This window comes from Cryptomeria japonica, chromosome 11 (genome assembly GCF_030272615.1).
Source record: "Cryptomeria japonica chromosome 11, Sugi_1.0, whole genome shotgun sequence".
In the NCBI taxonomy this organism is placed as follows: domain Eukaryota; kingdom Viridiplantae; phylum Streptophyta; class Pinopsida; order Cupressales; family Cupressaceae; genus Cryptomeria; species Cryptomeria japonica.
Window position 1 is genome coordinate 711219679 of NC_081415.1, and position 144179 is coordinate 711363857.

Here is a 144179-nt window from a genome sequence, read left to right on the forward strand (position 1 = left end):
TTGGTAGTTTTGAAGAGGGTGAGTTACAAAGTTGTACTCATATATTACAGTTGGTAGTTTTGAAGAGGACGAGGTACAAATTAACTCATAAATTGATATAAACAGTTGAATTAATAAAAATGCATTGGGAAAGGACAAAAATAGAGTGCAACATTCAAAAGAATGTGAAATGATTCCATATCAAGCTACATATAATTAAAGATACAAGCCCCTTTATCATGTTAATGCATACTTCCCTTTTGTAGACATGCACAACCATATACATTCTACATTTGAGGCTTTTGTGCAATGTTTTTTCATGTCCATAGTCGATTCTATGATTATAGAAATTTAGAGTATAATTTAGTAGTAGTATAGTTGTGTCATTCATAACTTTTCATTTTGAGGTTGAGAAGTATCAATTTTAAGATTAGATAAATCGGGAGTATAGATGTAGCATGCCCAATTTAACATAGATAGAAATGATTAAATACATTTGATTGGGCACAAATTTGAAATGGTCATAAATACCATAAGTGAAAAAGTTGTTGGGTGTGAAGTCAAACGATCTTGTACTGTTCAACTTCCTTGTTTCTTAGTTGTCTCTTCATTTACTTTGGAGGCTTCAAATAATATAGATGATGTAATATGCAAGATATGTATTTGTGTTGTAACTGTTATGTAATTGAGTTAATAAAATAGAGTTCCCCTTGATTTTCTGTGGACATAACTATTATGGTGAACAACGTAATTTGGTGTTTTGAGTTTATTGTTCTTGCACAACTATTGGTTATTTAAAAAATTTATATTTATTTTTCTTGCTCCTAATATCGACAATTGGTATTAGAGCCAAGGAAAAGTTGAAAGATAAAACTGTGAAGAAATTTAGGAAGGATAGAAGAGGGAGATAAAGGGAGGATTGAAAAATTCTCATGGGATGGAAGTTGTAAATGGAAGTGTTGTTGACTCAGAGAGATCTCTCGATCATGGTAGAAGGCAAAGAAAATAAGTCAACTGCAATGTTTGATGTAGATTGGGAGAAATTAAACAAGAAGAATGTACATAAAAATCCCCCTCGGAGTGAAGAAGTCCTCCCAGACAAAGAGATAATAGCCCCCAAAAATAGAGAGAGAAAAGACCCCCTAAAGTAGAGAAAGTTAGGACTCTGAGTGAAAAGACTAAGAAGATGCCCTAGAAGATGAAGCCTCCCACACCCCCAACAAATCTCACAAATGAACAAACTTGCACTCAGTGAAGGGTTTGGTGAAGATATTAGCAACCTACTCAGAAGTTGAACAATAGAGAATATCAATGACATGGCCATTGGATGAGCTCTTGGATGTAGCATGTGGACCTCAATGTGTTTGGTTCGCTGAAGATGGATCAAATTTTTTGAGATCTAAATGACACTCTAATTTTCACAAAAAGTGACTGATGACCATCTGAACTGGATCCCAAACTCAATGAGAATATGTTGAATCTAGATGTCCTCAGTGGCAGAATTCATAGCCCCTCAATATTTAGCCTTGGTATAAGACAGAGCAATAGTAGAAGGCTTCTTGCTTGACCAACAAACATGACCTGAACCAAGTGAGAAGTTGTAACTTGAAGTGGACTTGCGATCCTAAGAATTGCCTGCCCACTCTAAATCTATGTAGCCTGCCAAGTCAAGATAAATTCCCATTGCGTAGTGAATCCCAAAGTTATGAGCACCTTGAATGTGGTGAAGTATCTACTTGGTTTCCTTCCAATGCAACTCATGAGGATCCTACATAAATCGAGAGACCATGCCTATAACCCAGGAAATGTTGGGTCTCGTATGAGTAAGGTAAATGAGAATCCCAACAATTTGTCAGTACAAAGTGCCATCAACAAAAGGTGAAGAACACTAAGCCTCAATTTTGACTCCATAAAGGAAGGGAGTCAAATCAGGCTTACAATCAGCCATATGAAACCCCAAGAGAAAATAAAAAACATACTTGGACTGTGTGATGGTGATCTTGGAAGAAGGTTGAATTATCTCAATCCCGAAAAATTAATGCTACAAGCCTAAGTTAGTCATCAAAAACCTATCATGAAGAGAAGTTTTGACTGCTCCAATGGTAGATGAGGAACTCCTTGTGATCAACAAGTCATCAACATACAAAACCAAAAATAGGAGTGAATCATTCTACTATAAAATATAGACATTGGGATCAAAATGACACTGAGTGAACCCAATTGTCAGAAGAAAGGAGTCCATCTGGCATACCAAGCTCGAGGGGCTTGTTTGAGGCCATAGAGAGACTTCTGAAGATGACACACAAGTGAATAATCTTGGGAAAACCTTGTGGTTTCTCCATGTAGATTTCCTCCTAAAGGTCACCGTGAAGAAAATCTCTCTTCACATCATTTTGGTGCACTTCCCAATGATAGGTTGTAGCAATGGAAAGAACAAGTCAGATGGATTTCATTTGAGCAACTGCCACAAAAGTCTCAAATTAGTCAATCCTAGGATCCTGGGAGAATGCTTTGGAGGACAAGCAAGACTTATACTTATCAACCGACCCATCTACTGCAAACTTTGTCAAATAGATCCAATTACATTGAATAATTTTTCTTCCCTTAGGAAGAGGAACTATATCCCAAGTGTTGTTCCTCACCAAGGAACTATACTCCTCTTGCATAGTTGTATCCCACTCAAGAATACCAAAAGCCTCTTGAAAAGACTATGGATCTGAGGCAGTAGCAATGAAGACATGTGGAGCATCCTGGAATTGTGAATGATTTCACTCGATGTTTGATGGATGCCCAACCCAATTGACTGCAGACTGTAATATCTGTTGAGACCAAAACAAACCTAAAGTTGGAGAATTTGGAGAATAGTCACCCTTTGAATGATAGTGAGGAGAGGAATGAGGTGAATCCTCTGAATCACTCTCAACATCAGAAGTGGACGTAGAAGACTACCTCATCATCAAGAATTTTCTCAATTGAATTTGACTCATAAGAAGATCTATCATGTGTCCCAAGTGGCTTCGATGTTAATATAGAAGGAGATGGAGAAGTGATGGAAGATGAGCTCAAAGAGCCCTCCTCAAATCGAACACTCCTCTTGATGAATACCTCATGTTTAGTAGAGTGGAGCAACCGATAACCCTTTACACCATTAGGATAACCTATAAATATGCAAGGTTTGCTTTGCAGATCCGAGGCCTTATGTTTCTCCACAAGAATGTGGGCCCATGTATGAGGACCAAACACTCAAAAGTGCTTAACTAAGGGTTTTTGACTATTCCAAGCTTCAAAGGGTGTTACCCCCTTTACAACTTTGTGAAGGACTCGATTCTGGATATAACACACACAATTAATGGATTCTGCCCAATATGGTAGTGCCAAAGATTTGGAGTGAATCATAAAGTTGGCCATTTATTTCAAGGATTGATTTTTTCATTATGCAACTCCATTCTCCCGAGGACTATAGGAATAGTATGTTGCAAGTCAATGACCTCAAAGACACAAAACTGCTGAAACATGTTGTTGACATACTCCCCGCCATTATCTGTACGCAGAAGTTTGATAGATTTCCTAGATTGTTTCTCTACAAATACTTTGAAGTCCAAGAATGAATCAAAGACTTCATAATTTTGTTTGAGAAAATATACAAAGGTGTATCTAGAAAATTCATCAATAAATGTCAAAACATATCGAGCTCTACTAAAGGATGGATGTGGAAATGGTCCAACCAAATCATTGTTTACTAAATCCAAAAACTATGAAGCTCTACAAGCTTTTGCCTTTGTCAAATTTCTCCTTAGAATGCTTGCTAAGAATACATCCTTGACGAATATCATCTAAAAAGTGAACTGAAGGCAATACTATAACCATGTCATGCCGACTAAGCTGCTGCAAATAGTGATAGTTTAAGTGGCCAAACTGTTGACGCCACAAGTTACTCACTTCATCAGAAGAAAAATAGACGAAGGAGGATTACGAACAAAGTGAGAAAACAAATAGAGCTACGATTGATGATTTTTTCCAACTGCAACTGTAGCATTACTGTGCAACTCACAAATCTCGATTGAATCAAGAGTCGACTCAACTTGCTTGCCTAAACCTATATGAGTGATCTGATATACTGACAGGAGATTAGTTTATAATGAGGGAACACAAAGAACATCATGAAATTTGCCACCCCCACATCAACAAACCCTCTCCCACACACTTCAATAGGAGTGTCATCACCCATCAAAATAGAAGGCATATTACATGGCTCCAAAGATGCAAGTTCGTCCTTAGATGAAGCCATGTGGTGCGAAACACTTGAATCAAGAGCCTGAGTGGATTGTTGTGAAGTAAATGCAACAAGAGCCTTGCCCTTTCCTTTCCCCTTGTTATCTTGTGCCTTGTTAGAGCCCTCATTAGAATTTGGTTTGATAGACTCAAGAACACTAATATTATTCTTCTCAAGAATGTGTGTCAAATGATCAATTTGTTTCTTCAAACACTTATGCTCATCATGACCAGTTGTTTTAGAATAGGCACATTGGATCTTATTTTTCTATCTTGTCACCTATTGGTAATTTTTGTGCCAACCCTTGCAGAGATTAGTTTTGAGATTTCAGTGTGACTAACACGTCATGTTATCATACTCAACAAAGTTAGCTACTTTATTTTTTCAGAAAATGCATAACACGAAGGTTATGTGAAGGTGCATAACACGAGGGTTAGTGATCGGAGCCAATAGTTACACCAGAATATTATGCAAATAACACATCATGTTATTCGCCGCTTCGGGTTAGTCATTGTGTTTTATTCAATGTCGAGGCAACAACAACGAGCTAAGGTTTTGGCAAGCTCAAGTTTCACCCACATGGGATGGCAGGGAAGGTAAGGAAGTTAGTTCCTTTCTTCCCCCCATGCGGGCATAATTTAAAACAAATGATGCTTGTGGGGTAAGAAAAATCGATGCGGGTGATTAACCCCGCCACCTTATAATATGAAAAGAGACAAGCAAATGGTGTCGTGGGGTAGCCAAAACATAGAAGGTTTGATGCTCCTTTCTATCCCGTGAGGTAAGCACGACAGGTCAGAGGGTGTCGCGGGGAAACAAATAAAGTAAGCGAGTGGCTTCCTTACCATCCCATGGTAAAATTCATAGCACAATGGGAATGTGGCTCTTGCTACCCCACAAGGCAAAAAAGAAGAGATCAAGGGTCTGTGCGGGATAGCTAGAAGTAATGCCAATGTGATTCTTGGTTGTACTGCACCGAGAAAAAGCACAAAGAGATGATCATGCGGGATAACAAATGCTAAGGTATTGTTGTTCCTCACTATCCTGCACAGAGAGTATGACCACTCGATGGTCATTCAGCAAAAAAAAATGTGGACTCAGCCTGCCATGTTTGACATCAACGATCGTTAGATCTTCATAGTGGCCCAATCAGACGGTCATGTTTTAAACTTTTGTTTGCCCCTATGGAGGGTTATGTGGCAACATCATGTGTGTCCATCTTCACGCGTCCTCCATGATCGAGCGTCTAGAATTCAATTTTGCGGAGAAATTAAAAATTTAAACCTCTACACATGGTGGTTGTCGACCAAACGGTCGAATCTGAGTTTTTGCCTTGGTTGGCGCCTCGAATCCAATATGATTTCATCCCAACTACTAGAGGAATCTGTCATAACTCTAGTAGGTGACTCTTGCAGCCAATTTTAGATGTCGTCCATGCTCATTCAATGTGGTATGAAGACTTTTGTGCCCTGCACGCTATTAGAGATGCATTCTGCATAGAGATATCTTCCTTGTAGGGATATTTTATTTTTCCAGAGGCAGAGGAAATTTTCAGAGGCTGTTTCAATATGACATCAGATCATTCAATCTAATTTTCCTCTTCTAAGATATTTTGTAACCTAACCCTACCCAGGGTTAGGGTTTCTTAACTACAACTCGATCTAAGTTATGTCTAAGCTTTAAAGGCGATTTTGTCCCGTGCTTCAGGGATCTTCTTTCTTTCTTTTGTACAAAACTTATGTTTCTCTGCAATTGTAAATTTTGGTTTGCCTTTACATAAATAAAATTAGCCTTCTTGCCTTTATTCAGTTTGAACAAATAGTGTAAGTGTTTACCTTCCTATTTGAATGCATTCTTACTTGTTTTCCTTAGCTGTAGGTGATTGTGTTGATCCCTCTTTGGATGTGAACTGTGAACTGAACTTAGTTCCTCTCCTCATTTCATAGAATTCCAACCTTCACTCGCACTTAGGTGACTAATTAGGATAGACTTTCATGCATATTCATGGTAGTTTCATTGATGTTTTGTGCAGCTATAGGCAGGGAAGATCACCATTTCAGTCTAGGTGCAAACCTTATTACCCCCTCTTTCTCCCTTTTCCCTATTAGATCAATAGATTAAGATTTATCTGTGTTGGGTTGGTCCAACACTTGCATCTCAGATTGGAAAGGAAGGCAATCTTCTCCGGAGACTCAACCTCGATAGCGCAAGGTCCCCCACTTGAGAGGTTGTTTCTATGTTGCACAAGGTTGATGATCAAGGTTGTCACCAAGCGGGTTCAACTTTTGTGACAACATCACCTTTAGAAGATTGGGCATCATTAGTTTCTTTTGAAGCAACTAGTTTATGATCCTTCTTCTCCTTCTTGTTCTTTTGTTTCTTATCCTTTTAATTACTACTTTGTCCTTTTTGTTCTTTTGTTCCTTAGTTGGTAGATAGGGCATGTGATTTAGAGGATTTAAGAGTACCCATTTGGATTAACTTAGCTTGCTCTTGAGTAAGAGAAATAATTTTTTTATCCAAAGATGGCATAGTAAACTAAGTCCCAAGTGCACTCTTTATAGCATAGAAGGTAGAAACAAATACAAAATATTCTAAACTTAGCTTAGAGAGAATACTAAGAATCAGTTGTTAACATTTCTTTTCAATTCTACAATATTTCAATTGTATCCTTAGTGACTTCAATTTGGTGAAGAAATCTTGGATTGTGTTGAAGTTTTTTGGGCTTAAACTAATTAGTTCATTTTCCAACTTATGACCCCTCATTGAATCTTGTTTTCCAAAGAAAGTTTCTAGCTTTATCCAGATTTCATTTGGTGTGCTTAAAGATTCAATATGAAAGAGAAAATTAGTAGAAATAAACAAACACAGTGTTCCATAGGCTTCATAACATTTGTTAAACTACTTAGGTTTATCTTCATCTTTAGAAGGTTTATTTTCATGTCCCATTGTTATCCTATGTAATCCAACTTTCTTTAGGTGAATTGTCATGCGTGATTTCCACTCAAAGTAGTTGTATGGAGTTAGAAGGGGAACAAATGTTTGATCCATGATGAAGAAATGCAGACAAATAAGAGAACACACACAAGATAAACCCCTTTTTCACTCAATCAAAAGAGCTCCCCCACCCCCCCAATTTGGCACTTTATAAGTTAGTGCATTTACAATTAAAAATAGGACCATTAGATGGGAAATTACAAAATATCCACTTTTGCAAAAGACGACACTTAATTGCAAAAAATTGTCAAACTAGGACTTTGATACCATGTTAAAAATCTTGAATAAGATATGAAACCCAAGAATCTGTAAGAGAGATCCAAGCTACATAAACTAAATTGAAAAATGGAAGCAAACCAATGATTTTGAGAGATACACAAAAGTCAATGTGATGGAATTGCATTAAGAGCTCAAAGCTTCTATAATAGGATAGTAGAGTAACAACACAATGCATTCAAGAAGATGAAAATACAAGCTAGGTAGCATGCTTATATAGACTAGGGAGAGAGGTGGAGGTGGCAACACCAACTAATGAGGAGCAACCATCTATCAGACTAAAAATAGGAAAGTATCTTTCCAAGATAGCTAATGGATGCTCACATGGAGGATGGTGACACCTCATAACCCACTCCCTAATTAAACATGCTTTATTAACCTAAGCAAGATTGAAAAAGGTGTAGGAAAAACCTAGGAATAAAGGGAAAATAAATAACCCAACTAGGAAATAAAAACCTACACTAACAAAATGTAATGGCATGGCAAACACATAAACATGAAAAATGCTAATCACACACACATGCTTGCATGAACATTGATGTAACTTTGCTCCACAATAGTTGGTGAAGAATATTTAGCCTTGAAACTCAAAAGATGCTTGATAATGAATGCTTCATGGATGCAAAAATACTCTAATTTATGTTATTATAGGTCTAAATGAATTGATAAGTTGTCTTTATATAGGGTCCCTTACGTAATTTACCAATTAGGCCATCCTCCAACGGTCATGTGTAGCCTCAGGGATCAAATGTTGGAGGGAGATATGGCTCCTACCCCATTTTAAATTGGGACCCCTTTTAGAAAGACCAAGGTGGTTTGGGGTGCCCTGGTCTAGACTAGGGCGTTCGATACCCTGTTCGTTCTGCAAAGAGGACCAAAACAAGTAGCCAGGGGGTGGGTATCTCACTATAGGACCCATAATTATGTATATGACATCAAATTTGGATAATCAAGCCTGAACAGACCTAGAGAGGGGATGACGATAAGACATGCTAAACTGGAAGCACAAACATGAGGTGTAAATTAGACCGATGAGAATTTACGACACTACACTTACCATATTAGGGTTAGGGTTCAAGTTGTAGGTAGGGTTTAACTATAGGGTCAGAGTTAATTTTAGGGTTTGTAATGTCCTAAAATTGCATCCCTTGCAATTTTTGAATGCATTTGGGTCTTCGCCTGAGTGCTTGCGCTCCTCAGCCTGATCTAAGACTTGATTATGCTCATACATATCAAAATATCCATTTAATTCATTGATGCACCTCGCCTGCACATTGATCCTGCCCCAAATTAGGGTAGGACCAAGGCATGGTGCCCTGGTCCCCCTTAATGGGGACCTATCTTGGACCCCTTCCCCTTTCCTAACTCAAATTTGAAGCCGGAAAATCCCCTCTATGTCGGATCATGTCATAAAATCAAAAAATTAATCTTATGGGCAAGTATATAAGAGGGATTTCCCCTCTCATTTGAAAATCTAGCGCACATAAGAGGTCTTCAAGCATTCAAGAGATCAAGTTTTCAAGCATTCAAGAGCAACTGAGCATTTTTCAGTCTTCCTTCAAGCTTTGGAGTAGCAATAGAGTCAAGATTTCAAGCATTAAAGAGAAGATCATCATTCTACTTCATGAAATCATAATTCCATGTGGAGGCAAGCAAAACTTCACATAGAGGTATAAGCATTTCATTTTCAAGCAATTCAACATCCCTTCGAAGAGGAGGATTTCTACTTTTAGTCATTTCAATTACATTATTTCAACCACTTGGTTAATTCCAAAACCAGGGTTTGACCTAAAGGCAAACCCTTATTCGCAACACATTTCCCTTTCCTTCTGTGTGCAGGAAGCAAGTGCACAACTATACTTTTGAAATTGAGATTTATTTGCAAAGACGAAAAAACCCTTTTCAATGCACAAAAAGTTCAGAGGACCAAGTTGGGGGCAACCTGGTCCAAACACACGATCCTTGCAACTTTTGGAAGATTTTGCAAAGCAGCTCCAAATCATCTTAGACTTATCAGATCTAGGTGCACGACTGAATCCCAAATCTATAGCTCGTTGTTTTCTTATACTTTGTCTTCATTTCCAACACTTAGTTTTAATTCAATTAATCAACTTACAAAAGAGGGTCAATTACATTCCAAACACAACCAATCTGCTTAGTATTCAGTCCTTGCATCATTTAGGATTGGATCTAGTAGATTCATCCCCCTCTTTTGAATGTAAAGTCCCCCAAGTGAAAATTGAGCTTAGTGAATCCTCCCTTCCATGTGGACAATTGGCTAAGCCCCTAATTTCCCACTTTACAAGGTTAGGTTATGGCTGGATTTAAATTACGGTAATATTAGATTTAGGGTTAAGGTTATACTAAAATTAGGGTTAGTATTGTAGGATAATTCTTGGGTTCAATTATATTTAGATTAGGTTTAGGTTTAAGGTTAGGCTAATTTAGGGTAAGAGTTAATGTTAGGTTACGATTAAGGTTACTATTGTAGGATAAATCTTAAAGTTATGGTTTGGCTTCAAATATGGTTTGAGTTATAGTTTAATTAGCATTATGTTTCAAGCACAATTAGGGTTAGGGTTAAATTGAGGTTACTATTGTAGGATATGATGGACATTGTTGTTGCTAGGATATGTTGTTGTCATTGATGTCAACATATTCCTGTGATTTATTGCTCCGGTGATTACAAATTGGTTTATTGGGATTATGGTTTGGCGTATGGAGTATTTATAGTATCATTATATTCTTTTGTATTGGTTTTTGTGATCCAGAAAGATTAATTTTAATCATATCATATGATTTGGTTTTGTAGTTTTTTTTTTTTATCAGTGCTTTGCAGAGCTCAATATTTCCTCTGGTATATTCCGGTGTGATCAGATCTTGAGTTGATATTTTGGGATATTGTTTGGGATGGTCTTGTGTATCTTCATTTCATATGGTTCGTGATTTGGTGTTCCACAAGTTATCTTTCTTCATGACAGTTGTTGTTGTTTGAGTGTTCTTGAGTTTTAGATGTTGACAGATGAAGATTTGATAAGTGGTGTCGGTGTAGCTGTTACTGATGATTCTAATGTTCTTGTTGGTGTTTCCTAATTATGTCCTATTTGTTTTGTCGGTCCGCATTGATTGTTGTGTGAGTTTTTGGTGATCTTGTTGAATCGGTGATGTTCTTCGTGTTATGCGGTTTTCCTGGTGGTGTAGCGTGTTGCAGTTGGTCTTGGCGTGATTTTCGGTGGTGTTGCGTGTTTGGAGATTTGAATTAGGTCCATGTTATGTCACATATATCATTATATTGGTTCGGTGGTCGATCTTTGTATCGTGTGATGTAATTTTGTAATTATGAGTTGAGGGTTTAGCCGACCTTGTTGTCAAGGTTGATGAATTGTATAAATAGGTGATATTGTCATGCAATTTAGGTATCAAGGATGTGTCTAGATTATCAGAGAGTGGTGTATATGCGAACAAGTATTCCTCTTTCGGTGTGGTGTATTGAGCAAAGATTGGTGTTCCAGAGCAGGCAATTGTGCTTAACTGGAACTGTCATCAGGCATTTGCAAATGCTATTCTTTTAGTTCATTTCTTTCAAATTGTAGTCTGAATCTTGTTGTAAGTTAGTGAGACTTCTCTAAGGGTTGTAGCCTTCCGGGTCATTATCTTTTGAGCAGTGAGGTCCAGGCAGTGTGCTTGAATGCATGTGCATTCCCCCAAGTATTATTTACACATACTATTGCATAGCATCATCTTATTGTGGGTAGGTTTCCACCGTGGTTTTTCCCTTAACCGGTTTTTCGATGTCAAAATCTTGGTGTTGTGTGTTGTGTTGTCAATTTTTTTATCTTTGTTATTGCTGTAGTTTATCAGATCTATATTTGTTGTTAAGTTTGTAGATCTGGTGAAAACTGATTACCCCCCCCCCTCCCCTCTCAGTTTTCCTTCATTATTGTTGCCAACATGATAATGCTTGGGTTCAATTATATTTAGATAGGGTTAGGGTTAAGGTTAGCTTAAATTAGGATTAGGGTTAATGTTAGGTTACAATTAAGGTTACTTTTGTTGCATAAATCTTGGGGTTACGATTAGGGACAAATATGGTTCAAGTTATAGTTTAATTAGCATTTTGGCTCAAGTACAATTAGGGTTAGGGTTAACATTAGGTTACAACTGGGGTTCAATTAGAGGGAAATCTTTGAGTTAGGGTTAAGGTTATTGTTAATTACAATTAGGGATCAAATATGATTAGGGTTTGATTATGGTAAGGCTTTAATTATAGTTAGGGTTTAAATATAGTATGGATTAGAGTTCAATTAGGGTTAGAATTAGTGCTATGATTCAATTACATTGGGGTCAGGGCTAAATTAGGATTAGGATTTGGGCTTGAATTCAATTAGGACTAGGTTTTAATTAGGGTTAAGTTTATGGCTAGGGTTCACTTATGGTTAGATTAGGGTTGAAATTGTAGTTAGGGTTTAATTCTAGGGTTACGCTATAATGGTTAAGTTTCAATTAGTGTAAGATTAGGTTTAGGGTTAAGGTAGTGCTACAATTAGGGTTGCTATTATGAGATAATGCTTGAGTAAGGGTTGGGGTTAAATTAGGGTTAGGGTTAACTAATGTTATGTTATGATTAAGTTTACTATTGTAGGATAAATTTTGGGGTTATGGTTAGAGTTCAAATATGGTTCAAGTTCTAGTTCAATTAGCATTATGGTTCAAGCACAATTAAGGTTAGGGTTAAGGTTACGCTACAATTAGGGTCACTCTTGTAGGATAATTCTTGGGTTCATTTATATTTAGATTAGGGTTAGGGTTAAGATTAGGTTAAATTAGGGTTCTAGGGTTAACATTAGATTACAATTAAGGTTACTATTGTAGGAAAAATCTTGAGGTTATAGTTTGGGATCACTATTAGGGTTAGCATGATAATTATGGTTATGTTACAATTAGGGTTAAAGTAATAATTATGGTTAAGGTTATGGTTAGAGATAGGGTTAGTATAAGGGTTAGGTCTAGAATTATGGTTAGGGTTTGGATTATAATTATAATTAGGGTTAGAATTTGGTTTATAATTAAGATTAGGTTTAGGGTTACATTTAGGGTTTTGGTTAGGGTTAGGGTTAGGTTTAGAATTACATATAGGGTTAGAATTATGGTTAAAGTTAGGGTTAGAATTATAATTAAGAGTAAGGTTAGGATAACAATTTGGTTAGTGTAAAGGTTAGGATCATGGATAGGGTTAATAATAGAACCCTACTATAACCTTAATTGAACACTAATCCTAAATTCAAAATGAACCCTAATTATAACATTTATTAGATTGCAACTCAAATTGAATACTAACCTTAACCCTATCCCTAACCCTTATTGAGATATAACCTTGCTTTAATCCTAATCCTAATCCTACTTCTATTTCTAATTTTAACTCTAACCTTAACCCTAACATAACATAGAATCTAGCCCTCATTTATCCTATAACCTTAATTGAACCCCAAATCAAATATTTGTGCATGTTTGTATCTTATTTGAATATTGGAAAATATGTTTTTAATTATTGATGACTGGAATGCTAGTCCAAATTGTCATGATGTATACGATCCTAAGTTTGATATGAACTTGAAATATGTCACTAAAATAATACTTTTATTCATTGTGATAGATTTTATGGATGTACAACAAAGGTTCTCTAAAAATTAATTAATGTTAAATATAATAATGTAAGAAAATACAAAACTATAATGTAAGATAATAATGTTAAATATAATAATATATAAATTTGTTTTTAAGTTTGGAGTGTGTTTTAACTAATGTATGTTAAATATAATAATTTAAGAAAATACAAAACTGAAAAATAATTAAAATTATAATAAATCAAATAAAAGACAATTTAAATTTTCAAACCCCAAAACATTGAGCTCAAACCTTATAAGCATTGCAAATTTCTTATGAATCAAAATTTTCATTAAAATGAACTTAAAGTCTTAAAAGCATGTAAGAATCTTAATCAATCTTTATTTCTATCCTTTATTTGAATGGATTATAAAAATCTTAATTGACATTTATTTTTTATTGTTGTCACTATTCAAAATCTATATGAGATAGACATATTTATTGACAAGAATATTCACCACCAAAAATATATATTGTGTTCTCTTCCAAATGCCACAAATTTTAAATTTGCAACTTTACAATATTTAATCATAGTTGCTCATTCAACAAATTATTAGGGTTACAAAACAGTGTAATGGCATAGCTGGAGGGAAATTTGAATTTTGCGAATGGAGGGAATAGCGCAGTTGGTTCCTCTAGTTCTGCTGCCTCTGCAACTCAAGGAGAACTTGTCTCTTTGGGATCTACGAGGGATGATGAGGATGGTCGAAAGGATGGGGACCCACGACATCGAGACCCTCCTCTTGACTTTAAAAATACTGAAGATTCTTCGAAATTGGGTCACGAGATCTTGAACGTTGAGCTAGAAAAGATGGCTGAAGACAAGGTGGTCAAACCCTGGAACAATTTATTTGCAAACAAGCCTACTGATAAATCTACCTTTCCCTCTGTGGAAGACATTTCTGATAGAAAGGTAGGTAGATTAGCTATTGTAGTACCAAACGTGGTCATAGATCACAATATTTCTCTAATGGCATTATCTCTTGTGGGGGAATTTGTTGGACCCAAACCTAATATTGAAGTTGTTAGGTCTTTTATGAAGAGAAAATGGAGGGTGAAAGGACAGGTTGATGTTTCAGACCTGTCAAGGGGTTTTTTTGTCTTTTCCTTCTCCTGCTGTGACGACTTGGAAATGGCTCTGAGTGGAGGATACTGGATGCTTGGGAAGTCTTCTTTATCTTTAAGAAAATGGTCTCCAAAAATGGAGCTCAATGATTCCTTTTTTGAATCTGCTCCGGTCTCGGTGCGACTTGTTGGTTTGCCACTTGAATTTTGGTTGGAGGACGTGTTCTCGGGCATTGCTAAATCCTTCAAGGAGCTTGTGGCTATAGACTCTATGATAGTAGTGCAAAAGAGACTGGTGTATGCGAGGATATGCGTTAATATCTCACAGAACATGAACCTTCCTAGCTCTATCGAAATAAATTCCAAGCTAGGTAAGTGGGAACAAGTCATAGAGTTTGAATCCCTCCCTTTCATGTTATTTTTATGTAAGAAAGATGGACATTGGGCAAAGGCTTGTCCTAGTAACCCAAAGAATGCTCAGAAGAACAATAATCATGTCAAACAGATCTGGAAAGAGAAGCTGAACAAAAATGAGGAGGGTAGATCAGAAGGAGGAACCAGACTCCCTAGTAACTCAAAAGATATAACAAGGGATGAAAGGAAAGCTAGTCCTTCCAAGGAGATTCCTTGGAAGGAAATCAGAAAGGATGAAGAGAATGTATTTGAAGTTAAAACAAGCAACGACTTTGAAGCTTTATAGATTCAAGAAGAAGAAAATGTAATTATAGAAGAAATTCTTGAAGACGGTGAGATTGGAGACATAAATTAATCACAATATGAATTCCAAAAGATACAGAACAAGAATGTAATAAAGTGTGTTCAAAGGACTCTGAAGTTCCAGATGTAATCTTTGAAGAAAAGACCTAGTTTAGATCGGCCTAGGTTAACCTTAACTCTCTATTCCATAACTTTGGGACTAATTTGCCCACCTCATCTCAACAAAAAGGAGAAGTAAGAAGTCTACATATAAAGATGAAGAAGATGAAGAGTTAATAGAAGTGGGAAAAAAGAAAAACAAGAAAATAGGGTGTACTAATGGGGTTAAAACTAGAACCAGGTCTAAGGAGTAAATTGGTCTTTCCAAATCTCCGCAGGGGCGCAAAACTATGAAGTGGCACAGGGACCAAGAGAGCAAACAAAATATAGCTGATGAAAGGCAACAAACTATTCAAGAATCCTGCTCCCAAGTTTCCAAATGAAGGTAATCTCTTGGAACATTAGAGGCTTGAATGGTCTCCATAAGCAGGATGTGCTTAGGAATTTTATTAGAGATCATAAGCCGGACATTATCCTGGTTCAGGAAACTAAAATGAGTAAGGAAAAAGTTGAAAAATTAAAATTCTTTAAACTTGGGGGTGTATGTGGCAGTAGTTCTAATGGAGCTTCTAGTGGGGTTGCCATATTTTGGAATAAGAAAACTATTGATGGAGACTTGATTGATGAAGATGGTAATATCATTTCTATGAGAGTCAAATGCATTGCTGAAGGACAGGACTAGGTGGTTACCAACATTTATGCTCCCAACTCTAAAGCTGCTCAGAGCAGGTTTTGGGACAAAATCCAGCAGAAAAGAGGAACTTTTTCCCATGGTAGTTGGCTTTTGATGGGAGATTTCAACACTCCTCTGCAGGAGATTGAAAAATTTGGTGGAACCCAAGCTCAACTGGATAGCAGGATTGATCTTATGGACTTTATCAATGCCAATGCCCTCATTGATGTTGACCTTTCTAGAGCTTCCTACACTTGGTCTAATTGAAGGGATGGAGGAGAACCTATTCAGGTAAGGCTTGATAGATCTCTTATTACTCCTGACTGGATCATTAAGTATAGATATTCTCTATCTGTTATTAATAGAATCGTATCAGACCATTATCCTATTTCTTTTGTTGTTGATTCTATTAAGGGAAAACACTGCTTTCCCTTCCGATTTAAAAAAATGTGGATCTCACACCCTTCCTTGGAAGCTTCCATTTCCAAATGGTGGAATATAATTGTGGATGGTTCTGCCATGTTCAAAGTTGCTAAAAAGTTAAGAAATATCAAGGATAACATCAAGGTTTGGAATAAAAAGGTTTTTGGAGATATTTTTGAATCTAAGAGGAAGCTCAAGGAGGAATTAGAACAGATTCAAAATTCTATTCAGAAACATGGTTATAAGAATGTCCCCAAGGCTAGAGAAGATGAGGTTCTAGCCAAATTACACAACACTATTTCAAGAGAAGAAATTTACTGGAGGTAGAGATCCAGGGAAATTTGGTTAGAGGCTGGTGACAGACATACTAAATTCTTTCATATGACATCAATGAAGCATAAAGCAACAAGCAGAATTTCCAGATTGATTGTCAATGATAAAATTCTTGTCAAAGATGATGATATAGCTGATGAAGCTGTAAGGTTCTTCTCTAACCTTCTAACTGGTAGCAAGGAACTTGACCTTGTTAAGCAGCAAGATCTGGTTGAAAACATTCCTAAGATTATTGGACCTAATCAGAATAGGATTTTATTTTCCATCCCCTCGGTTGATGAAATTAAAAGAGTTATTTTCTCCTTCCAAGGGGATAAGGCATCGGGCCCGAATGGATTCCCCATGTTTTTCTTTCAGGAATATTGGCACATTATTGGGGTTGATATGGTCAATGCTGTCAAAGAATTCTTTGGTTCCAGAAGAATTCTTAAAGAAATCAACTCTACCTTCTTTTCTCTAATTCCTAAGGTGGCTGGAGTTGATTCTATGGGTAAGTTTAGGCCAATAAGTCTATGCAATTCTTTTTACAAGATAATCTCAAAAGTCCCAACTTCTAGATTGCTGGTTGTTCTTCCTCTTGTTATCTCCGAGGAGCAAAAAGGATTTATCCTAGGTAGGCATATTTTGGACTCTATAATTCTTGTGCATGGGAATATCCATTCTCTTAATGCTGCAAACAAAGAGGGATTCCTCATAAGCTGGATTTGGCAAAAGCCTATGACAGGATTGAATGGCAGGTTCTTTTTAGGATCATGGAAGCCTTTGGATTTGATGAGAAAGTTATCAAAATTACTATAGAGCTGATATCTACGCCGAATTTTTGTATTCTTGTTAATGGATCTCCTTCTAGATTTTTTAAGTCTTCAAGGGGTCTCAGGAAAGGAGATCCTATCTCTTCTATTCTTTTCACTATTTTGGCGGAATGTTTGAGTAGATTGATTCAAAAGTTGAAGGAGAAAAGGATCATCAAAGGTTTACAACCCTCTTCAGCTAATTTCTTTTGTACTCATCAACAATTTGTTGATGATACATTATTGGGATACTCTTCTGTGAGTGAAGCTTTTGCCTTAAAAAATGCTCTCAGCTCTTATTCCCTTGCTACTGGCCAGTAGGTTAACTAAGAGAAATTTTCTATTTACTTCATCAACACCCCCTTGCTGAGGCAGCAGAGGATTGCTAACATAATTGGCTGTAAGGTTGAGATGCTCCCCCCTACTTATTTGGGCCTCCCTCTTGGTTTGGCTCCTCCAAACTCTTTCTAGAATTCTTTGATTGACAAGTTCAACAAAAAATTGGCTGGGTGGAAAGGCTCTATGTTGTCGCAGGCTGGTAAGCTCCAGCTTATTCAAGCTACCCTTCTGAATAGTCTTGTTTATGCTCTTAGTTTGTTTAGTATACCGGTCAAATTTGCAGAAGCGTTAGAAAGAATTCAGAAAAGATTTCTTTGGTCTGGTGTGGAAGATAAGAAAAGGATTGCTTTGGTTGCTTGGGATAAAGTATGTGATCCTAAAAGTTGTGGGGGGTTAGGTATCAAATCCCTCAAACCTTTCAATAAAGCTTTGTTAGCCAAACAGGTTTGGAGGGCCTATGGTATTAAGAGAGATTGGAGTAGGGTATGGTTTGACAAATACATTCATAATCAACCCATTCATTCCCTTCTCTATTATGAAGATATCCCTGCATGATCTTTTATTTGGAATAGTATGATAAAATCTATTAAAGTTGCTAAAGCCGGAGCTGGTTGGGTCCTTGGCAAAGGTAACAAAATTAGATTTTGGGAGGATGTCTGGATCAAAGATGAGCCTCTTTTTAATCAGGATTGTAGCCATATCATTGAAGATTGTAAAAGGAGGTTTGGTTCTATGGTCTGTAATTATTGGGAGGAGAATAAATGGGTTAGACTTGATGTTGATTATGCTGGATTTTCTTTGCTCCAACATGATTTGCTATCCTTTTCTGTCAGCAAAGATTCAGATGATGTCTTCTTATGGAAGAGTAATCCTAGGGGTACTTTTACTGTTGCTTCTGCTTACAAAAAGATATCAACTTAGGCTTGTAACCCTATATGGACTAAAGTTTGGAATAGATTCCTCGTTCCTAAAGTTAATATGTTTTTATGGCTTGCAATTCACAACAAGATTCTCACTATTGATAACCTGGTCAGAAGAGGATTTATGATCCCTAATAGGTGCGAGTTATGTCAAAAAGAGGCTGAGTTTGTGGATCATTTGTTCATTCACTGTTCTTTTACCTGAGAAATCTAGGGTAAAGTGTGGACGCAATGGAAAGTTGATTGGGTTATGCAGAATAGTCCTTTGGAATTGGATTTTCCCTACCAAGCTTCCCATCATTAAGACCCTTTGGTCCTTTTTTCTTCCTATGACCTGTTGGTATATTTGGAAGGAGAGAAACAATAGAATTTTTAGGGAGACTAAGTGTTCTTCTCAGGCGGTATATGAAAATATTTGTAGGGCTATTAAAGAAAATATCAACACCATTCACAAAAGCAACAAGCAGTGAGTTATACTGATATGAATGATAATGAGAAAAGGATTCTAACAAAATGGAAATTAATGAATAAGGTTTGGAAGTCTGATTTGAAGAGTAGAAGAGATAATGTGGTTTGGAGGTTCCCTCCTCATGATTGGGTGAAGGTGAACTTTGATGGTGCAGCTAAAGGAAATCCAGGTAATGCTAGAGGGGGAGGTGTTATCAGAAACTCTTATGGCTTTTGTGTTGCTGCGATTGCTTCTCCCTTTGGAATTCAAAACAACCATGTTGCAGAAGCTCTGGCAATGTTAAAATGTCTTCAGCTTGCTTAGGGCTTCGATTTTAAAAGAATTTGGCTGGAGGGGGATTCCCTCAATATAATTCAGGCTATTAAAGATATTAGTTCCCCTTCTTGGAATATCCAAAATATCATTGATAAGGCAAAAAAAATGTTAAATGCCTATGATAGTGTGGTCATTACCCATACCTTTAGGGAAGGTAATAGGGTAGCCGATTTGTTAGCCAATGAGGGGGTCATTTTAGCGAAAGATGCTAATTATATTAGAGAGTCATCATGTAAGAACAAAGTCTGAGAGCAATTATTTTATGACAGGATCAATGGTACATATTAATCTCATTATTACCTTTTTTGGTTCGAACTTCAATGATAGAGTTTGGAGTGAGGCGGATTGTCAGATGATGACCTATCTCAGGCATCGCGCTAATGAGTATAGGTGTGAAGGGCGTTATCATATTAAGTACTGGGTTAATCTGCATGTTTTAAAGGGCTACTTGAAAAACAAGAAAATTACCTTGGTTTTCGATTCCATCTTCTCTGTTCTTCAACATCTGGTCAGTTTGTGCTCCCCTGAGGGTTTTGATTTGAACAACTACTACATTATGGGAGGAAATATCAACCGTAATGAGCCCACCAGTTGTGATAGTTGGAAGGGTGAAAGGAAAATTTGGAGAAGGCTGCATAAAAATGACTTCACTGATTATATGGAGAAATTGCATGGGAGCAAGAAGTCTGTATCGCGTAGTTTTGCCAAGGGTTGGAAAAATAACAAAGTTACTCTATTTGGTCAGACCTGGAGAGTGGATGAAGATTTGGTGGCTGAGGTGACTGGTTTGCAGAAGGACGACATCAAGTTTTATAGAGATCGTAAGTTCTCGGTGGAAGCCATAAAAAATTTCCCCAAGAACGAAGAAGAAAGGGCTCGCCTTGCCAAAAAGGATAATATTTCCTTTTATCTCCCTAACCAGGTAAAATCCTTTTGGCAAAAAATGTTGAAAGTGTTAATGGAGTATCTTACTGTTGATGGTATGTTTTCAAAAGTCTATAATTATCACTTTGTTATCCTTAATCACTTTTGCCATAGCTCTAAGATATCTCCGCCCTTCTATCTGGCCTCCTCCCTTAATGACAGTCTGGTTGACCATGCTAAGAAACCCAATTCCCACCCCATTAGCCACCAAGGTCTTATTCTGTTAATTTATGAGTATCTTAAGGATAAAGTTAAGGCTAATAAGGATGATCCCTTTGTGGAGAATTCCCATAGCTCTGAGGATTATGACAGTTCTGAGTCTGATGAGGATTCTACCAATCCTCTCCTTAAAAAGAAATCGAGGGTTAGTAAGAAAGTTTAAGAAGACGCTGAAGAGACCGCTGATCTCGAACAGGAGCAAGAGAAGGAGGTGGAAAAGGAGGCGAAGCATGAGCAGGAGAAGGAGGTGGAGGGTGAGGAAGGAGACAAGGATAATGAGCAGGGTAAAGAGGATTTTGACGAGTCAGAGGAGAAGGAGAGTCCCTATGATACAAACAATAGGGATGAGGTTCAGAATAATATGGAGGAGGGCAACCCTAGGTCTGAGGATTCTGCCCAGGACATGGAGGATGCGAATACTATTCTGAATGCTGCTAGAAACAACTCTTTGAAAATGTTTAATTTCTAGAAGTGGGTGATTGATAATATCACCAACATTCAGGAAAAACAGAGAGAGCTGGAGCTCAAAATTGATAATGTGGTTAAAGATATTAATAATAAAGGAAAAGAGGAAAATTACGAGGATAATAGTGAAGCAAAGGATGAAAAAGAAATTCCGGACTGGTCAGAAGGTGACATCATAAAGGGAGATTTGAAGCACTTGGAGGATGTGGTGAGGACTCTCAAAGAAAAGGGTGAGTCTGATAATGAATTGATAAACAATAGGATTCAAAAAGCTGAGAGTGCTATGAGGAAATTCATGGAGCATAGCTTGGTTGTTTTGAAGGCGTCTTCCCAAAATATGAATGTGCTGGTTGCTTGCCTGGATAAGCAGAATAAAGACACTGTGATTGTTGATGACGAGTCGAGTTCTAGCTCTGTCCAACATTCTTCCAGACATAGAACTAGGCAAAATGCTAAAGAGTTGGAGCTAAAGACCAAAGGTAATCAATAGGTGCAGGAAAGTAAAGACCTTAAAGAGGTAGCAAATGCGATGATGATGCTTGTCGGGGATGCTAAGGAGACGATAAAGATTTTCACCTAAATGCTCTAGTTATGTTTTAGGTGTGCCAGTTTCTCGCTGGTCTTTTGCTGTTCTTTTCTCTGGCTGCAGTCTTTTGTGCTATTCTTTTGTAGCCTTTCTCTCTTTGTTCTGTCCTCTCTTGTTTCTCTAATGCTTTTCTTTTCGATATGTAAGTGGGTTTAGGGTCCCTTAAAACCAGGTTTTCCTTAATAAAAAACTTTACAATATTTAAATTAGCAATTGTATTCATAGATTCAATTGACCCCATCATTAATATCATTTACAACTAATTTAAATTAAATACATGAAATAAAATCTTGATAAAATAGAATAGATGGTAATCTACTTATAACACCATCATTGATTTGATTTCTATGCTTATCAAGAATAATGTTAGTTTGATATATCATTTGCATTGTACATTATTAATATCTATTGACTCCCTCCTTGTATACAACTCCATCTTTGATGGTCTTTTATTTGACTTCATATAATACACTAACACATCTCTAGAAAACTTTAAATATTGAACCATCCAAAATGAATATAAATTTTAAACACTTCTCTAACACACTTAAATCTCAATTTTTTATGTACAAGATATAATAGTTTACATCCAAGATAACTTAGACTCCTCTTGAATAAGAAGTGAAAACTTAAAATATTATCTCTACAAAAATTAAATAAACCATACCAACATATAAACAAGCTAGAGTCCTCGCCTTATGCAAAAATAAGAAATTTTGCCAAAAAAATAGATTTTTTTTTATTTTAAATTTTTAAAATTGAACAATGTATGAAAATAATATAAATAAATTTATTGATCTTTCTTATTTAATTATATGGATATTTTTGTGATTAATCTTAAAATCTATTAATAATATTTAAATTAATTAAAAAATTATACATGACATAATATAAAATATTCAAACTACCAAGAAAAAACAGAAAAAAGAAAAAAAAGTAATTCCAAACTATAGCATATCTCATTTTTTATGTTTTTCCTAGATCATTTCACTACTAGCATGTAACTACTTAAAACATAATAAAAAAACCATAAAAATTACCCTAATTACAATAAGAAACTAATAACAATTGTAAGGAAAAACTAAAGAAATTTAAGCAAACAATAAATTTAGCTAAAAGGCAAACCACTTGCTTTTCTGCCACATTTGATATAGAAGTGTATTAAAATTAATCTTCGACATATTTTTAACATCCTTAATTTTGTAGAAATCCACAGCGTTTGTTCAAAATTTTCTAGGAAACGGCATTGTGAAAAAGTACGTTTACTCGTTATTTGACAGAAACAACAAATTGACGGGATTACTGTAAACCTGATTATTTCAGAAGCAAAATTTCGGGACTCTCCCTCAAAATATCGACCGTCTATAATCTTTTTTATTTCGATTTTGCGAGCATTCTTGTACAGAATCTGTTTATTTGGATCAAATAAATAAATACCCTTTCGGGCATATTAATAATGGCGACTGAGATTGATGGAAGCTCAGAATTACCAGATGCAAGCGTGCGGAACATAGTCGAACAAGATCGGCTAAAATGGATTTTTGTGGGAGGCAAAGGCGGCGTGGGAAAGACCACGTGCAGTTCAATGCTGGGAATTCAGCTTGCCCGAGTGCGCACCTCAGTCTTAATTATTTCAACAGATCCTGCTCATAATTTGAGCGATTCATTCCAGCAGAAATTTACCAAAACGCCCACTTTAGTGAATGGATTCTCGAACTTATTTGCCATGGTAATTATGTTTTTATCTTTCTCATCTTTTTATGAGTTTTTTTGTTTTTCTTTAAAAAAATATTTTTCCCCAAAATTAATTTGGGTATGGCTTGTTTGGATCTGTCATGCTAGGTTAGGTAGCGGTTTCGTCTGCATTTTAGAATTTTGTTACGTATTTGATTTTATGAAATTACTAATCGTGCCCTTTTCTAGGTTAAAAAAGCTATTGCTATTTATTTATTGCCCCCGCAGCATAGTTTAGTAATAGAAATGTAATTTTAAAGAACAATTGTCAATCAGAAATGGATGTGGTCGGTTCATCTTAATCTCATAATTTCGGTTGTTCATAAAAATCATGCTTTTATCTGTTTAAAATTCTACTTTTTTAATTCAGAGAGTCCTCGCCATGGTCAGGTCAGATAACTTCTGTGCCGGTTACTAGTTACAGGTGTTTCATCTGTGATGACTTAATCTGTACCCATTTAATTAACTTTGGTAAAAATGGTTGGGAGGGAACTTGACTTAATTTGGCCTAATCGCAAGTATGAATGACAATGACAAGTTTCTGTGGTAACAGGAGGTGGATCCTAATGTGGATAGTGATGAATTAGCAAATTTTGAAGGAATGGGCAATTTTGTGACAGAGTTGGCAAATGCAATTCCTGGCATAGATGAGGCAATGAGCTTTGCTGAGATGCTGAAGTAAGCCTTTTTAATTAAGTATTTGAGATTTCCGTTTTGGATAGTTAAATAATGATTACTGTGGATGAAAGTGAGTTGATTTAATCGCCAATTATTTAATCTAGCTTCATAACCCTTGATCAGGATAGGATCAAGATGAAAAGTCACGAAGCTAGACCTAAAAGAATTCTCACAAGTTTAATTTTATTCAAATTAGCCTATATAATTTATCTAAACTGGAATTCACTTTTAACCTTTCTTCAGTAGAAATTGTCTTTTATTGTTAATTTTTTTTTTTTCAGATGAATCCTGGAGAATCTATTTCCTGGACTTACATGCAAAGATGATGAAATTTAGTATTCTTTGAACTTTCTGCCATTAGTCTGTATAAGGATTTTAAATTAACAGATTAACAGTTGATCCTGGGAGGTAAATATAGAAACACGTGCAGGTAAATACAGATAGATTCTATCAAACAAGTAAAATGAGACCCCAGGGTAAGATAATAATATATCATGACCACATTGTAAGATAATAATATATCATGACCACATTACATCTCCAGTTTAGTTAATCACTTCTTAAAATAGCCATATGTAAACAATTTATAAGAAAATAACAGATTTCTACTTTGGTGCATCCGCATATGTTATGCTGAATGTATTAATTATTTTTGTTCTGTAATCTTGTAAGGATTTTTCTTGTAGCCTTAAGCGGTAGCTTAATACACCTGAATTAGGTTTGTGATGAACAGAAGCATTATGTATATGTTGTGATTTGCCTGTAAATGTTTTTGTGTCTATGTTTTGCTTGTTTGCTTAAGTTTTTTTTTTTTCTATTAAATATCAGGAAATCTCAATACAAAATCACAACCACTGACTGTTCATAAGAGTGTCAAACTGCAGCGATTAACATGAAGATAATCAGATACAGCCCCTGTTACATCCCCATATACAGCTATACAAAATATACTAAGAGTTTATACATAGAGTGTACATATCAGAATAACTAATAGCTACAGGTCCCATTAAACAAACTGAATATCACCATAAGGAGAGCTGTTATGTCCAATTCCTACAATCCAAGCAGTCCAACCTAGAGGACCATCCATCCACCTTAACTCTTTTCCTGCCTGCATGTGATCCAGATAAGGATGAGTGAAAACTTTTGCCACCGATAGTGCTGCATCCTGCTGGCATGCCTCTCTCTCCTTCTGTTCATTGAGGTCTCTAATAATGTCGGTTAAGGCCATTTCAAATGGATTTCTCTCCAAAGCCTGCCTTGTCGAGGTGAACCTCTGGGACATTTCCCATAAAGACTCTGGTTGTGCCATCTTGGATGAAATTTTCAACCTTTCTCCTCACAAGCCTCATAGCCACAGTCACCTGCAAGTAAATAGTATATATAATGAGTCTCCTCAGAGACTCAGTAAGTGCCCTGCTCCTGCCACTAAACACATCATCATTCCTATATTTCCAAATAAGCCAAAAAAGCTCAATGGAAAGAACAGACCAAAAAGAGTTGCTATCTTTCTTGAGGTCAGTCACAAAACTAGATATGATCTCACAAACATTGATATTGCAATTGACAGAAAGGCCAAATGCAAACCAGACTTCTTTAGCAAAGAGGCATTCAAAAAATAAGTGGTTAATGGTCTCAGGCAATCTGCAGGAAGTACAAAGATTAAGTTCCCCTTTGGGTTTCTTCACAGGCAATCTGTGCAGCAAAAGGCTCCAAAGGAAACATTTCTTCTTCGGCTCAACAAGTCTGCTCCATAAGTTTTCACAAACTCTTTGCCAGCAGGAAGGGCTTTGGTTCAAGTCCCAGCAATTGTTCAGATGAACAAATATGTCATCATTATCAGTAAGATGCTTATATATGATTTTGGCTTTGGTAGCATGCAAGACAAACCCATCAGGTCACTTGAAGGAAGAAAATCTACTAGTATTGCAGACACATTGTTTGGGAAGAGAGACCGATGAGAAAGCCTCCCTAAGCACTGCATAAGTCCTCATTTAATGCCCCTCCTTAATAATATCATTGAATATCTGGATACCCTTTAATGCCCAAGATTTGGCCAAGCACCCTTGTAGCAATGCCAAAGGTTTGTCTTTGTGTATCAAATTCCACTATATCGATCTTTCCCCACAAATCTTGTTATCTTCACGAATGATTCCATTATGCGAGATAAGATGCCTCACACTATCCCAAGCCTTCCATATAGATTTGAATACAACCAAACCTGCTGATATAACAGAGAATTGGCCAACTAACAGGTCACTGAGCAACAGACCTTTCCAAGTGCGTCCTTTTTTGGGCACAGATTTAGAGATGTTGTGCCTCACCAAAACCTTCCATGGCTCCTCCCCATGGAGGGCTTTGAAGATCCATTTGGCTGCAAGAGACATTCCCTGCACTCTCAAATCCTTCAATCCTAACCCCCCTTTGGTCTTACTCCTAGTACACCACTGCCACTTGACAGCATGTCTCTTTTTGTTCCCTTTTCCATCTGACCATAGGAACTCTCTGATTATTTTTTGAATGTAAGAAAACTGATAATTATTAAACAGCCAAGCGGAGCTGTAGTATATGTTGTATGAAGAGAGTATTTTCTGGCACACTTGGAATCTCCTAGCCAGCGAGAGATAATGCCTGTTCCATTTTCTAAGTTTCTTATCAATTTTACCCTTAAACCACTCCCACATCTCCTTCAGGTTAGGGCAAATAGCAAATGGGATGTTGAGATACCTCATTTGGTGGCTGGGCCCCCATGCATAAGAGGAAATCTACTGAGCCAGGCATAAGAGGAAACCTACTGAACCAGGCAGGGGGTGGTCCTCCCATCCTAGCATAATAGATTTTGGAAGGGACATTTTGCTACCTGAAGCTTCACAGAATATATCCAGTTTATTCATCAAAGCACAAAAGTTACCTTCCTCCATCTCCACTAAGATTGCTGTATCATCCACAAATTGAATATTTAATAATCCTTTCCCATTAGAGAGATTGATTCCCTGCACCCTGGTAGATAAGGAGTTGTCCCTCAATATGTAATAGAGAGCATCTGCTGCAATAACAAAAATGGTAGGTGCCAAAGGACTCCCCTGCCTAATAGATCCGGTCAACAAATTGCTTTCTGACTTGGAACCATTAACTTCTACACAGGCCATAGCATCCTTCATAAGGGTTTTCATCATCTGGCAGAAGAAGCTAGGGAATCCGAGACTTTACAACATAATGAAAATGAAGCTCAACTCAGTTCTATCATAAGCTTTCTCAAAATCAATCAACATCATGGATGCCCTTTGATTGGATTCTTTGCCTGGTTCATGGCCTCCCAACAAGTGAGAAGATTTTCTAGTATATATCTGCCTTTTACAAAACCTGTTTGAGTAGGATTCACCACCTTAGGGAGAATCTCCTCCTATCTTCTTGCCAGTATTTTAGCTAGAAGTTTGTAAGAGACATTTAGTAAAATAATAGGTCTCCAGTTTTTAATTAGGGATCTATCCCCATCTTTGGGTATAAAATTGATAAGTCCACTATTGATTTCCTTAACCCAAAGACCCCTTATCAATGGCTTCATTGTATAACTGGAGAAGATCCTCCCCTATCTAGCTACTATTTCTTTAATAAAATTCTATTGGCATCCCATCAAGGCTGGGTGCCTTGTCATTACTAAGTGCATGTATAACCTTCTGTATTTCCTCCATAGTTAACTCTTTGTCCAGCTTTATTGAGTCCTCCTTACTAATCTTTTTAGGAATAGTGCTGCTAATTTTGGCTTTGGCTCTCTCCTTATTCTGCCCAAAGTCTTTTGAAGAAAACAGCTTATGGTAGAATTGATCAAAGGCCTTCAATATGTCTGCTTGGTCTGTGATATTTTCCCCTTCTTCCCAAATGCTATCAATTCTTTCTTTAGCCTCTTTATTCTTGAGCAATTGAAAAAAGAATCTGGACCCTTTGTCTCCATGTTCTAACCAATTAATCCTGGCTCTTGTCTTGATGCATCCTTCTCAAGGCATCCTTGGCTAACCTGAGGGTCTCAGTAACTTCTAAGTTGTCAAGATTTAATTGAAGAGACTCTTCAGCCCTCAAAAGACTGTTATACAAGTCAGTCGCCTTTCGCATAGAGTCTTTAGCTTTTTTTATTTCAACAGTCTAAAACGGAGTTTTCCAACTTTGTACGTTTTGTTTCCACCTCTCTATGGCACTTTTCTGTCTGGGGTTCTAAGTATTAAATTGTCTAATAATGTAAGTAGCATACTTAACATCCTCATCATCCACCTACCTGGTATTGAGGGCAAAGGTCTCCCTTCTTCCCTGGGGTGCAGGGGAAGTATTATTGAGACAAAATGTCACTTGTATGGGATGGTGATCTGAGAGGGTGTATGGGGTTACCCTCGCACTACAACCCTTATCATCCTTTTTAACCTTGATAATGTCCTTATTGACATAAAATCTGTTTAACTTTCTGTAGATTCTTTTTCCCCCTTGTTGGTAGTTACACCATGTGTGCCAAATATCTTTGTATTCATTCTTTTTTTGGCTAGAGGGTCAAGGATTCTCAGTTTGTTGACCATTCTATGCTAGAAGAATTTCTCATTAGGGTTCCATTCAAATTTGTTGCCACCTGCCTTATCTTGAGGATATTCTACCATGTTGAAATCACCTCCTAAAATCCAGGATATCTCTTCCATCTGCGCAACCCACTTTCAGAGATCAATTCTCTCCCTATGGTCTTTGGGAGCATAAATAGAAGAAACCCCAAACTCCATTTCTTTGTATTTCAAAATGACCCAGACTAGTCTATTGCATGGGGAACAACCCCATCTAGTGACAAATTTGCTCCACCTACTACTGATCAAAATAGCAGCCCCACCCTTGCCTTTTGAATGTTTGGTGACAAAGTGTTCTGCATCTCTCCAAATACGCTTCAAGTTAGAACTATACAACCTTGATCTCTTGGAGTAGGAGGATGTCAGTATTCTTCTTCATATTTAGAAACCTCTTCAGCTCATACTTCCTATTCGGGGTTCCAAGTCCCCTAACATTCCAAGAAACACAATTCAGTTCCATCAAGGCTTAAGGGGTGGTATCCATGGGTGCCCTAAAGTTTTTATAACATTTGGGTAGTTGGCTTTTAAGGGCAATCTTATCCTGTTTATTAGCAATGAAGCAGTTGGGTCTGCCTCTCTTCCTTTTGAATTCGAGTACTTGATCAGCCCCCAAGGGAATGGTATCAATCTTTTTAGTCTTCTTAGTGTGTTTCTTCCTCTTGGCCTTTCTAGTGCCAAATTCCATGATGGCATCTTCAAGTAAGTCTGAGGAGGTTGAGCCCTTATATGGGACAATAGCCCATTTCTTCCACTCCTCAAGACCTTCATTCCCAGAGGATTCCATTCTGTCTAATTCCCCAACATTCTTAACCACTTCCCTAGCTCCTCTATCCAGGATAGGCTTGCAATCTTGGATAGTAAGGTGTTCAACACTGCTAGACCTCAGGGGAGGATTGAATGGGTGGGTGGTAGTGGGGCCTGCTGCAATAATGACATCAATGAGGGGGACCTCAGGGCCATAGGCCTTCTTGATGACAAATAAGGCCTCATCTGAATCCTCAACCATATTATCTGGATCCTTAGAAAGGACCTCTGGGATCACCAGGAGGAACTATGGAAGCAAGAGCATGAGGCGGGCGGAGGGCCTTAGAAGGAGCCATTTAGGAGTTATCAGAATTGCTCGGAGGGGAGCTGGCACGAGGGGCCTCTACAATCTCATGGGTGGAAGCAGACTGGGGAGGATCTACTGGGGGGAGATCAACATTGTCCAAGTTTTGAGGAAGAGTGATATTTTCTTTAGGATCAGGGTTGGCAAAGGCTTTGATTTTCAAATGAGGGTAAATAGGAGCCTTTTTGTCTCTCAACAGAGGGCAATTCTTCCTTAATGCCTTTCCATCCTGCATAAGAAGCATGCATTGATGCCTCCCAAAAATTCAACAGGGCATGCCACTGTATCATCCTCAAGATCAAACATTAGTTCCTTCTGCAAATCAAGCCTTGGGTTAATCAAAAGAAGCAACCTAACATCCATGTGCGTGTTGACGTGTATTTTATACACAATCATACACAGAATAAAATACCAATAGGCATCTTATCCTCTCTTGAGAAAATAGTCTCTAACTGCTGAAGATCTGCAAAAAGGATCAGTTAGGTAGACTCCAAGGTTCTTTTAGTAGGGTCTCTACGTGTGGACAAGCTTTTTAGTGGTATGATGTGATTTGCTGTTTCCTCCAAGGGGTCTTACGCATTCTAAAGCTCGAAGATTTTACTAAACTAAAAGGAACTTTCAAAAAATGGCAAAAAGATAGGGTTTAAAGAGGTCTAATCTAGCCTAACCCTATGAATGACTTAGTATGGACGAGATTTGGCAAAACTCAACCAACTTCAATTTTGCCATAAGATAACAACTCAATTGAAATTAGTGCGATCTTCTAAGGTAATATAATGGTATTCAATGCATCAAGGATCAAGGACACTACTACGAAGGTACATATCCAAGACACAATGATAATTGAAGATTAAGGACTCAAAGTGTTCTCCAGTCGACCACACAAGGCGTTCCTACAATCAGCAAGAAGCTAGTGGTTTGGATTACGAATCCTACCAAATATCAAATCTCACACTTAGTCTTTCAAATTAACAAACTACTTCGATTGAGCACGATTCAAGTGTATCAAACAACCATGAAGATAACTCAAGAAATTTGCAACAAAACACCATAACTTCAATATTTTATTGATTTCCAAGTCATCATGTACAACAATTGCTTGAATTTCTCTCTTCAAGACTCAATCTTGCTACAAAATAAAATTGCTTCTAACTCTAATCTCTCTTACAGCAACTATTGACTATTATTTGACTATTACTCTATTATCTATTACCCATCGAAATGAAAAATGGGGGTATAAATAGCATCCCCAGTTACAATGAAAGGTCCAGATTGAAAGTAAATCAACGGACAAGATCATGACACCTAAACCCTAATTAGGGTTTGTTACAAATGACCTCCTTTTTACTGAACAATATTAAATACATAGCCAAATATTAAATTCGGCACAAAAACCTAGGAGGTATCAACCAATGAGAAATAAGATGTCATGTCATCTGTAACAACCTTTCATCTAGAATCTTATTCCCTTTCCAATTATCTTTCTTAGCATATGCAATGAATTTTGTCACGATTCCTTCGATTTCTGCGATTGGAATCTCGGGAAGATTCTTGATACTCTCCTCTAAGTGGATGACCTGATCAAATGCATCTAGAAGAGATGCGTCCCATGTAGGTTCAAGTTCCTTCGTTCTATCAATCAGGAGCATGGTGGCATACATCTGATCATACTGTTCATCTGTAACATCTGCGTCCTTGCAAAAGATGATTTTGATTCTATCATCAAATTCTTGCATATCCACATCTGTCTCGACCTCGATCCTTCTGCCAAGAATGGTACGAAGTACCTCAAATACTCTGTCCTGGATCGGATTGATCACCTCCTCAACTTGACCGCATCTAACACTGATGTCCTCGAAGAGAACATTCTTTATATGGAGTAAGGTTGACCACTGAAATAAACTGTGAGAATCACCTTCCAAGATCCTCTCCTGCGCTAAAATTCTTCTGGATGTATGTCTTATTACTTTCAAGACAGGGATGATAACGTCCTTGGTATGGGCAAATGCAGCTACTGTTACCATCAATCTGTGGATTATCTCAAGAACTTGGATAGCCTGATGGATAATCTTCGTCATCCTTGTAACAAACTCTATGGCCACTGTATGAGATCTATCCATCCAACTACATGTACGCTGGACCAGGTTCCTGAATCTTTCTGCTTCATTGATCGATTGAAGGGGCAATGCCTGCACTGGTGATCTAACTGGATCCTGACGTCCCAAAGGTTCATTGATGTGACTGAAATATGTCCTCCATGCACCGACCTCTCTCTCAAGCTTTCTATTCTTTTCTACTTCTTCTCTAAGCTTGTCCTTCAATGCTTCAAATGTGTCGGTAGCATCATCCATTGTCTACTCTGCAGTGGATGGTCCTAACTCAATAGTCTGTATATCATAATCATCTGCTAGGATCTCACCCTCATATTTGTCTGCTGCCGGTGTAGCTATCTGCAGTTTTCTGGATCCAGTCTCATCTCGAATCATCTTGGACATCTTTGTAGCCTTCTTCTTCTCTGTTATCACATGTGAACGTCCAACAAGGCTCTCTAAATCAATTGCACTGTCCTCATCCTCTACTACGATCACCTTGGTTAATCTTTCCTTCAACCAATCTGGAATATTCGATCTTGTCTCTTGAACTTGAATCTCTTTATGCACTATTTCTTCTTCTCTGGGAGGAGATGTCATCTCATTATCTTCATCTAAATCATAGTCTTGGAGAGATCCATCTGACGAAACATGCTGTGCCTGTCCTTCCTCCTGCCTGTCATTCTGTACCATAGACTCCATGGATTCTTCCACTTGAGTTGTTCTGTTCTCTGGTCTAGAAGAAGTACCTGGTGTTTGATCTTTGTTGGCCCCTTGCTTTTTCTTGGAAGGCTCTTTCTTTTCTGATCTTTCCTTTCTCTTCGAACCTCTCGGATGGAGATTGCCTTCACTGGCACATCGAAGGTTACCTTCACCTGAATTCCTAGGATTAGGATTGCCTTCACTCACACTAGCTCCACCTTCGGCTGGTTTCTCTTCCAAAGTAAAAGACATAGCTATGCCTTGTTCTCTCAACTTTTGATGCTGAACGTCTACCCATCTGCGAGTACAAGACAAAACTGGTGCCATCAAAGCATCTAAATCCACGACCTCGGGCTCATTCCAATCCAACCTTATTGTTTTGCTTTCTCTATCATAGGAAGACTGGATATGCCTGCCATTGTCCTGAGCTTGGTCGGCCACTCTGTAAATCCTGCATTTCCTGATGAAATCCAAAGGCAATCTAGAATGTATCTTTCGTTTCACTTCAAGATCATCTAGGAGGTTCATCATAAAATCTTCAATTTGATGCTCATGTCTAAATCTTCTACCGACCGTCTCCTCTAAATGTCCATGTGGATCAAAACTCTCTCTCCAAGCAAAAGATGAAAAAGAATACAAGGCTAACTCCTTCTCTGCGTCATCCATGGCTAAGACATTAGGACATACCTCAGCTGAATTACCCAAAATAATAGGTACTTGGACTCCATTCTGATGTCTGTGTCTGAATGCCTTCACATATGCTGCTAATTGCCTTGTTACTTCAAGTAACACAATTCTGTCTGTCGGATACCTCGGCAACATGTATGGAGGTAAAGGACATCCATGCACTCTAATGTAAGTGAACTTGGGAAACTGAATGAACCAAGCACCGTACCTCTTGATGAATTCCTGGGCATCCTGAGATAATCTATTGTGAATCCCTCCTTGCAACGTCCTTGTGATGTTCATCGTGAAAGTATCATTAACTAACTTGTAGTTTTTCCCTGGCGGATGATGCAAGTAGGTATAGGATTCACAAGCTCTGACCTCGCCGGGTCCTCTTCCAATCACTCCTCTGTGAGGTAGTCCTGCGTACTCAACACTCCTGATCAAAGCATAGATGACATATGAACTCATGTGGAAGGACTTAGTAGCCCTGAGTCTCCTCAACTGTACGTCTAAGCAATGGCTAATTATCCTAGCCCAATGTATCGTACCTTTACCCTGAACAATCACCTGGATGAAGTAAAACATCCACTTCTCAAAATAGAAGGCATGAGGTGCTCCTGTAACTCGGTTGAGCATGGTAATCAAATCTTTGTATTCCTCCTGGAAATCAATCCGGTGCGGTGTGTTCGGTACTTTGCTTAGACGGGGACGACTCTTGAGTAGCCAATTCTTGTTGATTATGCTTAGGCAAGCATCTGGATCATCATCGTACACTGATCTGGCTCCTTCAATGCTCTTATATATCATGTCCCTGTGCTCTGGAAGATGGAAAGCTTCACTTATAGCCTCCTCTGAAAGGTACGCCAAAGTGCTTCCCTCTTTGGACACAATTGTCCTGGATTGTGGATTGTAGTGACGGGCACACTCGATCATCAACTCGTGGCACTGAATAGCTGGAGGAAAACCGGCCGCCTTGATGATGCCACTCTCTATTATTCTCCGGGCGACAGGTGATGGCTTACCAATGTAAGGGACCTCTCGAAACTTCTTCGTGCTAAAGTTCCCCAAGTTTGTATCTCCAATGTTGCTCCACTTCGACACGATCTTGGTCTCCACTTCTTCGGTCTTCTGATCTTCTTTCATGAGAGCTGAGCGGCTGGTGGATGCTCCCGCCTTCGGGGTCGCCATACCTACACAACATTTCATTATAAGGACTAGATTTTGCAATAAATAACATAAATTAGAGAGAGAATTTTTTAGGAAACGTCATGATAAGTCTCTAGAGTTATCATTTCCTAAAAAAAACAACGATTGAGCTAAGAGAATCAAAATTCAAAACTTCAAAATTTAAAATATGACGATGAATGAATAAAAGCAATAAAATCAAATCGCCATACCTCAAAAGAGAGCTAACTCTAGAATGCAAAAAGACAAAATTCGCCTAGGCAAAATTGAGGTATAAATGATCTTCAATGTTATCTCCTCAAAAGATCAACTTCGCCACCTTTGTCTTCAACGTGATCTTCAAGTTTGCCTCTGGTGTGGTCTTCAAATTCGCTCAAATGAAGTATCGCACCACCCTTGATGTGTTAGCGCCACCTTTGGTTTGAATGGAATTCGCACCCCTTCAAGCACATTTCACACTATCTTCTTTCTCCTTAATTCGCATGTAGAGGGATAAAAATAATGATGTGAAAATAATAGTTTTCACCCCCCTATATATATAGCGCTTGCACCTCAATTCATCCCTTAGGCCGACTTGATAAAATATAGCAATTTTGAACGATTTTTAAATGATTTTTAATTAAATAACAAGGCCGACCTACATGCCAAAGCGCTCCAATTCGATTTTTTATAGATTAATTAATAATTAATTAAATGCCTTTCGTTTTTAATTTATAAATTTCGATTTTTTAATAAAGGCAAAATAATTAATAAATGATCAACGCCATATTAAATGCTAATTTAAATAGGATTTTCAATTTTATCGAACTTAGCATTTAAAGAAAATTTGAAATGTTTATTTGGCGCCAAAATTATGAAAATGAAAGGGACGTACCTCATCGCCCTGGTCCCTTGGAGAGGGACAGGAGCGATTCATGATTTTTGTCTTGATTCTTGCAACTTCAACGTTCATCTCCTTCCTTTCCATGTTCAATATCGATCATTTTGATGGGTCCTTCGAATTTTGATTGCCTTGCATGTGCGCATAAGTGCCTTTGGGTGTTCATCGCCCTGGTCCTTGTCCAAAGGACAGGAGCGATCTCCATGTTTTCACGTAGATCTCACATTTTTGATCTTCGATCCTTCATTGTAGAGCGAATAACATCTTTGTTCGTTCCATTTATGCTCGTTCCATTTGTTTGCATGTGGTGTTTGGACATTTAGAGGGATCATCGCCCTTGTCCCTTGGAGAGGGACAGGAGCGATCCATGTCTTTCTCTCTAATCTTGGCAACTTTAAACTTCAATCTTCGTTGTGATGTCTTCCAAACGCCGTCCCTCACCTTGTCCATCCTTGCCTTGCCTTGACTTTGAAGGAATATGAGTGTTTTTGATGGGATCGCCTTGGTCCTTGTCCAAAGGACAGGAGCGATATGAGCTCTTTAACTTGATTAGCAACGTTTGAACGTTCAAAACTCTTACATGTGATCTTCAAAAAAAAAAAAAACACCTTGAACCTTGCATAACCTTGCGAAGCTTTGACTTGGCATGAACTTGGAGCAAAACGAAGAATCCAAAGCAAATCGCCCTGGTCCCTTGGAGAGGGACAGGAGCGATATGGTCTCTATGTTTAATTTGATGATCATTTTACGTTCAAAATCCTTTTGTATCACCCTCTAATCATGCCATGGACCTTCTACAATCTCGCAAAACTTTGACCTTACGTAAATCTTGCATGAAGTGGCCAATATATCCAACATCGCCTTGGTCCCTTCCTGAGGGACAGGAGCGAAGTTCATCATTATGTGCTTGTTCTTGTTTTTACCAACTTGCAATCATCTTCATTACGTGAACTGATGTCCTTTCGACCCTCTTGGTTGCTCGAAACTTGTTTGCCTTTTGAAATTTACGCCATTATAGAGATATCGCTCTGGTCCCTTCCTGAGGGACAGGGGTGATCTGGGTCTTAGAGTGTAAATCTCCTCATTGTGATGACCTTTAAGTGCTTGTGCTCGATGAAGATGTCTTGAAATGTCCTTGCCACCCTCGTTCCTTGTCTTAGAAGGTCTTGAACTTGGAGGAACGGCCTTGAACCACTGTATCGCCCTGGTCCCTTGGAGAGGGACAGGAGCGATCCATCCCTTGTGGCCTTCATTCCACTTTGTCAGGTCCCAAATTTATATTCAACGGACTCGTCATGCTCTACCCCATTCATCCATGCCTTGATATCGTCTGCAACTTGGCAAGAAAATCAATTATAACAAAAATCGCTCTGGTCCCTTCCTGAGGGACAGGAGCGAACTAGGCCTTTTGGGACCCTTGCAGACGTTTTAAAATCTTCAATTTGTATTCAATGAGTTCATCTCACACTCTTCCTTGCCTTTGAATGTAAACTTGTCTTGATTTTTGCCTGGATTTTGCCCAATGAAGGACATCGCTCTGGTCCCTGGGAGAGGGACAGGAGCTATAAGGTACTTCGCTCTGGTCCCTTCCTGAGGGACAGGAGCGAACTTTGCATTCTGGACCATTCTCCTTCGTGTTTGCATCTCAAATTATATTCATCTGGTAAAGCATCTCCCTTTGGACCCCTTCAAATCATCAAGTCATCGAAATCTCGCAAGGACAAGGCAAAATTTGATTTGTAGCTCCGGTCCTTCACTGAGGGACAGGAGCGATTTTCCTCCTGGAGGCATTTCTGTGTTCATGAAAATCTTCAATTTATATTCAATGGAAAGATCTCGCCTTTCTCCATCACTTACAATTCGTAATTCATCTGAACTCTGCAGGAATAGTGAGATATTTGAAAACGAGCTCCCGTCCTTCACTGAGGGACAGGAGCGAATTTGCTCCTACAGGCCAAAATAACATGATTTTTCACATTTAAACACTTCACAAGGCAAAAACAAATCATTTCAAATGCATAGGATCAAAAATCATAAAGGTCAAAATTTAGTCAAAATATTCAATCGGACAAAAATTCACACTTCACTCTCAACACTTAGACAAATTTAAGCTCTGCATCAACATTCCAATTGAACATTAGACCATTCTGGCGAATTCATTGCATTCAAAATTTGCATCCTAGAAAAGGAAACTCAAAAGCTCTCAAAAACGACTGGATTTTGGCCTGAAAAGACAAAAATAAAAACCCTAGGGGTTGACCCTAAATCCAGACAACTAACTGACTAACAAAATCCTAAAAACGAAAGCGAAAACGAACGAAAAACAAGCAAAAAAAAAAAAAGAGGGGGTCCCCATTTGCGATGGGGCGATGTGTGAAATGGTCACAACAGTGCGGCAACAGAGAAGGGGAATCATCCATCCTGAGAACATTCCCTACATTTTCCAGAGCTATAGGGATAAAATTCCAAAGATAGGGGGGGATATTTGTTAGTTTTTGGTAATCAGATTAGCAGAAACTAGCAGAAATTAGCAGAAAATAAGAATGCAAGGTAAAATAAACACATAACAGCATAACACACAAGAACACAGCAGTACCCTGGGAAAACCTCCCTCTTGTAGGTGAAAAACCCAGCAAGAATAACTCAGATCTGATTACTAATAGGCACAGAACCAGATTACAATTTAACCCTTCTAGGGCATAACACAAAGTAACTTATCTGGGTTTACAATTCCGATCAGACTTGATGGAATCGCCACTAGCACAAGAATTCGATACCCTGTAGCACATTTGGCAGCCTGAGCAGGTTCGGCAGCCTTAGAACAACTTTGGCAGACCTTAAAGATATTCGCCCAGTTAGGAGGACAGTTCACTGACTGAGAGGTCTAATTCGCTGCCTTAGAACAATGTAGAAGTAACTTGCAGATGCTGATCGCTGCTAGGTAGTTTGCACATAGCAGAGATAGAATCATTTGCTTGATCGATTGATGACTTGTGATCCTCAAGTCATCTCACATATATATGAATTTAAGTCTACACTAAACCTTGGTCGGCCTTATTTAATTTTGGCTCCAAGTTACAATTAGATACAAATGCCTTTAATATGATATTACAAGTTACATGAATAGGTCTTGACCTATTTTGTGTTTACAAGTTACACATACGTAATTCGCCCAAATAGGGCCTGCCCTAAATCAAATTACATGGTATCCCAAATAGGCCCATACACAATAAATTTTAAGGCCGAAGGCCACATTAAAATTTACCAAGCTAGGTTGGCTCAATCAAGGGATATGACCTAGCTAAATTTTCAACACTCCCTCTTAGCTAGGGAGGATCCTTTGATCAATCAAGTCATATCGTGTCTTCTACCATGGCTACTCCCATGGATGAGACAAACCCATCATGGAATTTCATCCATGATACCCACCATACCTACTCGCAGAGGGTGGAATGAGGGCTCTAAGCTCAGACTTCTCCCAGAGAAGAATACAACACCACCATGCCTACTTGCAGAGGGTGGAACAAGGACTTTCACCCCAACCTTCTCCCGGAAGATTGCCTTAACCGAGGGCTTTCACCTCAATCTTCTCCCGGAAGATTGCCTTAACCAAGGATATGGCTTCCTTTGAAGCTGAAACAAGCTCCCACTAAAGCTGAAAACAACAAGCTCCCTCTGAAGCTCCTTCTGACATTTGCTTCCTTTCAGAAAAGGAAGTCTTCATTTGACTTCTGTTCCTTCTGAGGAGTTCCTATGACAACTTCTATAGAGGAAGCAAGAGAAGTCCCGATTTTGCAATCCCGAGCAAAATGACCAAACTTATTACAATTAAAGCACTGGATGTGAGATAAGTCCTTCTTCCTTTTTGCTTTAGGAGCAGGATTAGAACCTTTGTCTCTATCCCACTTTCTTCCTTTACCTTTCTCCATATGCAAAGCAAGAACTTGATTTTCCACATCATAATGATCACCCTCAAGTCCTCTTGCAATTAACCATGACTCTTCTTGTAAACAATCTATCCTCGAGCGATCAAATTGTGGAAGTTCAATCCTTGCGCTGATTCCTTGAATGAATGCTTCCCAAGATGATGGAAGACCATTGAGAGCCAACATGGATAGGTCGCTATCTTCAACAACTTTCCCAACGGAAGAGAGCTGATCCTTCAGATCAGAAATCCTCTTGAAGTATGCAGCCACACATTCTTCTTTTGCCATCTTGATGTGGGGAAGTTGCTGCTTCAACGATAGGATGCGACTGGTGTTGTTGATCTCATACATCTTCTCCAAGGTGCTGAACATTTCTTTTGCTGTCTTTAGCTTGGCGATGAGAGGCACGATATGATCCTTGACGGAATCCACTATTATCCTTTGAGCTTGAAAGTCTTTCTTTCTCCAAGCTTCCTTTTCTCCTTCAGCTGAGGGCTCAAAAGACTCTTTGCTGATGAACTCAGAGAGATCATTCAATGCCATCATGGTTTTGAATTTCCATGCAGTGAAATTGGATGCACCATCCAATCTATCTTCAGCTCTAATGTATGATGCCATGCTGACTGAAGAATGGAATGATAGACTGAGGATGAAGACTTCCTGATAATCTGATCACAGTTAGTACAAACTTGGCTCTGATACCATGTTAGTTTTTGGTAATCAGATAACAACAGAAAATAAGAATGCAAGGTAAAATAAACACATAACAGCATAACACACAAGAACACAACAGTACCTTGGGAGAACCTCCCTCTTGGAGGTGAAAAACCTAGCAAGAATAACTCAGATCTGATTGCTAATAGGCGCAGAACCAGATTACAATTTAACCCTTCTAGGGCATAACACAAAGTAACTTATCTGGGTTTACAATTCCGATCAGACTTGATGGAATCGCCACTAGCTCAAGAATTCAATACCCTTTAGCAGATTTGGTAGCCTGAGCAAGTTAGGCAGCCTTAGAACAACTTCGGCAGACCTTAAAGATATTCGCCTAGTTAGGAGGACAGTTCGTTGACAGAGAGGTTTAATTCGCTGCCTTAGAACAATGCAGAAGTAACTTGCAGATGCTGATCACTGCTAGGTAGTTCGCACATAGCAAAGATAGAACAATTCGCTTGATTGATTGATGACTTGTGATCCTCAAGTGATCTCACATATATATGAATTCAAGTCTACACTAAACCTTGGTCGGTCTTATTTACTTTTGGCACCAATTTACAATTAAATACAAATGCCTTTCATATGATATTACAAGTTACATGAATAGGTCTCGACCTATTTTGTGTTTACAAGTTACACATACGTAATTCGCCCAAATAGGGCCTTCCCTAAATCAAATTACATAATATCCCAAATAGGCCCATACACAATAAATTTTATTGTTGAAGGCCACATTAAAATTTACCAAGCTAGGTCGGCCCAATCAAGGGATACGACCTAGCTACATTTTCAACAATATTATGTACAATGACCCATCTAGGGCATGACAAAGCAAGAATTTCATTGTTGTTGGCTTCAGGCAACCAATTGATTGCCCTAAAACACCCAGAGCCAATCGACCAAACTGTTTCTTTACAAACTCCTTTTGACAACGAGGGTCTTTGAAAAAAATAATAAAAAGCCCTTTTTGGACCATTATACAGAAGGAAAAATGAAACCCTAACCTCTTCTCCCAAACGTTTTGCAACTAGCTATTCATGAAATTACGGGAAGGAATCTTATTGGTGTCTAGGGCCGCAAGAAAGATAGCAATATCCTTAAGTGTACTCTTTTTATCGCAAATAGCCTTAGACATATGGAGATTAGGTTTGATAATGAGCTTAGAACTAGAGGAGCACTTACTTCTTTCTCCTTCATGGTCAGTGACGTCTTCAAGTAGATTTTGATGTAGAGGGAAAAACTTGGCGCCTTCCAGTATCCTCCGTGTTTCCATGACTGCATCCCTGAAGGATTTTTCTCCTTGTTCTCCAGAGGTAGCACCCGATAAATGGCCATCTCATGGGGAATCATGGTTCATAAAACAGACCACTCACCGCCACACTCAAACTCAATGCACAAAATGCTATTCAATACAAGAGCTAGGCAAGAATGAGAAGGCCACCCCTCCCCCGGGCCAAGCAATTGCTCGCTCGTGCGACGATGGCCTTCTCGAGAATAGAGGCCCCAACTTGTAGAGCGAAAAAGGCCTTTTTCTTTTCGTCAATTCAATTTGCTTAAGTTTTGGAAGTGGGTGTTAGGATTTATTACTGTGTTGGTGAAAATTTGGGATTTCCACCATTAGATGTATGAAAACCGCTAATTTTTACTTAGTGACCTCCACATTCAAAAGAGGGTTCCAATCCAATAGATCTAGTCACAAACCAGCAAGGATTAGGACTGAGAATTTTGATTGGATTGGGGGTTTTTGATGGATAATTATTTTGTAAGGTGAATTGCTGAAATTAGGGTAAAAGTGTTGAAAATGAAAGTAAAAATGTGGAAATAGTAAGCTATAGTCGCGAGATTGAGCCACGAATTTGGATCTGAGTAATATCAGCTAGTTCGGTCCTGTTCCCAGAAAAAGCTCCAAAAAACTCGAGACCATTTCGCCCAAGCCTTGGTCCTCTGAACTTTTCACACTCGAATGGGGGATTGATTTGTCACTATGAATAATGCTTATATTGAAGATCATAGCTCTGTACTTGTTTCTTGCACACAGAAAGAAGGGGAAATAGGTTGGGAATAGGGGCTTGAGTCAAACTCAGGTTTTGGAATCAACTATGAAATAGAAATGAAAGATAATTGAATTGTAGTAATGGAAATGTTCTCCTTTTGAGGTAGATGTTGAATAATGACTGAAAACACAAATGATATACCTCCTTGTGAAGTTTTGTTTGTCTCCACACAGAATTAGGGTTTTATGAAGTCTTCAACAACTTGGAACATGAATCTCAACCCCAATGCTTGAATCTTGACCTTATTGCTGCTCCTATGCTTGAAGGAAGATTGATTGCTTGCTCACTTGACTTGAATGCTTGATTGCTTGAATTGATTGACCAATATGATTGCCGGATATGTGTGTGGTATCTTCAAATGGGAGGGGAAAGCCTCCTTTTATACTTGCCAGTCGAAAATCATATTAATTTTCCGACATGGGCCGACACGTGGCTAGTTTTCTCGCTCAAATTTTGAGATGGCCAAGGGGCCCAAAGCAAGGCCCTATTTAGGAAGACCAAGGCGTGGCACCCTAGTCTTATTAGGGACCAAGGTGCCAGGCCCTGGTCCTACTCAAATTAGGGGCTAGGACAGGGTTTGGATGATGCACAAGGTCAATATGAAGTCAAATTTGTGTTATATGAGCAGAATCATGTGCTCATCAAGCCTAGGGGCGTAAATGCTAAAGTGAGGACCCAAATGCGGTCAAAATTGTAAGGGAGTACAATTTAGGACGTTACAATTACATCAATAAGGTGTGAAAAATAAAATTATTAGAATCAAGATTGGTTAGATACTCTCACATAAGTATTACATAGAGAGTTAGTAGGTTGGAAGCCTTACTATTCAATGAGTGATGTGGCAGCTAAGGTAGCAAAATTGCGAAGAGTTTGTTGAATCTAAAATAAGAAGATTGCATGTGTAAAGATTTATCAAACAATGGAAAGAGGACCGTAGTGTGCTCATATGAGCTTACTAAAAATGACAATGGTGTCAGAGTAGGATAAATTCATAGGATTCTTCTCCTATAAGCAATACATTTAAAAGGATAAGTCTGCAAGACAAAGCTGGATTGTCCACTGTGCTTTCTTATCCATCTTGTCCTACAAGCCTTGGACAATGCTTTCAGGCTTGAAGTCCTTTCTTGTCACTATCCATTGATGTCCCTCTTTGAGGAGATTTTCCATCTTCAACTTCCAAAACTCATAATAAGATCCATTGAATTTTTCATGTCTATTCGAGATGCAGATGTAGACATGGCTTCTACACACAAATCCACAAAACAAAATCAACTAGAATTCCTGCTACAGCTCAATAAACCTTTTCAACCATAAGAACCAAAGGTGGCGAGCCAAGCTTTGATACCAAATTTTGGGACAAGTAAAGATAAACTACCACAAATAGAAATTTGAAATTAAGTATGCAAATATGAAATTATGTATGTTCATGAAACACCATTCAATTAAGTATGCTTAATTGTAAAATACCTTTAAGAGATTTAGGAATAAAATCAGCAACATAAAAAAATAGCAAACCCCATAAGAACATCACATTACACAATATTTATGTGGGGAGATCCTTGCAAAAGAAAACTCCACCAAAAAGAGAGGCCAAGTATCTATTATTCTCTTAAAAATAAGATTCAATACAAGACACTTCCTTCACTCCTTTGTCTTCCTCCTAAGTCCTGTACTAGTAAACTCTGAACAAAAGCATTCAAAAATCATATTCAAGAAGGCATATTTGGTATATTTTATCACCATCCCAAGTATCCAATTTATAGAGATATTGGAAGTAGAAAACCAAGAGAGCTCAAAAGCCTCTTGCAAAATTCCAAATGTCTTACACCCTGGAATTCCCTTGGAGTGTGTAGAGTCATTCATTGTGGCATCCTAAATGACATCTTTTTCCTCCTTTTCAAGCGCCCAACTTGAGGAGTTAATTAATTTTGTCCGCAAGTAATTATTTACTATTGTTGGTAGAACCCTTCATCCCACATGAATGCATTTACAAACTATAGGTGTAATATTAATTTATTATTATATTATTTTCCACTAACAGCCTAGGTGCCTAGAGACACTTGGATAAGGATGTTGTAACCATTTAAATAACATAGGATTTACAAGGTTGACGGCACCTTAATCCTAACATAGTGTGAAGAAGAAAATCAAGAATAGGAAGGGAGAAAAAGTATTGAAATACAAAGGTACATTGAAGTCTCTTGGAAAATCTGAGGCAAAATACTGGATTTGTGGGAAGATTGGTCACATTAGGAAGGATTGTAAGGAAAAGAAGAAGAAAACTGAGTTTGGAGATGATTGAAAAATCCTCGTTTGAAGAATCCAAAGATACGTTTCTTGCACCTTTTGTTATGCATGCATGTGAAGATGCATGGTTATAGATTCTAGTGCCTTTTTCATATGACTCCTTGTTGCTAGTTTTTTTTAATATGAAAAATATTACGAAAGTGAAGTTTTCCTAGGAGATCATACACCTCATAAATTGTTGGCCATGGAAAGGTCAAGTTTGAATTTAAAGATGCAAGAGTGGAGACTCTCTTTGGTGTTCTGCATATCCTAGTTTTGTCAAGAAACTTGTTATCTATTAGTAAATTAAATGAGTTGGGAGTGTGTTGTGACGTTTTCACACATTGCCCCATTGCAAATGGGGACCTATTGTGACCTTTTCACACATTGCCCCATTACTAACGGGGACCCCCTCTTTTCCCGCTTTCTGCATGTTTAGGTTAGGTTTTTGGCAGCTTAGTGGGCAATTTTCTGTTTCCTGTGCTCGAGTCTCAGAGTTTTGGTCATGCCTAGTGTTGTTTAGAGTTTTTGAGGTTATAGGATCAAGCACGTGAAAATTGAGTTTTTTTAATGATCCTAGTTTTGTCCAAGTGTAGACCTTTCGAGCGGTACCATGCTTTTGAAAGTCCACGTCGGTGATTTTAAGTGTTAAGGTGTTTTTAGACCTTTTGGAGTTGTTTTCTCACTCCTAGGAAGTTATTCAGATTGATTTTGCACTTTATCCCGATAGATTTCCTTGTGTTACGCTCCAATTTTTGATGAATTTGCTTAAGTCCAATTAACTTTTATTGAGTTTTGAAGTTTCCTACTGGTTTCTAGTGGAAAAATCATCATTTTCTGGAGGAAAATCCATATTCTAAGGGTTAAAAGGTCGAAATTCTATCCTAGAGGTGCTTTCCCCCTCATATTCCTGACTACCCATGGTTTTCCCCACTCAAAATCCAAATTGGACATGGATTTCTCTTGGAATCCATACTTGCCTCATTTTTCCACCACTGTGAATCCATGCTGGGATCGATTTTCCCTTGGATTAAGTGTGTGTTAGGATTTATCTTGAATACCCACGTTTTTCCACCAGGGAGTATGGATAGGATTGCAGATGACATTTGTCTCGATTCCACACCTGGGTCAATTTTCCACTAGGTCTTTTGTGACAAGTTTTGAGGATTTTTGTGCTGACACTTAGTCCTGACTCAAGTAGATTTTCCACTGAGAGAGATTTTCAATGTTTTGATTCCGGATTTTCATCCAGACTGGGGTCGTTTTTCCACCAGAGGGGTATTTTTGTGTGAGTGATGTAATTTTGAGTGGAATTTTCATTCCACACCTAGATCGATTTTCCCCTAGACCCCATTTTGTGCACATTTGATGATTTTCAATGGGATTTTTTATCCCTCCTTGGATCTATTTTCCCCAAGGGGATGTTTTGATGATTTTAAGTGATTTTTGTTAGCATTTTTTAATCCTTAGATCGATTTTCTCCAATTGGCCATTTTTGGATTTAAATTGAAATATTTTAATAAAGTGAGCCCCATTTAATTGTTTCTTGATGAAAGGCAACGATTATTTAAAAAAAAATCAAAAAACAATTAATGATTTGCAATAAGCATTTAATGTTTTCAACCTTCTAGAAGCAAATTGGTTTCTACCAAGCAAGTATAAGAACAAGTGTTTTATCCCACATTGCTTGTGTGGTGAGAGTTGATGATGAAAGTGAGTTCAAATAGAGAGAGATCCAACATTATTTTATTATTGAGTTTGCCAAGTACATCCACACTTGGGCGATTTTCTCTCTGGTTGGCGATTTTGGAGGAAGTGGTCAAGTGAAGTGATTGGTTGAAGACTATTTTTGCTGCCATTTTCCTCATTGCCATTTATTTTTTCCAGCTTGGCAACTTTTGGTGGCTGCCATTGATAACTTTGTGCCATGATTTTTGGAGAGGTATCGCCATTTTTGGTGAGGTAGCGATTTTGCTAAGGAGGGCGATTTTCCTTGATGCCGCCATCCTTGCTTGCTGTTCTCAGACTTGATTTGGCAGATTGGAGTATGCTTTGAAGACATTTTCAGACTTGTGTGTTTGGCGCCTTAGTTGGAGAAATTTTGATTTTGGTTTTGCAAGTGTTTGGTGCCATATTTTCGTGGATTCCCTTCATGTTTGGTGGCTGCCATTGTTCCTACTTGCTGTGATCATTGCAGATCTGAGTCTTGACACCATTGTTACAGCTGATGCGACCTGCATTGTTGGCTGATCATCAATTTCCAGACTTTACTTTATTGCCCAGCCAACCACAACTTCAACGATTTACACTTGGAGGCATTTCAAAGATCATTTTCAGTCAATCCTCAGACCATTTGAGAGCTGTCATAGGTCTGCAACTTCGTTTTGGCTGCTTGTCCTGAGAGAACTTAACTTTTACCTGCCATACCTATGTTCCTGAGTTTGATTGCTTTCGTCATCAAGATTGATTTTTATCAAATCTGTGCATATATTGAATGATTGCAACATGTTTTGAGAGGTTAATTTGTATAGTTGCAGGTTGTCTTCAGATTTGTTGGCAGCCATTGTTGACTTCGGAAGGTGTCCTCAGACATAATTTTGTGTGAAAACACATCCTTTCACATCTTTCCTTAGTTACTCTTGATCTGGTATACTCCTTTGCACTTTAATTTGCACAAAATTTCTAAGTATAAGGAGGTGTTGATTTCATGAGGGTTTCATACCCTAACCTTGTCACATTTTGTATTTAAATTGTTGAAATCTACCTAGAGTGTGGATTATTTTCCTGATTTCCATACCCTAATTAGTCTAAATCATTAAGAGGCCAGAAATTTTATTAAGAATATTTGTATTTTCCTAAGTTCTAACTTCAAGCTTCGTACAAGTGCAATGTCGAAGTCCAAACTTAAGGAAAGGAGAAACTGAAGATACTTGAGATTGGATTCTATCCAGAATCCAGAATGTCGTCCAGATGGAAGGAGATGACGGACACGAACATTCATTTCTTGAACCTGAACTAGATGCGACAGCGGATGTTTGGAGTTGGAAGCCAGATTCCTTCCCCAACGTATGTGAACATTATGAAGAGTGGTATTTTCAAACCGCTGGATTTCTACAATCCATACAGTGCAACGAGCTTATCCTGGAGTGTGCACGATGTTATGATCCTCGCTCCCTAACGATCAAGACTCCTAAGGGCGTTGTCATTGCCTACCTTGTTGAGGATGCGATTGCTGAATTGTTTGGAATTTCACGTGGAGCAGACATGAAGGATGTAACTAAAGATGAATATGAAGATCGATATAAGATGGATGCGTGTAAGACCATGGTGAATAAGGAGTGGATGATCGAGCCTAGGCCTCATCATTCCAAGGCTCCCAAGACACTCATGTGCACATATTTCAAAGAGGAATATAGTGATTTAGTATTCTTGCTCAACTGAGTGATGGAGATGCCACAGGGTGCAATATACGATGGATGGATGTTCTATTTTATCCAGGATTGTCTTAGAGGGATGTTGATAAATTGGTCTAGAATCATAAGTGACAATCTGGACTTTCAGTTGGGGAATGTGGAGCGGTCCAAGTCATTTGCCATGACTTCCTACTTGGTATACCTACTTGCACGGTTTGTTACATACAAAGGATCGATATGCAGAGGTGAAGTTGGGAATGGGCAAGGACAATTCAGGAGTTATGAGTGCTATCCACAGTTGAACATGTATAGAATTGAAGATTATAAGAGAGTGAATGATGTATTCACAATGTACATCACGCGGATGCTGCAAGGCGAAATCCACAGGGGGTTGTCCAAGGAGGCAACGAAGATGATAGAGAAATATGGATCGTGGTATATTCAGTTTCCCACTTTCACGTACCTTAGGATTCGTGGGTTTCAATCTGAACCCTACAGACTTCCTAAGTATCCTTCCGACAAAATGATCTTGTTGGAAGTGGTGAGACAGCTTCTAGAGTTTGATTCCATTCAGAAAGAGAAGCACAGGACAGGCATGACATTCCCTATTTCAGTTGGGAAGACATTGGAGGTTTGCCAGTCTGCCTTAGCCGCCAGCACTGTGAGTGAGGAGCTTGCATTCTATCGATTTGCAACCTTCAAGAAAAGAGAGATTTAATCCAGATAAGAAAGTTGGAAGGATCAGGGGAGAGAAGTTTATCCACAAGGTGTTGTCGGGAATAATCATTATGTTATGTTGTCGTTGGTAATTATGGGTTACGACAGTCAGTTAGTCTTCTCGAAGGGCAGTTGGACGCGACGGTTGGTCGCACCCCTTTGGGTATTATATATTGCATACCTTCCCTTCGAAGTGGCATCATCATAGTCGTATCTGGGTGTGATGTTATAAGCACTTGATGTACATGGACTGTTGAATTAATATAGAGACTGATTCTTTAATATATTTCCATTATGTTCTGTGCATTTACTTTCTGCATTTAATCGTTTACTCGTATGTGGCAAACATCTGGCGCCGTTGCCTAGACATACTCGAGAAAGGAAGGAGCGGATGGCGTACGGACACGATGGGCCTAAGCGTCGATGAGATTAACCGAGAGGTCAACGATGCACAAACGGAACTCTACGACGGAGAGGACACTGCAATGAGGGAATTCTCATTCCTGCTTCAGGTGGCCATCGAGACCTACATTCGAAGAGAGGCCACGAAGGCTGAAGTCCCAACAAGTGCCGCGTGGACCGCACTGGAAGTTAGCCCCGCAGTGAATCGGTTGATGAACCTCCTCCCTTGGTTGCTTGCACATGCATCACTGGCACAGCGAACCCGCCTAGAGGAGATTTGCCCGTGAGGAGCGATGGTAACAGGTCCTCTTACACTACGAAGAAAACAATCGTTGTTGGGAAGCAAAGCGTGATGGCAAGAAGCGAAGGGGAAACTGAACCTCGAACCTCCGAGAGGAATAAAGCAATACTGTAATAATCCCGGCACAATGTTGACATAAATTGTGGCCGAAAGGGAAATTAATAAAGTTCTTTGTTTTGTGTACATGGTGTGTGCTTGCTATGTACGGAAGTGATTTATGCCCAATATACTAAATAAGGACAAAAATAAAAAGATACAAAGTGACGAATGGGAAGTGGCACTAAGAGCGTTGAATCTCAGACAACAGATAGAACGAAGGCGTAGGCTAAGGCAACTTGCCGAGGGACGACCGACCGAGGGGTTGCTCGAAGGGAACCTAGGAGGTGTCACGGAGGTTGCGGAGGCAGAGATAGACGGAGAGAATTACACTCTCTACACTGTCGTAGGGTTGCCCGAAGGGAACCTAGGAGTCACGAAGGGTGCAAAAGGAGAACCCTACAGTTCGCCAGAATACCACCGTAGGGTAAGAAGTCGCGAAGAGTTGGTGGACCAAACAAGGCGAAGTCTAAACTTGATCGACGCTACCAGAGACCTACTAAAGAACTTGTCCATTTCGGAGGACAACTAGAGGGAGACAACCAACTGGAGGGAGACGACCGAAGGTGACGGTACAATTTGTTCGGTTCGGGGTCAGCAACCTTCTCCGGAGGACCCACGAGTGTAGGGTCAGGTGCAGGAGGCTTTGGTGGAGGATCACTAGGTACAAGCACATAGGGCACCGAAGGAGTGAGACCCAGTGGTGGGATGGCAAGTAAGCAAAAGCTGCCGAAGTTCAATAGCGACGAGAAGGAAGATCCCGTCCGCCATTGCCGCACTTGCGAAACCATATGGTCAGTGAATGGTGTTACCGACCAGGACGAATGGGTAACACAATTTCCAGCAACCTTAAGGGGAGTGGCCATCGACTGGTACTCCAATATGGATAAGGCCAAAGTCGGCACATGGCCCAACCTGAAGGAGGAGTTTGAGATAGAGTTCCGCCTCCTCAAAGACGACAATGAAATAGTAGCCGAAATCTATGGCACAAAGCAGAACAAGAACGAGACGGTCCGAGCCTATAGTTGGCGGCTCAAGGAATTGTTGGGGAAAATGGAGAGTCAACCAGCGGATGGGTTGAAAAAGAGATGGTTTGTCGAGGGATTGAAACACTCCCTCCGGAAGAAGATGGAAATTGTTCCACCAACCTCGTACGAAGATGCATATAATAGAGCGATGGGTTTGAGAGTGAGACCAAGACATCTAAGAAGAAAAAGAAGAAGGATAGCTCGTCTGAGGGTGACGACTCTTCCGAGGGAAGCAACAACGATGGCGAGTCCGGCAAAAAGGTGCAAGCGCTGCAGAAGGACATGTTGAGGATGATGAAAGAGCTGAAGGTTATGAAGGGAGGTTTGAGCAAGACCGACGAAGGGGAGCTTTGGTGCACAGAATGTAAGACGGATTGCCACACGAAAGGCTCCTGCCCAAAGAAGGCCTATTGTGATATATGCTAGTTGATGGGGCATTCCACTAGGGAATGCCCGTACAACATGAAAACACGAAACCAATAAGTATTGCTTACGCAGGAACAACCAACTACATCAGGCGGTATCGACAGCTCCCAGCGAACAACAATGCAACATCGGGAGGCTACTGAGATAACTGGTGGGGAGGACGAAACAACAATAACAATACAAGGAGCTGGATCTAATACAACTCCAAAGGCCGACTGATGATACAATGTAGAGCGTGCAACCAGTGGGGGCACTTCGCCCGAGACTGCCCGAAGGCAGATGCCACACAATATTTGTGCAAATGGTGCGGACTGGGAGACCACAAAGACGCCACCTACCTGAAGTCTGGTGTCAACTTGCTCAATATTGAGGAAACCAAAGAAGAGGAAGTTCTGGCCGTAACCCGCACCCAAGCCAGACAAGCAACGTGCCCAGACCCGGAGATGGAGAAGCGAAGGGTACGGGAAGCATGGGAAGAAATTGAGAAAGAGATACGAGAGAGGGCGAAGGCGAAGGGTACGATGGGTACTTCTAGCTGACCGGAGGCGGAGGAGGCTATACTAAATCAAATTTTAAAACTGGAGGTGCCTGTGAAGGTACACGATCTCCTCCAGACGATGCCTCAATTACGTACGACGTTGCTGAATAATCTCTCCCAACCACGCACCAATACCAACCACTGCACGAATGTTCCTGGGGGGTTTGCAATAGACCCCATGCTCCTGGCAGTTAACACTGGAAGGAACCCGACCATCGTGGATATGGGTATCCTTGGCACCATTCTAATCGATGCTATCGTCGATGGTGGATCAGGAGTGAATGTTCTTCTAGAAGAAACCTGGCGGAAGTTGGGGAAGCTGATGCCGTGGCCACCTACATTCAATCTGTTGGGAGCAGATCAGCATGGAATCAAACCCATCGGGACACTGATGGGCCAGCAAGTTACCATTGGGGCACAACCCTTCATACTGGATTTCGTGGTAATCCCACTAAAGAAAAAAAGGGTATGATGCGATCTTAGGGAGAGGGTGGCTGGTGGCAGCCAAGGCCACCCACAACTGGAAGAAGAACACTCTGTCTATGGAGAATGGAGGAAGGAAGTTCATTATAGACCTTGGGATGCAGTTGGTTAGTGAGGAACTGGCATCATCTTCGGAATTAGAGGGTGAAGGAGAAGGCAACTTGAGGGACGAAGGATGGGGTTGCATGGAGCCCCACGACGAAGGGATTCTCAAACTAGGAGAGTGCTCCGAGGATGAGACGGGGTCATTGAACGAGCTCTTCCACTGGCAGATGGAGGATCACGAAATGTTCCAGAGCTATAGGCTTGAAGTAGAGGAACTAGAGCAAGTAACAAAGGAGGTATACCTGCCGGAATACAAAGAATATTGGAAGGGAGACACCCCAAACATCGGTGACGTAGATAATCCCAAGATCATTCGTGTTGGCAACGATTGGAATCCTGTGTGGAAGGCCGCAGCCTTCAAAATCTTTATTCTTCTTCTTCTTCTTATGTACGGGAAGGAGACCGTGGTCCCTGTAGAATTTATGGTTCCAGGTCTTCGGATGGCCATTGAAAATAGACTTGCCATTAGCGGGTCCAAATTGAAACCCTACCACGAGAAGCGCGCAGGGGACTCGAGAGGCCGGAAGGACACTCGAGAGTTTAGAGGGGGACCCGAGAGGATGGAAGGGGACCCAAGAGGTCGGGCAGGCGACTTGAGAGGCACAGGACCAAAGCGGGAGACTCTCGGGTGAGGCAAACCGAGAAGGATGAAGGGCGATTCCATCGGCACGGGACTCGAGCCGAAGACTCTCTAGACAATTAGATTAGGAAAATAAATTGAAAAAAAAATTAAAAAAAAATAAAAAATTGAAAAAAATAAAAATAAATGAATAAATATATATTTTTTGCAAATGGTGGTGGGACCACCACAGGAAACCACCCTGCGGTGGGACACCGTACGGTGGAACCACCACGGTCGACCACCGTGTGGTGGGACACCGTACGACGCACCACCGTGCGGTGGGACACCGGACGGTGCACCACCATCGATGGAGGTCACTGACCTTTGAGGGCGGAACTCGACGGGTATTCATCCACCATACGAGAGACCAATCACCGTACGACACCAAGCTTCAGGTGACCCCAGTTGCCGTACGACTCTGTCACCGTATGGGTTCACTCCACCGTACGACATACCACTCCATCGTACGACAGATAACCTCTTTACGGGCTCGGGACATTACAGTTCGTAGGCCTGAAGGAGCACGGCGGCGACAGTTTAAAAGAGGGTGAAAGGAAAAATACCACGGCGCGATGGGATAAACGGTGGTGATGGCACATGAAAAAAACAAAAAAAAAACGACGACCAGATTGAAAAATCATTCGATGTAGTTTGGAGTCGGGATGTTGGAAAAATGAGAGTAGAGAAGAAGGTTTTTGGCATCTTAAAAAAACAAAAAGTCGACAAAAATGATGTGCGCCCCAGACCCCGCGAGGGGTGCTGCCCCTCGACCTCGTTGGGGCGCTACCCCAAACCCCGCAAGGGTGCTGCCCCTCGACCTTGCTGGGGCACTGCCCTAGACCCCTAGTTTATTTTTGAGCTACAATACACTTTTGAGTTGGGCGAAGGCATCAAAGAAGTCACGGTAAGTGTTGGGGTTTTTTTGTATTGTGAGAAAGAAGCTTGAAGCTAAGCATTGGCGGGGAAGCCATAAGCCGTAGAGGGAGATGGATTTGGAGGTTGCGAACAAATAGAGTTTGAGGGAAGGCATTGCAAGAACGTGAAGTCGTACGACACCAGGGAGTTATCAGCCTTTGGGGAGTGTGATGGAGGATTTGAGGCATCTCCTAGCCTTTGTGCCAGAGGGTTGTGGCCACTTCCAGGCATGAATGGTACGCTTTGAGGAACTTGGAGTATGTCTCAGCTAGACGTGAGGTTGCCTTGGTGGATGCACAAAGGGCTCAGGAGGAGCTGACCACCAGGTTGGAGGTAGTAGTAGCGTGAGCCTTAGCTTAGCGTACCCAGGAGTTGGATGCCAAGAGGGCAGCGTGGGTGGCTATCGAGGACAAATTGGCTAGGGAGACAGTATCATTTGAGTAGCAATTGGTGGAGGCTAAGACTAAAAAGCGTGTTTTGCAGACAAGTTTGGTTTAGGCACAGGAGGACTGTGATGTCAAGGAAAAAAAAAGAACTCCTTGCGGAAGCAATAATGGTGACATCCGCACTTGAGCATCAGATGGTAGCAAAAAAGGGTTTTCAGGCGAGGACCTAGCAGGTGTATGAGTTTCGGGTTCGACTGGCGTTAGCAGTTCTTGCAGTTCTATACCTTGATTCTGTTTAATGTATGAACATCATCTCTATTTTGTATTAAGTCGTCCAGAGACGACTTCTTTTCTTGGGGGGGATGATGTTGTCGGGAATAATCATTATGTTATGTTGTTATTGGTAATTATGGGTTACGGCAGTCAGTTAGTCTTCCCGAAGGGCAGTTGGACGCGACGGTTGGTCACACCCCTTCGGGTATTATATATTGCATACCTTCCCTTCGAAGTGGCATCATCATAGTCGTATTTGGGTGTGATGTTATAAGCACTTGATGTACATGGACTGCTGAATTAATACAGAGACTGGTTCTTTAATATATTTCCATTATGTTCTGTGCATTTACTTTCTGCATTTAGTTGTTTACCCGTATGTGGCAAACACAAGGCAAACATAGAGGATTATTGGGCCAACCTGATGGACGAGCAGGTAGTGAAGAGAGGAATGTGGTCCAGGATGTTAGTGGATTTCATGAGGAAGTGTGAACTTTTCCTCATTCCTAATCAGGTGTTAGATGACAGAGATCATACGCATCCACAGTCTGACAATGAAATGAAGAAGGCGATCTTATTGCCTAATTGGTCAGAGTCAGAAGAGATAGATTTGAAGATATTGATGAGAGAGGTCTTGAGTTTCTCCCGTGCATGGGTGGATATTCAGATGAATAAGTTAGTTGATATGGGTGTTTCCTTCACTTATGAAAAGATGAAGCCGGAAGAATCCGCTTCCGAGGATGATCAGAGGACTATCAGTGATGTCAAGATTCACGCAGATGAGGAGAGTCAAGCTCCCAAGAGAAGGAAGAACACGCCAGGAGAAGTCAAGGCCAAAGGGAAGAAGATTGAGGAGGTCAAGAAGAAGAAACAAAAGACTATCATTCCTTCACCACCTCTCAGTGTCTCATCAATCAAGGAAGTTGAAATGACAAAACAAAACAAGGAGACCCAACAATGTTCCAACACAGTGATACTACCAAATAATATTCAGGATTTACATGCCACAACGATATATGCTCCACCAAATGAGAATGATGATCAACCGGGATCCCCTACTATCCTTTTGGAAGTTAGTTTGGGAAATGAGGTATATGATTTGACTAGGATCAATCCTCATAATGATGATGATGTTATCTTGACATTGAGAGGGCTTGATCGAGATATGTGTCTCGGTTATGGTATGGAGATGGCCGCTATAACTGATTGGTTGATGAAGAGTATGGAAAAGAGTAAGAAAATGATAGAGGTACAACTTATTGATAACATTGATGACTAGTTAGCTAGGAGCAATAAGGAGAAAGAACCTAAGAGAGCTGAGATCTTGTCGCACATAGCTAGAGATGAGACAAGAATGCGGATTGCATAGGTGGCTGTTCCTATTGGAGGTGTGACAGCGGACATTGCTACTCCTATGGATTTCCAGATTACTTCAGTTGCCCTTGGCCATACTACAAGAGAGCAAGAATTTCAGGAGGTTGGTGATAACCTTAGGGCGATCAGTGTGAGATTGGATAGAGAGATTGAAGAGAAGGAGAAGTATAGAGAAGAGAATATTAGACTTAGAGAGTACATTGTAGGGATAAGGCGTGAGAATCCCACTCTTATATCCCCTATTGCAGTTGATCATGGACTACATTCACACTATGAGGCAGTGAGAGATACACTCTCGGAGGTGGAGAAATGAACTGAAAGTGCAAGAAAGTAGGCGGATGATTTCCTTACTCAGTTTGTCCAGGCATATGATAGGACAATAGGGCTCATGTTTAGAATCCAGTATTTGGAGGGAGTTTGGGAAGAATTCCGGCCTATCCAGGAGAGGACTATTCCACGCCTCAGAGCTTTGAAGAAGATTCCCAAGTCCACATTTATTAGGGAGAATATTGTGCACAGTGGAGATAGATACGATTTCCATGGCTGGTATTGTTCATTGGCCATGGAGAAATCAACTTATGGGAACGTCTAGTTGAGTTGTACAGAGATGGAAGGATCAATTTAGGATATTCAGTTGAAGATCCTTGCCTCGATTGAGGAGTTATTGGGTGTTGATGTTAGTAATGCTAGTGGTTTACACTTAGCCAAATTAAGAGACAAGATGAAACTTATGTATTTTTGTCAGTTGGACTCTTTGAAGAAGAGTTGGATGGATGATTTAGTCCCTTTGTTGATTCATGTTCATAGTTTGTAGAAGCCCATGCCAGATTGGGAGAACACTTTGGACGCTTGCTCGGACACATTGGACGTGATTGATTTACAACAAGATACCTTACCTAGCATTTCCATGGAGGAGTTAGATTCTGTATTGGCTAGATTCTTGGAGTATGCTAGGAGAGAGAGAGATGCAGGGAGGAATCTTCTAGAAGATTCCTTATTTGATGACTAGGTATCTTTTTATTGGGCCAGATGTTGGTGGCGCCATTTTTTATGTAAACCCCAATTAGGGCAATTATAGGGTTTTGTTGGAATGATCTTGGCCCTTGATTTAGTTTTAATCTTCACCATCCATTTTGTATGAGACTCTATATATACCTCATTGTCTTTCATTTGTAAGAGAGTTTTTGTAGAATTGCTGGTATATGCTGCAACTATTTGAATCTAAATCATTGTTCAATTTGTTGGTGGTTTTGCTTTTCAAATGTTGCTTTGCATTCATGGTTCTCAATTCCTCCAAGTTAGATTAGAATTTGTTTTCATGTTTGTTAGATTGAATGAAAGATTTGTTGAATATATTTGTGTGGAATCCTTAATCCATACCACTAGCCTCTTGCCATTGGTAAGTGCGCCTTGTGTGGTCGATTGGAAATTTGAGTAAGCTTAACTTCAATTATTATGCGTCCCTTGACAAGCGTCAATTTGGATGGTGTCAATGTTTGTTGGTAATAGTTTGAAAATCCATAAGTAGACCTTAGATGATTGCACTAAGCTTGTGTCAATACCTGTTTGTGAGACCTTTCCTAGTTTGATTCCACTAAATTTGTTCATCATTTCCCACATTCCTAGGCTTAGAATAGATTTCCCGAACCCTATTCCTTTTGCCCATTTTTTAGTAAGAATTAAATCCGGAGCTACATTGCTAAATCCTAAGTTGTCAGCACACCTATTCCACATATTTCATGACCAAAGAAGATAATTCGAACATTTGTGTAATTCCCCAAGTGAACACAACAATTCACATCGACCAATGAGTTACCCACTCGTCAAGACTTGACATGTAGAAACCTTGGAATCATTTTAGTTGATCTTACCCTTAGCATCTGAGGTGATTTTGTTCAAGAGAGGGTAAATTACCTTGGTATTTTATTTTGAAATGTTATGTGCATAAAACACGTATCAACATGACCCTCACTTTTTTTCTGCTTTCTAGGACAGTGGTAGAATCTGCTATTAGCCTTTGCGTTGAGGAGGTGTAGTTTCTCAGGTGTCCCGGAGGAAATCAGGTCAAGTCTCTCTCTCTTGATTAAGTGAAATTAGTCAGTTGTCAAAGCTTAGGAAATGAATGATTATATGATGATCATTCCATTTGATCATCATCATTGGCTTGTGAGATGTGAGATGAGGTGTCTTGGGCGAAACTTGACTAAGTATAGGAAAACTTCCTTTGCCCTTCAATGGCATTGACAATCACTTCCTTTGCTCTTCAATGGCATTGACAGTCACTTCCTTTGCTCTTCAATGGTACTGACAGTCACTTCCTTTGCCCTTCCTTGGTATTGACAGTTACTTCCTTGACCTCATAGAAGCAAAATGTGAGATTTGAACTGAGATGATGTGAGATGAGGTATCAATTTGAACGAGATACCCAAGGAGGTTTGAGAGGTGAATCCCTTGGATCAAATTTCACTAACTATACAAAGTTTCCTTCATCATCCCAGAGGTTTGATTGCACTTTGTTGAAAGGCAGGTTGCATAGGGCAAAATTTGGTTAAGTGTATGAAAATATCATTTGCTCTCTTGCTGGAGCGAACCCACTTCCATTGCTCCTTCATAGGAGCGGACTTCCTTTCCTTGCCACCTAGGGGGCCCCAGGATGCCTTGAATTGCAATATGGAACCTTGGTCAATCAATGAATCTGATTTTTAACTAGCAACCTGAAAATTTGTCTAAGTGTTGGTGTCTGTTTTATCATCTACCAAACATTAGGATAGGATACCCGAAGGTATTCTATCCTCTCCTGAAAAATCACTACTGATTCCAAGGTCTATATGTGCGAACAAGCGACTTTAGTGGAATAGCTTCTTGGGTAGAGTATATTGAAATTTCAAGGGGGACTGACGTTTGACAAGTATCTTGAACTACTGGACTTAGATGGATTTAGCAATTTTAGGCTCTTCTTTTTTTGGGGAATTTTCTGGGATTTAGACTTTCAAAAGAAAGAGAAAAGAGATAGGGTTTAGGAAGGTTAATCTAATCCTACGAATTTCGGAGACGGTATCAATTGGGCGTTTTCGAGAAACCAAACCTTGCTTCGCCACACTAGGGACAACTACACAAGGCCGGTGCAATCTTCAATGGGGTGTGCTTATGATCGAGATGTTGGGATGCACAGGGGATGGGCTCAGACTAACTTTGCACGATAGAATGGAAATCATCCATTTACTAAAAGTATGAGCGGAAATACACCATCAATTGACACTTATCAAATCCTTCATTCAAATTAACAACAATGAAAGCAAATCTAAATTAATTCTAACTTAGTGTTGAGGCAATTGAAACCATGCAAATCATTCAAATAATAGAGATTACAAAGCAGCGCACATGCAATATATTATCTGGAAATGACCTTAAGCAACAATACATCAAAAACCTCACCCTTTTCAAATGAGAGGAGGCAACCTTATATAGTTTCTCAAAAATAATGAATGGCCAAGATCAAACAGTGATCAAGGGCCAAGATTGAAAGTCCTAAACCCTAATTAGGGTTTCCCGAAATACTATCAGTTCAAGCAAATGAAAGAGTGACAAGTGGCACAGCTGCTAATTTTACTGAGGTGAGTGGCCACTTTCCTCTTTCAGAGATTCAACGTATCTGGACACAACGAGCTTGACCTCCTCCATGGTGACACTTGGCAAACCGCCAATCTGGAAGTCGATGAGGTCCACATCGTCAGCGCATGTGGCAAGGATGCCTTCCCACTCCACTGCTTGGGTGAGGAAGTTGTCATCGATGGAGAGGAAGTTTGCAATCTTCGAAAGATCGCCTTTGTTAATCATCCTTGAATCTCGGAAGAAGCTCGCCTGAATCCTGTCTCTTAGGTTCTCTACTTGTAAATGCTTCTCCCTTAGGCTTTCCTTCTTCCAGATCTCTGACGCCACACGGAATACCTTGCCCAGGATCTCTCTAACCCTTGCCTCTGTCTCAAAACACTTGGTCTCGGACTTCTTCAGAACCTCAATCCGAGTGACCAGAGCATAGTACCACGTGCCGAAGTCGTACCTATCTCCTGTCTGTATGATGCCTGCATCCACTAAGCTCCTCTTTGACATGCCTCGGATAACCTTCAAGTGAGGGAGTATTTCATTCTGAATTTCATCTACTTCTTCCCAATTGGATGCTAGATCTTGGATACGATCAATCAACAAAGAAGTTGCCTCATGTGCCGATACTAAGTTTTCTACCAGGGTGTCAGCACGTACCAAAGCGTCTGAAATCCACTCCTTCTCTTGAGTGTACGATCCCTTCATATCATCATAGTCCTTCACTGATCCTTGTTGAAGAGGCTATGGTGGAGTAGCCGGGACTTCATGGTTGAGTGGGCTGGTAAGATGGAGAACATACTTCTTCCACTGTTGGTTCTCTTCTTCCACTTTTTTCCTCTTTTCTTTTTCATGAGCCAGCCTCGTCTTTAGAACGTTGCAGGAGTCATCAAAATATTGGATCTCTTGGTCTTGGGTAGGCTTACCCATCTCTATGGTGGTAACCTTGTAATCATCTGCGGTGACATTGTCCCTAGTCTTCCCTTCTTTGGGCACTGCTATCTGGACTGTCCTGAATGCGACACTGTCTCTCTAAATCAGGGAAAACTTCCTGGCTGGTTTGGGCGGTTTAGCTATAGCGGGTTCATTCACCTTCTCTAGGAATGCTGCAGTGACCTCCTCGGTTGAGTGGGCCTCCTTGGGAACCTTGGCCTTTATCCTTGCTCTTAGCCAATCCGGAATGGTTGATTGTTCTACAGTGTTCCGATCAAACTCATCATCTGCCTCTCCTGGGTTCGTTGGTATGCCATCCAAGAAGATTGTAGGGGCCTCAATCTGCCCCCTGTTTGGAGTTCGGAAGACCTTCTCCACCACTTCCTCAACTGGCTAGGAAAGCACTCTTACTTCATCATCAATCACACAGATGTTCATCTCTTGCTCCCCAATTGTACTTTGATCAGGTGCAATGGAAGCAACACTTAAGATGGAGTGATTTTCGCTGGATTCTCTTCTCTCACTTACAACCCTTTTCCCCGTGACCTTTGTGGAGCTTCCACCCAACTCCTTCCTCTTTCGAGACCCAACACTTTCTGGATTCCGAGCATCATCGGCGGAGGTACAAGGATTGATGGACAGAGTATCATCTACTCCCATTAATTCATAAGTTAAAGCCACACCTTTGGCCTTCAACTGTTTTGTCTTTTCGGACGCCCACCACCTTGAGTACTCAACCACCGACCTCATGAGGTCTGTTAGATCCGATTTTTCTCCCTCTGTCCAATCCATCAAGACTAAGGGTTCATCCTTCATCTTCTCAAAACTTGGTTGCTGAAGTTCTAGGCCTTCTTCTACCTGATCGGCAACTTTGAATACTTCCGTTGCTCTCACCATACTCAGAGGAATTCTTGACCAGAACCTCTTTCGGATCTCGAAACTATCGGCTGCATTAGCCCAGTAGTCTTCTAGATCTAGTCTGTGGTCAAACGTTGTCCCTTCGATCTTCTTTATCCTATGGAATGGATCGAAATCCTTTCTTGCCTTGTATTGATAGAAGGGATACCAGGCCAGTTCTTTCTCAGCGGTGGTTGCAGCCTGTGATGATGGACATGTTTCCAGCCCATTACCAATTGTAAGTGAGGACGTCCTTGCCTTCTTCTGCTTGTCCCTTTGAATCACTATATACTCCTCCAATTGTCTCACAACCTCGAGCAACACCACTCGGTTGGTAGGGTATGCTGGAAGCTTGTATGGAGGCCCAGAGAATCCCTGAATTCGGAGGTAAGTGAACTTTGGATATTGGATGTACCAACCCCCAAACCGACCGATGAAGTCCATAGACTCTTGAGAGAGCCTTTGGTGCAGGCCACCTTGAAGGGTCCGGGTAATGTGCATCAAGAAGGTATCATTCACCCTTTTGAAATGGAACTTCTCTTCCATGTGGAGCTGGGGATAGCAATCATATACTGGAAATTGGTTCTCCTTGTTCCCAACCTCTCCTCTACAAGTGAGACCTCTGTACCTGTAGGTCCTGACCAAAGAATAGAACAAGTAAGAACTCATGAAGAAAGTCCTATTCACCTCCAGATTCTTTAGCTGGCTGTCTAGGCTGTTGCTGATCATACGGGCCCAGTCTATCATTTTTACTCCATTGATTATTTCATTAGTGAAATAATACATCCAGGGTTCGAATGGAGCTCCCTGAGGATTTCCTATTATTCTATTGAGCAAGACAATCATGTCCCCAATGTCCTCCTTGAAGTATGCGCGCACTAGGCTCTTTCTCTGGAGTTTGGAGGTGCCCTTCCTTGGCTTGTCTAGCCAGGAATGGTTAACTATGACATCATATTCCTCCAGGTGGTTGTGGTACAGACTGTCAACTTCGTCCTTTGTCATATATACTGCGTTGTGGTACTCAGGGATCCTGAAGGCCTCTTTGATGGCCTCATCGCTGACATTCGCCAACACTCTTCCGTCAGGTGAAACAATATCCTTATTGATGGGGTTGTAGTGTTTGGCACATTCAACTACTAGTTCATTGCATTGCATGGTGGGGAGGAAGCCGGCAACGTGCACGATACCACTCTTCATCATTTTTCGCGCAGTGGTGGTAGGCACAAGGTTGTCCAGACCAAACATTCGCTTCTTAAACTCCCTCAGATTGATGTGTCCAAGGTTGGTGTCGTTGATGTTCTTCCACTTTGAAGTCATCCTCGACTCTGGAGGGGCATCTTTGTCTACCTGGAATTTCATAATGTATAAGGCCTGCAGGCAAACAATGGAAATTTTAAAGTTAGGAAAGGATTTGCAAAGTTTTGAAAATAATAGGGCTGTGAAATGGCTAAGTGTTGGAAAATTTTCGATTTTTTTATTCTCATACTTAGCCATAAAAATTGAATTTTCACCTCAAGACCCTCAGTCTTGAGGCTGGTTGAAGTTACCATCAAGCGCTAAAACTTTCAAAAAAAAATCATACTTAACCAAAAAAATATATTTTATTTTTTTCAAAAAAAATTTGAATTTTTTTTTTCTAAGTTCTTGAAAATATTCAGAAAAATCCATGAATCTGCATTATGAATCTGATTTCACCTTCGAATGTGCAGAAACAGGGCTAGAAATCTTCTCAAAAATATTCAGGAAAATTCAGCCAAGGTTAAATAATCTTCTCATGCCTTGATTATCTTCCAAAAATCTGCGAAAAATCTGGTCTAAAGCGATTATCCAGCTTCCAAAAATGTCAAAATCCTTGCCCAGACGATCTTCGAACTGAACTTTTATCAAGCTTTCCTTAGTAATTTCGAAGTTGTTGATGTAATAATGAAGTTAATAGTGAAGTATTTGTAGGTAAGGTTAAATTCTCAAGTAGAAACCTTTAAAATATACTTCTAATTTCATCTCCAGTCCTTTTAGAAAGTTTTTTTTATCATGTTTCCAATTTTGAAAATATCTTCCAAAAGTTTCCATTTTGGTTTATAAGTTCGAAATATTAATTAATCCTCCAATATTCTTCTCTGGAAACTTTCTATTTTGGTTGAGGTTGGAAAATATCTGACAACCCATGAATTTCCCTTTTTAGAAACTTTCCGTTTTGACTTTCAAGTTTGAAATCTTTGTTAATCTTTCAACATTCTCTTCCAGAAAAATTTATATTTTGGTCTTCAAATTCGAAATTTTGAATAAGTTTTATGACATCATGCTGACTGTTTGACTTTTCAATGTGTAGGTGGAATTTTTTTGAATTTTGAATTTCCATTTTCAAGTTTTGGTGCACTTTGCCAACCTCTCCAAGGTATGGCGGACTTTGGCTAGAGCTCCTTCATAGCCTCCATTAAAGTGAAAATTTGGCTAAGGCATTGGGGCGGACTTTGACCCTTGCTCCCACATGGCCTCCTTCGCCTTGGCGGATTTTGGTGTTGACTCCTCCATGGCCTCTCTAGGTGGGGCGGACTTTGGAGTAGGCACCTTCAAGGTCTCCATCATCCTTGGCGGACTTTAGGCAAGGCTCCTACATGGCCTCCTTCGCCTTGGCGGACTTTGGATAGGCACCCACATGACCTCTCTAGCCCTTGGGCGGACTTTAGACTTGGCACCCACATGACCCCTTTAGCCCTTGGGTGGACTTTGAGGTGTGCTCCTTCATGGCCTCCATCAAGGTGAAAATTTGGCTAAGGCATTGGGGCGGACTTTGAAGGTCCCTCTTCATGACTCTCCTAAGGCATGGCGGACTTTGGCCTTAGCTCCCACATGACCTCTCTAAGGCATGGCGGACTTCAAGGTGAGCACCCATGTGACCTCCCAAGACATGGCGAACTTCAGGGTGAGCACCCACATAGCCTTCTAAGGCATGGCGTTCTTCAAGCAAGGCTCCTTCATGGCCTCTCTTGCATCGTGGTGGGGTTTGAACCTGCAAAAATACTTCAAAACCCTTGTTAGCCAGACTTGGAATAATTTTCAGAGAAATTTCAAAATTTCACAGTTTAGTCTAATTTAATCGGATTAACTTGAAATTTGAAATCCATGCCTAGGTGGATCATCTGAAGTAGCAAAAAGCCTAAAATCTAGGGATTTAGCTTTTTAGGTCAAAACTTGGAATTTTTGAGTTCCGGTCGAAGTTGGTCAGTGGTACAAGTGTACACCCTAGGTTTGCATCCCGAAAAAGCAAAAAGCCTAAAATCTAGGGATTCAGCTTTTTTAGGTCAAAACTTGGAATTTTCGAGTTCCAGTCGAAGCTGGTCAGTGGTACAAGTGTAAACCCTAGGTTTGCATCCCGAAAAAGCAAAAAGCAGACATCCCTAAAAAATAGGAAAAACTTTCTAAAAATAGCCATACCAGGGATCGGGCTAAAAATGCCAAAAACGAAACTTCCTAAAAAATAGGAAAAAGCAAAAAAGCAAACTTTCTAAAAATAGAAAGTTGTCCAAATTCGTCCAAATCGATTGCGATCTTCGTCCTTTGGCCTTTCTAAGCACTCTGGCAGTGTTCACACTCCGGAATCACTTAACTTGCAAAAACTAACTTTCAATCATTAGGGCCTGAAATGCTCTGAACTGGACAAGGCTTGGTGAAACTGCAGCAAAAGGTCATAGGATGCTAACAAAACCCTAGAAAGCAGGAAAATCAGAGGGTCCCCAGAAGCAATGGGGCGATTTGTGGAAAAAGGTCACAACACTAAGTATGTGCAAACTTCCATTGCTCCTTCTTGGGAGTGAACTTGCTTCCTTTGCCAATGGAAGGGAGCGAAGTGACTTCCTTTGCCAATGGAAAGGAGCGACACGACTTCCATTGCATACTTGAAGGTGATTTGGTAAAGACATGATGGAATGATGCCAGAAAGTTTGAAGTTTAAGTCATTTCCCTTGCTCCGTCATTGTAGCAAATTTGCTTCCTTTGCCAATTGAAGGGAGCGAACCTACTTCCTTTGCCAATGGAAAGGAGTGACAGGGCTTCCAAGGCATTCTTTGAAGACAATTTGATGAATTTACATGCATGGAGAACAAAACCTTAAGGTATGAATTGATGAAAAGGGTCAAATTGATGAAAAAGTTGCTAAGAGCAAGCTGGATGGCAAATTCAATGCACTTCCTTTGCCAATGGAAGGGAGCGATCTTCCAATAACACCCAGCAGCGTGAACAAACACATTTTGATGCCAAAATTTGGATTTAAAAAGAAAATGTCTAAATGCCAAACAAGTCGGCCATTGAGGGAAATGATTAATTTTATTTAAGCCTTTAGAAGTCGGCCTACAAACCAAAAGACACATCTTTTCCTTCAAGGGCGTATAAATGTTAAGTCAAAATCAATCATTTGATCAATTAAACAAAACAAATTTCTTCCTCAAAAGAGCAGAGCAGCGAGTCCCATCAGCAGAGCAGCGAATTTCATAACAAAGACAACAAATTTTATCAAGTGCAAAGGCAAATTCATTCATCTACCTCCAACATCAGTGAAATTCCTAAGCACTATCAGACGTATATTTGGATCAGGTGCATCAATTCAGGGTTAAAATCGTCCAAATCAGACAAAATCGGAGCACATAACGAATAAAAGATGGATGAAATTAGGTATATGTTATGTGTGTTTGATACCTATTTGTTTGTTTTATAGGTGGTAAAGGTGGAAATCAAACGGACCAAGTTGTGGGAAGATCATAACAGTATTCCAAGGAGGAAATTGCAACATCAAGCCCAAGTTCGGGACATGAAAAGTGGAGATCAAGGTCAAGGTCTAAGACACAAGGAAGATTAGAATTCTACCACATGAAAGTCTATGCTATAAAGTGTATCAACAATCCTCACAACGTCAAAGTGGAACATGGAAATATATGTCTTCAAGAGGAAAGATTTCATTGGCAAGCACAAGGGTATCAAGTAAGGTGACTTCACAAGAAGGATTTTGAGGTATTCAAGAACTCTCATTGCATCATGATGACATGAAGAGGTCAAAACCTTGAAGTGTAATGGAAAGGCCATACAACTATCTCAAGGCAAGATAAGCAAGCAAAGATGGAGGATTGACTTGAATAACGATGCTTCCCATCATCATCACCACATTGAGCAAGCTTGAGATGTTGAGTATCAAGAGATATTGCTCAACATTCCTTCATGATAATCTATTAAGTCTACAAGCAAATTGAGGTGTCATCCTAGTCATCATTCCACCAATTAGACGGTTACGCATCAGTAAACCCGGATTCAATGAACCAAGCTCATCCATGGGGACAAACTCCAATGTACCTACCTCCACTATCTATTGGTCAAATATTCAAGAGAAGACGTGTCCAAATATTGTAATTATTTATTGGCTAAGAAGAGTTTGAACAAACCCTAATTAGGCTTTCCATTATGTAATCTTGGCCATTGATTTGAGAATCAATCTGAGCCATCAAATTGTAAAGGGAGCACTATAAAAGGCTCCCCTCTCTCATTTGTAAAGGTTAATAGTGAATGGTTTAGAAATAGTTAATAGTGAATAGTTTAAAAATAGTTAGTAGTTCAAGAATAGTTTAATAGCAGATAGCAGCTAGAGTAGAGTAGGAGGAGAAGGTAGAAATTGTTGCCTAAGTTGTAAATAAACTTCCTTTTCATTGAAGTTATGGTGGAATGTGTTGTTTCTTTACAAGTGCATGGTTTCTTGCTGGATCTTCATGTTGGATGATGAATAATTAGATGAATGAAAGGAATTGTGAGTGATTAATGATGAAATTCATATATCCATACCACAAGTGATTTGCTAATTGTAAGTTTGCCTTGTGTGGTCAACTGGAACTCTTAATGAGCTTAACTTCAATTGCTACTTGCCTCATTGATATGCATCGTCTTGATGGTGTTTGTGCCGTTGGTGGTGATTTGAACATCATTTTGCTCTCCTTAGAAGATCGCACTAGCTTTGTGGAGTTGTTCTTTGATGGCGAAGCGAAGCTTAGTTGAATTTCACTCAAACCCTATGTCTTTTGCTCTTTTATTTTCCAAGCAAATAGTTAGAATCTAAGTTCCAGCAATTCAAGCATTCAAGTATTCAACGTAAGGCTCCTTGGAGCAACAACAATCACAACGACCAACTGTGCTTATCCACGGGTCATGACCTGACATTAGGAACCTTGGGGTCATCCACTTGATCACATAGTTTAGCATTTGGGAGGACTTTGCTCAAGAGAGGATAAGATACTTTTGGGTATTTTATTCAGCATTTGATTGTGCCTAAAAAACACATCAACAAAGTGCTTGTTGTCTTCTGGAGAAAAACAATCTTCTAGCTGCCACATATGCTGCAGCATTGTCAGTAACAACTTGCACAAATTTTGCAAGCCCTTTTCCAAAACAACCTCCTTTAGCATCAAGCTCAAACTTTGTTCATTCTTTATTTTTGGAGGCATCGATTGACCTAAAAAATGCTAACTCATCATTTGAAGCAACTAAAAACTTTGATGAGGGTGTGATTCCTTTTCTCGGTCCATCTATTTGTAATGTTCCCTACTAAGTTTAGGCCTGTTTTAACCATTATTAATCCATCTCAACATACTTGTGGACTTAAACTAAATTGATTAGGGGACAAATTTATCTTAACATGAATCCAATTAGTGATAACATAATCTTCTTCCTGACATTGAATGGATAATTTAATCTGATTTATTATCTCAGATTTACTTGTTCATTCAAATTACTATATATATATATATATATATATATTTATTTATTTTCAGATAATATTATTCTATATACTTTACTGCAAAGCAGTTCTCATCAAATATTATAGTAACTATAATCATTATATTATTCTCTATAATTATATTATTATTACTAAGTTCTGCATAAGAACATCATTAAGTTTCTTATATTAAGCATTCATATTAGGCACATTCCTATGCATACCACCAAGAACAAGGATGTTACTGCCGGTAATTTAATAACAGTTCAGATCTGATCTGATTTGTGGTACTCTCTCTAATATTGATCTTGAAGTATATGCAGCCAGTTCTTGTCACTAGGCCAAATGGTCAAATTGGGTGATCTGAATAGGATATAATAAAGAGACAAAAAATATGGTCACTGTTTTGGGAATGGATGTCTGTCAACAATATCCATTCTGATATACCTTCCATTAATGTAATTATCACAGAGTAAATAGGACTGATTGCTGAAACATATACATTCGTTTATGAACTAATAGTTTGTTATGAACGAATAGAGTCAATACATAATTGCTGTTCCAGAATTATATCTCTATGATTTCACACACACACACACACACACAGATATATATATATATATATATATATATATATATATATATATATATAAGAGACAATTGCCTTGGTCTGATTGCCATTCCTGAATGACAACCTTATACCCATGCAATGTCTCCTGTATGCTCTGACTGAATAATGTCTTTATATTTATGTGTTTTAGCCTAGAAAATGGTTAAATCCTATACCACTTTTTCCTAGGTAGTCCAGGGCTCTCCCCTTCCTTCACAAATCTCCATTCGGTTCTATATCTTCGTAGTTCCAATAAAGATTCACATACCTTCAGATGATCTTCAAATCACAACCTTTGGAAACTATTATTATCTTTACATCAAATCACACTTCCTTATTAATAGACCATGTATTGATTTTAACTACTGATTCACACCTTCCTTTATCAGGCTTTTAGTTTAGTTAATTTAAGTGTTGCAATGCTGTCATTGACTCCATACAGCGGCTATGTTTATCGTTTTGAGGAATGGAGTCCATAATGCTCTTTTGATTTTCAATGCTTGGATATTGTATGTGTTCAGATTTCTTCCATTTTAGTTGTCTTAATAAATATTATATTTTATTATAACTTATTTATTTATTTATATTATTATATTATTATTATTTATTTTATTTGAATATTTCAAAACTATTATTAGTAATAAATATTAATTAAATAATAATATAAATAAATAAATTTCAAATAATCATTCATTGGTAATTACTATATTAATTAATAATAATAATTGTTTTATTTAGGATATATATATAATGATCAAGGAGGGGACATGACACTATTTGAAAGAATTGTGCATCCATATTTTGCCATTGTTTCTTTTGATCTTCCATAATCTTGTTTGCATCTACAGTGGCATCTTGGAGCAACTTGCCACTCAACTCTTCTGGAGAGGGTGCCTTGTACTTTTTCCTTGTAGTTGTCAATGGTGTCACCATATACTCCCAATATGGGACTCCTTGCCATGTTGAAGGGAAGGTTGTAGTAACAATTTTTTTGCATGCCATATCTGCTTCTTTGTGCGCCTCCTTGTTCCATCTGGTAGCTTCCATTAAAGGTTGTGCTCTTACTACATTTCTAGGCACAAAAAACCCCTATGGTTGAGCTTTACTTGAGCTAGATGAGGTGTTTGTTCCATGTATGCATGGACCACGACTAGACCCTCCGATGCCTTGCATATCTACATTGGAATTTGTTTTCATATTATGAGCAACAATTGCTTCTATGGCTGCTTGTGCCTTGGCCCCCTCCAATTTCTTTTCATCCAATGTTGCAAGAAAGGCTATTATCTCCCTCTTCACCTCTTTTAGGGCTGTTGGGCATAGTTTAGAATCATGATTAGAAATGTTTGCAGGATGATATTTGAGGCGATTGATGCTCCCACCAAGCTTCTTTAGGCTCTGATTACAGATCATGGACTTGACTATTGGTCCCATTATGACATGTTTCCAAGCAGGGTTACGACATCTAGGGGGTTAATTCGAATGGGATGTCTTCCACTTTTTGAGTCCAAACTAGATGTAGAGCCAAATGCCATTGTGGTTATATATTATTTTGCAATATCAATAAGAACAAAAGTGTTTAAAAAATGTAGCAATTTGAACATGAATTTATGTTAGCACCATGTAAATTTTAATTGCATTTAAAATATTTAAATATAGTATGGCAAGATGGTGATTGAATTAATGAATTTTAACAAAAATATCATTTTTAGCTCTAAAACGTAAATCCTATATTCAAAATAAATAAATAAAATTGAAAAAAATATTCAATTAAGTGTAAATCTATTGAATTATAATCGATCCACAAATTTAGCAAGTTGAATCAATTCAATGTAATAAAATATATAAATTTGACATGCTAAAAAATTTTAAATGATTTACAAATTTAAATGCTTGAAAAAAAAGGAAAAGAAAATAGAACTAATCTGGTGCAAATCCAAAATTCTAGAAATTTCTTCTTCAAACCCCCTAAAAATCTTCCCAATTCGCCTAGAATGCTTGCTTGCTGTTATGTGTGATTTGGAAGAGTGAATGGAGGTTTTATAGAGTGGAAACCACATCTTTTTCGTGTCAATTGTATTTGAAAAATAAGGAAATTATATGGTTAGATTACTTGGAGATAACTTGTGCTGGTTAAAAAATCACAAGTACTTGGTGATTTGCTGAGTTTGTGAACTCTGTATGCAACAAGTGGGAGAATGTTAGATTAGGTGTGTGTCATACACCTTGTGAGCCTTGCAAACATTGTGACTGACACTTAGGATAGAAAGTTGGACACACTTTTCTGGATAATTATCTAATAACTTAATTCCTAGTTTGTGGTAATTGAGTTAGCTTTAACTTGGAAGTCAACTTTTCTTTTAAACATGCTATTTTTTGGAGCTGGCTTTATCGATTGTCTCTAAATCCAATGTTGGGTGTGGAGTTAGTAAGTCATGACAGATTTTGGAGCTAGAAATTGCTGCAAGGATTTCTCTAATAGGTAATAGCATAGGTTTAATTCATATTGTATTGTAATATTCTTATTGTGAATACAATCTGAATAGTTCTATTGTTTGTTGAGATTTTTTTTAAGGGTCTCTTAAGTTTACTTCTTTAATTTATGTTATTTCTTTGCTGAATGGTTTAAGATTTTGTAACTTTGTACAGTGAAGGTTTAGTGGGATTGTGTTCATCATTCGCTTCAGACAGTCCTGAGTGTCAGAATATGATTGGCTGTAGAATGTTGGCTTATGACATGAGTGTATGTTGACAGAGTAGTGCTGCTGGAACCAACAATAGGAAAGATTAATACTCATACTTTGTCTAATTAAAAGTTCCGCAGAACAAAGACATAACAAATTAAGCAAAAAATATATTTAGAAAGAGAACAACAATGATTTCTAATGCACAATTCAAACAGGCTAAACCACGGTCCTTCTGATCCATCTGAGACACTGGCCATCTCTGAAATCCCTGTATTATGATTTAAAGCTCGGGTCTCATCCTGCCCTGCAGGCGTTGACATGTGCACAATATCCTTGCTGCCCCACTTGATTGGTATTGCTTTGTAATTATTATCGTACTTTCTTAGGGGTTTGTGTTTTTTTAACATTAGCCCCTGTTTGTGTTTCTTTTACCTAGAATCTCATTCTTCGCCCTAGTTCTTAGCTATTGTACCTGCTGTATGTTCCAGTCTCATTCATCTATTTTTGGTCATTTGTTTTTGATTAAAAAAGCAGTGAAAACCAGGGCACTAACCCTTTACATAGCAAAACTATCAACGGAACCACAGTGCAACAGCAGCACTATAACAGCATTAACAGCAAACTAAAACCAGTCTTTTGAAATAAAAAACAACAAAAAAATAGAGAAAACACAGCATCTACTGGGTCGCCTTGCGCACCCCAATGCAGTCTATGACACTGTTCCAATCAGTGAACAAGAACTTATACAGTTCTCTGGCCTCCCGTTTCTCTTCTTCCGAATCCGCTGTTCATTCCCTCAGCAGAGAGAGGGTGAGCGCTGAGCTATGTAAAACTTGCAGGTAAAACTTATTAAGGCCAACAATTTGGGCATCCTTGGCTTCAACCATGCTCTGGAGCCTCTTGATCTCATTCATGATGGCCTTCAGTTCCAGTATAGGACCCAGATTCTCAATCTTTTGCATGATGTCCATCATGTCGGTGCACAAATTTTCCATTTGCTCCAGGGTAGGGCCCCCTTGGGGGTCTCCGTTGCCTTCTCATCCACAGTCACATCCACCGCCTTGGCCACATCCTCAGCAAGGGTACAGTCAGTTCCAGTGTCAAGGCCCATCAAAGGAATAGAGTCCATCACCTCTTCCGCCATCTTCAAATTGTCATCCGGGTCCAAGTTGATAGAATCCGGGGCTTTAGTATCTGTATTGTCCTCACCGGTGGCTCCTGCAGTGCCCATATCCATAGGGACCCTATCCTTATCGTCAACAGAATCCAGGGTTTGAGTATCAGTATTACCCTCGCCGGTGGCTCTCGCAGAGCCCGGCGCCCCCATAGCGTTTTTAGGCTCCCCCCCATCCTTGTCCTCCATGGGGTCCTCCTTAGAGTCAGGGGAGGGGTTATCATTCTCAACAACCTCGGAAGACGAATTGTCCTCAAAGACAATTCGTTTACGTTTGACAGGGGTTTTACTTTTACCCTTGGAAAGGGAGCGGAACATGCTGGTAGAGGCAGACGACGTCAAGCTGGGGGAGACCTCAGAGATTGAAACCCTAAAGGCAAAAGCAAGCAGAGACATGGGGAAATTAGCCATAGCAAAGGCCTCATGCGAAAGTTGGAAAAATCTAGGAAAAGCCATAGAAAGGGCAGCAAGTTGTTAAGGGGTTGAGTGAGCGTGAGGTTTCGGGGGGGGCAAAGGGCCTGGTGATATTTATAAAGCCTGTAAATGAGACCCTAGTGGAGGAGGTAAGGCGACTTGTCCCCGTGCTTGGGGTCCAAGGAATCCTTGACAGAGCTTTCAATGGAATGCAAGAAGTAAAAAGGTAGACAAAGCAAATCATTATTACGAAAATGATTCAGAAGGGGCAAATGATAATAATAAAATACCTTGTGTTTGCCCTCGAGTGTGAAATATTTCATTATCATCAGGTAGATCATATTCCAAGGATGTTTTAGCTCTTCACGGGCAAACCCACCCTAGAGTTTAACAGGTTCCTCACGGTTGTGGAAGAAACGTTTCAAGCCTTCACTATTGGCCACATGGCTAGTGCGCTTCCAATGCCGCCCGTCAAGGGCAAGCTTCGTGGCCTAGGCGATGGTTTCCTTAGAGACTTCAAATGAAATGCCGCCCACCGAAACATGCCGCCTAGACCAGGAGGAGGCAAATTCAACAGAGAGCTACTCATCATGGCCTTGAAGACATTCCAAGAAATCAGCGATCCCTCCTTCCACACAGAAATTCCAGACCAGGGGGTCATTCTTGAAGTCATTCGGTTTATCCGGCTCATATCTGACCCTTTCACCCCCCATATCATCCATCAAGAGAGCTTCTTTAGTCATGAAGACAGTTTCGTAGAGAAGATTGCAGAGACCCTTGGATAAACTAGCCGCGAGAAAACAATGGTAAGTGTGTGAGCTAGGGGTCATTAAGTGAGACATGAAGTTAGGGGCATCGGAAATATTGAACACACTTTTGGAAATGATTTCTTGGTTGTGTGGCATGAGAAGCCAGGAGGTATCGGCGGCGACTATCATGTTAACTTCCATATCATATCTCATTATTAGGCGATAAGCCCAAAAGGTTTGCCAACAAAGTAGCATGTCCTTCAAAGCCAGGCTGGCCGAACAAGTCACCACCCAACTGGCAGTAACCGTAGGAATATTCCCATTATTTGAATTATGAAACCAACCCCTCCGAACAACCCCAAGGGAAGAGAGGAGAGTAAGGAAAAAACTAAGCAACAACTCAATCATTGGTAGCTATTTTAGATTTCTCTCCTTGAAGAAGGAAGTTGACGTGGTCTGGGAGGGAATTCTGGCTCCTCCAACATCTTAAACCAAAAATATTTAGCCCAAGGGCAGCTAGAGCATCACCCACTCCGTTACCCTCTCTGAAGACATGCATGAATCTGAACGAGTTGATCCCAGAAATGAGCCTTAGGGTGTCCCTGATGGCTCCCTCAATGGTCCAGTTAAGCCTATTCCGCCCTTTGACAAAATCTATGATGAGCTTGGAATCACCCTCAATATTCATTGACCTGATTCCCATAGCGAGGGCAAAACGAATCCCCCAGGCTAAGGCCATTGCTTCAACCATATTAGAGGAGTGCCCATTTAGGTTACTCGCATAAGCAGCAACAAGGGCCCCCCGTGTGGGTTCTGATGATCCCTCCACTAGCAGCGAGGCCCCCTCTGGCAGCCCCATCAAAGTTAAGTTTAAAGCCATGGGTGGTAGGAGGGGACCGAACCGTGCTTTGCCTTAGGAGTCTCTTGGAGCAGTCAACAAGAGAGAACGAGGGGGGAAGGTTCCAGTATCTAGCAATTTCCCAGTCCACAGAGGCCTCTTTATCTCTGAATATCCTGTCATTCCTTTCCTTCTAGATACTCTAGCTCACATGAGGGGGGATCTGCTTCTACAGTTGTTGGATAAGGGGGTTGGAGGAGGGACCCCAGAACTCTCGGGACAAATTTAACAAGTTGTTATTCATAATCCATTTGATATTGAGCTTGCTGTAGACCATCCCCCAGAGCTCCTGAGCAAACACACAGTGGAGAAAGAGACGAGCGAGGCTTTCCACATCATTTTTGCAAAGGATGTATCTATTAGGCAATTGGAATCCCCTCTTAACCAAATTGTTTTGTGTCAAGAATTTGTTGTGGAGAGCCGTCCACCAAAAGAAGTTGACCTTGCGGATGAGTTGGGGGTTCCAGACCTCTTTCCAGTTGATGGCTGATCAATGCAGCAGTCCTCTAAAGCCCTCCAAGTGCTGTTGATGAAGTAATCACTAAACCTCTCCTCGAAGAAACTTTTACCAGCATCCTGGAGCCTTCTAAGGGAGGGGGAGAAAGCAAGGGGCTTCTCTCCCAACCAACAGTCTTGCCGAAAGAGGATATTCCTACCATTTCCAATAAGCCACCTCATACCATGGGATAAAGGGTCCCTGCAACTCATGATGTTGTTCCAAATTTTGGAACCCCTGGGGAGGCCATCCTCCTTGAGGACAAAGGAAAAATTGCCATTTCCCAGGTATTTAGCCCTGATAATCCTGCTTAGATCCGCATCCTTATTCAGAAGCTTCCAGGCAATTTTGGTCATAAGGGCCTTGTTGAACCTAGAGATCTTGCAGGTTCCCAACCCGCCCATGGCCTTAGGGAGATAGACTCTGTCCCAACCCACTACAGTGAGCCTCTTCTTTTCTTCCATCCCAGTCCAAAGGAAGGTCCTTGGATAATCTCCAGCTTGGCAGCCATGGCCGCCGAAATCTTAAAAAGGGAGAGGAAGTACACAGGGATCCCCTAGAGGGAGGAGGTAAGCAGCTGCATTTTCCTAGCACTACTGAGGAGTCTACCTTTCCAACCACCCAATTTCTTCTGCATTCTTTCAAGGATGGTGACCCAGAAAGAATTAGAAACAACTTTGACTGTTAAAGGGAGGCCAAGGTAGGTGCCACGGAGGGAGGCCCTTTGACAACCAAGAATTCTATAGATTTTATCCTAGAGTTTCACATGAGTGTGCAAGAAGTATATGCAGCTCTTCTTGTAGTTGATGTGTTGACCAGAGGCCTAAGCATATAAGTTGAGGAAAGATTTCCAAGCAGTAGCTTCCACCATAGAGGAGATTCCAAAGAGATTAGTGTCATCGACAAACTGCTGCAGAACATTTGGAAGCGCCATTGAGGCTGGTTTGATGCCCAGGAGAGCTCCTCTATTAACCATGGAGTTCAGATTAGATGCCAACACTTCAACAAGGATAATGAAGAGGTAAGGGGAGAGAGGGTCCCCTTGTCTCAGACCTCTGGAGGCCCTGAACTTCTCCAGGGGGCTTCCATTAAGAAGAACATAATAGCTGACCGCAGATATGCATTCCTTGATGAGATTTAGAAGTTTATCTCCAAACCCAACCTTCTTTAGAGCTTTGAAGAGAAAGTTCCAGTTGACTCTGTGATAAACCTTAGAGATATCAAGCTTGAGCTCCATCCCCGGCTGATGGCACTTGTCCATAGAGTGGATTATCTCATGAGTAGAGAGATGGCTGCATCAAGAATTTGTCTACCAGGAACAAAACCTTTCTGGGTTGGGCTAATTAGAGAGTCGAGGAAAGGTTTAAGCCTATTGACAAGAACTTTGCTGAAAATTTTGTAAATAGTGTTGCAATGGCTGATAGGGCGGAAGTCCTTGAGGCTGGCTGCCTCCTGAATTTTGGGACAAGGGCAATGAAAGCGTTATTGAGCTTGCTAAGAAGCCTCCCAGATCTGAAAAAATCCCTAGTGGCAAGAACAACATGAGGGCCCACCACATCCTAGAAATCTTGGAAAAAAGCCGGGGGGAAACCATTAGGACTCGAGGCTTTGAAGGCACCCATAGCAAAAACAGTGGTCTTGATTTCCTCCTTAGAGACAGGGGCCATAATGAGGTTATTATCCTCTAGCGAAAGGGGGGGCGGGAGGCAATTGAGAAGGTCCTCCCCAGTAGGGGCCCCAGTGTCACTATCATCCCTAAACAAAGTGGCAAAATAGTTAGTAGTCAATCTGCCCAGACTATCTTCATCTTTGACCTCTTGATTGTTGTCATCCATGAGGGAAGAGATGTGGTTTCTTCGCTTGTGGATATTGGTAGATCTGTGGAAGAAAGCCGTATTCTTATCTCCCTCCTTGGGTTATTGCACTCGAGATTTCTGATTCCAATAGAGTTCTTCTTTGTAAGAGTTTTCTTTCCATTTTCTGCAAAGAATCGCCTCCTCCATGTGATTAGCTTCAAGGGAGTCACCATGATCAATGCGCTCCTGGATAGCAGTCAACTTACTATTGAGATCCTTTTTCTGAATGAAGATGTCCCCGAAGGTATTTTTGTTCCAACCCCTGACATTCCTTTTGATCAATTCTAACTTCTGGGCAACCCGAAACCTGGGTGTGCCAGGGATGCTGGTACCCCACCATCTTTTGATGCAGTCCTTGAATTCAGGATGAGAATTCCACATAATTTCATACCTAAAGGGGTGGTCTTTCCTTATAGGATTCGTGGTACTACAAAGGAGTAGGGGGTTGTGGTTGGAGACCATTCTAGAGAGGGTAGAGAGCTTCAAAGAAGGACCAATTCCCCAATTACCTGAAATGAGAAACCTGTCAAGTCTGACTTGTATAAGATCCTTTCCTTTCCTGAGATTGGACCAAGTGAATTTTTGCCCTGTTAATTCCACATCCAATAACCCATTCCTGCCAATGAAGTTGACAAGGTCTGTCATGCTGTCAAAGTACTCCGGGAGGCCACCCAACTTCTCAGAGGGGATCAAAGGAGAGTTGAAATCATCCACTATCAACCAGTGGGCGTTGGCGTTATTTTGAATTAGAGTAGTTATGTCATTCTAGAGATTCAGTCTACCCGACATGACGTTAGGGGCATAAACATTAATGAGCAGGCAAGAATCCATCGGGGAAGAGAGTTTAGAGACCAAAGAGTTGGCAGAGTAGGAGAGGAGATTGCCAGAGAAATGGGAGGGGTCCCACATGGTAACCAAGCCACCAGAAGCTCCAGTAGCATCACTAATAAAGAACTTAGCACCAGGCCAGATTTTTCCAGCAACAAGGGAAAAGGAGTTCATAGACATTTTAACCTCTTTTAGGAGGACCTTAATTTTATTTTCAAAAATACAATTCTTAAGAGCATATTGCTTTTGGGGACTGTTGAGGCCCCTCATATTCCATGAGAGGACCATCATTTCTTACCTTTTATGGACGTCTCCAAGGTCTGCTGCCTACCATTGGCAATGCCCCTTGCTGCTTCCTTCTGTCTGGATAGTCTCTGCGATGGCTGACCTGCTTTAAGGTCAGTCCCCACATCAGGCTTTGTATTCCTGGTTTTGCGTCTCTGAGTAGTCCAGCCCTCATCATCAGGTATCTTGCAACCATTGGATGAAGCTCCAAGTGCACCAGGAGAGGGGAGGCACAGGTTCGGAGTGGGTGAGTTAACACCGTCGGGGAGCGAGCCCTCTCAGGGGCAAGAATGGGGCATTTGTTGACATTAATGATTATTTGTATTTTATTTCAGCAGCATTGAGCCAAGGGCATTGGTTACTAATGTATGGCTTCATCAATTCATTTTCCAATAATTGCTTATTGTAAGTAAAGACTTTATTATGTGAGCATGTTCCTCTCCCCAACATGCCCAGATTGCACCAGACTCCAACTTAATATGACTTTACATACAATTGCAAAAGTCAACTTTGTGGTGGATAATTTTTTTCCAAAGGATTTGATGCGCAGATCTTGGATCCACACAAGTGGGATTCATTTGAAAATATGGCTTTTGCAGTTTAACTTTTTTACACGTGACTTTCCTCATTTTTCATGGCTTTGGGATTTTCTGCTCTGTTTGATGGGTATAGCGGAGTCCTCAAGATCTGGAAAACCAAACACAAAAGACTGGGTGTTAGCCCCTCTCCTTCCCAAACAAATTGAGATTAAACTGGGGTCAAGGTGTTGGTCAGAGGAGATACAGCAGGGGAGTTGTATTGCTTATTTTTCTCACAAATGTAACCACAAATTTGAGAGGAGAAAGCCAAGCCCTTCCCCTTGTCAGGAATTGCAACACAAGCATGATATTTTCTCTTCACCCTACTACCAACCCCATTTATCAAACTGTGCCAGAAAGAGACATAGGTTTAAGTGCCTGGATTATTGGTGATTTAAGAATTGTAGGTTGGTTTGGTTATGGGATGTTATAAGTTTTGACGGTCTATCTTTAGAAATGGCAGCATGAAGGAAGGAGCATAAACCATAATGCCATTGCAGATTGTGTTAATGTAGTGCGTTGTCTACAGGTACAGATAATATTATGTAAGTTTATAAATGATTTCATTCTCTTTCATTGGCATCCATGTCTGCCACAAAGATGATTTGAGTCAAAATAGCTATGGGCTTCAAATAAATAGACATACAAGAGACAGAAGAAGTTACCCACCACATGATTACTTAAATTTCATGACCAAATACTAACAAAATAGTGAAGTCTTAAGAAGTTTATCAAGATATTGACTTTATGCTTCTATTTCTAAAGCTTTAAACTGCACAATTTGTTTCAAGCTTGATCTATTATATTTCCTTTTCTCAAAAAACTATGGCCCTTCATAATGCAATTATTGACATTGTTTGCCAAAGCATTTCGTATTGAAATTGTTAGGGTCTACTTTTATTAATTTTCTGGCCCCTTTATGTTGTGTACCTCCTGTGCTTCTAACAATGGTATTGCCATTATCACATTTTAGAGTCTCAACTTTTGAACTTCGTAAAATATCAAATTCTAATTATTGTTGAAGATGTAACTTTGTTACTGTTGTGAGCTTTTTATTTATTTTTCCTCCTTTTATGCAGGTTGGTACAAACAATGGATTATTCGGTTATAGTGTTCGATACTGCTCCAACTGGCCATACATTACGATTGCTACAATTTCCTTCCACTTTAGAGAAAGGGCTAGGCAAAATGATGGCACTTAAGAACAAATTTGGAGGTCTAATAAGCCAGGTATTAACATTGTGCTTGCAGCCTGGATGCTAGTTGCTTCATTTTGATCGATTTGTAAGTGCATCATCATGCAAATGGATTGATGATGACAGTACATGATAAAGAAGGGTCAATGCATAATATTTCACACGAATAAATCTACTTTTATAATTGGTTTAAGCCTTAAGGTGACAATGTATTAGGACTTCAAAATTCACCATAATAAGAAGCACATTTATATATATAGTGACTAAATAGAAAACTGCTCTTGTAATTGTCATTGGATTATTAAGAAACTATTTGAAAGTGAAAAGTAAGAAATTTATAAGTTCTGTTTTAGTTTACATATTTGTGATTAGATGGTTAACTAATGTGAAGGTTATTGAGTGCTAGGTATCTGGACTTTTTGGTGTAGATGATGAGTTTGGAGAAGATGCTTTAATGGGAAAACTTGAAGGCATGAAAGATGTGATAGAGCAAGTCAACAAGCAGTTTCGAGACCCAGTAAACTTCGATCTTCATTTTTCTATTATATATTTGCTTTCCCTCTGTTTTTGTGTATGGTTTTACATTTTTAATTTTCCAGTTTCAAATGCTCTATACTGTATATGATATGATATTTTTAATGATAAAAACTTTCATGTGATTTATTTTTATCCCTTTTTTCCCTTTTTAGTTCAATGTACTTAAATTTTAAGAATTGCTTTAACTTTTAAGCAATGTTACTGGCTCTCTCAGAAAAAACCCTGGATCTGGGTCCAATTTATTCCCTGTCTGGGTTCGCATTCTGGTGAGATTGGCTGTTTGCAGAAGCGTTTTTAATTTTAGTTTTCTTTATTTTAATTTGTTTTTTTTGCTTTTTCTTTGCACACTAATTTTTGTTTTGGTCATCATGTTTCACAGAAGAATTAAGAAGGAAAAGGGCATTCATATATTTTTGTTTTGGATCATGTGAATCCGATATGCCATATAGTTTACCTTGAACCCACAGAGATGAGGAACATAATCTTGGGTAGGGTCATAGATAGGGCTTGGATTGGTTGCTCTTTCATGATTTATATGTAGAGTGACAATAACAATGATGTCTGCTGGCACATAATTGTTCCCACCATCAAGAATTGGCCTGACTTTTATTGAGGTGGTCTGCCATGGTGATGAGGGCATTCTTAATTGCTGCAGGACCCCACCATGTGTAAGCGCCTTTTAGCAAAACAGCCACATCACTCACATGTGCAGTGGCCATTGATGTGCCATACATGATGTTGAACATTACTCTTCTGCTGCTGTTTCATAGAAGGAATATTAGCTGAAAGCTGATGAGTAATGCTCATAAAAATGATGGTTTTGGTGGCGGTGTTATTATTGTTAGTGCTGTTGCTCTTTTAAGTCTGTATGTAGCTCTCACTTCTTAATTTTTTTAGTGTTAGGGATTTACCTTGCTGTTGGGAGATTTTATGTTTATCTTTTTATGGAAAGTCTTGGAGTATGTTACCTGGTGCATTTCTTTTTAAAAGGAGATCATCGGTGGCTTCATGTTATTAAAAATAATACATAATTTACTTTTAAGCACCTTTTAAGTATCCACCCAAAGGGGATTAAGCTTTCAATATTGAAGGCCATACGATCTTATTAAACTTTTATAGATGTTTTGTTTATTAAATGGATGTTACTTGTCTAGTTAAACTTTTTTTCTGAGTTTAGGCTAGCCGCTAATGTACGTACATATTTAGTATTTTTTCTGGAATGTTTAGACAAAAATCAAGTATTTAAAAAAAAATCTTTCTCATTCTTCATCTTTATGATGTATAAGGCTAATTGTCTACCTGGTGTTATGTTTTACAGGATTTAACGACATTTGTTTGTGTTTGCATCCCTGAGTTCCTTTCCCTTTACGAGACAGAGAGATTAGTACAAGAACTTGCAAAGTTCGAGATTGACACACATAATATAATTATCAATCAGATTCTTTATAATGAAGAAGGTAGGCTATCTATCATATCATATAATTATTTTTGCAAGAAGAGATTTGGTCATTATTACTTCATTGAAACTCTGATAAGAGATTGCTATATCATTATAAGATATATTTATTTCTCTTACTGTTTGTTATAATGCAATGAAATGGAGAACTATCACTATGTGGCTGGTCACTAGCATTTAGTTAATTCATTTGAGCATATATGTTTAGATTTCATAAATGAGCAAGAATAGAGCATTAATGTTTGTGCAAGCTTTAGCTTTAAGTATACTGTATTAATTCTAATGCTTTAATGGTTAGTAATATGTAATTATTAATGAAAAGAGTGCAATGATTGTGTAAGCAAGTAGAGACTTGCAGCTAAAATTCCTTGGCTCTACCAGAAAAACCTTTAAACTCTGTGGAGATTTACAATCCTTACTTGAAAGTTGGAATAGTACCTGATCTTGGCCTTGGTCATTTTATCCTAATCGAAACCCAATTTATTATTAACTGACATTGGTTTTAACTTGTTTCTAAGTAGACATGAGAGTAATGAATATAGAATATATTTAACTATGTTCCTGCAAAATTTGACCCCATCCCCTACAAGGGACATTTTGAGGATGAGGGGTTGGGTAGGAAATGTCACCAATCCATCACTGATTTTTTAAAAAAAAGCCATAAATGTTTTGGGGATGACTTTTTTTGGACAAGACACCTCTTTACATTAACCTCAAACCTATAAAAGTCAAACTAACAACTACAAACAAAAATTATACTCTTTTCACCATTTTCCATATTGTGAAGAAGACAAAGAAGAACAATTGTGAGAAGAAAACAATAGAATTATGAAAAATGGCATATGCCTTGAAGGTTTGTGTGGTCTTAAAGGCATTACTATGGGTTTGGTTGTGGGGAATCTACTCCTTGACCCTGCCTTGTATCACAATGTAATGTCCCCTATTTATACACTGTCAATTCCCAAGAGAAACATCTATGTCACTACCTTCTATCACTATTAATTGAGCATAACTAACTAATTCTTTGTAATATAACTTATGATGCCATTAAAACCATGCCTAAACCCAAACCAATCTGACCCTATTCCCAGAAGAGGGCTTCGCTGCCTAGGGTGCTTGACACCACCTCCTTAATATAGCCCAGATTACCGGAACTCAGTCCATTCACCCTTGGGGCCTGCAGCCCAGATTTCAGGAGGAGTCCTTTCACCCTTGGGGCTTTCCATTGAAGTGGTTTTAATCTGCCCTTCCCTAGCAGCACCCATCTCCCTTGGGGAATAGAAGAATCAGAATAGATTAAGTACTGAGACTGTGAATATATTTGTCTTTCAATTATTATGAATGTATATAAAGTGTGACTGTCATACATATTGCATTCTATATTAATATTATTAATATTTCTACTAAATTCTGCAGAAGAATATTATTAGGCTGCATATATTAAGCACATCCCCATGCATAACACCAAGAACAAGGATGTTACTGCCTGTAACTTAATAACAATTTTGATCGGATCTGATCGATGGTGATCTCCCTGGATGCTTTTGATTCCTTTCCTTTATATCTCTGATTGTGAGTGAGAGGTCACACCTCTTCATCATGTATGCCCTTTGGCAAGAGACACCCTTTCACCATAAGCAACTCTTCATTATTTCTGGCCTTTGAAAGGGACACAACCTTCACAATCAGATCTGCACTTGTTATTTAAATCAGACCTGCACCTGTCATTTCCAAATTATGCCCCCCTCAAATTAAGTTCTCCTCTCCCTTTTATATCTCATATTTGAGGGAGTCACAACTTTTCATTTTATGTCTTTTGACTATTCACTAACTCAATGAAATCTTAATTATATTTAATTATATTCTTTTATATTTTAATTTTTTATTTATTATCTATTATCAAATTCTATTTCAACCACAATAGAAAGCACACTAGGTGCATTGCCCCTGAGACCATCAGGGGTGCTATCCCTAAACCCCCATGAGGGGTGCCGCCCCTTGATCCTATTGGAACATTGTCCAAAGCCCTCTGAGGAGCACTGCCTGTCAAATTCATTTGGATAATCAAGAGGAATAGGCTTACCACTTGACAATTGGAGAAGTTCGTGCTTGTGCATAGTGCCTTGCAACTTTAAGATCAACACAGTACTGTTTATTGTTAAATTCCAACCACACATTGGGATGTTGACATTGAAGATGCCACACAGGTTGTTGAGGAGGAAATACAAGAAGGATTGGTTGGGGTTCTATTGGATGAGGCAGTCCCTCATAATGGCAGTGACTTACTCATACGAGAATTTTGATGCAATGTTAGCAGATGCTAATTAAGGGTAGTAGCACATTTTGTGTTTTTGTTATTTTGCAGTTTAAAATCTTCCTTTGACCAGTTGTAATTTTTATACAACATATGTGCATATTGACAATGAAAGTGATTGAGTTTTGTTAATTCATTTATCGGCTCTCGTGCGAAATCTCAATTCAACTTTAATGTTGCATATTAAGTTTCTTTAGTATTAAGATGAATGCCTTATCAATGTTTATCATATGAATATTTAAAATTTCCTATATTTTTATATTTTACATATTTTTTTAATAGCTGCCCCCTGCTGATCTCTTAAAAAGGGCCTCCCACAAAATCCATCCCAGATTGCATTCCCCTGCTCCCTGCCATCCTCATATTGGAAACTCAGTGGAACATAGAAGATAAATAATCAAATTTTTATGTTGTATGTATTCACAAGTTTTTTTTTTCTAGAAAAGCTTTGGCATTTTCTATTTTTCTGAACATTCTCATTATACCTTTTCTTCTTGAGACAGCTATTCTTCCCAAGGCATTGCAATAGTATATTAATTTGATTAACCCTTTCAATTTATTTCTCTCTCCAAGGGGGATCTCTGTTGCCAAATTTTAGTATGACAAGGGACGAATTAAATCAAATTTGGCTAGCCTATCAATTATTGCATTAGTTTAATTCTGTTTTGGAGTTCGTGGTAGATGAGTGGCAGCCTAGAGATACACTTAACCATTTGTCTTCAGATTCTATCAAAGGCATAGGGCTTCTTGCCATAGGGACCATTTTGGCTTTATTGACTTGACATTTACCACAAGTTGTTCTATGTCTGTCTGTCTTTTCCTATCTTGTGCCTGCAGCATTGTCCTATTCTAAATGACTAGCAAAATGATTATGGCATGGAACTCATTAAGATTTAGAGTGGTCATTAGAGGATGCTACTGCCTTCTTGATGAAAGCATACCCTGTTGTAGTCATTTTCCTTTAATAAGATCAATGATATTGTGACATGAACATTATGTACATATTCTTTTTGATCAATTGAGCTTAACAAAATGTAAAATTGAAACAAATTCCATCTTATCCCTTTGACTCAGCTTAACGAAGACACTTTACCTACCCTGCCACTTCCATTACACCATAGTTAGATCACTCCACCCAACTAAATGCCAGAAAATTCTACTGAACACGCTTGAGGTGTTAATTTTAGGCAATCAGATGTTAATTTAAGCAATTAGATTATAATCAGACTGTGAATGAACAGTAACAGCAATAAAACACAACACAAAAGACACCAAGACCCTGGGAAAACCTCCCTCTTGGAGGTGAAAAACCCAGCCTCAAAATACAATATGTATTATCTCAAATGTAGGCAATCAAAAGGCAATACACTTATCTCAGATTGCTGTTCAATATATCAATGAAGATTGCAGCCCTTTTCAACAGTGAATGGCAAGGAGGATCAACAGCAGATGCCTAAGATCAAATTCACACAATAGGAGTCCTTATCAACTTCGCATGAGGATCTTTGACAACTTCGCCACACACATTCAACCTTGATGAGTTCGCACAATAGGCTTGTATAAATTCACATGAGTGAAGGAGAGATCGCTGCTTGAAGAGCAGATAACATTTACATGAGATAATGATGTTGTTGTGATTCCATTTGTTTGTTAGATTTATATCCCATCTTTGGCATCAACCCTCAAGTCGGCTTGCATTAGATAATTGATTTATTACCTCCACGTTACAAGTTTGGGACCAGCCCAAAGTTACAATTAGTTGTCTCCACGTTACAAGTTTGGGACCAGCCTGTTACAATTAATTGCCTCCATGTTACATGTCTGGGTTCAGCCCAAAATTTGATTTACATAAGAGATAATACATCTGTATTTAGAATGCAATAATCAAGTATCTGAGCTAGTTATTATTTTCAACACTCCCTCTTAGCTAGGGAGGATATCTGCCACTTGTCATGATCCATTCATGACTTTCATCTTGCATTGTCTGCAAGGATGAATGTATAAGCTCCATAGAGTATACCTGCAATAAAACATATAAATATCATGAACTCATTTCATGATGTCCATCTTGCATTGCTCGCAGAGGGTGGAAGAGGTTTTACACCTCAGCCTTCTCTCGGAGAAGGGTACAATGTCACCTTGCATTGCCCGCAAAGGCTGGAGGATGCAAACTGAATTACATCACTAAGATTGAGACTCCCTCTCAATCAGTGCTGTGTTCTCCACAATTCCAAGCTTCTCTCTGAAGTACTCAAACTTCACTCGAGCTAGAGGCTTGGTGAGAACATCTGAAACCTGTTCATCAGTGCTGATATATTTCAGCTGGATTGCACCTCTTTGTGCCATATCACGAACATAGTGATAATGAGTTTCCACATGTTTTGACCTATCATGAAACACAAGATTATTAGACATTTTAATACAACTTTGATTATCACAATAAATAATAGTGGATTCCCAAGGTTGTCCAAACAACCCAGCAAGAAGCTTGTGAAGCCAGACTGCTTCTCTAGTTGCCACACTTGAAGCAATGTATTCAGCTTTTGCAGTACTTAATGCAATTGAGGATTGTTTCCTACTGGCCCAAGAGATCATAGCGGAACCCAAGCTGAAACAAATTCCTAAAGTGTTTTTTTTGTTAGTAACACTTTCGGCCCAATCAGAATCAGAGTAACCTTCCAAATGGATTACTGTGTTGATTGGATACTTTAGTCCATAGCCAACTGTTCCACGCAAGTATCTCAAGATGTGCTTGGTTGCCACCAAGTGAACATGCTTTGGCTGGTTCATGAATTGGCTAAGTGCACTCACTGCATAGCAAATATCTGGTCTAGTGTTGACTAGATACATCAAGGATCCAATCAACTGCCTGTACTCTGAAGGATCTGCAAAATTAGAGTTAGTTGCAGAAATACTCAACTTCTTCAAGTTAGTTTCCATAGGAGTAGACATAGGTTTACAATCCATCATATCAAATCTTTTCAATATATCAATAGTATATTTACCTTGACTTAGAATAATTTCATCAGGTCTTTGCCACACTTCTAACCCTAGAAAGTAATGCATTAGACCTAGATCCTTCATTTCAAATTCAGTGGCTAATTCTTTCTTACACCTAATGATGAGACTATCTTCACCAGTTAGAAATAAATCATCCACGTATAAAACCAGAATTAGCATTTCACCATTAAATACTTTAAAGTAAATGTTAGGATCAACATCATTCTTATAAATTCCTAAACTAACTAAGTACTTATCAATTCTTTCATACCAAGCTCTAGGAGCTTGCTTGAGGCCGTAGAGAGCTTTCTTCAGTTTGCACACATGAGTTTCTCTATTATGAATCTCATAACTTTCAGGTTGTTCAATATATACTTCTTCCTCAATAACACCATTAAGCAAAGCAGTCTTTACATCCATCTGATGTAACTTCCAACCTTTGGCTGCAACAATAGCTATAATAGTTCCAATGGAAGTATATCTAGCAACAAGAGCAAATGTTTCTTCATAATCTATGCCTTCTTTTTGAGAAAAACCACGAGCTACAAATCTAGCTTTATATTTCTCTATACTACCATCAGCAACATGTTTAATTTTAAACAACGATTTGGAAGAAACAACAGACTTACCTTTAGGTCTAGGCACAATATCCCAGACATCATTTTTGATGATGGATTGATACTCTTCGTCCATAGGTAATTTCCATGCTTGCTGGTTCATAGCTTCTTCTATGCTGGATGGTTCAGCCTCAATGATGTTGCACATCATTGCAACATAGTTGGGGAGCTTCTGAGGTCTCTCACTTTCTCTGAAAGTGCCACTAGGAGCTGCAAACTTTTCTGCATCTTGAATTGTGCTTCTAATCCAAAGTGGTCTTTTCTTGCTAACTGCAATATCTCTAAGTCCATCAGTTGGAACCAGAGGCTCAGGAGAATCATCATGCTCAATAGGTTCAGGAGGCTCAATAGACTCTCTTTGAATCTCAGGGTTAGTATCAATATCCATATTTTGATTATCATTGACTTCTTTATCATTATCAATAAGAGAACCTTTAGATTTCTTGAAAGCAATATTTTCTTCAAAGGTAACATCCCTACTTACCTCAATATACCTTTGACTGGGAATGTAGATGCAAAATGCCTTGGAAGATTCACTATATCCAACAAGGATACCCTTCTTCTCGGAAGGCTCTAACTTAGTCCTCTTTTCCTTTGGCACATGAACATAGACAAGACTTCCAAAGATCCTTAGGTGGCTGATATCTGGTTTGACTCCAGTGAAAGCTTCCTCGGGAGTTATGTTCTTTAGGACACGATGAGGGCATCTATTCTGAATGTACACTGCAGTCTTGGAAGCTTCAGCCCATAAGAAGGTCTGCAGGTCCTGATCGTGAATCATAGCTTTGGCAGCTTCAACAATGGCTCTATTCTTTCGTTCAGCTACACCATTTTGTTGAGAATTGTAGGGAACGCAAAACTCCCGCTTAATTCCTGTTTCTACACAAAAGTCGTTGAAGCCACTTGAGGTGTATTCACCTCCATTGTCAGATTTTAACACTTTAATCCTTTTACTAGACATATTTTCAGCTAGAGCTTTAAATTCTTTAAACCTACTTAACACTTCATCAGATTCTTTAGATTTTAGAAAGTAAATCCAAGTCTTTCTAGAGAAATCATCTATAAATGTAACATAGTATAGAAATCCTCTAGGTGAAGGAACAAACATGGGTCCACATAGATCAGAATGAATAATTGCTAATTTTTCCTTAGCTCTACTTTCACTTTTATGAAATGGACTTTTAGTGTTCTTACCTAATGCACAACCTTTGCAAGCATCATCATGAAATTGATTAAGTTTAGGCATACCTTTAACCATCTTTTCAAGTGAAGGAAGTGCCTGATAGTGAAGATGACCGAGCCTTCTATGCCATAGCTCGCTAGATTCAGGAGCTTCATGAATGAGTGCTCAAATGGGGTTAGCTGAAAGCTTATACAAACTATCATATCTATTTCCAATAACAGGAGCATATTTAATACTAGATTTCTTAGGCCATGCAAGTACTTTACCCTCAGAAAATGCTATTTGATAACCTTTATCTTCTAGGGCAGAAATAGAAATTAAATTCCTCTTAATTCCAGGAACAAATAAAATATCACTAAGATGCAAGGACATGCCAAATTCTAAATTTAAAGAAGTGCTACCAAAACCTCTTACCGAATACTGAGCATCATCACCAATTACCACATGAAAGTTGGACTCTTTCTCCATCAAGTCTAAGAGATGCTCTCGATATCCCGTGATGTGTCTAGATGCACCACTGTCTATCAACCAAGTGTTACTATTGATTGGCACATTGCTGGACAAGGCATAAATGAAGAGATAGTCTTCATTATCCTTTGAGTTTGCAACTTCATTTAGGTCGGCCTCTCCTTGCATGGGCGGATTCCTGACATTTTTTAGCATAATATCCAAACTTGTTGCATTTGAAGCAACGGACACGTGAAAGATCCCTTGGCTTCTTCCTTGAATCTTAAGCAGGAGGTCTGAAGTCTCTATCTCTTTTGAAGTTGTTCTTCTTCCAATGGCCTCCCTTTCTTTTAACATGTTGAGATGCAAGCACATGTTGATCTCCTCCGCGGGTGCCTTTATGCATTCCTTTGGCAGCAAGGCAAGACTCCTCTTGATTGCAATTTGACTGGAGGCGATCGAAGGAAGGAAATTCAGCTCTTCCACTTATGCTTTGAATGAATGGATCCCAAGAGTCAGGAAGACCATTCAAAGCAATCATGACAATATCCTTGTCCACAACTTTGCTTCCAATGGCGCTGAGTTGGTCCTTCAATTCTGAAATTATCATGAAGAAGGATATGACTGAATCTCCTTTGCTCATTTTGACTTGAAAAAGTTGCTGTCTCAATGTAAGTGTCCGGCTGATGTCGTTGACCCTTCTAGATGTTTAAACATCTCTTGGGCTGTCTTCAGTTTGGAGATAACTGGAACAAGATGATCCTTCATGGAATCAATAAGGAACTTCTTTGCCTTGAGAGCATTCTTCTTGAATTGCTTTAGTTCTTCCAGATCCGTAGGTTCAGTTAGATCCTTGTCTTCCACAAATTGTAACAGCTCTAATTCTTCAAGAGCAAGGAGGATACGAACCTTCCATGATGTAAAATTGAGGGCACCTTCAAGTCTGTCTTCTACTTTCAGACCTGTAACCATCTTGCAAAAACTAAAACAGCAAACTGAAAGTGAAAGACAACTAATAATCTGATTATTTAGAATGAACCTAAAGCTCTGATACCATGTTAATTTTAGGCAATCAGATGTTAATTTAAGCAATCAGATTATAATCATACTGTGAATGAACAGTAACAACGATAAAACACAAGACAAAAGACACCAATACCCTGGGAAAACCTCCTTCTTGGAGGTGAAAAACCCAGCCTCAAAATATAATATGTATTATCTCAAATGTAGGCAATTACAAGGCAATACACTTATCTCAGATTGATGTTCAATATAGCAATGAAGATTGCAGCCCTTTTCAACAGTGAATGGCAAGGAGGATCAGCAGCAGATGCCTAAGATCAGATTCACACAATAGGAGTCCTTATCAAGTTCACATGAGGATATTTGACAACTTTGCCACACACATTCAACCTTGATGAGTTCGCACAATAGGCTTGTATAAATTCGTATGAGTGAAGGAGAGATCGCTGCTTGAAGAGCAGATAACATTTACATGAGAAAATGATGTTGTTGTGATTTCATTTGCTCGTTAGATTTATATCCCATCTTTGGCGTCAACCCTCAAGTCGGCTTGCATTAGATAATTGATTTATTTCCATTTATTGCCTCCATGTTACAAGTTTGGGACCAGCCCAAAGTTACAATTAGTTGTCTCCACGTTACAAGTTTGGGACCAGCCCAAAGTTACAATTAATTGCCTCCACGTTACATGTCTGGGTCCAGCCCAAAATTCGATTTACATAAGAGATAATACATTTGTATTTAGAATGCAATAATCAGGTATCCGAGCTAACTATTATTTTCAACATGGGGGAAACCTGTTTTAATCAAAGGGCAATCCTTACACCATAAAATAACTTTTCTACTAGAGCTTTATTTCAAACTGAATTTATTTGATTCATCCTGCTTGCATCCACCGTCACTATGATGCAGAACCCTCATGTCCAAACCGGTGCTACTGGGCATACAGGAAAAACACTTTATTAGTGGAAGACTTAACTTTATTCTGTCAAAAAAGTTGCTGTTGAGCATAAAATCAAATTGAACCACACTATATTGCTACTGAGCACATTTAAATAAAACAAACACACCATGCTACTGTAAATTCTGACATCCAAACAACCAAAGTTTTGAATGTTAAGATTCAAAATCATTTGTCTCTTTTTCTCTATTTCACTGTCTGCTCAGCCTAAAATCAAGAATCAATGGGATATGCCACCATCAAAGCAGTCTGAGCTTGGAGAGATGCTTTGAAATAATCTTCTACCCTCAATTTACTTTGCCCAGGATCCAGTCCACTCAAATGCAGTTTATCCACCAAAGGAGCACAATTTGCATAGCAAGCTTATAGAAACAGGCTGATATTAATTGATGAATTGACACCTCGACTCTCTTTCTCAAATGTTATTCAACATCCAGCTCACATTGCCACCAATGCATTTCAATGAAAATAGGAAACTGAATGGGCCAAATATAGAGTAGAACCATTTACCATCAACTTAATTACTGTTTCAAGATGAAAGCACAAAAAAATTGAAATTCTGAAGGTCCTGTGCTTGAGCATCATTCTTGGGAAGCGACCATAGTTTCAAAATCATAATTGTTGTCTAAATTCAGTGTTGAGAAAAAATTTGATTCTCAAGGATTGTCAATTTTTAAGCTGAATATTAGACTACTCATTTCCTAATTCCATATCCATCTTCTTTGTGATTGGGAGCAAAGGGAGGGTGAATTGACTTCTTAGCTTCTTCAGAGTACCCGATATTCTTTGCAGTCTTTGAAGATTTATTTCAGGAAATACAGATGTGGACTAAATTTGCATTAAATTCCTGAATTTTTTAGGTTTGCATGAGTACGCTGAACTAAGTCACGTAGTCTTCTAATGCCTTTCAGTCTTTGTACTGAAACTTTTATTTTGAGCAGGTGTAGAATCGAGGCTACTCAAAGCACGTATGCGTATGCAACAGAAGTACCTCGACCAGTATTTAATGTTATATGAAGATTTCCACATCACTTTACTACCATTGTTACATGAAGAGGTTGGTAAACAGTTACTGACGTGGTCCCTCAAATAATATTACTATGGTTGCCCAATGTCAACATATACAGTACCTCTTTAGCATGATAATTCATGTACCATGGAGAATTTAAATATTTTATAAAGCACTTTCAGCTGTCGATCACACAGTATGAAACTTTTAGAAATATTGTTTTACAGGTCTGTGGAGTGGAAGCCTTGGAGCATTTTTCAATTAATCTTCTTACTCCATACAAATCGTTATCAGATAATGCGAATCCAGCAGAAAGTCTAGAGGAGTTGGAACAAAGAGTATCCAATTTGCGACTTCAATTAAAGGAAGCTGAGAGCAAGCTAGACAAACTGAGAAAAGGGAAACAAAAAATTTAACAAGTCTTAATTTCCTAGTGTTTTAATGTATTTCATAGTTTATTTCAGCTAAATTCTTAGGGTTTATCATCTGTAGAAGCAAAACCTGGGCAAATCACTAGGGTTTATAGTGAGAGTTGGTCCCCAATTCTTACAATATTTCTCCACCAAGTCCAGCAGCCCTACTCTTAGTTTGTAATGACATTTGTTGATTAGTGTTTTTCAGCAGCATCATTTGCCTCAATATTCTGGGATTAAGATTTGTTGTGATTATCTCAATATCTGTTCAATCCTTGCATCTATTTCATGGGGAATCATTCAGTTGAGCATAAATGCTAAGGGAAGGAATCTGCAAGTCAATGAGACATGGGGATAATTTGTGTGTGTTAGAGAGCATCGTTCATACTCCATATTGAGCATCATAATGTGTCATAAATTTTTGCCTGTTGCGTTTATGTTCAAGCAACTAAATTTTGTAAAATTATTTAGTTAGCAGAAGGATTCTAATTTATGTTTTCGAAGCCTCGTTTCCAGAGTTGTAACTGAAGTTGTTATTGGTTCAATTTATGAACAAAATGGAGATTGTCTCATTTGTAATTTGAAGTAATCAGCTAGAGTAAGTAATATTCTTAGTCTTGAATTTACATGTCTTGAACTTTACTGTAAGAAATGTAGCTGTTAAATGTATACATGCCAAAAGCAATCTTAAGACTATAACGAAAGGTGAGCTGTAGAACTAGAAGTGATTTCACGGTACCGTAAGCAACCGCCATAAATAGTTGCGAATATTCAAACAATAGGACAAAATGTAACGGGCTATGAAATTTTTGTCAATTTGCTTAAAGTAGAAAAATTGAATTGAATTTGGTATATAATGAACGATATAGAAATCAATAGACGAAAGATTTTCTCCTTATCTGTTTTTAACATGGAAATTGTAATGTAAGCACTATAAGTCAGCAACTCTGGCATGAGATGCTTGCTTGGTAAAGAATTCAAATGTTCATCTTAAGCAACATCAGAAATATGTTCAGAGAAATTAAAACGATAAATGCTTAATGGCTGGCCATAACCGTCTCTAATATAATGACAATTATGATGTCTACAATTGATTAGCATATATAACTGCTACACTGAGAAGGTTGGCTATGGCTTGACTTCTTGACTTGTGGCTACATTTTACATGCAATTGCATTTTACGTTTCTTACTATCTGCATCACATCAGCAAACATATAAATAACAGTGTAATTTAAATAAACATCATAAATATTGTTTAGAATCTATACTTATTTTAAAGGGGGTTTCCTAACTGAATCGCATGAGCCACAATTTGCATGCGTTTGATTCATATGTTCGCTGATCATAGTGCATGCATCGCATCAGGAAACATATAAATAAGAGTTTTTTTAATCGATCAATGTGGTTTTTATGGGAGCATCCCCGAATATATTAACTTTTTGAAAATTTATAATGCTTCCTGCTACAAGGTTTGATGCTGGAGGTAGCTAAATCGGCAGGCCATCTAGACTTCTAGCCCCTAAAGAAAACACATACACTTTAGATAAAGTGGCTTGTGTCAAAATGGGCTAAACTGTACAGTTCTATTCAAAATGCCTTGCGTCAGACTGGGCAAAATGAAAATTCAACGTTTTTTAGATATATCATATACTGCAAAGCCTATGAAACTAATTCGCTGCCATGTTAAATACAAACTTTAATACCTACAGTTTTAAAAATCTCTGTAAAATAGCTGAGACATCAAATTCTAAAAATAAAATTGACACAGTGAAAGCAATCTTGATCTAGTGCAGTCATTTGCTCTTTTTAAGAAAAACCAAGATAAAGATCATGTGCACTTCAAATCTCATAAAAATGAAATAAAAAATCTGTCTTCTAAACAATTAGTATAATAATAATAATAATAATAAAATTAGATATTTAAAACAGCAGTCTATAGTTAAAGGAAAGTTGCAATTTCTGAGAAAGAAAACAATTGTCTTATTGTTTTTTTTTTAATGGATAAACACGATGGTGCCATTGTACAGTTACACCTATTGACGTAAAAAAAGATTTATTAACCACATTCTCATCCTAACGCTTGATCATCCATTAAAACCTTTTCATTTGTGTCGACATCCTAGACAAAGCCCAATCAACAACATACTGTCTAGACTCGTTATAGTCATTAGCAAACCAATTCTCCATTTTGCATTTGCCTTCTAGATGGCATAGTTTCTACCCGAGGCCTGGACAATAACGGGTATTCAGGGCCATTATATGTGTGGGTCAACTGGGGCCATGGGCCTTGCTCAGGGCGAAGTCATTTGGACCACACTAGCTTCTGCGTCAAACTCTACAATTTCCATCTCCACATCGTACTGCAACAGAGCCACCATCCATGAACATTGACACTAAGTGAGTGTGTGCGCGATTGCGATGGTTGGTATTCATATATAGCTCCCATAGAATCATCTCAATAGCAAACAAGGCTATTGTGACACATACTTTTAGTGTCTCTCTGCTAGAAATTTAATCCCCAAATAAACACAGAGACTGTTGCTTTGTTTCCCAATCAGCTGGGAATACACAAACAAAAATTAGCAACAAACATAAGAAGTTGGAGACGAGCCATGTCTTTCTTCTATTAAAAAATATAAAATAAGCTTTTACAATTGATTACAAATTATTTCTAGCAATTTGGAGCTACACCCAATCACATTAAATCTGGAATTGCTCAGAACTCCTTTTGCTTGTCTGGAGCTTCTTACTGACTTCTTTTATTGCCTGGAGCTATCTGCTGCTCGCTTTACACTTCTTTACACACAATTGTTATTGCAACACGAAACATTCTACAGAACTGCAATTCAAAACATTCTCTTCATTAGATTAATTGTCTGTTGACATTTCTCTTATTTGTCTAGGGGAAAGGACTCAGTAGTTGAGTGCGTTCCAATTCTTGTGATAGAAATTGTTGATTTAATACCTCCATGCTTGCTGATTTAATGTATAAGTACCAATAATTGAATGAAATATACCATTTGTTGTGAAAAGTAACCAATCATGTGATGCCACATCAGCTGCATAAGTATTGGGGTCCTTTTGCACACCTATTAGTCTCACTTTTTTGGGGGGCTGTTTTGGACACGTTGGCAAAAAGCATGCTGATGTGGCATCATATTTGATGATGTGGCCCTGAAACCTTAGTTATAAGCAGGGGACTTGCCAAGTAAGCTGCTGTAAAAAAATCAGATGATTTGAAATTTCCACAAGATTTTGAGAAGTGTGAAGTTAGGGCGCACAACTACTAGGTCCTCTTCCTTATTGATGTCCTTCACTAAATTTCTCAAACAATTTCAAAATTCAAATTTACCTACCAGCAATTAATTATAGTCAAAACATTAAGGTGTTGTTGCGTGTCAGGGATAAGCAGGAGGGATGAGGTCTCCCAAAAAATATTCATGGGAGTGGCTACTGACATGGTAGGTGGGTGCAGGGGTTCAAAGACAATTAGTTCTCTAACTCTCCCCTTTTGTCTTGAGTCATTATACACATTCAATTTGCATCTTATATTTCTTCTTAGGCACTCAAAATTGTCTCTGCTTAAGCTTAAAGGCTTTGTGAAAATGTTTGCAATTTGTTGCTCAGACTTACAATATTTGATTTTGATTTCTCCATTTTCAACCAACTTTTTTATGAAATGATATCTGATTTCTATACACTTGCTTCTTCCATGGAAAATAAGATATTTCATCAAAGCTATTGATGAAACATTGTCACAAAATATTGTTATTCCATCTTGTTCTTTATTCAAATCAGCTAGGATTCACCTTAGCCAAATAGTTTGACATGTTGCATTTGATACTATATACTCAACGTTAGCTGTAGAAAGGGAAACTATGGGTTGTTTCTTGGAAACCCATGAGATAGTTGCTGAACCCAAATGGAACACATATCTTTATGTGCTTTTTCTATCATCTACACTTTCTGACCATTCACTTTTCGTGTATCCAACCAGGCCAAACTCATTTGCTGTAGTATACCTTAGGATTCTCTTTCTCGCTTGCCATTGGGTGTCCTTTGGAATCTCCATAAATTTGGAAATCAAGCTTACTACATGCATTATATCAGGCCTAGTTGCTATCAAATACATCAAACTTCCAACCAAACTTTTGTATAGGTTGGATTCACATTGTTGCTGCAATCTTCGTTACTCAATTTCAGACCTATGGTTGTTGGTGTTGGTGCAAGTTTGCTATCTTCCATTCTAAATCTCTTTAAAAATTTTGTTGCATACTTTGCTTGAGAGATAAATATATCATCATGCATTTGTTTTACTTATATTCTTAGAAAATACCTCAAGAGACCTAAGTCTATCATCTCAAACTCTCTTTTCATGGCCTCTTTAAAATCAACAATGAGAAAATCATCATCCACAATAAAAACTAAATCATCTACATACAAAACTATTAAAAAATTACCATGATTTGTGTTGATGTAAAGAGTGAGATCAACATTGCTTTTGCTAAAGCCATTGCTCAACAAATATGAGTCAATCTTGTTCTATCATGCCCATGGCGCTTGCTTCAACCTATACAACTTGTTTTCTTGAATTGGAACTTCATAACCATGTGGTGACTCACATACACTTCCTCTCTTCAACACTCCATTCAATAAGGCACAATTCACATCCATTTGAAATACCTTCAATTTTCGTTGGGCTGCAATTGCTATGACAACGTACACAGTTTCCATCTTTGCAATTGACAACTAATCTTACCATATGTCTCTCTATCCTTCCTTTGACATTGCTCTTGGTCTTATATATGCATTTCACTCCAATAACTTGTTTATTGAGAAGATATCAGTTAGCTCCCATGTTCTATTTCTCTCTATTGTATCTATTTCCTCATCCATTGACTCACCATTTTTCTTCTTTCACAACATCCTTCAAATAAATTGGATCACTATGAGAAAATAATGCAAAACTCACATTTTCATCATATTCATCATTATACCTTTCACTTTGGTAGATCTCTCTTAGACTCCTGGTCTTTTTTGGCATCAGGGAGGCAAGAGTAGGGTTACAACTCTCATTACTACTGCTTCTTCATTGTGCAAATTGTGTTCAAAACATCTATTCACTGTATTTGTTGTTTGTGCAGCGGTCTAGAGCTATCTAGAGCTCCCTGGCTGTTTGTGCAAATCTAGAGCTCTTTGAAGTTGTCTATCAAAATCCATACCTGTTGTAGCATCATCTTGCTACCCTTCATACTCTTTTTCATCATTATCAATGACACTCTAATTGAGACACCCGAAGAGGTGTCCACTGAGCCATCCCATGACTCATTTTCAATGAGCTCAACATTTTTACTGATCACAATTTTCTTGGTGATTGGGTTATACAACCTATATGCTTTGGACTATTCACTATAGCCCATTAAGATGCACTTCTCACCCTTGTCATCCAACTTTTGCCTCTTCTCTTTTAAGACAAATGCATATGCTACACACCTTAAGATTCTCAAGTGCTTAACTATCCACTTGTGTTTTGTCCATGCCTCTTGTGGAATCTTGTTACAATATGCCTTTATGGGACTTCTATTTATCAAAAATACTGTAGTTGCAATAGCCTCACCCCAATACTCATTTGGGAGTCCCTTGGCTTTTAGCATGCGCCTTGCCATTTCCATGATGGTCCTATTCTTCTTCTCAACCACTCCATTTTGCTACAAAGTATATCTTGTTGTTTACTCTTTGATGCCATGATGCTTACAAAATTTACAAACTAATTGGAGGTATACAAACCCCTGTATCTAACCTTAGGACGTTAATGAAGTTTCCACTTTCCTTTGTAGTTTGGGCCTTAAAAACCTTGAACTTATCAAATGCTTCAAATTTATGTTGCAAAAAATAGACCTATGTTTACAGTTGTAATCATCAATGAAGGACATGAAATATCGAATCTAACCAATAGAAATGGTTTGTGTAAGACCACACAAATCGGTGTACACCAACTTCAATGGTGATCTTGCCCTTCTAGAGTTGCCCAATTAAAAGGGTTGCCTATGTTGCTTGCTTAAAATGCAGACTTCACATCTACCACTAGGGTCTACTATGGTTGGCAAACCTCTTACCATACCCTTCGTGGACAAAAGACAAACCAACATAGCATAGGTGTTCATACCTTAGATGCCAAATTCGAGAGGGGTCTTGATTGACAGTCTTGAAGATTGATTATTGTCATACTGATTTACATTTTCCATGTCTAGGAGGTGCAACTATGGACCGAGATGAGAAACATCTCTATCCTCAAAGGAAACATTCGATTCTTTGTCATTTGAATTGTCGCAACAATATTCTTGCTCCCATTCTTGTCAAAGATGATACATTCACCCTTCTCCATCAACACTTTGTAACCATTTTGGATCAGTTGTCCAACACTCATGAGATTGTGCTTTATACTAGGGGCAAAATATAGATTCTTTATTTCCTTCATCTCACCTTTTTTGGTGCGTATCATAACAAACCTTTTGCCAACAATTGGAACTATTCCATTGTGGTCCATTTTAATATCAGACTTGACATTTTTATCAATGAAAGAAAATAAACTTTCATTACCTCTCATGTGGTTGCTGCAATAGCTTTCCAAGTACCATACTTCAAGGTTGTCTTTTTCACCAATGTTGCACATGATGAAGGTTGTGGAATGATTACCTTCAACTACATTTTCATTAGCCACATTTGCACTTTGTTTGGACTCATTATATTGGTTTTTCTAGCGTTCACTAGCATAATGACCAAACTTATGACAATAATAACATTCACCGTTGCTCTTATCATACCTCTAACTTGAGCAATTGTTCTTCTTGGCTTCTCCAGAGCTAGACTGCAAGCTACTTGCTACCTCATGGCTGTGTGCTCGTCCCAAGTTGTCTACTCCAAAACTTTCTTGTCTAGACTTACCTCTACCTTTGCCTCTTGAGCTCCATCTTGAGCTATATCTACCTCTCCCCCTGCCTCTTGCATTAGCTCGAGCATTAAAATCCTGTCCTTGGGAAGAAGTTGTAGACCTATTTAGGCTTTACTCATGGGTTTGAAGAGAACCCATCAATTCATCCACCGTCAACATTGAAAGGCCCTTTGCCTCTTCAACAAAATTCACTATTGCATCAAACTTTAAGGGCAAAATTTTGAGGATTTTCTCCGCAATCCTCTACTCTTCCATGGTTTTACCATTTGTCCTCAATTGGTTTATTAGACCAAAGATTCTTGTGTGAAAATCTAAAATAGACTCATTGTCTTTCATTTGGAGAGTGTCAAAATCTATTCAAAACATCTAGAGCTTCTGTTGGATATTGCTACTGCTAGGATATGTTGTCATTGATGTCAACATATTCCTGTGTTTTGGTGTTGTAGAGAGTTGTTTTGGTGATCCGGTGATTGCAGTGATTTGATCTGGTTGGTTTATCTGTTTGATATGCTAGAGATACTTCATTCTTTATTGATTTGATGATGCTATGTGGTGATTTGATCGAGTTGTGGATTCTGATATGAAGATTGGTTTTCAATATTCAGTATTGCAGTGTTCTGGTGTTTGATCTGTTGTGCTCCGAAATGATCATATATTTGGTTGTGGATTTGGGAGTGTTTGGGATGTTTGTGTGTATCTTCATTTTAGATGGTTCGTGATTTGGTGCTCTGCAAGTTATATTTCTTGTTCGAGTTGCTATTGTTGAGTGCTCTTGAGTGTTAGCGTGTTGATCGATGAAGATTTGATTAAGTTGCGTTGGTGCAACTATTGTAGATGGTTCTAATGTGCTTGTTGGTGTTTCCTAATTGTGTCCTATTTGTTTTGGTGGTCCACAATGCTCATTGTGCGCATTGTTGAAGATCTTATGGGTACGGTGATATTCTTCATTTATGCGGTATTTTTGGTGGTGTAACGTGTTCCGGTTGATCTTGGCAAGATTTCTGGTGGTGTTGCATGTTCGAGGAGATTGATTTGGGTCCATGCTATGTTGTCATGACATTGTATTGGTCTGGTGGTTGATTTATGTACCGTGTGGTGTAATTTTGTAATTAGGTGTTGAGGGTTTGGCCGACCTTGTAGTCAAGGTTGATGATTTGTATAAATAGGTGTTATATTCATGTAATTTGGGTATGGGTGTTGAGTCTGCATTATTAGAGAGTGGTGTACGTTCTATCAAGCGAATTTATCTTTCGGTGTAGTGTATTGAGCAGAGTGTGTTGCAGGGCAGGCAATTGTGGTTAACCAGAACTGTCATCTAGCATTAAGAGATGCTATTCTTTCAGTTCATCTTAACTGGATTGTAGTCCGAATATATTTGTAAGGTAGTGAACCTTCCTTGAGGGTTGTAGCCTTCCGAGTCATCATATTTTGAGCAATGAGCTCTAGGCATTCCCCATTGTAATATTTACACATACTACTACATAGTATCATCTTATTGTGGGTAGGTTCCCACCGTGATTTTTTCCTTAACCGGGTTTTCAATGTCAAAATCTTGGTGTTACGTGTGTTGCTGTTATTGTGTTTATCTTTATTCTTGTTGTAGTTGATCATATTTGAGATCATGCTTAATTTGTTTAATCCAGTGGAAACTGATTCACCCCCCTCTTAGTTTTCCTTCATTGTTGTTGCCAACAATTGTTATCAAAACTAGATCCTCCAGAAGAAGCTTGATCGCTTGAGGAGATCCGAGATGACAACCTTTGTGTTCAAGAAAGAGAGTCCTAGATTTGATGGAAAAAATTACACTGTAGTGAAGGATCAGATGGAAGTTCACTTGAAATGTCTTTGAGATGATTATTGGAAGATTACAAAGAATGTCTACAATGTTCCTCAAAATGGTCTAGTTACTGCTGCTGAGATAAAAAATGCTGAACATAACATAAGAGTTAAGGAAGCATTGTTGAGTGCCTTAACTGATTCAAAGATGACTAATGTGATAGGACTTCAGATTGCACATGAGATCTGGAAAAAGTTAGAGACATTGTATGAAGGAGATGCACAAGTTAAAGTTGCTAAGTTGATAAGACTTCGGATTGCACATGAGATCTGGAAAAAGTTAGAGACCTTGTATGAAGGAGATGCACAAGTTAAAGTTGCTAAGTTGTTGAGTTTGAAAGGAAAGTATGAGATATTGAAGATGGGAGAAGATGAAAACATAACATCATTTATGGCTAAAGTGAATGAACTAGTTATGAACATCAAATGTGCCAGTGGAACTCTTAAGGAAGATGAGATTGTTGCTAAAGTGTTGAGATCCTTGCCTCTTGCATATAAAGCTAAAGTTGTTGCTATTGATGAGATCCGAAGTGTGACTATTGTGACAAGAGACATGTTGGTTGGTAAACTTGCTGCATTTGAGTTGAGTGAATTTGGAGAATCACATGATAAATCTAAGACTGCATTTAAAGCTTCTGTATCAGGGAAGCAAACGTATGATCTGGGAGAGAGTTCATCTAGGGTTTCAAGATATGAAAGAGAAATGAGAGAGATGGAAGAACATGAAAAAGAGTTGGATGAGCTTGAAGCACTTATTGCTCAGAGATTGCCTAAGGGAGACGGTAAGTATGATGGAAAGTTGCCCTTGAAATGTTTCTCTTGTAATAAGATAGGACATTTTTCTTCTAGGTGTCCTGAAAGAATGTCTAGGTATGATAAGCATGAAAGACATGATAAATTTAATAAGAATGATAAATATGAGAGACATGATAAGTATGATAAGCCTTATAAGCCTAACTGGAAGTACATATATCAGAAGAGATGTTATTATGCTGCCGATGAAGGTGTGACAAATGAAGAATCTGAGAATGAGAATTCAAAAGATGAATTTGTAATCATTGCTATCAAGGAAGATGATCCAATGCCAATGAATTCTACAAGCTGCATTATTGAGGAGAAAGATTTGGCTGCTAAGATTGAATAGAAAGATGAATGGGTAATTGACAACGGTTGTTCACATCATGACAGGTGATAAAAATAAATTTGTGAATATGGAGAAGTATAATGGTGGTATAGTGACATTTGGAGATGATAAAGCTTGAGTGATTCATGGTAGAGGTTCTATCTCTTTTGATGGTAAGCATAATACTGATGATGTCTTATATGTTGAAGGTTTGAAGCATAATCTTTTGAGTGTTGGACAAATGGTTGATAAGGGATATGATTTGCAATTCAAGAATGGTAAGTGCAAGAATCTGAATGCCTCCGGTTTAGAGATTGCATAAGAGATTAAGACAAAAGGTAATATCTTTCACTTGAATATCGGTGAGAAAATTTGTTTGATTTCTCAGATAGATGAAAGTTGGTTGTGGCATAAAAGGATGTGTCATATTAATTTTGACTGCATGATTAGGATAAGTTCTACTCAAGCTGTTGGAAATTTTCCTAAGATTGTGAAACCTTCTAATCCGGTATGTAAAGAAAGTCAGTTGGGAAAGCAAACAAGAATTTCATTTAAGAGTAAGTTGTATACATCTAATGGATTATTAGATCTTGTGCATACTGACTTGTGTGGTCCTCCAAGAGTGAGAAGTGTGCAGGGTGACATATATTTCATGTTGTTGATTGATGACTACTCTAGAATGATGTGGGTTACTTTTCTAAGGGAGAAATCAAAAGCACTAGAGAAATTCAAGATATTCAAAGATAAGGTGGAGACGGAGATAGGGTTGAAACTGAAGTGTCTGAGATTTGACAAAGGAGAAGAATTCACATTCAGTGAGTTTGATTCATTTTGTGAAAGGAATGGAATTAGAAGACAATTATATGCTCTTAGAACCCCTCAACAGAATGAAGTTGTTGAAATGAAGAACATAACTATTTTGGATGCTGCTAGGACCATGTTGATTGAAGGAGATGTTGCAAAAACCTTTTGGAGAGAAGTTGTTAGCACTATTGTTTACACATTCAACCTGGTGCATATAAAAGGTGATTCCGGTAAGACTCCTTATGAGTTGTGGTTTGGTCATGTTTCTATAGTTAGATATTTCAGAGTTTTTGGAAGAAAATGTTATATCAAAAGAGATGAGGATATAAGAAAGTTTGATGCAAGATGTGATGAAGGAATCTTCTTGGGCTATTCTACTAAGAGCAAGGCCTACCAATGTTACAATAAGAGGTTGAAGAAGATAGTGGAAAGTGCAAATGTGAAGGTTGATGAATGCCATTGAAAACAGATTAGAACATGTAGATATGAGTTTGATGATCAGGATATTGTTTCAAAGCAAGCACATACTGAGATCCTGAAGCAAAATGCTCCGATAGAGACAGTTACTTCGGGTATTGCTCCTGCCAGTGAAGAATTTCAAGAACCCGAGAATCATAATACTCTGAGGTATGTAAAATTGAATCATTCAAAGAATTAGATTATTGGTGACAAAAACAAAGATGTGATTACTAGGAGAAGGATTGTTGCTGAAGAGATATTCTTGATTTTCAAGATTGAACCTAAAGATGTTGAAGCTTGTAATGATAAGAATTGGATAAAAGCTATGGAGGAAAAGTTGAATTAGATTGACAAGAATAACACATGTGAACTTGTTCTAAGACCTAAAGACAAGAAAGTGATTGGTACTTGTACACAGGAAAATGCAGTGATCAAAACGAATAAATTGAGATCAAATGACCTACATACCATTGAGACTCTTGGTGCAAGTATATAAACTAATTTGAACTAGTTTAACTTCTCAAGGGGCATCCCATTGTTCTCTATCTCACATGATCCCTAAAGCCAATGTTTTACTCTTTGATCATTGAGCAAATGACTTAGGAATGACAACTCCAAGAACGAGTGATATTGTGATCTATATGCATGAATGCACTCTAAGATCTATATGATATGTTAAAAGCTATGATGATTAAGTTAAGATAAAGATAACGATATGATAAAAGATTTAACATATTATCCTAACATGATATACTAGCCTAGCATGAATATTCTATGGTATGAAAATGCTTTTAAATGCTATGATGATATTTTAATAAAGAGAGGCTAAAATGCTTAGTAAATTAGACTATAATGTAGATGCATGAAACTTGGATTCTTGGATAATGAAGAATGAGAGCTCTAACTATAGGGAAAATAGGGCAATGGATGGTTAAGATTGAATAATCTTAACAAGGGCTAGAATTGAAAGTTACTCAATCCATGTTTACAATTTTCACCAATGAAATGGTGACAATTGTCAACAAGAGGTTGCTTGAGAGGAGATGTAAGAGGCATTAAATGGCTGAGAAGACATGAAGGTTACCTTAGGAGGTAAGGGTTGAGGTTAGGTTAGGGTTATCCATTGGAAAAAGCTTTTACCCAAGGGGTAAACTCTTGTGCAAGGGTTAAATGGATAACTATGGTCAAAGCCATAAGTGCTTGATGAGACCCTTGAGTCAAAATAATGGTTAAGTTAGAGGAAAGTTTTTAACCAAAGGTCAAAGGTGATGTAAGAGTCTTTAATGGTTTGGAAGACTTTAGAGGTTAACCATTTGAAGACATAAAGCCTTTAATGGTTATTGAAGACTTTTGAGGTTTTTGAGAAGTGACTTCCTTTTACTTAGGAATGTGACAATGATTAGGAGATGAATTAGGCTAAATTGGAAGTGATTAGAAGAATCTAGAAGAGGTTTAGGAGGCAAGTGGGAGATTTAGGAAAATGCAAGTGGATGAGGGAAAATAATTTTAATTAAAATAAAATATTTTATTTCAACTAAAATAGATGCAACTTGCATAAATACAAGTGGGGGGATTTAATTAAAAGGAAGAAAGGGGAATTAATTAAATAAAGTGATTTATTTAATTAAAGGCTAGAAAAGGTTTAGGTGAGTTTAATTAGATAAATTGAGTAATTCATTTAATCAAATAGATGAAAATGAAGAAATTAATTAAATAAGATTTAATTAATAGGAGGAATGGGGTTAAAATAAATATTGAATATTTATTTAAGAAAATGATTATATTTATATGTCTACATTTTGCCATTCTTTGAAGTGATGCGTGTGCACATGTTGATTCAAAGAAAATCACTGGATATGCTTGCCAAAATTTGATCGATATGATGTTGTGTGCCAAAGTTGTCGATATGATGCCCCAAATGTAGATTTGATGAACGATATTGATGATGCCCCCTTGGGAGATGAATCAAGGGTCTGGTGAAAATTTGTCAAGTGTATGATCATTTTTGAATTGATTGCGATATGAAAATATTGACTGCATTGGATGCACATTATTTATTCATCTCCCCCCAAAAATGATGTGGATAAGGTTAATAATGAAAACAAAAGTGGGATTAAAATACATGCCCCACTTATTAACCCGTCAATTTACCCTATTAAAAGGTAAAAGGTGATTTTGAAAAATCATTTGCACACTTGTCTTCTTGTGATTGTGACATTTGGAGCTCTGACCATGATGTCGATTCCATACTCTTCTCACCAATTTGAGCGCGCTAGGCAATACCGGAGACCTGCCGCATATGGCCCACATGTAAGTGGCCAAAATCCCTCTTGTTTTTTTTATTAATTTCATTGATTTTTTGTTAGGTGTTTCAATTTTGGGGTCAGAATTTTCCATTGTAGCGTACAGGGTAAATCTTTTAGCGCATACAATACAAAGTTTAGTTCATAGCAAAACCTAGGTAGGTTTAGTGTCTGAGTGTCAAATATTTGCGCGGTCGAGGGGTAGGTTAGCGCGTAGGGTGCTTTTAGCGCATAGGGTTCGTAGAGAAGCGCAAAGGGTATGACAGGTAGCGCATATGATAGCTTTAGCACGTCGGGTAAACAGGGTAGCGTGATCAATATGACAGTTAGCACATAGGGTAAAACAATGCATCGGGTAAGTAGGGTAGTGCATTGAAGCCGTGTTATAGTGCATGATAAAAAAATAACGCATATGGTGTGTTTTATAGTGCATACGTGGAAAATATTAGCACATATGTGACAACTCAACACTTTGGAGCCCTGATTTAGCGCGTAGAGCAAAAAATTGGAAAAAAGGTGTTTTGAAAAATGCGGTGTGAGTCAAATGGATTGGATAGGTTGCGTAGATGTCGATATGGGTTCGTCGATTGTCTGATATGGAGCATGATCTGATGTGAGTCTTGTTTTGTTATGATGTCTGATTCTGATATGCTACTGGATTGCGATATGAGTCTATGGTTGATATGGATCTTGCTTCGATATGAGTCTCTTTTCGATATGAGTCAAGTTGTCCATATGAATCTGATTTTTGATATGGGTCAAATTGTTGATATGGATCTGATTTTGTTATGAGTCAAGTTGTCGATATGGATTTGATTTTTGTTATGGATCTTGATTTCGTTATGGGTATTGATTTCGATATGGGTCTTGAGTCGATATGGATCTTGATTTCAACATGGGTCCTGATTTTGATATGGTTCTTGATTTCGATATGGATTATTTTGTTATGGGTCTTGATTTTGATATGGGTCTTGATTTCGTTATGAGTCTTGATTGCGATATGGATCTGATTTCGTTATGAGTCTTGATTGCATTATGGATCTGATTTTTTTATGAGTCTTGATTGTATTATGGATCTGATTTCGTTATGACTCTTGATTTCGTTATGGATCTTATTTCGTTATGAGTCTAGATTGCGTTATAGATCTGATTTCGTTGAGTCTTGATTGATTGAATGAGTCCTGATATGATGCACTGATATGATTCATTGATTGATGCGAATATGTTTCTGATGTGTTTTTTATATGATTCGCATTTTAATTTGATTTTCGATAGATTTGATTGAATCGAGTACTAATGATGGATATGTGTTGATTTGCAGGCAGAGCTTGGTGTACTACAGTCTCGGGAGCGATTCTCGAAGCTGTGGACACTTATCCTGAGCCTATCATAGGCTGATCGAGATGTGGTTTATCATCCTTACTAGACATAACCCGGTATATCACTAACAGGGGGTTACTGACAGCATTGGCAGAGAGGTGGCACATCGACACAAATACCTTTCATTTAGCGACCGACGAGATGACAGTTACACCAGAGGATTGTTATCGGATTCTACAGATTCCTATGGTTGGGGATTTGTTACCCTATGAGCAGACCGAGGAGGGTGGCATAAAGGCTCTCTGTCGTGTTTTTCAGGATGATCACATTAGTGGCTACAAGATCCTGTGGCAAGAGTTTTTGGATTTGGGTTACGCTCTGCTGCCATCAATATTAGTAGGTTTCATTGGTGGTTTCTTATGTCCCGACCGTAGGTTGAAGGGACTGGCCGTTGGATGGAGATTGGTTATGGAGGAGGGACGCAAATTTGCATGGGGGTCTTGTATGTTGGCCCACCTATACCAATAGCTCCACCAGGTAGTGTATCTGAGATACACTAGTCTATTAGCTGGGGTGACTTTATTACAGGTGTGGGATTGGGAGCATATAGCAGTGTCGAGGCCTCTTGCCGACAGAGATAGAAGCGCATATGCATATGGGCATACAGGTGTAGTTGTCTAGCTTAAGTTGGGCAAACTAGAGCATTGGCACAGGGCTTTGGATGACATTGATACAATCATCTGGAGACCCTATATGGATTGCGAGGTGTGGGTTGAGGATGGGCTAGAGATGCCCTATGTATATATGTGGAGGTACCTGATTGGGCGGACACCCTTTATCATTGAGAGATTTTTGCATAACCGTGTTCATCGACAGTATGGTAGGCAACAAGGGATACCACATGGAGCCTGTTTATATGCTCGTCAATGACAAGATGTGTTAGAGTGGGGGCCTACCCTAGATAGTGGAGCAATCATGGATGAGTATATGACCCTAGCAGGACAGATTTGGGATTTTGGGGCCGGGGTAGTGGATGCTGGGATGATAGAGGAGTTCTAAGCTTACTTCGTGGCACATGCAGTGGCGTGCATATCTGATCCGACAAAGCTGTTGCCAAATTTTGATGATGATGAGGAGTAGCCATAGAGGCGAGGGGGTCGTAGATGGAGAGAGGAGGATGAGGGAGAGGAGGGAGGAGGTGGAGGTGGAGGGGGTGGTGGAGGAGATGGAGGGGATGGTGGAGGTGGGGATGGCAGAGGTGGGGGTGTTAGAGGTGGTCTTGTGCTTGGTGCAGGTGGGGGTTGTGAGGATAGGTGCGGTGTTAGTTGTTGTGGAAGGGATGGAGGATGATAGGCAACCTACACAGAGGAGGAGATTCGACATTCTACCTCCACCAGCGCCTTAGACAGGGACAGGTGCAGCTAGGACCATGACACAGGTACTTGTTCAGATCAGGGTGTCGACCTACCAACAAGATGCTCAGATTAGGGTGCTAAAGGTCTCGGTGTGGGAGCTGTAGGCACAGGTGCTAGCACAGTAACGACAGATTATGTAGCTGTAGGTAGAGAGGGTTACAATAGTAGAGCATCAGGGCCGAGAAGAGGCCCTTGTTGACAGGTTAGAGAGAGCCACCGTAGCTGCTCCGCTTTGTGACACACTAAGGGAGATATAGTACTCTGTCAAGGAGGCCAAGTATTATAGGTATTTGTACAAGGATATGGTCCCTCAAGATCATAGAGCTCCTAGCTATGTTGCAATGATGTCCACTTGATTCGAACGTAGTCAGACGAGGAGGATGAGAAGAGGTGTTATGGGGCCGACACAACGTGATCCATTTGGTGGAGATCTAGGAGCTTGGACATCTGCTGTTAGTCCTTTTGCCTCAGGAGATAGTCATACTTGAGAGATCTGTCCTGTTGTATTGATCACTTTGTTGTACTGATAGACATGATACCTATAGTTTTGCAAGATATATGATATATGGCATTGATTTTCTCCGAACCACATGTGATGTGTTATTAAAGATGATTGATTTATGATGCACATTATTTGATATGATGATACTATGAGGATGATTAGATGATTAGACAATAATGATGCTCTTGATCGCTTAATGTTGATTATTATATGTTGATGTGAATGCATGGTTCGTGATGAATAGGTGTTTGTGATATGCATTGCTATGTTTACTTTGATACAAGATGTGATGCTATCTGGATGTTATGATTGTGAGATGTATCTTGAAAATGAGATGTAAATGATAATGATAATGATATGAGACTAATGAAAGATTAAAATGATATGCAACCTATTGCAATTTTAAGATGATATGCAGCTATATGATCACTTTAATTTTGTCGTTGTCATTCCTATTAGTCACTTTGTTTGTGCTCTTTTTGTCATCATTGAGATTTTGATATGTTGAAATTTAATACAAGCATCATGGTATAATTGAACCATAATGACCTGAGTATAACTTCTTGATTTTTGATTTTGTCAGATAATACAAGCATCGAGGTATAATTGAACCAAGACGACCTAAGTGTTGCTTGCGTAAAATAGACAAGAGTTAACCATTTTTATGTGCAAAATGGAAAATGTCTTCAATGATATATTTCCAATCATGTCTCGAGACAAATTTGCACCATATCAATGATCGCCTCACAGACAGAAAACCAAATAAAATTATCAAAATCTTTCGTTGCTTCTCTAGCTCAGTGTATCCTTGAGTAGCTTAGGAGATCTCATGATTTAGAAATCAAGATACAAATAGTCAAAACTTCATGCCAAATGTAAATAAATCACAATTCAGAATAAAATCATCCATCGTGTGTGTGTTGAAGTTTGTAGTTGGATAATGATCCCGTTTTCTAGTCCGATGAGTAGCTTTGACAATGGTTTCCCTAGTATGTTGCGGCCCTTGTTCATTGTCTGAATGTTAAAGAGAGATGAATGTTGCCCCCAGTTATGGAAACTCATCGATGTGGATATATACGTTGATCACCAAGCCATGGTGGGATATGATATGGATAACTATTTAGATAAACAAGGACAGTGACTATGCTAAGTATGTCCTGGATAATGCTGTGTGTATAAGTGTTCTGTGATGGCTATGGGATGAGATTAGATGGAGTAAAGATATGACGTGAGTGCCAATAGATAGAGGAGTTGTTCTCTCACAAATAGCGCCTACTGCTAGGTTTTCACCACTTGTTTTTATTGCACTTTTTGATTTTTTGATTTTTTTTTGTGTCAAAAGGTGCCTGTTTGTAGGTTTTCACCATAGTGATGATTTTTGATACTTTTTTGATTTTTTGCTTGATCTGTGCATTGGACGACTCAAGTGTAGAACTTCTTTAGATGGATGTTGTTGGTTGGTTCGTCGAGCATGTCCCCTACTGAAGTTGACAATTGATATGCTCCTAATCCATAGGCTGATATGATGACAAAGGGTCCCAACCAGTTGGGCTCAAACTTCCCATTATTCTCTCTATCTTTCTGATTTATCGAAATTTCTTTTATGACTAGATCATCGACTTTGAAAGACCTTGGGATGACTTTGTGATTATAGCTTCTACACATTCATTGCTAATACGCTTTGAGATGATCATAGGCACGTTGTAGTTTTTCATCAAGAAGCTCTAGTTCCTGCAACCTATGCACTCGATATTCCTCATCTAGTATGAGGCCCTTCAAAGATACTCAGAGAGATGGGATTTCTACCTCAAGAGGCAGAATTGCTTCTGAAACATACACCGATGAATATGGGGTAGCCTCTGTAGGTGTGCAGATACTTGTTCTGTAGGCCCAAAGTGCCAGATTGAATTGTACATGCCAATCCTTGCCTGCATCATTCACTGTTTTCTTGAGGATTTTCAAGATTTTTTTGTTTGATGCTTCTGCTTGGCCATTCTCTTGTGGGTAGTATGGTGTGGAAAAGCGATGTTGAATTTTGAATCGTTCGCATATCTCTTGCACATATTGAATCTTGAAAGGACGTCTGTTATCTGTGATGATGGAATTGGGAATGCCATATCTGCAAATGAGATAGTTGAGGATGAATGATGAGATCTGCTTTCCAGTCACGGTGGTCATTGGGACTGCTTCGATCCACTTGGTGAAGTACTCCATGGCAGTGATAATGAACTTATGTCCGTTTGAAGAGGAGGGATGAATCTTTCCCACTATATCAAGTCCCCATTGATAGAAAGGCCAAGATGTGGTGAATGGTTGCAACTCCTGTGTTGGTGCATGTATGATGTTACCATGAATTTGGCATTTAGGACACTTCCTAGAAAATTGATAGGACTCTCTTTCCATTGTTAGCCGGTAATATCCCATTCTCAAAAGTTTCCTGGCGAGAGTAGGACCACTTGAATGTGTACCACAAATACCTTCGTGGAGCTCATGTAAGCCGGAGTTAGATTCGTTATGATCGAGGCATCGAAGAAGAGTACCATCTAGACCTCAATGATAAAGTGTATCAATGGTTAAGGTATAGTGGGTGACTTGTCAGATGAAGCTTCATTTTTGGTTGCGAGATAGGTCGGGTGGGAGAGTATTATTTTTGAGATAGTCATATATCTTCCCATATAGAGGGGAATCAGAACTGGTCAGGGCAAAAATGACTTGGGATTTGGAAATGTCATAGGCTAGGAAAAATAATTGCTCCACCAGGAATTCATAACGATTCTATTTATCTTGAATTTGTAGAAGCGAGGTGATAGTGGCCATTGCATTGACAACTCTGTTGTTTAATCTTGGAATTTGCTCAAAGGTGATGTGCACAAAGTAGTTTTTGAAGTCATCCACCATTCTCTTGTAGGGCATTATCTTATCATCTTTTGTCTGATAGTCATCATTGATCTGATTGATAACTAATTGAGAATCCTCATAGACTCTCAATTCTGCGATTCTCCATTCTACATCTACTTTGATTCCTGTTACCAGGGCTTCGTATTCAACAATGTTGTTAGTGCATGGAAACATTAGTCTATAAGATCTTGGAATGGTATGCCCTTCTGGAGTGACAAACAAGATGTCGACACCCGATCCATGTTGTGTATAGGATCCATCAAAGTATAGGGTCCATTGCTTGGGTGCGATAGTGAACACATCCATATTTGGAAATTCCACCTGTAGTGGGTGCTGGTTTGGTAGTGGTACTTCTGTTAGTTGATCTGCAATTGCTTGTCCTTTGATAGCTCGTTGTTTTGTGTACTGAATGTCAAACTCACTTAGGATCATGACCCATTTCGCTAATCTTCCTGTGAGAGTGGCCTTGTCAAGTAGATACTTAAGAGGATCGATCTTTTCTACCAGCTTGATTGTGTGGGCTAGCATATAGTAGTGGAACTTTTGAGAAGCAAACACCACTGTTAAGCAATCCTTTTCGATGAATGCATAATTTAGTTCATATCCATTCAAAGTCCCCCTAATGTAATAGATAGCCCTTTCTTTGCCTGTTAGATCTTCTTGTGCTAGCAGTGCCCCTAATGATACTTATGTTGTTGATATATAGAGGATGAGTGGCTTGCCTGCTATCGGTGGTACCAAAACTAGTGGATTCATCAGATATTGTTTGAGCTAGTGGAATGATTCTGCACATTTGTCTTCCCATATGAAAGGTATATTCTTATGAAGTAGATGATTGAATGGAAGACATTTATCTGCTAATTGAGTGATGAATCGTCTGATAAATTGTATCAATCCTTGCAAAGATCGTAGCTGGCTAATATTTTTAGGAGGTGGCATTTCCATGATATCTTGAACCTTTGCTGGATCTACTTCGATGCCTTTTTCTGATACAATGTAGCCCAAAAGTTTGCCGGATGTGACCTCAAAAACACATTTCTTAGGGTTTAATTTGACATTGAATTGCTCCAATCGTTGAAAGATTTTATCTAGGATGCCCAAGTGTTATGCTCTGGTAAATGATTTAGCTAGAAAATCATCTACACAATCCTCCATGAAAGCATGCATCATGTCGTGGAAGATTGTTGTCATGGCTCTTTGATAAGTTGCACTAGCATTTTTCAAGCCAAAAGGCATGACGTTCCAGCAATATGTTCCCTATGGACATGTGAATGCAGTCTTATCTTGATCCTCTTAAGCTTTCTTGATTTGGTTATATCCAGAGAATCCATCCATGAGAGATAGCATTGCATGCCCTATTGTTAGATCAACAATGATGTCGATGCTTGGCAAAGGAAAGTCATCCTTCAGACATGCCTTATTGAGGTCTCTAAAGTCTGTACAAATCCTTATGCTTTTATCTAGTTTGGAAACTGGTACAATGTTTGAGATCCATTTAGCATAATCTATAGGTCGAATGAATCCGACATCTAATAACTTCTTTAGTTCTGCTTTGACTAATAATGCCACATGTCGATTCATCTTCCTTAATTTCTGTTTGACAGGTTTACCTCCAAGAGCGTCGAATAAGTGATGCATGATTAGATTTAGATCTACTCTTGGCATGTCAGCATAAGACCAAGCAAAATTGATTTGCTTCTCCTTGAATAATTTGACAAAATATGGTTGTTCTATTTCTATGAGTGATTCTGCTAGATGTATGGTTTTGATTGCTGCTTCAGTGCATATATTTGTCGATTGATTTGGCTCAATCAAGATTTGTGACCTCTCCTGGTAATGTTCAGGAAGAGTGTCAAGTCTCCCATGTTTAGGTGCCTCAAAAAGGTTTTCACCTTCAAATACGTCCTTTATTTTTACATTTTTTCTTTTGCGATCTAATACTACCTGTAGACACTCAAAATTGTCATGTCTAATTAAATAAATATTTTATTTATTTAATTATCTAAGCCTAATTCTTCTATTAATTAAATAAATTTTTATTTATTTAATTAATTCATTTATCCTCTTCTAGCCTTATTTCTCATTTAAATAAATACATTTATTTATTTAAATTATCCCTTTCCTAAATTAAATAAATATTTTATTTATTTAATTGTCCTACTTCTTCTATTAATTAAATAAATCTTTATTTATTTAATTAATTCATTATCTTTTTCTACACATGACACATGTCATTCATCTCTTAATTCCTACACTACCTACCCCTTTCATTATTTTATTATTTCTTTTACCTACCCTTTAATCCTAGCCGACCTCTCTTTTTACACCTCTCAATCTTAACCCTCCATTTCTTATTGTGTCTTCTATTTAAGGAGATGCTTTCTTCATTGTCAAACCCTAATGACATATCCTAATGACAAACCCTAATGACTGATTTTGGAGTACTTGGCTACACTACAATACCACTTGCAACCACATTCCGTTCTTTGTTGAGCTCTTGTGCATATAAAAATCTGAGAGGAAGTATATCAAGCAAGATCAATGGAGATAGGAAGAATGGAGATCAAAACCCTATTGGACATGTGATGGTATAATCTTTGTGATTTTGAGTTATTTGCATTGTCTTAGGTTATCTTCATATGTTATGGTGGATCTTTGTTCATTGTTAGGCTAGGGTTTTGTGGTTGAATTCATTTAGCCTTTCAATATTGTTATCATTGTTATCCATTTTCACCATAAACATTTTGGCACGCCCGGTGGGACATGGATTTTTCTTAGATCTATGTTTTTTTTGCAGATTTTTCTAACCCTATATTGCTATTTTGTAAAACAATTTGGAGAATAACCTTGTGCAGCTAGGGTTTTGGACACAAAATCAAGATCTTGGAGAGATTCGATCATATCTCATAAACGGCTTGGAAATTTTGCACCAAATTTTTTTTGCAGGTTGAAGAAAGTATCAGGAGCTCTCAATCCAAAATTCAGAATTTTTGGAGCAAATTTTCAATTTTTAGAAATTTTTTATGATTTTTCATAAAAAATTTATTTTGAGAGCAAATGAGAGAATTTTTCGGATTTTCTTACATTTTTGGAAATCTCTCATAATTATACATAGGATCTGTTCTTTGTGAATTTAATTTTGATGCAAAATATTTCCCTAAAAATCAGATCTTTAAGAATTAGGGTTTTTATTTATTTTGATCAGATCTCACAAACGGCTTCTAATTTTGCCATAAAATTTTTTGTGCAAGTTGGGAACAGTATCAGAAAGATTCAGTAAAAATTTCAGATTTTTTGGATCGATTTTACATTTTATATGAATTTTTTATGATTTTTCATAAAAAATTAATTTTGAGAGAAAATTAGTGAATTTTTTGGATTTTCTTACATTTTTGGAAATCTCTCAGAATTATACACAGGATCTGTTCTTTGTGATTTTAAATTTGATGCAAAATCATTCTTCAAAAATCAGATCTTTGAAAATTAGGGTTTTGCATTATTTTACTCATATCTCACAAACTGCTTGGATTTGTTGATGGAAATTTTTTGTGCAGGTTTGGAAGACCATAAAGACTCTCCAGTCTTTGAATTGGTCAACAAAACGCATTATTGAAGGCCCCTATTTCATAAAGTCTTTTGGATCTAAAATTTACCTAACTTGTGTGCTTGCAGGAAGGGGTGATCATTTGAAACAATCCAAACTACTAATAAATCTTTGTTGCAGGTCCTTGGCAAGGTTTTTTGGATTTTTATTGTGTGCCTTGTTTTCATAGACTAGCAAACACTTCAATTGTTGCACTAAAATTGAATCATTGTCTTTTGTGTCTTGAGCAATAGGCTCTTTTTGTTTAATCTTTAGAGGGCCTGTCTTCCCGTGTGGTCATTAGGACTACTAGTGAGAAGAGAACGACCCAAGTGGTAGCGAGGAAAACCCACCTCATCCAAACCACTATAATCAAATGTATTCATGGTGAAAACTATGAATAACGTGTGCTGATTAGTTCATACCGACACTATGTCTCCCCATAAACCCGTTTGATCAAATTTATTTGATCATTTGTAGGGCGTAACCCCTACCGGCTGGGAGCCTTCTGTATTTACAGAGCTGAAAGTGCCGCATGTATGGCCACACGAGCGGATGCCCTTACTAGCACCTTTTTGTTTTAGAAGCCCAAATCCTTCTAGTTGTTGGGGCAGGAGGTCGGACCTCTAGTAGCGGCCCACACACATACGGTTCTTAGTAGAGATACAAAGTTCGCCATGGGGAGTTTTCATGGGGACTGATGCTTGGCTGACCCGAGAAGTGAGTGCCGAGGGTGGAGCCAGTGAGGTCAAGCATCTAAGTATCCGCTCTGAATAGCATAGCCTCGGGGGTAAAACCCCATGTGGGATCAACAACTATTGTCTTGGCCAGCCATAAGAATTGTGCTTGACTTATGTTAAACATTCAAACAATCAAGACCAAACAGCAAAACATTGTGTCTTTTGTGTCTTCAAGTGTATGCAAAACAATTTTACATCAAACAACACACTTTTCTTGGAGTCATTGTCAGTCTAAACACTTGCAAACACTGAGTCCTCATCAACATTGAGTCCTCATCAACATTGTGTCCTCTTGTCACGAAAAATAGTCAAACATTCAGATTTGGTCACCACCAAAAACTTCACAAATTGGAAAAATTTCACAGTCCAACAAACAAAAGAAATCAGTTTCGGCATACTTGAGCTTCCTAGGTTGTCTTTTCAGATTTCATCTAGCATTCAGCCTGTTTTAAGGTCTCACATAGTCCATCATTGCTTCACATCTCATTTTACATTCATACTTGTCTAAACTTGAGTCAAAAGGTCACTTGCTTGTCCTTATCATACTTTGTCAACACACTACATACAACTACACTTTGCTAAGAGATCCCTCATCAAGGTTTCTTACCTTTGGGTCTCATTTGGTCTTACTTAGAGTCAAGGTCAGCTTACCTCATCAAGAGAAACTATCCTCTCTTTGGAAGTCACACCTACTCTACTACTTACATACTTGGTCTTACACTTTGGACATTGCAAGTACACCTCAAGATTCATTTACACTCCATACAACTCTTGGTCTTCCATACTCTTTTCATATTTTTCATCTAGCCTCTCACATATTGGTCAAACACCTAGTTCATGGTTGAAACCCGCCTTCAAAAATCTAGGAGAATAGCTAAAGAAGCTCAAGAATCCGTAAACATGAGTTCTTATGAGTATGACAATGATCTATTCTACAAACCTGAGCACACTACATTACCAGACATGAATGTTTATAGAAACAATCCAAATGTGGAAAGCGCAAATGCTATAAACAACAATACTACACACAATGACACAGTGGACAACTCTTCAATACTATCAGTAGACATACAAGAATCTATAATGGATCCTCAATTCAATAGATTGGTTGAAGAGATAATGAGGAGAGATCGTCAATACTTTCTAAACATGATGGCACAAAGTGGAGCTAAAATACCGCATGATTTTGACTTATCTCAACTTATGGAAAGTCGACCTTCACAACAAGCTCAACCCAACATGGATCAAAGGAGACCAAATAGTGGAGGAAATAGAGGACCGAATATGATGCCCGAGTCACCATCAGTTCTGCTTCAAAAACCGGCAATCCCACATACACAAGCTCAAACATATGATACTTACATTCAAAGACCATCATGGAGGCCTTATGCTCAAACACATGCTCAAGGTATGGATCAATCAAAACAAGTGGATACTCAAGGACATCCTCAAAATTTTGACACAAGGAGACCTCATGTCAAAATTGGGGGCAACACAATGGAAAATGAAAGACCTGTTGAATATGGTTTATACACACAAAACAGATATGGGGTCCCTCAACAAGAAGTTATGCCAAGCGCTCCATACATGTCGCATCAATATAGACCTCCATATGGACATGTCTACGATCAGTATCATCCATACATGCAACAAGTTCCTCCTCAAATGGGTGTTACAAACATGGGGTATGCTACAAGAAATCAATCTCCTCCCAAAAATAATTTGGAGCAACAAATTAGAGATCTACAAAAGAAAGTGGAGGACATGAGTACATCCAAACCTACATACACTATGAGAGATATATGCCCTTATCCCTTCGATAAGAGCATTCCAATGCCTCCATTTCCTCCACACTTTGTAACACCAAAGTTCGACAAATATAGAGGGAGAGGAGACCCCAAGGCACATATAAGACAATTCTTCACAGCTTGCATTGAGGTAGCGGCAGAAGAAACATACTTGATGAGGTTGTTCCCACAGAGCTTAGGTGACCAAGCTATGGAATGGTTTTCTCAATTACCTCCCGGTATTAAGTCATGGGGCGACTTAGCAGAGGCATTCATTCAGCATTTCTCTTACAACATTGAAACAGATGTCTCAGTTACTACCTTGTGCAATACGAAACAAAAGGAAGGAGAATCTTTCGCAACATTTTTACAAAGATGGAGAAATTTAGCTAGCAGATGCTCTTGCGAAATTCCGCAAAAACAAATGGTGGAAATGTTCACACAAAACGTTAACAAGGCTATTGGCTATGATCTCAGAAAAGCTTGTTTGTCTACATTCAAGGATGTCATTGAAAAGGGCCTAGCAACAGAAAGAGTCTTAATTGAACAAGGAGTTATCAAACTATTCAAAGAAAACAAAGAGGACTTCAAAGGAAAGGACAAACCAAAATTTTGGAACAAGAACAAGAACACAGTTAATGATGGTGTTGTTGATGCCAACACAGTGAGACCCAAGGTCGTCTTTTCTGGATCAAGTTCTACCAACAATCAAGTGAACAATCAAACAACTTCTAAACCACGAAGGAAGTACACTCCATTGGGAGAACCACTTGAATCAGTATTCAAAAAGCTTGTAGCAAACAAAGCGATCACAGTCCCAGATTTTCCTCCATATGAACCAAAGGTAAAACCAAATTGGTGGAATGATGATGAGTTTTGTGAGTTTCATAAGAGCAAGGGTCACAAGACAAGTAATTGCCATCGATTGAAAAACATTGTGCAAGATCTCATTGATAGAGGTGATATTGAGATTGAGGGACATTCATCTAACCAAGAGCATGAGGTGTTTAAGGAACCATTCCCAAAACATGACAAAGGAAAAGGCAAAGTCACAGATGATCAAGCCAATTACACCAGAGCACCTTACAATTATGATTCTACCATCAATCACATCTCAATGGACAATCATATCTCTACCATTACTATCAAAAATAAAAATCCTGAGAATCCTCCTCAACGACCTAAAATTGTCCTAAAGGGTGTGGGATCTTCATCCGAAGCTACCTCCGAATGTCATGTTACAACCCGTCGAGGTAAGATTACATTGTCAGGTGCCTCCACTAAGAATACCAATCCTTTATCTACCAAGCCTGAGTACGATCTTGTAGAACAACTAGGGAAGACACCCGCGCTCATCTCCATTCTTGAGCTCTTACGTATATCTCCTGCACATAAAGCCATCCTCAACAAAATCTTGAGAGACACTGCCATCCCTACTGATCTGAACGTGGACCAGTTTCAAGCCATGGTGGGATACCTATCCGTTCCACACTCCCTCACATTCACAGAAGCCGATGATGCCTACATAAGTCAACCACATAATGCACCTTTACATGTTGAAGCCTTAATACATAAACACCGAATAAAACGAGTCCTGATAGATGGAGGAGCAGGTCTTAACATTTGTACCTTGAGTACCATAAGACAATTGGGATATTCTGACAAAGCTGTGAATTCTACAAACCAAATCACCATTAAGGCCTATGATGATGAAGAGCGTTCGTCTAAGGGCATGGTCACCTTACCATTAAGAATAGGGCCAGTCACAAAGGATGTGGTTTGTCAAGTCCTAGATCTAGATCTCACGTATAACATATTGCTAGGACGCCCGTGGATTCATGAAATGAGAGCAATACCATCTACATATCATCGATGTATCAAGTTCCCACACAATGGAGCTGAAGTGACTGTCAAAGCGGATCCAAATCCATTCATATATTGCAACAATCTACAACCTAGATCAGAAATAACAATCCTAGTCAATCGCGAAGCTATTCCTTCATCGGTATATGTGGATCCTGAATCCTTGAAAGCTTCTACATCAAAACAGGCAGAGCTAAAAGAAGACAAGTTCAAGATTAAAGACATGGGATGTGGTGAGTATATCTTTCATGTTGAGCAACTCCCACTATCTCCTAAGGTATTCAGTCAACAAGAACAATCTACAAACAATTTACAAGGAATCGGGTGTGAACCACCTAGTGTTGTGGCTACTAAGTTTGAATGCAAATCTCCTCTAGTGGTGCAAGCATCTCTTGATATCAATAGTCCTAAGAGTGGTTCCAACAAAGAATCTATTGAGCGTATCGCCAACCCTCTTGAGAACTCACATAGCTTTACCATATCATCCACTCATTCCATTTCCACTCCTCTTCCAGACTTGGATCAACAAGAATTACAAAAGCCGTTACTAATTGGGGATCAAAAATCAAGCTTTGAAAAGAAAAATTTAAAAGTCAAAAATAAAGAAAAGTGCTTTAGTCCAAATCAAAATCAAAAGCTATTGGACTCTGCAAAAATCAAAGTCAAGGATAAAACTCATATGAAGCAAAAAGAGCAAGAGTTGATCTCCCCTAACACCAAAATAACTGGGGGCAAAAGTTCTACAATTTTAAGTCAAAAAGCATACTTGTTGATCCTAAGTCTCCATCATGCTATCCTACTTTCACTTCTTTTCGCAATCATAAGCCTTCATAACTCATCCACTTGTTCCACACATCCTTTTCCTTCTGGTGATACATCATGGACCTTTAATGGAGCTTCCTTGAAGGACTTTGTTATCAGAGATGCCCAAACTTCTTCAGGTGACGCGCATATGGGCCTGTGTAGTCCACACACTAGTAATTCTATCTCAGTTCCTTTATCAAGGAAGACAGTCACTCAACCTACACATCATTCAGTCAAGGAACAATGCAGCTACAATCACAAAGTCAAGCCTCGCGCATTTGAGGTAGGTGACTTAGTCCTCAGAGAGAACCCCAAGAATCAGCAAGACAGAGATAAGAAAGGCAAGTTCGAACCAAACTGGCTTGGTCCTTACATCATTACAGCGGTATATGGATCTGGGGCATATCAGCTCTCAACTACAGAAGGTGAACCCTTGGAGAATCCTATCAATAGCATGCACCTTCGCAGGTTCTACACATAAGCTCTTCGGAACATCCTAATTCAAAAATACAAAAAAAATAAATTTTTTTCAAAAATACAAAAAAAATTATAAAACAAAAAAATTAAAAAAATCGAAAAAAGTAAAGAGAAATAATTTCGTCCAACGGTGAAAACCACTTCGGTGGTGCCCTGGGCAAGTACCATGGTGAAAACTGGGTCACCAGCGCCATGCGTAGAGACTTTGCTCCTCTCTCCTTCAGGATTCTCTTTCATCTTTCACTTTGCACACACTCACAACCTATTCACTCACAATAAACTTACCCATTCCCATCATGGCTTGTTATTGATCTACCTAAGATTGGTTAGCCATCCATAACCCTCCCTTTTCACTCCCTTTCCATCCATAATAAATCAGATCCTATCTGTGACTAAGGCAAATCCTACGTCTAGTGATGGGTGTGGAACTGAGAACATCACATGTTTCGAGGAATACAGTTTCTTCCAGCTTCCTTTAAGTCTATCTGCGCACAATCCGCAATAAAGCAACATTTGCATCGCCAGTCCACAATAAAGTTCCATCTTCTCCGCAATAAAGTATCAGTTTCATGGATTCAGTCAGTTTCAAAGGAGACACAGCAGCAACAATGAGCTTCAACAAAATCAAATCTTTCAACAGACTCAGACAACATTATGGTTCAATGCTATCTATCCTTTTTGTGAAAGTGAACATTGTGACCACAATCGAATAAGACTTAAACAAGTGACAAGAGACACTAAACTTGAGGACTACAGTGGATGTTGGTGTCGAGTCTTGGTTTTCTTTTGATTTTATCTTTTTGGTGACATGTCTTTTAGCTTTTCCAGGATGTCTTTGACTAGAGATTCTATCTCCAGGATGTCTTTGACTAGAAAGGCGAGGATGGGGTATCGTCACCTATTTGCATTTGCTGTCTGTGGATTGTCTCTTAGTAATGCTATGACTTGTCCAAGGATATGAGGACACTGTGAGTCTAGTATGAACTGGGGCATTCCTTGTTTGTGACTGTCTTATCTCCATGCAAACAGGTACAATGACTTTCTGGGCCGAACAAATGCCTCGATTGTCATAACCTATTCTGCCATAATAAAGCTCAATGATGATAACGCACAAGAAGCTCTTTCACGTTCATATCTTCTGTCTTCCATCCCCCTTTCTTGATTGACTTCCATTGTCCTTCTCGAGTCCGCGTAGCCCGCTATCACATGACTGAGTATAATGACACACCAAAAACATTTGCATTTCATATAGTTACACCTGCATCACCACATATAAACATTTCATACATACATATAGATATCACAATTGCATCACATCCTGCATACAACACATGTTAGCACATCTCACATTTTCATTATGTAAATAATCATTTGCATTATCATATTCATTTGTATTACATACATTCACATTTGCATCATGCATCACATATACAACATAAAAGAACAAAAATATATTGCATTGCATCATATAAGCATCCATATCATAAAACATGTATCACATAAGAACATTTCATCACATAGGTATGCATGCATATAGCTGCCGCAAAAATGGATCATCTCTCATATATAATCAAAAGTGTCATGATACAATGATGTTAAAAGAATCATATGGCTACAAAATCACCCGCAGGTGTCTACAATACAAAAATGGTACAATACTGATACATAGGGAGCCCTCTAAGGCTATGATGAACTCCCTCCCTTGGAGCCGCTTGGCCTCGATGGAGTTTGAGCCCTAGAAGGACCCACCCCAAGATCAACTCTCCTGGCCCCTGTGTCCCCTGCAGCCACCCCTCGTGTCGTCCTATCCAGACAGAGGAACCCACTGATAACTCCTGTCAACACTATTGGTAGTGCTAATCCTGTCCATGTCATGGTATCCCATGCCACATGTCCCACCCTCATCCCTAGTCCTAGATCCTAGAACACTCGTCTCAGTGCATCCCTATCTCCGTCTCGATCATAGGGTACTAACTCCCCATCGATCGGTATCTGCAAAATCCTGTATACATCCTCCAAGGTGACTGTCATCTCACCCATCGGCAAATGCAAACTACAAGTCTCTGAGTGCCATCTCTCAGCCAGTGCAGTCAACAATCCCATGTTCACCCGAAACTCAGGCACATACAGAATGTATCTCAATCCCATAGCCTCAATTGTGGCTCGGTCTTCAAGTGTCAACTCAGGTCGCAACCTCTGAGTCGATGGGAATCTCTCCCGTGACTCCAACATCGGCAAGTACTCCTACAGTCAAGCAAATCAACTCATGTCAGTCATAGTGGCATTCACTGTTTATCACAAAATGCTACTCGCTATCTAAATGCACATAGCTATTTATCCTAGTGACACTCACTGTTCATCACAAAGTGTTGCTATCTATCCTAGTAGTACTCCCTGTTCATCACAAAGTACTATGTGTGTGACACTCATTGTTCATCACAAAGTGTTACTCACATTCGCACTCCCTGTTCATCACAAAGTGCTGCCTATCTTGGTACTCACTATTCATCACAAAGTGCCTTGATCTATCTTAGTCTTCCCTAGAGGACCTTCTTGAGTGTATCCTCTCACTAGCTTATCCAATCGACAGCGTATGTTCATCACAGAACTGTCGATTTGACCTGGAAGACACAAATTCGCATTTTTGGACACAAACACATTTTCTTGACATAAATGCGCATTTATTACATTACCTAGTATGAGTTAATGACAATAATAAATGCATCAAATTACGAGGAGGTTTTGTGGTACTCACTGGCTCTCCTGCCTCCGTTGGCCTCTAGAATCGGCGAACACGGTCAAATCTATGAACCAAAGCCATCGCTGCTGACTGCTGCTGCTCTTTTCTCGCTTTGCACTAAGCTCTTGTGACGGTGTAGATGACAATGAGGATGTATTTTCCCCCGTGGTCTATCTTATAGATTGCCCTAGCTCTCATTTCCCGAGTCAGTCTTCCTTATCCCGTGACTTTGTCACTTTATCTGATCAGTCCATTCTATCCCGTCTTTCTTATCGAGAGATTGTCTGCAATCTTTTCAGACATTTTCATCCAATCTCTCGAGGGGGCATATAATTCCCATCTTGGGGCAACTCTGTATCAGTTCATCTTATCTTCTTTGAAACAACGCGACAAGCCGCATTGTCTCAAAGAGGGGCAAAATGTAGACACTCAAAATTGTCATGTCTAATTAAATAAATATTTTATTTATTTAATTATCTAAGCCTAATTCTTCTATTAATTAAATAAATTTTTATTTATTTAATTAATTCATTTATCCTCTTCTAGCCTTATTTCTCATTTAAATAAATACATTTATTTATTTAAATTATCCCTTTCCTAAATTAAATAAATATTTTATTTATTTAATTGTCCTACTTCTTCTATTAATTAAATAAATCTTTATTTATTTAATTAATTCATTATCTTTTTCTACACATGACACATGTCATTCATCTCTTAATTCCTACACTACCTACCCCTTTCATTATTTTATTATTTCTTTTACCTACCCTCTAATCCTAGCCGACCTCTCTTTTTACACCTCTCAATCTTAACCCTCCATTTCTTATTGTGTCTTCTATTTAAGGAGATGCTTTCTTCATTGTCAAACCCTAATGACATATCCTAATGACAAACCCTAATGACTGATTTTGGAGTACTTGGCTACACTACAATACCACTTGCAACCACATTCCGTTCTTTGTTGAGCTCTTGTGCATATAAAAATCTGAGAGCAAGTATATCAAGCAAGATCAATGGAGATAGGAAGAATGGAGATCAAAACCCTATTGGACATGTGATGGTATAATCTTTGTGATTTTGAGTTATTTGCATTGTCTTAGGTCATCTTCATATGTTATGGTGGATCTTTGTTCATCGTTAGGCTAGGGTTTTGTGGTTGAATTCATTTAGCCTTTCAATATTGTTATCATTGTTATCCATTTTCACCATAAACACTACCATTAAATGGTTTTCACCATTAGATCCATTTTTCATTTTGTTTTTGCGACTGAGAGACTTGGCACTCCACTAATTATAGATATTGTTATGTTGTTCATTGGTGGAGCATGTTTCCGAGTTGACTGAGCACAGTTATTGGACAATTGAATCGTTGTTTGGGAATATTGGTATGTCATCATGTTCGGGTTCTTCCCAGTCTATGAGGTCAGGATATATGAGAAAAGGAGTCATTTGGTGGGTTAAGATCAACTAATGTAAGTGTCATGATGGAGACATCGTCATACTTGTTTGGGATATTGGTGAGGTCTATGATATTCTTGAGGTTTTTGATGGTACTCTCCTCAATATTGCCTTGTTCGTATTGTTGCTGCTCATTCTCACTAGCCTCATAGATACGTTGTGGTTTGAATTCAAACGGTCGAGATATTGAGCCTCATCCCTCATGAGAAATGGGTGTGTATGCGTGGATTGTATCCACCTCAATATCTTCAGTAATATCAAAACAAGTATCCCACTCATACTCATTCGAATCGGTTTCATAATCATTGTCCCAAGTTACCTCACTGAATCTGACAAGTATGTTGTATGGTGAGAAAAGATCACTGATAATTGACACAAGTTTAGTAGCTTGTTCTGATTCGGGATTGGTGATTTCTTGTACTTTATGAATTTGTTCATACACCATTTCCTTTCTTTGAGTAGCAATTTCCCTAGGTCGTGGCTCAACCTTGGTTCGATCAGGTTCTTGTACATGATGTACTTTCTTATAAGAAGCTTCCTCCCTTTGAATAGCGAGTTCTTCTTGTCATCTCTCATTTTCTTCATGTTTTTGATCCTTGTCTTTTTTGTTGCTTGGTTTAGTGCTTCTTGCCATGAGTCTTTGTTATGTTTTTTCTTTGCTTTCCATTGAGGTTTTTGATGGTGATTTTGATTTTGCATAGGCGGAACATGTTGTCCACACCCAAGTCTTGTTTTATCTTTTGCAAATTGTGAATGGGGTTGTATGGGTTCTATGATACCTTATTGATGATTGCCAGTAGGTCCTTTTCCTTTGTATCCCATTCATTGCATGATCCAGAACCCATTTCCATACTGTTATGTTCGTATGACTTCTTCTAGGGTAGGAACTCTGATTTCTTCCTCATCCTTGTATAGCCAGCTAAGGATGTTTTTATCTTCTGATTCTTCATCCAGTGTACCTATTTGGATAAATTTACCATCAAACTTTGTGATGGGTTGTGCTACCTGATTTCTTGATGTGGAAGGTTGTCCATAAGACCTTGGTGAAGTTGGCAACTTAGATAGACACAAGGGTTCAAAAGAGCACTCCCCCATGCCTTGTTCCTTGATTTTCATCTTTTGTTTGAAGTTCATGGATAGAGACTTGAGTTCTTCTTGATGTTTCGATGATGAGGAAGATTGGGCCTCCTTGTTGTGTGGAACCAGGCTATCTTGAGCCACCCCCACAACATTGCAGTAATGAAAAGGGTTAGTATCTATAGGTTTTGAAATTTTCTGTCCATTGTAGGGGAATTTGATACATTGATGGTACATGGAAGGTACTGCCTGCATTTCATGGATCCATGGATGACCCAATAGTATATTGTATGTCAAGTCTATGTCCAAGACTTGGCACATGGTGTCTCTTTGTACATGACCTACCTGAATGGGTAGTATCACAATTCCTTCAAATATGATCTTTCTTCGTCATCATAGGCTTTGATAGTGATTTTATTTTTGGGATCAACAGCTTGCTCAGACAAGCCCAATGCACGAATAGCTTTAGAGTACATATATTGAGACCAGCTCCTCCATCTATTAATACTCTTTTTACCTGATGTTTATAGACTAAGACCTCAATATGTAGTGGGTTGTTATGTAGATGATTCAAAGAGACATCATCATGTTCAGAAAAAAGATATGTTATGTGGTACCATCATATGGGCCACCATGGCTTGGAATTGATCAATATCCATATCATATAGAACGACTGTTTCGACAAGAGCTTTCTCCAAGATATATTTATGTTTTGGTGAAATTTTGAGCAACTCAAGTATAGATATTTGAGTGGGTGTTCTCCGTAGTTGGCCGACCAAGTTATATTGAGTCTTGGGGAGAGTTGTTGATGTTGATGTGTTTCCCTTCAAGACATATTTTTGCGCTCTTGTTGTCACTTTTATCGACGCATGTTCTTGTTTGTCTTTGATTTTTATGACATTCACTTTATTGTCATATGTCGATATGTGATTGATGGCGTTTTCGTATATGTGATTAATAAGAGCTCCTTTGGTGTTGTTTGACATTGACGCTCCTCCCTTGTTGTAATTGGGAAGAGGATTTTTGAAAGCTTCATGGTCACCATTGGTTTTATGACCATCGACCATTGTTATGCCCCTTGTTTCGATGATAATCACAATAATGTTAGTCATTCCATCATGGTGGTTTGACCTTGGGTTCAAAGTTGCTTGTGGCTGGCAATGTTATGATCTTATTTGCCAATATCTCTTGAAATGCTGATTCCAAGGTTTGTCCTAATGGTGTGTATATTTGTCGATACGGGAAAGTATTAATGTTGCCTCTTTGGTTTGTGTTGTTTCCTAGGTTGTTGTTGTTGCCTTGGTGATTTTTGTTGTTGTTTGATGTTGAAGCTCCTTGGTTGGTATTTAGTTGATAAGTGTTAGTGCCTTGATTAACACTTATTTGATCATTATTTGATGGTGGGTTGCCTGATAAAGTCAAACTGGTTGTTTAGACTTTACATTGTTGGCATCGATTACCCCATCATTAACAATGTTTTTGTTCCTTGTCCAAAATCTGGATCTGTCTAAGTTGTTGTTATTGTTTGGATTTCTAAAGGTGTTATTGTTTGACGAACTAACACCTTCCTTAAATAACTTCAAGGTTATTTTGTTGTTGGAAGCTTCCTCTACTTGGATACCATTTTCTATTAATTTTGCAAAAGATGGTATGCATTGTAGTTTAAGATGATAACTCATTTCACTATTTAGAATGTCTATGAAGATTTTCATCTTTTCCTTTTCAGGTACATCTCATGGATATCTTGCGACCATGCACCTCCATTGTTGTAGAAACACCATGAATGTTTCATTGTTCTTTTGTTTCGTATTGCACACATCAAACATGGTGATCGTGTGTTGGATATTATAGGAGTATTGTGCTATGAATTTATTCACCAATTCATCAAATGATTTGATGGGAGGTGTGAGTTTTGACAACCACTCCATTGTTTTCCCTCCCAAACTTCTTGGGAATAATCTCATTATGTGTCGTTGTGAGAAAACTCCAAGCTCATAGTACAAAATTCCTGAACGTGATCACGGGGATCACTCTTACCATCGTATTTGTCATACTTTGGTATATTTGAATTTGGGGAAAACGTACCATGTTCAATCTCCTATCAAAAGGATAAGGACAAATGTCGTCTAATGAGTATCGTATCATGGTTCCTTGTTGCATGTCTTGCATTTGTCTTTGAAGTGTTTGGAGTTTTTGCGTAAGAACAACTAGGGGTGCATTGGTCCTTCGATGGGGAGCTTCCCCTCATTCATTAAGATTTTCCTAGTTGCGGGTGTTGTCTTGTTCGTGAGTGTTGTCTTGTTCATGGGTGTGATCTCGGTTGCATATGTTTTCTTGATCATGTGTTTCCTCTTCTCTCACTTGTTCTTGATTGTAAGCATAGTTTCTCACCCTTGTTCTTGAAGTTCTCGCATCCATATTCCTTAAGTTTTATGTGTCAAAATCCTTATGAATATTGATTCCTTTGCTAGTTAGCATGAGTAGATATTTTTGCTTATCTACTTCTATAAGTCTTTCTACAAGTTTTTGGAAAGCCACATTCTCTTGAAATTCTTGGAGAAGCTCTTCGATGATCTCTTTTTCTCCCATATTTGCATATTCATCAAAAGGATTGGTTGTCTACAACTCATGCTTGATTCTGGTTGTGATTCCTTCTTTTTGTTTTTCTGAGATCAAGTGACAACGGGCATCATTATCTCTATAGTAGTGAATTCTTCCTCTTCTATTAGGGTTCTTGGTGGAGTTGGTGGCTCGGGTTGAGCTTCATTGTAAGTGATAAGAAACTTTGGAAACAAGGCAGGATTAGTCCTTCCTCCCCTATTAAGGTGTTCGTTGAATGCTGCTTTCTGAACATAAGCCCTACTTCTCAAAGGTTCTTTGTCAAATTTGTTAGTTTTTCCTTGGATAGACAACCGTATATGACACAAGAATGCGTGATGTGATTGAAAGAGTTGACGGTTGATATAGAGTAATTTACTCCTCTTGATAAGTGACTTAGAACTAGGTTGTCTCTTCTTCAACTTAGTCTTTTGATGAAGACTTCTTCTCAAAATATGGGGAGTGGTCATACACAAATGATCAATGTTGATATTGGATATGGATACTTCGTTTTGGAAACTCAAGTTTACTTGTCAAGTAGAAGTTTAGTTTGATTCGCTTCTACAACAAAGTGTACCAAATGATATGAGTCAAGTTTCACAATCTAGAAACTTAATTTGACAACTTGAGAACCTAACTAGGTATTGGTTTGATAAGATTCATTGGATGGTGGAACCTTTGATCATTGTTTTTGATACTCCTCAATTTTGTTGGATGAAATATGATCTTAAGATAGTTGAAGATTTGATATCGCTTTCTAAGGGTGCTTAGTTGGATTTGGAAATTTCTCACTTATGATCCTTTTTTGAAATTTCATTGTTGGATTTGTTACAAGACCTAAAAGGGTATCCGAAACTGTTGATGGAAATTTCACAAGGTGACTGGTTTGGTCTTTGTTTTTCGCTAATTTTGATCATGCGCCAGAACAAAGACCTTATGCGCTAAAGGATGCCCCCAAAGCGCTGTAGAATGATCCAGATGCGCTATGTTGCCTCTCAAATGCACAATTTTATACTATTTGATAACACAATTGTTGAATTGGTTATGCACTAATATGTCCCTTTGAGGTGCTAATGTTTGGTACAAATGTGCTATAATATGCTTCAGATGCGTTAGGATGATGATCCTATGCGCTACAGTGATGTTGGCAAGTGCTATCTGAGTTTTTAATAGTATGATACTGATCATGCACTAATGTGAGTGATGCAAGCGCTAACTGTTGGTTGGAATGAACTATCTGATGGTTGAGATGCGCTAGGATGTTGCTCCTACGTGCTAACTGTCCAGATAATTTTGTTTGGATGATTTTGCTGAGATGTTAAGAAATAAATCTTTGTGTTTTGATGGATGTTTTCTGGTAAAATCATTTGAAAACACAACAAATAGAAGAGATAACAGTTTGTCTATGCTAAACAAATAGTGTATGTTCTTTTGAGGATGTTTTCAAATCCCTGATGTTTTCATTGGTTTGGATTACAAAGAAGACATATCAGATAGACTCTTTATTCAAAGGTCATTAACAATATCATATCCCACTAGTCTCGATAATCCGTCAGCTCAAACAACCTTGTCACCCCCTAGGGGGTGCCCATTTTTTTGCCTTTGTCCAGAAATTAATTCAAAGTGAATTGCTTCACAATTGGTTAGTTATCTTGGGAGATATATGGTAAGTGATCTTGGGGGCGGATTATTCCCCACCCTTGCACTATTATATTACCAATGTTTGGTAATTGACTCGGCTTAAAGCTTCTACTTATGTGGTTTTTAATCAGGCTTTCGTTCGGGCTTTAGTGATAAACTCCCTTGGGAGGCTTCCCAATTAGAACAAAGGCTTTACATATCTTAAAGATACTGGGGGAAGACTAATCACTGAGAAAAATCGTTGGAGGGGATTTTCATCAACCTCCACATTTGATTATAGTCGGTTGGAATACTTGGCGATAAAGCCATTTCCCACTTAGGTCGTTCCCCTCTCACCAGTCTTAATGGCACCCCGAAGGAAGGCCTTCTAAAGGTGTTAATGCATGAAACTGAAAAAAAACATTAAATAGATGGTTCTGGCTTTTTGATCACCTATTGAAGGTGAGAGCATGTACCTATCACCTCACAAACACAAACGACAAGGATTCTTTTTAAACCTTCATTGTAAAAATTGTCTAAGCTAGATGGAGATGTTGCTCCAAGAAGATATGATGTTCTTTTTATCTGAATATTGCAATGTGTGAAAATAGCAAGATCTTTGAACTTTAAAGAAATCCTGGTCAACCAAAGTAAATTCGTCAAATGAATAACAACGTTTTTGTAATCTTGAAAGATCTTTTGAAATGAAGTGAAGTTTATTTTAAAATTTCCAAATGAAAAATGAGGTTCATTTTAGTCAGCACCAAAAGAAAATCAAGTCTATTTTAGGCACCAAAAATAAATGATGAAGTTCTTTTTAAGCATCCAAAAGAAAGATGAAATTAATTTTAAGCCTTTGCAATAAGAAAAGTGAGTTCTTTTTACGAACTTATAAAATAAAATAAATAAAACTAATTAAATCCTCCTTTTCCCGCACTGAAAATGTTAGAACCTGCACACAGTTAGTCAAAATTAAATCTCGATGGTGGGCTTCACAAGCCTAATTTTTTCTGACTCTGTTACAAATTTTTCGTCTCTGTTAGTGCTACGAGCCAAAATTTTGCATAGATGCACTAAAGTATGGCACAGAAGCACTAAAAGAGAAAACCTATGCGCTATTCTGCTACTTGGATGTGCTAAAACAATGCTCCTATGCGTTTTGACAAATAAAGAAGAGTATGCACCAGACAAGTGACAGGATGCGCCAAGTTATGGTCTCTATGTGCTAAATAGTACCATGTATGCGCTAAAGTTCATGACAGATGCGCTAAAGAAAGTATCAGATGCACTAGTTTGTGATTCTGACGTGATTGTTGTCTTCTACTTGCACACAAAATGATGTTATTTTTGGGGACGTACCCCATGGTGGGCACCAAAAATGCATGCAGGAAAATGCGATGATCAAAACGAATAAATCGAGATCAAATGACCCGCATAACAATGAGACTCTTGGTGCAAGTATATAAACTAATTTGAACTAGTTTAACTTCCCAAGGGTTGTCCCATTGTTCCCTATCTCACAGGATCCCTAAAGCCAATGTTTTTCTCTCAGATCATTGGGCAAATGACTTAGGAATGACAACTCCAAGAACAAGTGATATTGTGATCTATATGCTTGAATGCACTCTAAGATCTATATGATATGTTAAAAGCTATGATGATTAAGTTAAGATGAAGATAGTGATATGATAAAAGATTTAACAAATTATCCTAACATGATATACTAGCCTAGCATGAATATTCTATGGTATGAAAAATGCTTCTAAATGCTATGATGATATATTAACAAAGAGAGGCTAAAATTCTTAGTAAATTAGACTATAATGTAGATGCATGAAAATCGGATTCTTGGATAATGAAGAATGAGAGCTCTATTTATAGGGAAAATAGGGCAATGGATGGTTAAGATTGAATAATCTTAACAAGGGATAGGATTGAAAGTTACTCAATCCATGTTTACAATTTTCACAAATGAAATGGTGACAATTGTCAACAAGAGGTTGCTTGAGAGGAGATGAAAGAGGCATTAAATTCCTGAGAAGACATGAAGGTTACCTTAGGAGGTAAGGGTTAAGGTTAGATTAGGGTTATCCATTGGAAAAATCTTTTACCCAAGGGGTAAACTCTTGTGCAAGGGTTAAATGGATAACTATGGTCAAATCCATAAGTGCTTGATGAGACCCTTGAGTCAAAATGATGGTTAAGTTAGAGAAAAGTCTTTAACCAAAGGTCAAAGGTGAGTTAACCATAAATGGTTATGTAAGAGCCTTTAATGGTTATCAAAGACTTTTGAGGCTTTTGAGAAGTGACTTCCTTTTACTTAGAAATGTGAGAATGATTAGGAGATGAATTAGGCTGAATTGGAAGTGATTAGAAGAATCTAGAAGGGGTTTAGGAGGAAAGTGGGAGATGTAGGAAAATGCAAGTGGATAAGGGAAAAAAATTTAATTAAAATAAAATGTTTTATTTCAACTAAAATAGATGCAACTTGCATAAATACAAGTGGGGGGATTTAATTAAATATAAATTTAATTAAAAGGAAGAAAGGAGAATTAATTAAATAAAGTGATTTATTTAATTAAAGACTAGAAAAGGTTTAGGTGAATTTAATTAGATAAATTGAGTAATTCATTTAATCAAATAGATGAAAATGAAGAAATTAATTAAATAAGATTTAATTAATAGGAGGAATGGGGTTAAAATAAATATTAAATATTTATTTAAAAAAGTGGTCAGATTTATACGTCTACAGTACTAAATGGGTGTTCTAGAATAAACTAAATGAAGCTGATGACGTGGTTAGAAACAAAGCGAGATTGGTATGTAAAGGATGTTCATAGATGGAAGGAATTGATTATGAGGAGACTTTTTCTCTGGTAGCTAGAATTGATGTTGTTAGATTGCTACCTACATATGCTGCTTACAAGAATTTCAAGGTAAATCAGATGGATGTGAAGTCAACCTTTTTGAATGGTGATCTTGAGGAGGAAGTCTACATTGAGAAATTGGAAGGATTTTCATTATCAGATGAAGGAGACATGGTATGCAGATTGAAGAAAGCACTGTAGGGACTGAAGCAAGCCCCTAGAGCATGGTATGCTAGATTGGACAAGTATTTGATGAAGTTGGGATTTTGTAAAGGTATTGTTGATAGTAATCTATACTTTAAGGTTGATAATGATAACATCTTGATTGTTGAAGTTTTTGTTGAAGACATTATTTTTGGAGGAGATGATGAGTTGAGTATGAAGTTTGCTGATGATAAGAAAAAGGAATTTGAGATGTCTATGATAGGTGAGATGAAATTATTCTTAGAATTGTAGATTACACAGATTGTTAAAGACATTTTCACTTCTCAATCTAAGTATGTGAAGGAATTGTTAAAGAAGTTTGGGTTAGATGACTCCAAACTTGTTGGAACTCCTATGGTGACTAGATGCAAGTTGTCCTAGCAAGATGAATCTCTGAAAGTTAATTAGACCTTGTATAGATCTATGGTTGGTGGACTATTATATTTGACTCAGACTAGACCAAATATTATGCATGCCATTTGTCTTTGTGTCAGATTTCAAGAAGATCCTAAAGAGAGTCATGTTACTGCTGTGAAGAGGATTTTTTAGATACTTGAAGGGGACTGTTGATTATAGTTTGTGGTATTCGAGGAATGATGATTTCATGTTATGTGCTTATACTAATGCTGATTGGGTAGGTGATGTTGATGACCAGAAGAGCACTATCAATGGAGCTTTCTTTTTGAGAAAAAAGTTGGTTTCATGGGCAAGTAAGAAACAAGATGCCATATCTCTATCTATTGCTAAAGCTGAATACATTGTTGCTGCTAGCAACTGTACTCAGGTAGTTTGGATGAAGCAAATGTTGAAGGATATTAGAGTTGTTTATGATGAGCCTGCAGTTATATATTATGACAATTCAAGTGCTATTAGTATTTCCAAGAATCTGGTATTGCATTCTAAAACAAAGCATATATCAGTTAAGTATCACTTCTTGAGGGAGAAAGTTAATGACAAAGAAGTCAAATTGGAGTATATATCTACAAAGGATTAGATTGCAGATAATTTTACTAAGCCTTTGCTTGCAGATACATTTTTCTATTTGAGAGACAACTTAGGGGTCTCCACCCCTCCTGATGAGAACTAGATGCATTGAGATGCATCAATCCGGTGGACTTCACAGTCTTATTCTCTTATCCAGATTGATGAGTTGGTGCTGCTACTTAGCTGAGGTAGTCAATGTATGGTTTAGTGTGTGAGTTTATCCTAAGGGAGAGAGATTGTACTTCTTATAGGGAAAGAAGCATGGTTTGTTTATGTCTTTAGCATTGTTATCAAAGGGGAAGAGAATCATGTGAAAAACTTCCTTATCTTGGAAGCTTTGTGTGCATGATCTTAGGGGGAGATTGTTGGTGATAATTTATTCCTTTGCATTGATTGTTTTTCACATTCATATGTTTCCATCAATACCAAAGGGGGAGACTATTGGATATTTCTACTACTAGGATATGTTGTTGTCATCGATGTCAACATATTCCTGTGTTTTGGTGTTGTAGAGAGTTGTTTTGATGATCCAATGATTTCAGTGAGTTGATCTAGTTAGTTTATCTATTCGATATACTAAATCAACAAGAGATAATTCATTATTTATTGATTTCATGATACTATGTGGTGATTTGATCGAGATGTGGATTCCGGTATGAAGATTGGTTTTCTGTGTTCAGATTTGCAATGTTTTGGTGTTTGATCCGTTGTGCTCTGGAATGACCATATCTTTGGTTGCGGATTTGGGAGAGTGTTTGGGATGTTTGTGTGTATCTCTATTTCAGATGGTTGACGATTTGATGCTCCACAAGTTATCTTTCTTGTCCGATTTGTTGCCGTTGAGTGTTATTGAGTGTTAGCGTGTTCATTGATGAAGATTTGATTAAGTGGTGTTGGTGCAACTATTGTGGATGGTTCTAACATGATTGTTGGTGTTTCCTAATAGTGTCCTATTTGTTTTGGTGGTCTACATTGATCATTGTGTGCATTGTTGAAGATCTTATGGGTCCGGTGATATTCTTTGCATTATGCAGTATTTTTGGTGGTGTAACGTGTTGCAATTGATCTTGGCGAGATTTATAACAGTGTTGCACATTCGAGGAGATTGATTTGGGTGCATGCTATATTGTCATGACATTGTATTGGTCCGGTGGTTGGTTTATGTATCGTGTAGTGTAATTTAATAATTAGGTGTTGAGGGTTTGATTGACCTTGTAGTCAAGATTAATGATTTGTATAAATAGGTGTTATATTCATGTAATTTGGGTATGGGTGTTGAGTCTATATTATCAGAGAATGGTGTATGTGCTATCAAGCGAATTTATCTTTTGGTGCAGTGTATTGAGCAGAGTGTGTTGTAAGACAAACAATTGTGCTTAACCAGAACTGTCATCAAGCATTAGGAGATGTTATTCTTTCAGTTCATCTTAAGCGGATTGTAGTCTGAATATCTTTGTAAGGTAGTGAACCTTCCCTGAGGGTTGTAGCCTTCTGGGTCATCATATTTTGAGCAGTGAGCTCTAGGTAGTGTGCTTGAATGCATGTGCATTCCCCATTATAATATTTATACATACTACTAGAGAGTATCATCTTATTGTGGGTAGGTTCCCATTGTGGTTTTCCCTTTAACTGTGTTTTCCACATCAAAATCTTGGTGTTATGTATGTTGTTGTTATTGTGTTTATCTTTATTCTTGCTACAGTTGATCATATCTAAGATTGTGCTTAATTTGTTTAATCCGGTGAAAATTGATTCGCCCCCCCCTTCTCCCCTCATAGTTTTCCTTCATTGTTGTTGCCAACAGATTCACCAATCTGACTTTATCAGTCCCTTTGTAACTGGTTTGGAGGATTTTCCACACTTCCTTTACATAGCTAGTTGCTATTATTCTAGGAAAAATGATCTCTGTCAAAGTTGCTTCTATCAAACTCAATGGCTTAGCATCTTTCCTCCTTGTCTCTTTCAGTTGGGTCTTTTGGTTATTTGTAACGCCTTGAAACTGAGTTGGGTTAGTCAGATTTATGAACTCACTGACTAGAAGCTCCCACAAATCATTTGCAACAAAGATGGTCTTCATTTTCTTTGCCTAGACATCATAGCTTTTTCCATTAAAATGCGTTGTTGTTGTTAGCTCTTACTATCTTCTCTAGCCATTCCTTCAACACAAACAAATCTTGAACACCAATAAAAATGCCCAACTCACTAAAGAGTTAGGGCCTATTAGATCTTATACCAACTATTAAAAATTAAATCCCCAAATAAACACAAAGACTCTTTCTCTATTTTCCAATCACTGAGGAATGCACGCACAAAAATTAAATCCAAACACAATAAGCTAGAGATAGGATATGACTTTCTTCTATTAAAAACATAAAACAAGATTTTACAAAAAATAACTTAAAAAAAAATTACAATACTGATTACAAATTATTTGTGGCAACCTGGAGTTGCACCTGGTCACATTAAATTGGAGTTGCTCAGAATTCCTTCCTCTACTCATCCAGATCTTCTTATTGACTTCTTATATTATTTAGATCTATCCGCTTCTCATTGCACACTTGTTCACACATAGTTGCTTCTATAACACAAAACATTCTTCTACAGAACTATAGTTCAAAAGATTCTCTTCAACATACTAATTGTTAGTTGACATTCCTCTTATTTGTCTATTGTTGTCCATAAAATTTTCCAAACAATTTCAACATTCAAATTTACCTGGTAGCAATTAATTTATCATCAAAACATTAAGGTGTTGCTGCATGTTAGGGGCAAGTAGGAGGGATGAGGATCCTAAAAAATATACATGGGAGTGGCTACTGATAGGGTAGGTGGGTGCAGGGGCTTAGAGATAATTAAAATTTCAATTGTTTCGACCTGGGTTTCGTAATGGCTCCTCTAAATGACACTTGCTTCCGCTTCAAAGATAGACTAATGATAGTATCCATTTCTACTTACCTTAATTGTTGGAGTATGTCAAACCTGGATTTTGTGTAGTTTTTGACCTTATAATGTGCATCTAGCTCATAAACCCACTTATAATCAATGCTTGGAATGGTTGGTCCTATCGGGTGTGCCATAAAAGAACTATTGATGGAGATCCCAAATATTATATTGAATTTTGGTTAATTTGAGCATATTGAGTTATAATTTCACACGAGTTTAGAAGTGTTGAGTACTCTTTCATTATAGTTGTCAAGTGTTATGAACTTGTCAGTTCGTGCATCAAGGCTTCATAATTCAAATTGTCAAACAGGTCCATAAAGATTTCATAATGCTTTGAATCGATAGGCATATTTGTCATGTGATCATCCATTTCATCAGCCTTTCGATAAGCATGTGGTAGCCTATGATTTTTAAAATGTGATCTTCAACTACTTTTTTAAGTTTCCAGCTTGAGGTTGACATATTGTAGATGCTAGTGTTGATGTTCAAAGAGTCATCTTTGATGTGAATTTTCTCCTTGATCAATGTTTTATAAATTTGGAGGCAAAGGAGAAGCACTTGAAGTTTGACTTTACTATTTGTTCCTATGTGTGCAAATATGTGACAATTGATTAACAATAGTGTAAATGACACACCAATGAAATATTATATATAAAAAGATTTATTTGATAAACAAATTAAGAAAACAATCCTTCCAAGACGTTCCATTGTTCTCTATCTCTAAGGATTCTTCAAGTTATGGTTTTGCTCTCAGATTATTGAGCACTCAACTTTCAGAATGACAATGTAAAGAATGTTTGTTATGATAATGATCTATATGATATGCAGTTAAGATCTATGAGATAATAACAATGCTACTATAATTGATCTATGATAATGAAAATGCTACGCTATTGATAATGAGAATGCTATACTAACATGAGTAATTGGTAATGATCTTGAGATTATGACTAAAATTCTTGAGATCTAAGATAATTGAGATACTTGAGATTATCACTAAAATGCTTCTAAATGCTTAAAATTCTTGAGATTGTGAGGGGTGTGAGAGAGACAGATAGAGACTTTTGAGACCCTTGATAATGAAGGAAAAAACCCTATTTATAGAGGAAAGGGGCAAATGAAGGGTTGAGATTCAATTGATTGAGGAAGGGTTAGGATTGCTTGAGGAAGTGGTGATCCTAAATCCATATGCTCCCCTTGAATCCAATCACATGTTGACAAGTGTCAACAAGGGAAGGCTTGAGAGGAGATGGACAAAGCATTAAATGCTTGAAGAGACATGATGGTTATTGATAGGGAGACTCTCACAAAGAAGTGTGATTTGAATTATAAATTAGAAATATTTCTCATTGCGGGCTTCCTTGTTTGTCCTATACCCTTCTCTCCTTGTTTTAACCAACATCAAGCTCCCAAACTCCTTTGGAGAACTCTCTATCAATGTGTTTGCTCTAGTTACTCAATCAAGGTTAGGACTCACAAGAGTAAGTCCAACCACTAACATGTCAAATTATTTATCCTTCACTTGCAAGGGACTAGGAGGAGTCTGAGATGGTTTAAAAACTCCTACCATGTGGTTTTTAAGTTTGTTTCCCTTCATTTCCTTATCGCCTTCAAGATTCCTATGTTTTAGGCCTTGTAGCCCTATGAGCCCCTTTTAGCCCTCCCTTCACGGTTTTTTCTCTTTTGTGTTAAAACCTTCCAAATGAGCCCCCAAAAGATTTTGTGATCTAGATACCCATTTGGACACTCTTTGGGAATTAGGGGATGAGGTGGTCTTATTTGTCCATATAGATACGACCCCCAAATTGGCTCTTTTGAAGGGTTTTAGGCTTAATAGCTTTCTCCAATGGGGTTTATTGTTCTTCACACCTTTTCAGATCTCTCTAATCATATTGGAACACTGTATAACACTCAAATTCAATTCCAAACACTTGGCACTATCAGATTATATCACCCCTGCAAGAAAAATTGACAATAATAGTCATGCTCCTAGCCGGGCTATGGCAGAGCTCGCCTAGGGCATGATGGAAAAATGATCCCATGAAACTTATAGGACAAAAAAGAAAATATCTACACTATTTACAAACTCCATTACTCGAATCCCTGAGGGCATAGAGGAACCACAAAGGAAATTCAAGTTGGCACCATTCTTTTGGGCTTAAACCCTTTGCTCAGGCTGAGAGTAGTAAAATAAGAAAGAATTTCAAAAGACCAGTTAAATATGCACAAAGAAATGTCACAAGTACTTTCTAAGCACCACACTATTATAGAATAAGAACCCATGAAGGTACAATACGAAATCTAATCCATCCAATATGGACTACAATAAGCAATTTGCCAAATTTTGTAAAAACAAGAAAATGCTTGAAGTTGCTTATTGATGAATTTGATTATTTGGATCTTCCAACCCATTTAAAATGTTTTGGAAGGTCTTATATATTCCTACTCACTCCAAACCAACCACCCATCGGACCTCTAACCATTGATTTGAGCATTTTTCAAAAATTGCTCATATTGTTGTAAAATGTTGTCAAGCAAACATGACAACTTTTGCTTCACAATGCATTTTTGTAACTTTTGCATATCTACACACTCTTGACCCCCTAGGATGGTTTCCTAAAAACAAATAAACATTTCCAAAAGCCATATGAGGCCTTACAAGGAGTTTGACACAATTTTTCTATAGGATACCATTTTAGGCTTACAAAGGCACATTGACCAAAACTGATAAAATAAGTTAAAACTAGAGACAACGAAGCTACAAACAACCTTAAAACACACACTTTTGGACCTTTAAATAGTCCTTTATTCACTCATTGATCCAACTGAGGATCGTTCACATCAAAACTTTGAAAGCTCATCAAGAAACCTAAGTGCTCCTGCACCATCCTCCCCCAATGAAAAAGAAGTCAATTGACTCCTTTAGGAAACAAAGAGAGGTCTATTCCAACCTTTGGAAAGTCTGCTTCAGGTACCCAAGTGGCCTCAGATGCTGGAAAATGTTGCCATTTAACCAAATGCTCCATGTAGGTGGTGTGCCTAGTCTTCTTGAGGATTCTTGAATCCAACACCTTCTCGGCTTGTAGCATGGTTGGAGGTGGCAAAGTAAGATCAGAAAGTGACTAAGAGACATCTGAAACTCTAGTGTCTTCCTCTAGAATTGTGCCTTTGTACTGCACCAAGTCAGTAACATTAAAAATGGGAGACAAAGCTATGTCCCCGGGTAGATCAATTTTGTAAGCACTTTGTCCATACTTTTCCAAGACCTTACAAGGTCCAATCCTCCTCATTTGAAGCTTCCTAGGGACACATTTTTTAAGCCTTTCTTTTTTCAAGTGAACCATTACCAAGTCACCAACAACAAATTGGACATTCTTCCTCTTTTCATCCACTTTGCCCTTGATCCTTTGAGAGATTTCTTGTAAAGCCTTCCTAACTTGCTCATGAATCTCCTTCATGGACTGAGCCACATCAAAAACATGTCCACTCCTCTGCTCCATAATTCCAAGGTCTCTAAGCTCCGACACACATCTTGGATGAATCCCATAAACTACCTCAAAAGGACTCTTACTGGTTGAGCTATTCACATTGTCATTATAAGTAAATTCAGCTTGGTGGATAATCTGATCCCAAGCTTGTCCATACTCTTTTGTCAAACATATGAGAAGGTTCCCAAGTGTCTTATTTACCACCTCCATTTGGCCATGCATTTGGGGATGGTATGCTGAGCTAAAAGGCAAGTTAGTACCCAATCTTTGCCATAAAGTTTTCCAAAAATGACCAATGAATTTGGTATCTCTATCTGACACTATACTGATTGGCAAACCATGAATCCTAATGACTTCCTTGAAAAACAAATGAGCAATATGGATAGAATCATGAGTCACCTTACATGGAATGAAATGGGCCATTTTACTAAATCTATCTACCACAACATAGATACTATCAAATTCAGTTTTGGTCTTGGGTAAACCAACAACAAAATCCATACTTACACACTCCCATTGCCGGTTTGGGATAGGTAATGGTTGATAGAGTCCAACATTAGAAGAGGTTCCCTTTTCCTTTTGACAAACAACACATTGTTTAATATTTTTTGATATCCCTTTTCATCGTTGGCCAATAATAGAACCTTTGAACAAGTTCCAAGGTTTTATTCAACCCAAAATGACCACTTAAGAAACCATTGTGCTTTTCTTGCATCAAGTTCTCTCTCATGGACCCTCTTGGCACACAAAGATGTCCTCCTTTAAATAAAACACCATCTTTCAAAGTAAAATCTGCATATTCACTATGGAAATGATTCTTATACTCTTGGCAAACCTTGTAGATGTCAACAAAATCTTCATCATCTTGGTATAGCCCTTTAAAACTAGCAACCCCAATGCTCTTGAGCTACACTTCTTGAACTATTAGTAACCTTCTACTTAATGCATCAGCAACCTTATTACATTGACCTTTCTTATGCTTAATGGTAAAAGTATAAGATTTCAAGTACTCTACCCGTTTGATATGCCTATGATTCAGCTTTTCTTGGGAGTTGAGGAAACTAAGAGCTTGGTTATCAGTATAAACCACAAATTCTTTAGGAAATAATTAATGCCTACATTTTAAAAGTGATTGAACTAGTACATATAATTCCAAATCATAAGAAGAATACCTTTTCTTGGCTTCATTGATTTTTGTTAGCGTAAAGTAATTAATTAACTTTTCTCTCCTCTTAAGATTTCCCTTTATGCACATATTAGTCATTTAATAATTAATATTTAATTATTAAATGCTCACACCTTAGGGTTAGGTTTTCCTTTTGGTGTTGATCTCCTTTATAAGGATTGATCTCTTGTATTATTCATATTCTTGATTCATTTTTCTCTGATAATACATCTTTTCTCTTTGTCAGAGCCAAAACCCTTGTATTCGTTCTCTCTCTTTCTCTGTGACAGGTTTCTTGCATGCAGGTTTCTTTTGGGTTCTGTGGATTTGTATTTCTCAAATCCTACATGGTATCAGAGCTGGATTTGCTGCAGCTTGTTCAGACTTTTGAAAGATTTTGAGATCCAGGTTTTGGTTGCATTAGATCTGTGTTTGTCTTCTATTTTTTATTTTGGAATAGGGGGTATTTTTTTTTTCGATGCACTTTGAGCCCAAACGGACCTCACCGTTGAGCTCGTAGCGCCCAAAAACCCCTATTTCCATATAAAATTCATCCGATTTGGACACAGTTGCACCAGGGGGCAAATTTTTTTTGGCCCCAAGGCCGTACGACCCTAGGGCACGACAACCGAGGCAAAAATTTCAAAAAAAAAAAAAAAAAAAATTAAACAAAAATAGCAGTTTTTGTTTAAATCAGGCGCAGCCTCTTTTGGAGGCACGCGCAGCCCGGCGGTAACCCCCGCCGCGCCCCCGCTGCACCGCCTGCCGCCCACCGCGCCGCCCACCGAGAACCCCCGCCCAAGCGCCGCCTGCCCGCAGCCAGCGTGCCGCCCGCCGCCCCAGCGTCGCCCCCGCGCCGCCGCCTCCTGCGCCCGCCCCTGGTCACTCAGAGGACCAGGGGCTGATTTTTTTTAAGCCCTTGAGGACTTAGGGGCCCATCTGGGTTCTTTTTGAAGCAGTTTTACAAAATTGGGCATAACTTGGGCGTCCGATCTCCGTTTTCGAAAACGAATAGGTGCTGGAAAGCTGGTTCCGAGCCCGATCTAATTAATGAGGACTTTTTTTCTGATTTTGCCGTTTTGTAGTGTTTTTTGCCAGTCAAAGTCAGAACAAGTTTTTTGCACTCTAGGAGCCATATCTTTTGCATACGGACTCCGTTTTTCGAAAGCGAATAGGCGTCAGAAAGGTGGTTCTGTGCTCTTTCCAGATATATAGTCTATTTCATCAGAAAAATCTTCAGGTGCTCCAAATTTTGTCTCAACCCGTTATTGCTTTCTATCATTTTCTGGCTTTCAGTTTGTACTGGGGATTAGTTTTTTGCATTGTGGGGGGGTGTTTTCTCTTGGTTTCTGTTATTTACATCAGAAAACCAGAATTTACAAACACCAATACAAAAAAAATCAAACCCCCTTCTGCATCTTCTGTCTAGTTCTGAAAGACCACTTAATAATAATTAAAAATTTAGAGCAGTTGAGGCACAGTTTACAGGATGGCAGACAGACCTATTGAATCTCTCACACCGCATAATTACCACACTTGGAAGGGTCGCATGATGACTCTTCTCCAGTCAAAAGGGTTATGGTCCTGTTTGGATGAGGTTTAGCCTCAGTTGACACGTCCTTTTGAGATTATGCAGCACAGGAACAATATGGATCAGGCTATGGGATTGATGGCTTTACACATTTCCGACAGTCTCCAGTTTCATCTTGAGGGTTGTATCACTCCTCGAGCCATTTGGACCAAGTTTGAGGGACTTTTTGGTACTGTCAACGAGTTCAGAGCTTTGCAGCTTGAGGCAGAGTTAACTTCCTTGGTACCTGATTCATTTCCTTCTATTGAGGACTTTCTGATGAAGTTCAAACAGCAAAGATCTATCTTGCAAGGTTGTGGTAAGACTAAGACTGATACAGAGTGCATTTTCCTGATTCTCTCCAAGCTTCGGGGTCCATTTCAGATCTTCTCTTCGACCTTCTATTCCACCATGGATGCCTTGGGTGCTCGACATGTCATGCCTTCTTTT

General features: G+C 38.6%; 1 protein-coding gene across 1 annotated transcript; it reads left to right on the forward strand.

Annotated features, from left to right (window-relative positions):
* The first annotated feature begins 22736 nt into the window (after window positions 1-22736).
* LOC131061331 (ATPase GET3A) lies at window positions 22737-92724 on the forward strand. Its single transcript, XM_057994973.2, has 7 exons — window positions 22737-23256; window positions 23815-23939; window positions 79069-79219; window positions 79592-79702; window positions 81041-81179; window positions 91665-91780; window positions 91960-92724. Exons 1-7 carry the CDS (start codon window positions 22984-22986, stop codon window positions 92146-92148), a joined length of 1104 nt encoding a protein of 367 aa, XP_057850956.1. The 5' UTR covers window positions 22737-22983; the 3' UTR covers window positions 92149-92724.
* The last annotated feature ends 51455 nt before the right edge of the window (window positions 92725-144179 follow it).

Bases quoted from the DNA above. Each gene is read 5' to 3' on its own strand.
- LOC131061331 (XM_057994973.2), top strand. From the start codon at position 22,984: ATGGCGACTGAGATTGATGGAAGCTCAGAATTACCAGATGCAAGCGTG. The intron at 23,257-23,814 runs GTAATTATGTTT...CTGTGGTAACAG, and splicing joins TCTCGAACTTATTTGCCATG to GAGGTGGATCCTAATGTGGA. The intron at 79,703-81,040 runs GTAAACTTCGAT...TATGTTTTACAG, and splicing joins ACAAGCAGTTTCGAGACCCA to GATTTAACGACATTTGTTTG.